At 42.2% G+C, this 144,179-nt stretch overlaps 5 protein-coding genes across 5 annotated transcripts; all 5 read right to left on the reverse strand.

Moving 5' to 3' along the window:
• Nucleotides 1-15,556: 15,556 nt before the first annotated feature.
• On the reverse strand, nt 15,557-30,083 carry LOC308293671 (polyubiquitin-B-like; the record flags this gene model as incomplete). Its single annotated transcript, XM_080736266.1, has 4 exons — nt 15,557-15,594; nt 19,862-20,008; nt 20,991-21,437; nt 29,897-30,083. 4 exons carry the CDS (start codon nt 30,081-30,083, stop codon nt 15,557-15,559), a joined length of 819 nt encoding a protein of 272 aa, XP_080592392.1.
• An 8,501-nt stretch (nt 30,084-38,584) lies between these two features.
• On the reverse strand, nt 38,585-48,544 carry LOC308293672 (polyubiquitin-B-like; the record flags this gene model as incomplete). Its single annotated transcript, XM_080736267.1, has 3 exons — nt 38,585-39,023; nt 47,857-47,987; nt 48,131-48,544. 3 exons carry the CDS (start codon nt 48,542-48,544, stop codon nt 38,585-38,587), a joined length of 984 nt encoding a protein of 327 aa, XP_080592393.1.
• A 3,668-nt stretch (nt 48,545-52,212) lies between these two features.
• LOC308293673 (polyubiquitin-like) lies at nt 52,213-53,343 on the reverse strand (the record flags this gene model as incomplete). Its single annotated transcript, XM_080736268.1, has 2 exons — nt 52,213-52,680; nt 53,326-53,343. The coding sequence occupies 2 exons, from the start codon at nt 53,341-53,343 to the stop codon at nt 52,213-52,215; spliced, it is 486 nt and encodes a 161-aa protein (XP_080592394.1).
• Nucleotides 53,344-59,244: 5,901 nt separating this feature from the next.
• On the reverse strand, nt 59,245-60,653 carry LOC308293674 (polyubiquitin-B-like; the record flags this gene model as incomplete). Its single annotated transcript, XM_080736269.1, has 2 exons — nt 59,245-59,952; nt 60,636-60,653. 2 exons carry the CDS (start codon nt 60,651-60,653, stop codon nt 59,245-59,247), a joined length of 726 nt encoding a protein of 241 aa, XP_080592395.1.
• Nucleotides 60,654-63,486: 2,833 nt separating this feature from the next.
• LOC308293675 (transmembrane emp24 domain-containing protein 6-like) lies at nt 63,487-70,531 on the reverse strand (the record flags this gene model as incomplete). The annotated part of the gene is made up of 4 exons (XM_080736270.1): nt 63,487-63,708; nt 64,354-64,508; nt 68,583-68,709; nt 70,322-70,531. The coding sequence occupies 4 exons, from the start codon at nt 70,529-70,531 to the stop codon at nt 63,487-63,489; spliced, it is 714 nt and encodes a 237-aa protein (XP_080592396.1).
• Between the last annotated feature and the right edge of the window lie 73,648 nt (nt 70,532-144,179).

Genomic DNA, 144,179 nt, shown 5'->3' on the forward strand with positions numbered 1-144,179 from the left:
CTGGTTTCATTGGCTAATTTTGGTACGGACCCTGCGCACGCATCTAGTTTTATCAGTGTAACGTGGACCAGAAACCCGTCTATGGTTCTCAAAGTGGGGTCCCCCAGGGGTCCTTAAGGGGACACTGCACTAAAATCAGTTAAACCACTGTACAATACCAGGGGTTTTCAAAGTGGGTGATGCCGGGGCAGCCTGGGGTACCGCAAGATATTTTTTATAATATTTGGAATTTATTTGGACACTTGAAAACATATTTAGTATCATTTTAAACGTAGTCGCGATGCGAGGCGTTGTGTGTGCTTGTAGATCTGCTGTTTTCACTAGTTTTGTGCGACAGTCTTGTATGATGAAGCAGGGCTTTGTTTTACCAAAAGATGTACACATTTGAAACTTGGAGATACGAGGTTTCTGCCCGACAGTGACGATATTTTAGTGATTATGTTGCGAGGAGAATGTTGAGATAAGAGCCATGTTGGTTAGAACTGACTGAAAATAACTTTGTACTCTAAGTTTAAAATGATACTAAATATTTTTTCCAAGTGTCCAAATAAATTCCAAATATTATCAAATGATCTCGCGGCACCCACTTTGAAAACCCCTGCTTTAAATGGAACTTCCCTTTCCTCCCATCAAGGTGCTCTTCATCATCTTCGTCTTCACGTGGAGTTTGAACTCGTCGGGGTGACGTTGACTGACAGGAGCAGACCAGAGGATCGTGTAGAGGTGGAGAGATGTCGCTTGGAAGCTTTCTCGATGGCATCCCCATCGTTGGGCACGTCAAGGGAGCTATCCACCACATCGCTGGAGACAAAGAAGAGGCCAAAAGAGCCTACATGTCTGCCACCAGAAGCACGCTGGTGTTGGGAGGCGGGGCGCTGGGAAGCCTGGCCAGCCCGGTGGGCGCGGCAGCGTTGGCCGCATACACGGGGGTCGCAGTGGACACGGTGACGTCCGCCGTGACCAACAAACCGGTGGGAATCGTCAGGAACGTGAAGAAACTCGGCGAGTCGCAGGATCTGGAAGACGTGATCGTCGGCGTGGGAAGAATGGGCCTGGACATCGGCCTGGACGCCGCCACTGGGGCATCGGCCGTGGCGGCAACCAAGACGATCGCACGGCTGTCGACCAAGTCGATCGCACGGCTGTCGACCAAGCAACTGGTGAAATCCGCCCCGAAAGAAGCGGTGCGACATGCCAAGGGTGTGGCACAGACTGTCGCTGCCTTTGGGTTGGTCACAAAGACGCAACAGCTGAGAGAGATAGAATACATAGATAACGATCCAAGCGCATCAGACCCATCTAGCTCTTCTGAGGAAGACGAAGATAGTGGATTTATCTATTTGTTCACTCTCCCAGACGGTTCATACAAAGTTGGCATGACCCGTAGAGAGTCAGTGTTACCTAGACTCAATGAGCACAGGAGAAACGACTTAATTAAGCCATACTCTGATATCACAGTGTATGTATGCCCCCGTAATGTAACAAGGGCAGAGGCAATGATCCTCAGTGAGATTCAAATATATAATGCGAGAATTAGAAGAGTGCGCAGAACAGAAATCTTGGACAACCGTAACCTCGAACTGCAGTATGTTAAAGGTGTCATCAAAAGAGTGGTGGCACAAGTCAACAACATATCAGAGTCAGCCGTGAAAACGATCTATTATCGTTTCAATAATATCAAAATAACCCGCAAGTACAATCCGTAATTAATGCAGACAATGATAGTCAGAACTCAAACTAATAATAATGCTGCTTCATAAACATATACACAACAGTAGGCTATGTAACAGAAGAAAAGGGTTTTATTTAGTATAAATCTTCATGATATGCGTCTAGTCAATGATGGCCCCATTAAAATGTATGATAAAGTAGGGTTTGTTGCTAGGGCTTTGGTTCTGCTGAGTGAAATTGCTTACTATTAAAACAGACTATTTTGACATAATCGCTTCGAACTACGCTTTAATGTGTGCTAGTCACTTAGCCTAAAGCCCACTTTTGTTGGAGTAAATTAATAATTTATTGTTCAATGTTATTGTGCACTACAGTATATGCGGCTAGTCAATTACACTGCTGTATTTACATCTTGAAATTGGACTCTCTGTATTCGATTATGGCTGCGCCTTTTAACATAAAACTATAACTGATTTGGAGTGATGAGTGTGACTCATTACTATCACATTACATTTGTAGGCCTACTACTGTTTGTAAATGCAGTAATCATTACAAATACTAATGAATTGACAAAGATGTCATTACTGGCTCTGCGTAAGTTCTCTTCTCTGCCATGCACAATGACGTTTAATTAGGTCATTCATAGGTGGCGTTATGAAGCCCAAACACTTATATTTTATCTTGATATATAATGGCTTTTATTTGAGGCCTACTACCAGTGCTGTCTTGATTGGCCTTCTTGGAATGTTCTTGAAATGTTCTTGAAATGTTCTTGAAATGTTCTTGAAATGTTCTTGAAGTGCGCTTGCTGAATCCCACTGCTCTCTGTCCTTGCCACTACACGTTTCTCACTGTAGCGTTCTGCTCTGGACTGGTTATTGACCAACTTCGCTGTGAGCTTTGTGTTACAGTATTAAAGAGCATACAAAAGATAAACAATGTGTCCGTCCTCCTCATAGAGACACACAGGCTCCTACAAATATGGCCGTCCTATTGTGATAGCGACCCGACTTCGGGTAAGGATGAACGGTGAACTGCAGCTGCCAATGCAATCCCAATGAGAGGCATCGTGAAATATCATAATTTCAGTGGTTGACTACTGAGGCATTAGCGATTTTTTTTGTGTTCTAATAAAGTGTCCCATGAGTTTAATTTTGCCTTTTTAAAGTGGCATATCTGTCATCTTGATACACTACCTACAATATACTTTAATATACTTCATCTGTGAGTCAAAAGTGCTAGCATTGGAAATCTTAAGTTTAGGTGGACGCATGGTACACACGTCATGGACGCATCCCTTGAGGTTTTCTATACCCAGATACGCTCGTCTCTCATGTATAATTAAGCTGTTTATTTTTGGGAAATGATCGCATCTCGCTTTTTCCAAACGGAGTCTTGCAGGTTATTTTTGGATTAATACTAACCTGGAGAATCCACTCTGTAGTTGAAAAGGTCGGGATCTTCAAAGTCGGCGCTCATAAACGCACAGCAGTAAAGACAGTGATGTCACTGAAAAGCGACAGGTTCTGTGTCTGCCGTTTCCCCTCTTCTCTGTTAACATTATGGGTAACCCATTCAAGTGGCAAATTAAATGTGACACACATCATATATTTAGAAAACAAGAAGATATGTTGTCAGGGTCAGGCCATACATCTGGAAACATATTTTTATTCAAATCAAGATAGTCTGCAGTTCGTGTAGGATTATTTTAATATTAGGCTAACCACAGCTGAATTGCAATGACTTTCTATGGGCTGGCTTGCAGTGCACCGTTCTCCCTTACCCGAAGTGGGGTCGCTATCACAATAGGACGGCCATATTTGTAGGCGCCCGTGTGTCTCTATTAGGATAGGGATGTGTGATGATGTGTGAGAGCACATTGTTGCCTTAGGAAGGGGTTGTCAAACATTTTGATACTTTCAGAGTTACTGACAATTTGGAACCCCTTCAATGACCCCCGCAAGGGACCCAGGGGGCCTAGAATTATTGAATGCTTTAACTATTGAAAAATAGCAGATATACAAGCTCACAGCGCGGCACCGAGTGCTGGGCTGTGAGCTTGTAGATCTGCAATTTTTTGAAAAAGTCGTGAAAATGTGTGCAAATCTTTGAATATATGTATTTTCAAAGCGAACGTTTGAAACTCAAATTTTGCTTCTGGGGGGTCCCTGGGACTAAATATTTTGAGATGGGGGCCCGTGGACAAATTCATATCATTTTGGGGGTCCTTCACATGAGAACCACTGACATAGTGGTCTCTCAAGAACAGACTAACTGAGCTCCAGTTAAGTGAAAAGGACCTTTTCTTTGACGATGGCTGGCCAGATTGCTGACATAGAAACATAGGTTTTTAAAAAAATCTTAGAAGGATTCAAAAGACACTTATAGAATCGGGTCAAAATTCAAATTTTCACGATTTTTCAAAAATAGCAGATCTACGCAGCGCGGCACTCGGAGCCGCGCTGTGAGCTTGTATATCTGCTATTTTTCAATAGTTAAATCATAAAATAATGATACACAATAATGTGTACCCGTTCTAAATGGGTTAATACCCTCAAACAAAGATGGCATTGTCAGCAAACACTTTGTTACACTTTACACAATCAACAGGGGTCAACAACACACGGACAAATGTGTCCATGGCAAAGACATAATTATACTGTATGCCTTGTCCGTGGGCACATTTTAGAATTTCTGTTTTACACACCATTATAATGCTCCAATTTTGATCATAAGACCCAATTACTGAACGTCAAGTCTCCAGGTTTTCTTCAAAATATGTATGACACTACGACTAAATTTAGTAGTGGTTCTCAAATGTTTTATTTTCAAGGAGTGAAGGGTTCAGCAGGCAGTGTTCGCCGACCTGTTATGGTCATTCAGGGCTATCTCTGTATGTGTTTCTGGTAACATTATTGTCTGCTCATTCTGTATGTCCGTGGCAATTATTATTATAATTATTATTATTACCCTTACTAAAATGTCCACCATAAGCCAACATGGCGATGACCCCTGACTATCAGCACTCTTAATACAAACAATACTATCAATGATCAACAGTCTTATTGCCTTATACTTTTGTATACAATCGTGATGATTGGAGAGTCAACATACATAAATGTGTTGCATGAGTGCTCACAAAGATGTAAAGGTGATTGTAGCGCCCAAATCCTATATTTGGTGCTACTGGCTGCTGACAGTCGGGGATTAAAGTTAACGTGTGCCAAGAAACTGTTGTCCAGATGTCGGTTGAATGTATACACAAGATGATATTTATTATCTTAGTTCACGGCAAAGTAGTTGTCAGTTACTTGCATTAAAATAAGAAAAACAACAAACAAATGAAGCTCACAGCCTAATGAACACAGTTACAAAACTGTTTGCCTCTTAAGGTTTAAACTAAGGGGCTCTTGACTGTGTGGCATATCTTCAGAATATACAGTAGGCTTGCAAAGGAGCAATTATGCGTACAGTCAGCGTAATTAATATGTTAATTTGCGCTGTTGTGTGAATGTTTTTGATTGATATGTGAGCACACTCATTGTCACAAGCACACACAGTGGTGGGGAAAAGTAGCCTACTCAAATCGTCAAATGTTTTACAAGTATCAATACATAAAATCCTGGAATTCACAAACATCTTTTGAAAATAGCAGAGGACTCATTGTGAGCTTTATTTGTAGATAATCTATTTTCAAATGGCCTTGATAGCCTGATTATTTATACATTAGCTATAAATACTTAATAGCTAAAGTATTTTGTAATCATAATAAAAAAGCTACAAAGTAGTAGGCTAAATTGTTTAAATACCTAAATGTAGTGGTGTAAACATTTGAATCCGAGATAAAATGGAGCAGAAGTAAAAGTATTGGATACTCAAGAAGTAAAGTACAACATCTCAAAACTGCTGTACTTAAGTACAGTATACTTAAAATATACTTTACACCACTGCATGCACGCACGGCCGCACTCACACACAGGCAGTCTCTGCAATGTATTGATTGATTGAAGAGTTTGCAAAAGGAAAAAGTAGTTGACATGACAGTGCAAATTACTGGTACAAGGTCAACTAAAAAAACAGAGGGCTTAGTCTATTGGGAAGATCCCAGTTGGGCGGTGTCCCAGTTGGGCGGTGTAGTGACGGCGAATTGGACTAACAGGGGCAAATGTACGAACGGGCTCTCCTACAGTACTGATGAGCAATACAATGGTTATATGTCACAGTTATTGTCCACGACATTGCAAGCGGCGTGAAGGCCAGCGGACCTTGGTCCTGCTCTTCGCGCCCGAGCGCCGCAGGCTACAATAACATTTTCGAGGTTTCTCAAAACAGCTCAACATCAACTCACCAAAACCACAGGATACTAGACAAATGAACACATCTCTCACCACGAAGCCGTGGTGAATGCAATCGTTCTATTTATGCCCAGGCCGTAAGGCGCATGAATGGGATGAAGATCGCTTGCTTTACAGTCTGTTGGAAAGGCTCCCCCACCGCCCAACTGGGACACCGCCCACTAGTATGACTTTTTTGATTGATTGAAGACTTTATTAGAAGTTTGCACAGGAAAAGGTACAGTTTCATGACGGTATACAGTTCACTGGTACAAGGTCTACTAAAAAAGTAAAGTAAAGCATACATGATCAGAACATTCAACAATGTAAACACTAATCGTTGAAGACAGTCTGTTCTCTGACTGAAAAACTACTTTAGGACCACCGGAACCCCCTTTTGATGGCCTGTAGCCACAATATTCTTCTCTTTTTATGAAATGGGTGAGAACCCCTCGGAATATTAAACATTTTCCACCATCCTTTGATTTATTGGCGCGATTTACTGCACAACAACTTCTGGTCATGTTTGTTTTGTAGCGATAGCATCCAGTCTGATCTGAGTCCCAACCAAAATACAACATAAAGCTTACTACGGGTACTGCTTTTTACCACTGACATGCGCACTCTGTTTGTGATGACGTTGCACAGACATTCGTCTATATATGGGCATAAAACGTACGTTAATTAGTAATGCCAAGCAGGGCCTTGGTGAGTTAGGGCCTTGGTTTGATGCCTGTGGATCTCCATATATGGGCATAAAGGGGTACCCTAACATTCTCATTTTCGGCCTGGGATTTATGACATCAGAAATCGCCATGTATAGGCATAAAAAAGTTTATTTATTTTTCTGGGAATGACCATATATGGACTTTTATACCCTGAGAAATCTCGTAGCCCTGCTTGGCATTACTTAGGCCTACTTACGTTTTATGCCCATGTATGGAGATTCCTATATTGTCAATATTAAGGACATTATTAAGGATATTATGTTATCAATATTAAGGTCATATATGGGAATGCCCATATTTGGTAATGTCCATATATGGGCATGTTTTGACATAACATAACTATCATGAAGGGGTCTCCATGTATGAGTAACTGGTCCCATATACATCACTGGCCAGATGGCCAAGAATTGGCGCGACCTCGCCCTTTAGGGCGACGTCGCATGTCACCCTGAGGTCACAAGTCACCCTGAGGTGTCTTACTAGTATTGCTTAATTATACAATGGGTATTTCCGACAAAGCAATCTGATTGGTTCAAATAGCTATCCGTCATGAAAACGAGCATTACGGCACTGGTCTAATCAACAAAACAACATTCAGGGACAGTTAAACGTGCCATTGAATATCTTAATTACAAAGGAATGAAGTTGACATATTTTATTTTATCTTAAGGGTAACTGTGGTAAAATCAGTAAGGCACAACCTCTCCTGTACTGCTGCTTAATTATTACCCCCACACTGTGTGTTAGAGGAGGCCTCAGCAGCTGCATGAACAGTCCAGCCTCCTCAGGATGCATTCCTAATCCTGAGGAAATCTGACCCTGAACCAAAACACTGAATATGAAACGATGCCCGACACTGACCCTGCACCCCTCCTCATCAACAAGAGAACCATGCGCACGCACGCACGCACGCGCGCAGTGCGCATACATATACCTACACATTTTGAACTGCACTGGTTTGTTTGTTCGTGCGTGCACGTGCATATGTGCGTGTTTGTGCGTGCATGCGCGTATGCGCGTGTACATGGGATGGGAAACAACAGCATACTTCTTTTTTTGTCAGAAGTGGATGAATAGTCAGTTGTGTAAAAACAACTAAGACCTGGTGAGCTTAGCAGAACCTGTTAACACTCACATCAAAGTAGGTTTGACCATTTATTGCATGAATGGAACAGATAGAATACAAGTACTTGGGTACAACGATTTATTCAAAGCTGACATGGAATTCTAACACCGATGCCATCTGTAAGAAATGTCAGCAGAGGCTGCATTTTATGCGCAGACTGAGAAAGTATAATGTGGATAAAAGTTTAATGTTACTTTTCCTTCACCTTTGTGGAAAGTGCATTAACATTTTGTTTTGTTGCCTGGTATGTCTCCTTATCACTGGTCAATAAGAACAAGCTCCATAAAATTATAATTGTATCCAGCAAGATAGCTGGGGTACGGCTGGAGAGTATGACCTCTATGTATGAGACCCATGTGCTCAGGAAGGGCAAAGCTATTTCTAGGGATAGAACACACTGTTATACAGTCAATATAACCTTATGTCCTCAGGACGACGGTACACAGGTAAGGGAAAAATACTGGCTCCTTGGGGGTTGTCCATATATGTGACCGAACACAGCTGAGGGCTAGTCTTTGAATTTTTTTTTTTTTTTCATTTTAATTTTTTCATTTCATTTGAAAGCTGGGAATCATAGCTACAAAATGATACATTGGTTGTGAAGATTGACCCAACAGTTTTGTAGATATAGCTTATAGAGTTATGCCATGCAGAAATACTAGATCTGAGAAATTCAGCCTTTTAGATAAAATGTAACCTGCAAAATGTGAGGTTTCTCTTCACATTAATTTAAAAAAGTCTTATTTACATGCAGAGTTAAGCTCTGGCGTTTAAGTGAAATGTAGCCTGATATTTATGAAATGCTTTTGTGGCTTTATCACATTTTAGAAAAAAAAGTAATTTCCGAAATGACTGCCCCTCTGCTATGCTGGGACACATATAACATCCTGACGGACTGATAACTGAGTCTAAAATGTTCATTCATGTGGAAAAAAATAATTTCTTTCAACATAGAAAAACTACAAGAAATCCAACAACCAAGGAGCCAGTATTTATCCCGCTTAATACTAAAATTTATAATTTGACTCAAAACTAAAAACAAAAAGTATTTCCTTGTTACAGATGGCTGGAAGTGTTCCACAAGTGTTGCGCTGGGCGTCCCCGTAGCGCGACACGCCGCCTTGGAAAACAAGGAAGTGCTGATTAGATAGAATCCATTTTCTGATACTACGTCGTCTATTTCTCGCTTAAAATATTTTTAAAAACATTCTTGAGAGCAACGTTTAGTTTTAAATGTCACTGTGTGGTTGTTTACATGGCTGACATGTTGGATACAGCACAAGATTCACGCTGCGCAGCTTGACTGCAGTAGCTGCTCTGAGTCTTTGATTAGGCAGAGGTTTGTTATAGAGCGGAGCGGTCTGCTATCCAGAAATAACAGACCGCTGATTTCAGCAACTGACCAATCAGAATCAAGCATTCTAACCAGCCGGGTAATAATACCTGATAGAACACACTGTTATACAGTCAATATAACCTTATGTCCTCAGTATAGAACACACTGTTATACAGTCAATATAACCTTATGCCCTCAGTATAGAACACACTGTTATACAGTCAATATAACCTTATGTCCTCATAGATAGAACACACTGTTATACAGTCAATATAACCTTATGTCCTCATAGATAGAACACACTGTTATACAGTCAATATAACCTTATGCCCTCATAGAACACACTGTTATACAGTCAATATAACCTTATGTCCTCAGTATAAAACACATTTTTATACAGTCAATATAACCTTATGTCCTCAGTATAGAACACACTGTTATACAGTCAATATAACCTTATGTCCTCAGTATAGAACACACTGTTATACAGTCAATATGACCTTATGTCCTCATAGAACACACTGTTATACAGTCAATATGACCATATGTCCTCATAGAACACACTGTTATACAGTCAATATAACCTTCTACCACTTTTTCGAGTCACGTGTTCAAATACTGGATTCTGATTGGCTAAATTCCGGAGGTTATGAGAGGACAACTGCCGCAAAGTTGTGTGCGGACTTGTCCGAGATCAATGCGCCTCAGTGTACATCCGGGGACTTCAGGAGGTAGTCGGAATTACCTTTCCCCCAACCAACAAATGAAGGTCGCAGCGGTCCTATGTTTACTAACGTGCGTACTACTATCGTCGCCGATTTATTTGGATCCAATGCAATCCGCCAACTTTAAAGCCCCTTTTCTCTGAACCTATGCCTTTCTGGAAGCGAACAGCCTCTATTTACGGCCGGAACGGTGCTTTTAACTGACGTTAGCTTAGCTGTAAGCTAGACGCATGGATTAGTATGGAGTTGGCGCCATCTGTTGGTGAGTAGAAGATGTTGTTGGTGGAACTATCTGCTGTCTCGCGGAAGTTTTATAGGCAATAATGATTGTAACTTAAGATCCTTGCAAGTTACAACTATGTGTTTTCTTTCATGTATAAGGGAAAAAGTGGTAGAAAAGCTATTTACCACTCGGGGTCGGACATTATGCTCTCATAATGTCCTGAGTGAGGGTGTTATCGGACTCGGCTGCGCCTCGTCCGATAACACCCTCACTGCGGACATTATGAGAGCATAATGTCCTCTCACTCGGGGTAAATTGCTTACTTATGTCCTCAGTATAGAACACACCGTTATACAGTCAATATAACCGTATGTCCTCAGTATAGAACACGCTGTTATACAGTCAATATGACCTTATGTCCTCAGTATAGAACACACTGTTATACAGTCAATATAACCTTATGTCCTCAGTATAGAACACACTGTTATACAGTCAATATGACCTTATGTCCTCAGTATAGAACACACTGTTATACAGTCAATATGACCTTATGTCCTCAGTATAGAACACACTGTTATACAGTCAATATAACCTTATGTCCTCAGTATAGAACACACTGTTAAGGCTCATTCCCACCGGCAGCGATAACGATGACGATAGCCATAAAATATCACAGCGATAATTATGCCTTCACATTTATGTCCGATAAAGTTATCGGACATAAATGTGAAGAGGCGTCAATTAACAACAGCCGCTCGCTCAGTGCGCATCGCGAGCTGTTTGTCAGAGACCCAGTTCCATATCACTGTGATCTTAACCACATCGTTGTTGATCCTAACGATGTAGTTGTCGGCTATCGTTGTCTTTATCGGTGTTGGGTGGATGCTGCCGATCCACTTCAATTGAAAACCCACTTTTTTAAAATCGTTATCGTCATCGTTATCGCTGCCGGTGGAAATGAGCCTTTATACAGTCAATATAACCTTATGCCCTCAGTATAGAACACACTGTTATACAGTCAATATAACCTTATGTCCTCAGTATAGAACACACTGTTATACAGTCAATATAACCTTATGTCCTCAGTATAGAACACACTGTTATACAGTCAATATAACCTTATGCCCTCATAGAACACACTGTTATACAGTCAATATAACCTTATGTCCTCAGTATAGAACACACTGTTATACAGTCAATATAACCTTATGCCCTCATAGAACACACTGTTATACAGTCAATATAACCTTATGTCCTCAGTATAGAACACACTGTTATACAGTCAATATAACCTTATGTCCTCATAGAACACACTGTTATACAGTCAATATAACCTTATGCCCTCATAGAACACACTGTTATACAGTCAATATAACCTTATGTCCTCATAGAACACACTGTTATACAGTCAATATAACCTTATGTCCTCATAGAACACACTGTTATACAGTCAATATAACCTTATGTCCTCATAGAACACACTGTTATACAGTCAATATAACCTTATGCCCTCATAGAACACACTGTTATACAGTCAATATAACCTTATGTCCTCATAGAACACACTGTTATACAGTCAATATAACCTTATGTCCTCATAGAACACACTGTTATACAGTCAATATAACCTTATGTCCTCATAGAACACACTGTTATACAGTCAATATAACCTTATGTCCTCAGGACCACGGTACACGGTACCTGCGTTGAAGGCGAGAGCCTCAAGGACATTTGTCCCCACTAGTATAGGGCTTCTGAACAAACAAGCCCCAGCTCAGTTCCGCGCATAAAATGTTATGACTGGTAGCCTGTTTTGTATCATGTTGTCAGTGAACTGTCTTGTCATTCATGTATTGTGTTGTGTGTTGTGATTTTGTGTCCTGATGACTGCTTGGTGCAAAAAGATTTTTGCACAAATAAAGCCAAATAGGACAACTAAAGCATCTATCTATCTAGAAGTTGGAATGGAAGTTAATCATTGACACAAACATTGACTCATATCTTAACCCTGGCCTCTAAGACCCAAAAAATAGTCCTAATTTGAAGGGGAAAAAAAGTTTTGTAAGGTTGTATAGCCCTGATTCATGAATCATAAATCATGCTCTAATTTACATATGGGGGATATTTTTCACAATAATAACATTCTAATGACATTCTAATGATCACAAAAATAATTATTACAGGCATTTTGCTCCGACTATACACTGTATCTCATGAACCATAATAGATACAGACATGTAATTGGTAACAAAACATCCGCATATCCATCTTTATTTGCAACTTTAATACATGTATGGGTCTTAAAATCAATGCAACTCGAGTTATAAAGGAAAAAAAATATTTTTTTGGACATCTTGGATTTCGGGGGCCGCCATCTTGGAATTTTGGGTGGCCAACGCTATTTTTGAAAAGAGTGGGATTTGAAGAGTATCACAAAGTGAACGATTCCTATGAAATTAGCCATTAATCTGCTTAGCTAATTGGCCAAGCTTCACACATAATAACTCCCTGAACTCTGTCAAGGTGCCAACCTGCACCTTGAGCACTTGTGGCCATGCAGCAGAGCGCGCAAGTTGGCTCTCTGTCGAGGTGCCAACTTGCGCCTCGACAGAGGCACAAGTTGGCACTGGTCCCTCATTGGCTGTTGATGGTGACATCACCATTCATGTGACATCATAGGCACAAGTTGGCACTGGTCCCTCATTGGCTGTAGATGGTGACATCACCATTCATGTGACATCATAGGCTATCTTACTATAAAACAGGAGCGCAGACATCTAGTTGTAACAGATTGCATATAAACACCAATTAAGCTTTAATGTAATGTGAAATAAATAACTCAGAAAGATGACAAAGAAGAGACTCAAAGAAGAGAAGAGACTCAAAGAAGAGAAGAGACTCAAAGAAGAGAAGAGACTCAAAGAAGAGAAGAGACTCAAAGAGAAGAGACTCAAAGAAGAGAAGAGACTCAAAGAAGAGAAGAGACTCAAAGAACCCACTTTGATCGCTGGCTGTGTGAACAAGTTATGCTGGGCACCGCCTCTGCGAGAAGCAGGGCGGGACATAGAGGGGCAGGCAGCCGTGGTGGTTGGGCGGGACACGGTCTACTCCTTCGGAGGGGGGAAGTGCTTTACTGACTACAGTTTAAAGAGGGAAGTAAAAGAAAGTCCGACCCCGGATCAGATGGAAGTTTACATCTTCGACATGGTGTCTTTGAGCTGGACCAAGTTGCCCGCGGTGATGACTGAAAAAAGACAACGGCCCGCTGAGGTTCCCTCAGAACGCATCCAGCACACCGCCGTGCTCATAGGAGACACAGTCTACATCTGTGGGGGGATCCCGTCACGTGGTGGCCGGGAGCCCCACACTAAGCTTTATGGATTCAACATCGACACCCACAGATGGTCCAGGCTTAGGGTTCGTGGGGCCGCTCCCCGGTGTTTGTATACCCATTCAGCCTGTGCGGTGGGGAAGGTCATGTATGTCTATGGATCCTGGTTTGTGAAGGATGATGTTCGTGACGCTGACATGTACAAGTTGGACACCAGCACCATGGCCTGGTGTAAAATCACCGCCGGAGACTCTAAACCACCTGTTTCGACATTTCAATCTGCCACCGCCATCGGGACAAAGATTTTTCTATTTGGGGGAGCATCACCAAATGGCAATTATCGTCATCAATACCTCAAGCTCAGAGTGTTTAATACAGAGACCAACAGCTGGCAGAGCAGCAGCCCTTCTGCACAGCCTCTTCTTCCAGAAGGACGGCAGCATCACGCAGCTTTCACCTACAATGGAGAGCTGTACATATTTGCTGGCCTAGTAATTCATGGAGGGGCCCGCGACTTGAATGATATGTGGAAATTCAATCCAGAGACCCTCTGCTGGAAGGAGGTTAAGCCCATTGGGAAACAGCCGTCGAGATGTGGGATGGGCTGCTGCATGGTGGGAGATCGTATGGTGCTCTTTGGAGGAGTAAAGGGAGGAGATGGGGTAGATGAAGGCAGGCCTTGTGATGACATGCTTATCTTAGAAATGAGTCCTAGTCTCAAGACATTATGCAAGGTCATTCAGTACAACCTGGAACAGGCAGAACTCTCTCAATGCATCTAGGCAGCCATGACTAGGGATGGAGCTCGTTAATTTTTATTGACAATGAGCACTCTATTGATCCTGCTTATTGAGCCGGGCTTTTATCGAGCCCACTATTGAGCGTTTTCTAATATTTTGTGGAAAGATGTGAGACAACAAATTCTGAACACAAGTTGTGACTGAGTTGACCACCAATAGATGAGACAGGACCTGGGATGGTTCCACGACCCTAAAAACAACGAGGGAGTGCTGACCACCAGACTGGCCGCGGCGCTGCACAGGTCCAAGGGGCAACGGGGCTGCGCATGGCCACTCTGGCTTAGAACCTGGCTAACCTGGGGACCGGTTTGATCATCTTCCTGTACGTCTGGGAGCTGAACCTGATGATTCTGGCCATCGTTCTGCGTCGTCTCCCAGGAGCCCATCCTGTTCGACCGCAGCCTGACCGACAACATCGCCTACGGAGACAATGGAGGAGATCCGGGCGGCCGCCGAGACTGCCAACATCCACACCTTCATAGAGGGCCTGCCGGGGAAGTAGGACGTGCAGGCGGGGGGCAAGGGCACGCTGCTGTCGGGAGGGCAGAAGCAGCGTGTCGCCAGGGCCGTCCTCCGCAACCCCAAGATGCTGCTGCTGGACGAGGCCACGGCGGCGCTGGGCGGCGAGATCGAGCGGAGCGGACCGTCCCGGAGGCCCTGGACATGCATCGCGGTGGCCCACTGCCTGTCCACCGTCCAGAATGCCAACCGCATCGCCGGCCTACAGGACGGCCGGGTCGCCGAGCAGGGCACGCTTCGGCAGCTGCTGGCCAACCGGGATGTCTACCACAACCTGGTCTCTACGCAGATGACGTAGCGATAGGGATGGGACCATATGGACATTTCATGTCACGACTATTTCGGGAAAAACAATGGGTTTTACAATATTATCACGATAATCAAAATACCCCCAACATCCATTATCCTGGGGCGAAACATTTGCCAAAAATACCATATTAACAAGCTCACAATGTGTGAGACTTTAGATCGGTATTCTTTGGCCAAGAGAGTAACAAAAAAAAAGAATCAAGTAATCTTATCGAGTAAGTTATTTCCAGGTCCCTTTTACCAATTATAAAGGGTTTAAGTCGTTACCGGATATGCAGCTTGGCAAATAAAAGCCGTATATGGGGATTAAACACTGTTTCCAAAATAGATTAAAAACACTGTATCTAACTGTTTCCGCTAAGTTACTGTAGCATTATTTGCAGGACACTTCCGGTTAACAGTAGACATACAAGCTCATGTTGCGCCGCAGATGCAACCGTTGTGAGCTTGTAGATCACACTCGGCTGCGGCGCCGGAAATGCTGCACACTTTCTGCACAATGCACAATGGGACTTTGGAAACTTGTGGATATAGCTGAGTGTAGTATGCCGTACTGTATGTACCGGTATGTATACATTAGGGCATTAACGAGAAAGTTGACAAGTCGACTCAGTCGATTTCATTACACAAGTCGAATGTTAGATTGTGGAAATAGCAGATCTACAGTACATGCTCATAACGCCTCGCGATACAAGGCGTAGTGAGCATGTAGATCTGCTATTTTCACCATTTCTGCTTCTATATATTTGACAATTTGGCCAATGTTTAATTTGCCATTTTAGAGGTGTTAAAAAGTCCTTAAATTGGCACTTTAGATTAGAAATGTGCATTATACCCTCTATACACTTAAACTTTATGTTGGTTTGTTTACAGTTGAGTGAGAAAACAATGTTTCACATTAAGTTAATCATCTGGGGACCCCCCAAAATAATTGGGGGGGTTGTGTGTGATGCGATGACGTCATCAAACGATAGAGTCGACTTCAACTCAACTTTTTACTGAGTCGAGTCGACTTGCAAAAATCACAAGTCGTTAATGCCCTAGTATACATGTCGGTGTCTGCCTGTGTTTAAGCCCGTATAGCCCAATAAGGGACCAGCATTTCTGGTGATGCCAGTGGTGATGTCACTCACTGGCATCGCCAGTGGTGAGCGCACCTCGTCAGAGTGCACTTCTAGTTTATATAGCGCTTTTATCCGCAGCGCTTTACAATGATCGTGCATTACATTCACCATGTCACTGACATCGCCTCAAGTCTGTCTGTCTGTCTGTCTGTCTGTCTGTCACACCTCATGCTCCATATATGGCCAAGACACTTGCAAATTGACATCTCTGACGTCATAGACCACATGACACAATATGTCCGTATATGGGCATCTGACATCATAGATGTCTGATGCTCTTATGCCTTAACTAAAAGGCCTGTCCATGCTGTCTCCGACCACCAAACCTTTCGTCGGAAAGGTCCGGTTCAACTACAAAATGACGTCACTCACATCTTCTGAAGAGCATTACCCCAAATTAGAGTTCTGAAAGCTGCACGTCCGAAAGTCGGAACTCTCTGACGAAAGGTTTGGTGGTCGGAGACAGTAAGGACAGGCCTTTGTGTTATGGCATGAGAGCTGCTACTTCAAAACAATCAAAATACAATCAAAATACAGCCCAATATGTCCATATATGGGCATTCCCCATAGACCACATGAGACTGACGTTATATGTCCACATATGGGCATTCCCAGATGATGCCCTGTTAGGGCAACCACACTAATACAATCCCTTCCATGCCCATATATGGAGATTTCTTTAGTCAAATAGTTCATCCCATGCCAAAGCACCAGCGCTCGCCCAGCAGTCTGCCGTCACGGATGCGTGCACGTGCCCATGTGCGCAAAGGGCGAGGTCGCTTCTCGCCCTTAGGGTGTCTTACTAGTTGCTAATGTGTGGAGGAGCCACGGTGTGTCTATACCAAAATAGGAAAATGCATTTTAATCAATGGAGGTCATAGAGTTGATATGCCATAAAAGTGGGTCCCATGTTAATCAATGGAGGTCATAGAGTTGATATGCCATAAAAGTGGGTCCCATGTTCGATGGAATAATTTTCTCTAAATGAAGGAATGATATCAGGTCTTTTAACCAAGATGTTGTTGGAGGGGGACAAGGACTATTCCATTGCAGCAATATGCGACGTCTAGCAATAAGGGAAGTGAATGCAACCAGATCTTTCTGATGCCTATTAAATCTTGATTGGCCTTCTTGAAATGTTCTTGAAATGTTCTTGCCACTACATGTTTCTCACTGTAGCGTCCTGCTCTGGACTGCTTATTGACCAACTTTTCTGTGAGCTTTGTGTTATTAAAGAGCATACAAAAGATAACAATGTGTCCGTCCTCCTCATTAGGATAGGGATGTGTGATGATGTGTGTAAGCACATTGTCGCCGTTAGGAAGGGGTTGTCAAACATTTTGATACTTTCAGAGTTACTGACAATTTGGAACCCCTTCAAGGCCCCCCGCAAGGGACCCAGAGGTATCCTTTAATACCCTCAAACTGATTGATTGATTGATTGAAGACTTTGTTAGAAGTTTGCATAGGAAAAGGTACAGTTTCATGACGGTACAGTTCACTGGTACAAGGTCTACTAAAAGGAGATCCATGAAAAGACTTAGCCTAGTAAACAACCAACTTCCGTTCTCCAGGAGGAAATGGTTTCCGGAAGAGGGCGGGTACGAGGCTAGAAAAGACTAAGCTTATTTCCACGGGAAACCATTTAAGTATCTCATATAACATTGAATGACAGACGAATAGAACACAGTACTAGTATGCAGTAGATATGTAAAGAAAAAAATATATATACTGTATGCCTTGTCCTTGGCAAATTTTAGAATTTCTGTTTTACACACCATTATAATGCTCCTATTTTGTTCATAAGACCCAATTACTGAACGTCAAGTCTCCAGGACACTACGACAATCGACATATTACGAGTCCGACAAAATTTAGTGGTTCTCAAATGTTTTATTTTCAAGGGTTCAGGCAGTGTTCACCGACCTGTTATGGTCATTCAGGGATATCTCTGTATGTGTTTCTGGTAACATTATTGTCTGCTCATTCTTCTGTACAGTATTTCCGTGGCATTTTTTTGACTAAAATGTCCACCACAAGCCAACATGACGATGACCTCTGACTATCAGCACTCTTAATACAAACAATACTATCAGTTCATGGGTTGCATTTGTAGTCCTAAACGGCCATGTTGAGGACCAACACAGGTTTTTCAATTTGTCTGATTAGCCCTATTCACAGCCCGCCCACTCAGCAAATTTCTCAGCAACTTCCTGGTGCTGACGTCAGCTTTGAAGGGTAAACTAACACAGAAATTGCCGGACCTAAAGCCAACAAATCATTATTTCGAACGGTAAAGTAAATTATAATACTTTGTGCCTTTTACTATGTTGTGTTCTTGATCATGCTAGCCGTATTTTATACTTTACTATTCGGAAATTGCATTACATTTGTGATTTCTGTGTTAACTCTATGGGCTTTTAGCAGGGTTTACCCTTCAAAACGTGACTTCAGCACCAGGAAGTTGCTGAGTAGGCGGGCCGTGAATAGGGCTAATGGGCATACGCCAATCAGAACACCTGTGTTGGTCCTCAACATGGCTGGTGTAGGACTACAAATGCAACCCATGAATATCAGCAGTCTTATTGTTATTGCCTTATACTTTTGTAAACAATCGTGATGATTGGAGAGTCAACATACTGTATATAAATGTGTTGCATGAGTGCTCACACAGATGTAAAGGTAATCATTGAAATAACATTTAATAATAGATTAGCTCCACTCAATGACTTATTGGATGGAGACAGCAAATCATCCGATACCATTTACAGTACTGAAATCACCAAGCATTCTGGACCTGTTTTGCAGTCTCGATATGACACAATATACACACATTTTAATGCATTTATTTTCCTGATTGCTATAAATTCTATAAATACAGACACCAGCTACCCAGTTTTATCTCAATATTGCCATTATTGAAGTATTGAAGACCAATTACCACTTATCATTTCAAATCAAAAATAAAATATTACGTATTTAAATAAGTAATCTTTAGATGATAGACAGACTTGTTTACAAATTAGTTCAGAAATGTGCTGATTAATTTAGCTATACGTGTGACAGGTATTCCATTTGAAAAACATCTAATTATATTAAAAATGCAACTAATTATAATGTGGGTATGCTGCCATCGAACCCCACATTATACAACCAATTCAGCCTCATACTAATCTGGTTTGATGCCCACAGCTACTGTATATAATTATAGTCTTATGACAAGTGCTGTTATATTGTCTCTTTGTGGCACGACTACAGAGTAGCTCAGTGACTGGAGTGTGTCTGTCTCAGAGTTCTCATGTAAAGACTACACAAACTAAGACCCTGCAACAGCATACCAACAAGAACATAATCTATCTATCTCAGTAACAAAAAATACCCAGCCATGTCAATACTGACACCATTCCACTTAATCCATGTAAAATAAAGAGCTGTTCAAAAAGTTTGAATAAAGCATAGCCTACATACACAAGCAAGAAGTACATTTTAATTGTTTATTTTGAGTCGTGCATACATTATGCCATAATGGGTAAAATAAAAAGAAGAGGAAAAAAATCAAAATATGGGAGAATTTGGACCCACAAGGTGAAGGGTGGATTTATGCTGAATGTTGTAGTCAGACACGGTTCGTTCACCTTCCAGTCGCTGGCCAGCAAAGATCAGTCTCTGCTGGTCAGGGGGAATTCCTTCCTTGGCCTGGATTTTGGCCTTCACGTCCTCAATGGTGTCGCATGGCTCCACCTCGAGGTTGATGGTCTTGCCAGTGAGGGTCTTGACATAATCTGCAGCATATTTGCACCTTGTAAAAAAATACAAATAAGTAAAACTATGATACAGTCATATGAAAAGTGCTTCTGACAATAACTTTTGGCCTGACTCATCATGCATAGAAGGAAGCATGCATGGGGTCAGTAGATTTCTATTCATTTCAGGGGTTCGGGTTTGTTGAACATTTTAACCCGAATAGTGTCCCTTATTTAAAGGACCTACACCATGAATTTTCCCTTTTTCTATTTTAAAACCTTTTTTTGGGGTCCCACTGGCACCTTCTATCCTCACAAAGTCCTATTTCTGACCATTGTGTCTTGCTCTGGTTTTGGGAAGACAGAGATGAAAAGCTTTCCACGGGTTCTCAGAACAGTGCTGTTCTGAGAGTTGATCCGTGTGACGTCACACGGATTCCCGTTTTTTTCTTCTTTTTTTTTTTCAACACATTTTTTTTTCAAAAACGTTTTTTGGTTGTTTTTTTTCAAAACATTTCTTTTTTTTTTTTACTTTTTTTTATACATGCAATGCAATACAATGCAGGTGGGGTTGATTGTCTAATGTAGATTAACTTTCTGTAATGTCTGGTCTAGCAACGGTCGCCCTGTGTCATTTGACAGTAGGCTTATAACATACAACATAGGCCTACAGTAGGCTATAACCAGAGCTGCAACATTATCCTATTTTTGTATTGGCCCAATATTAACATTATTTGTTGTCAACGTGGGGTCCGGGGAGGAGTGAAGAGGAGGGGAGGGGAGGGGGGAGGGGTGGAAAAACCCCACTAGATGCGCCCCTGAGCAAACAGAGGGCGTTTTGGTATTGCAGCTGGAGAGCATAGTAGAGCTAGAACAAACAAAAAGAATGGTCAGAGTGTTTGTTGAGGGTTAAAACCTGTCTAAGACTCAATTTTGAGCATATATTTATACAAAAAATATAGTTTTAAAAGCATGGTGTTGGCCCTTTAAATGTATGAAAGGTGGCAACTCTAGACAGCACCTTGCAGGTGGAGGGTAGATTCTTTCGGAATGTTGTAGTCAGACAGGGTTCGGTCATCTTCCAGTTGCTGGCCGTCAAAGATCAACCTCTGCTGGTCAGTGGGAATGCCAGACTTGTCCTCCATTACGGCCTTCACAATCTCAATGGTGTTGCTTGGATTAACCTCGAGGGAGAAGATCTCTCCGGTGAGGGTTTTGACAAAGATCTGCATGCCTCCGCCCAAACGCAGCACCAGGTGGAGGATGGTTTCTGACTGAATGTTGTAGTCAGACAGGGTTCGGCCACCTTGCAGTTGCTTGCCGTCAAAGATCAGTTTCTGCTGGTCAGGGGGAATGCCTTCCCTGGCCTGGATTTTGATCTTCACATTCGCAATGGTGTCGTTTGGCTTGACCTTAAGGGTGATGGTCTTTCCAGTGAGGGTCTTGACATAGATCTGTATAGCTGCACCTGTATGAGGAAAAGGGGGAAAAACGTTGAGGGAAAACTATGATATAGAAAGATGAAAAGCGCTTCTGACCACTGTGCCATTCAGTGCAGGTAATAACCTGCTATTTAAAATAAAGAGAAAGTTTAAAAATCTGTCTCCTTAATGTTGAACAGATATGATAATGTTTTTCAATAAGCCGTAGATAGAGCTACAATTACAAGCAGTCAGTACAGCTATGGAGCTATTGCAGCCATTGGAGTTACCAGCGCCATTTCATAGTTCATAACATAATGCCTCCCTTATTTTGTTATATACCAGGTGGTGATGCCGTTGTGTAAGAACCCTGAGACAAGGTGGTCAGCGCCGTTATACATTAGCCTACATTTTGGGAGATTTGGCCTGGCTTTTATGGACATAATTGTTGTTACGTTGGTAAAGCTTCCAGACCCTACTAGAACATCAGCGACTGGGACGTTCCATCAATGATTGGTTATTTTTTATCACAATATTGTTTGATGAGTTCCATGATGTATTCTGACCATCAGCCTCGCCTTTCTTTACATTTCAAATAGTTTCATAAAAACTAAGCTGACGGAAATCCCCAAAAGACCAAGTGAATATGGGCTGGTAAAGCTGTCACCGGTTACTTCTGGATGAATTTTTTACAGTTTTTTCACAGTTTATGCCCACATAGTCCACTTGCCAGAATGTGAACCCTGGCATATTGAGTACAGTAAGGTTTTATGTTAGAAATGTTGAGTAAGGGTCCCCAGCATGTAGAAACTGCCGGATGCTAACTTGCATATGTTGAGCAATTTTCATAATTTGCATAATTAGCTTTAATTAGCATAATCACCAATAATAATGGAAAATATGTCAAAAACTGATTGGACGATTTGAACAATATTGGAGTGGTTTTGGGGGTTATTGAGGATGCTGAATCCATTTCTGACATTTTCTAAATTCAAAACGACCGTTTTAAACCGGAAATGGCCATATTCCAACTTAAATTGGGATGATTTTGATATAGTCTGGGAAAAATGGGGGTGAACGTGGATTCGCCTGTAAAAAGAATGTTCTCAACTGATTCTTGTAGCTTGGGGTCACCTCTTAAGGATTCAAGAGGATGACCAGTGATATCCATTGAGCATTTTTTTTATTATTAACCCCTTAATGCCTGAAACATGGGCTCCCATTGACTTTCTATATAGGAGGAAAATACCCAGAAAAAGATTATTTTTCTGGGTATTTAAGGAGGATCTGAGGGGTCTAACTAGGGGTTTGTCATGATGCTGAATCCATTGCAGGCATTTGTTTTGCACAAAAAACATTCCGTGGGCTAGAAATGGCCTCAGAAAACAATACACGTATGGGTGAGTATTCATGTTAGTCGGAGGCCTTAGGTTTTTTTTGTCGTGCTAATCAGTCTAAAAGTGCAACATTTTGCACAGATGTAGCTCAGGGCATGCTCTAATGATTTAGCTAGGGCGCCCGAGTCGGCGACCTTCGGGGTCACCACAACACCCACAAAAGTGATGACTCATCACTTTTCATCACTAAAGTCGATGGGAGCCCAACTTGATTTGGCCGCTGTGGCGACCCCGAATGTCGCAGACTCGAGCGCCCTAGCTAAATCATCAAGCCCTGAGCTACATCTGTGCAAAATGTTGCACTTTTAGACTGATTAGCACGAGAAAAAAAAACCCTAAGGCCTCCGACTAACATGAATACTCACCCATACGTGTATTGTTTTCTGAGGCCATTTCTAGCCCACGGAATGTTTTTTGTGCAAAACAAATGCCTACAATGGATTCAGCATCATGACAAACCCCTAGTTAGACCCCTCAGATCCTCCTTAAATACCCAGAAAAATAATCTTTTTCTGGGTATTTTCCTCCTATATAGAAAGTCAATGGGAGCCCATGTTTCAGGCATTAAGGGGTTAATAATAAAAAATGCTCAATGGATATCACTGGTCATCCTCTTGAATCCTTAAGAGGTGACCCCAAGCTACACGAATCAGTTGAGAAAAAAACGTACAGGCGAATCCACGTTCACCCCCATTTTTCCCAGACTATATCAAAATCATCCCAATTTAAGTTGGAATATGGCCATTTCCGGTTTAAAACGGTCGTTTTGAATTTAGAAAATGTCAGAAATGGATTCAGCATCCTCAATAACCCCCAAAACCACTCCAATATTGTTCAAATCGTCCAATCAGTTTTTTACATATTTTCCATTATTATTGGTGATTATGCTAATTAAAGCTAATTATGCAAATTATGAAAATTGCTCAACATATGCAAGTTAGCATCCGGCAGTTTCTACATGCTGGGGACCCTTACTCAACATTTCTAACATAAAACCTTGCTGTACTCAATATGTCCGGGTTCACAATGGGGCTCTATAGGCTGGCAAGTAGACTAAGGGGTGTCGCGAACATTGTACCCAATACTATCATCTTGCTCTGTATTTTTGTCAAATAGTTGGCTATAGATTTTGGAAATGATGTGGGCCTAGATTGAAAAACAAGTTCCCACCCAACCAGTGTTCGAGTTATGGGGGCCCTATTCTGCCGAAAAAGAAACCGGGTATTTTTCGGGTATAAAGTCGGCTAAAACGGGTATTTTCCAAAATTAAATCATATTTTTCCTTTCACAATATTAATTCGGGTGTCTTGGGGGCTTCACATTGGCTATGTTGACAACTCCAGGCAGTCTTTTCTGTTCATATTAACTCACCATTATTGCTCAGCCTCCAGTATATTCCCAATTCCTCCATCTGAGCTCTGAGCCATCCATCCAAAAGTTCCCGTTCTGGTAGCATAAAGTCGGCTAAAATGGGTATTTTTCTTTCTCAAAATAAGGCGGGTCGGGTTCATATTTATTTACTAAAAAAAACATTGTCACGGGCACAGGCACACTAAGGCTACAGTCCAAGCCCCCAGAACGGCTTGTAAATATTGTAGCAGCCGCCCTACTGGCCAAAGCTGGAATTTCAGGCGGGGTGAAACATACATGCACGAGCATAAGAGCGCGGCGCTGGGGTCTACAATAGGGTTCAATGGACGTCGACGTCGTTCGTGACGTCATTCGTGACGTTTTGGAACCAGCTCTGGTTCCAATTTCCCCCAGAATGCACCTGGAATAGCTACATGCTAGCACGTAGCCGTTGCTTCAAAACGCCACTGAGCACTTGCATTGAAATGATAGTGGGGGCGGGGCCCGTCCGCTCTCTATTTTATATATACTCTATGCTACAGTCTTGCTCACAAGACAGCGTTGTTTGGTTGTTTGTTACTGTCCGCCTTTCCTTTGCCGTCCGGGCCGTGGCTAGAACAAACACTCGATGCAGTGGTTCCTAGCTTACCCCATGCACGCAAGTATCCCTGACTGCAGCTGCCAGCCGGGGGCGGGGTGAACGCGGCAGGGCGGGGTGAACGCGGCAGGGCGGGGTGAACGCGGTGGGGCGGAGTGAACGCTACCGTAATTACACTACTTAATGCGCAGTGAATTTTGGATCGGGGCTTCGGCTCATTTTACCGGACGTTCGGCTCCACTCGCAGTTTCTACCCTCCGTTTTCCCCCTGGTCTGTTTCAAGGCGTCCTTTGCCAGAACGATCGATTAAATAGGAAATATTGATTGATTGATTGAAGACTTTATTAGAAGTTTGCATAGGAAAAGGTACAGTTTCATGACGGTACAGTTCACTGGTACAAGGTCTACTAAAAGGAGATCCATGAAAAGACTAAGCTTTATTTCCACTGGAAACCATTAAAGTATCTCATATAAGGCCACAGCTCGGCCCCAGAGCCACCTGCAGGGACGGGACCGGCTCCCAGGGGGTCCCCGAGGGGTCCCCCACGCTCGGGGACCCCCGCGGACCCCCTCGCAGCCCGAAAAAACCCGGCCGAAACGGCCACCCAGCCCGTCCCAAGCTGGAAAACGCAAAAGGCGCCTGCTCAACCGCCGTTTGGGCCTCGGCCTCGAGCCTGGTACCCACGAGACCGGCTCGCCGCCCTGCACGCGGGGACCCCCGCGGACCCACAGGGCCGGCCCCAGGCCCCGAAAACCGGGCCTGTGGACCACTCTGGCCGGCGCCGCTCCACCACCGGGGGTCCCCGGTGGTCCCTGGCGGGTCTCCGAGCGCCGCCGCCCGGGGACCACCTCCAGGGACCCCCCGGGGCCACCAGGCTCTCCGTTGGGCCTGAACGTAATGAAGCTAGCGTTTGTTTAACATGAGTGGTCTGCCATGCAAGTGGAATCAAGTATCACTGACTGCAGCTGCCCAAGTATCCCAAGCCAGCTCAGGAGGGGGCGGGGTGAACGCGGCGGGGCAGAGAGAACGCTGTCGCTCAACCGCCGCATTAACCCCGACCACTGCCGCGTTCACCCCGCCCCTGGCTGACGGCTGCAATCAGGGGTGTCTCCATGCACGGGCCATGGGGGAAAGGTAGGAACCATTGCAGCGAGTGTGTTATAACCCGGACGGTAAAGGAAGACAGATTTCACGTCACCCCACATTAAATGCGCCTGATTTATAACAATAAAATTAATAGTAGGATTAAACTGTGTGATGTCATTGTTCAGTCTTACTTTTACGTTTTAAGTGTGTGCTCAGTGTAGTGAGTGCAGTGGGCGTGACGTTGGAGAGTGCGTTCAGTGTGGGTTATTTATGAACGACCAGTTTTAAGAAGCAGCTGTGTGCTTTTTCACTCTGAACTCTGAAGGCAAACTTTCTGAAAAGCAGCAGTTGGTAGTATGCTAACGTTACGTTGATATTGATAGGAGATGTAATTCATAGCATTGGCATACCTGCTGTTAGTTTACACGTTAATGCGTGTGAAACTATCAAGCCCAAATGATCAATTAAGCTAATGCTGCATTTTGCGGTAATACAGCCATTTTCACAGAACTTAAATAATAACTGTATTTTTGCTAAACTGAAAACATGTTTATTTAGTATATCTAGTTAACATAAATAATATAGGAGGGAGAACGGGGTAAGATGAACCACTTTTTGCTTATGTTGACCTGGATTTACGGTGTCAAATGCCTTCTGGTCATGATGGACCTCCAGAAGGCATTTGACACTGTAAATCATTCTATTCTGATTGAGAAACTAAAAGCCATCGGTCTTGACAGCGCAGCAGTGAGTTGGATGCAATCTTACCTGGTGGGGAGGGAACAGGTGGTGGAGATTAACGGTACCCTGTCCCCCCCTCCCAGTAAGCTGTGGTGTTCCTCAAGGTACCATACTGGGACCTCTGTTGTTCCTAATATACGTGAACGACATGGCATCTATTTGCGACTGCAACCTGTTCCTGTTCGCTGATGACTCGGCTCTCCTAGGACCACTTGCAGGTTGAAAAGACACTTAACTCTGAACTAAGTAAGATCTGCACATGGCTTAACGACAACAAATTATCAATTCACCTGGGAAAAACTGAGTCCATCCTCTTTGGATCAAATCATAACCTCAAAAAAGTCGATAACTTCACAATCAAAGTGGGTGACAAGGTCATTGATGGGTTTTAGATTAATTCCCATATTTGTAATTCCTTTAGAAAGTTATCCTTTCACAGAAGACTCACCCACAGAGTAAAATCATCATTAGTCAGAGTCAAAGAAAGAGGCAGCACACCAAATAAGTCTGTTTGAAATAATTGTATTAACAGGATAGTTCAGAAGTAGCAGCATACAGTACAGCAAATTCACCCATAGTTGCTTTCTATGGTCTAATTTCTCTGGTCTAATACTATTTTATATAGTTACTGTAAAACAGTAGGATGGATCCTGTCGTGATGATGTAATATCGTGACCGTGGTCACCTCATCGGCTGACCTGACCTTTATCAGTGGTCAGAACACAACAGTTGTTGACATGATGGTGTAATCTTGTTGTTGACAGCTTAAAGATGGTTTACCAGTTGAATATCAGACACTTGTACAGTACAGTGTCAAGGCTGTTTGAATAACATTTTTTTTTTTTTTTTGGAACACAGAGTGGCAAACAGCAAATTAATAAATAAATAGTGGTTTGACCTTATGACAAATTGGTACAATAATATTAACCAAACTTTTCCAACAGTCATAACACGAAAAAACGAAATCTCTTACTTAGGATGTATCCTTGAAGCTAATCTTTTCAGCGAAAAGATGACTTCTAAAGTAATAAATAAAATCAACCAACAAACTCGTTTCCTACAGAGGATCGCCCCAATGGTCAATTTCAACACACTGAAGACCATAGCTGGTGCAATAATCCAGCCCCTCTTTGACTACGGAGTCCACGTATGGTATCGTGGCACCCCACAAGCCCTAAAAACTAAACTCCAAACAGCCCAAAATAAACTAATTAGGGTCCTGCTTAACCTTCCCTATCAGACTCACCTCACCGCTACTCACCAGTTAAGAGTGGGGTGGCTCAGAGTAGATGACAGAGTACAGCAACTTGCAATGGGCCACTATGATACCCAAGTACCTGTCAAAATACTTTATAAACGTTAAGGATGTCCATAATTACAACACCAGAGGCAGCGCCACAGATCACTTTCAACCCAGAGTCAAAACCAACAAAGGGTCAAACTCGTTCTTCTGCTATACCACCAAAATGTGGAAAGCCTTACCGAAGGCCATAAATGAGTGTGGATCACTAGCATCCTTTAAAATTGCCCTGAAAAACCACTTACAGGCAGCAGCCGTTCGCAACAAACCTAGCCCAGCCCTACCCTCCCCTGCCCCTTCTTTGTATATTTCTGTTTGTTTAGACTTACTGTTTTCCTTTTTTGTTCTTTCATTTTACTTTCTTTACATATCTACTGCATAGTACTGTGTTCTATTCGTCTGTCATTCAATGTTATATGAGATACTTAAATGGTTTCCTGTGGAAATAAGCTTAGTCTTTTCATGGATCTCCTTTTAGTAGACCTTGTACCAGTGAACTGTACCGTCATGAAACTGTACCTTTTCCTATGCAAACTTCTAATAAAGTCTTCAATCAATCAATCAAGAAGCAAGAAAAAAGTGAAATTATAAGTAAGTGTATGACAAAGGACCATAACAATATGACCTATTAAAATGTGGTTCAACTTGCCCCAGGTGAGGGGTAAGTTGATCCAAGTAAAGGGGTAAGTTGACCCACGTGATATTCTTAACTTTTAACAGTTTAAACTTGAACAAAGAATGTATGTACTTATCAGAAATATTTTAATAACACATTTCCCTTTTGCAAATAGTCTTATTTCCTTTCTTACGGTTATTTAAACTGTAAGAAAAATTACTACCGAACCAATTAAATAACGTTTGTTATTCAGAACCTTTTAATATTTGCAATTATTAATATAATTATTAAAAACTTCTCTTAAATGAGTGTATTCATCAAAATGAAAGATGATTCAGCATAATTTGAGTTGCAAATACCTAATAAAAAAATATGAATGGTGATTCACATAGTTCAACTTACCCCAAGGTATGTGGTTCATCTTGCCCCAGAGCCACCATTTTGACAAAACCTGGCTAGCTTGATGCTTAAGGCTCATCTTTAGCTAAATGATTCACATAGTTTTATACATTGGGCTATCACCAACATACATGCTATATAAGTTTAGACCTGGGTACATTTGCTTTATCATTATATCCTACCATAAAAGTCAAAAATGTACTCCAAAAAAACACTTTTTGGGGTAGAAATATGGTTTCCACTTTGCCCAGGTGTCTGTAAACTCCACCGCCAGGTGGAAATGATGTTTGTGTTCTTATTTTAAGGTCAAATGACAACTCATGTGTATAGTTTTAAAGATAAAGGGGGTGGTTCATCTTACCCAGCGGTTCATCTTACTCCTTATTTCTCCATAAAAAAAGAAATACAACTAATGAAAAAAAAAAAAACATCACAAGGATGCAACTGGGACGTATCATCAGTGATGTAGCCTGGGGTCGACGGCTGTTTCGGGTCTCGCAACATCATACACCCTCGCCCAGGTGACCCAGCCGGGGTTGATCAAGTCCCGACTTACGTCCCAGTAGCTATCCACGATCAGTCCTATTAGGGAAAGACAGGGTCACTCAATGTGCTGCACCGGAACTACTCTGCCGGGATTGGGGGTACTATTCTGGCGCGTGGAAGAACTAGCCGAACTAGACTCCTGGCCGGGCTCCTCCTACGTCTCACCAGGTCCTCTCCTGCTCTCACCAGGTTCAGAACCTGTGCGTTGCACCAGACCCCAATCCAAACATTCCATTCAGCTGCTGCAGTTGAATGGCCCTCCTAAAGGCCTCACCGTGGATTTGTTGGGCTTCTTCCTCACGGAAGACACAGGCTGGGGCGCTAACCCAACCTGCTCCCGGGTGCCGTCTACATTCCGGCCGTCAACCGACTCTCCGGTGGTCACCAAAATATTCATTATAAGAAAACAACACCTTCACCATTAAAAACATAAACCCACAAAACCCAAAAAAATGTAAGACGTTCAAGTTGCGTTGTGTGTTGTCATCATGGACGTTGTCAACGGTCCTCCTCATGCGTGCTGGGGGTGTGATGTCATCATGGACGTTGTCAACGGTCCTCCTCATGCGTGCTTGGGGTGTGATGTCATCATGGACGTTGTCAACGGTCCTCCTCATGCGTGCTTGGGGTGTGATGTCATCATGGAGGCTGGCAGCCATCTCCTCATGTAAACCATCACTTTGCAGGTCATCTACGACGGGCTCCACATTCTTGACTTTGCTTTTCTTCTTGAAAAAAAGCTCTTTGTAAAGGAAAATATAAAATACTGTGATAAATAAACTGTATAAGATTGGTATACACAGTGTGTATGTATATATATATATATATATATATATATATATATATATATATATATATATATATACAGTATATATATATATAGCTGTAAAGCTGATAAATGAAGGGATTTTGAATGAACTGTGAAGAGCATGTGTCTGTCTGTACCAGAGAATGTGTCTGCAACAGCATGGGTGATGTTTGGTTTAGTCTGTCCTGTGGAGGAGAGAATTGAAACCTTTAGTATTTATTCATGATTAATATTGTAATATTTTATGGATCCAAACCCTGTTTTAATGAAGCGTACGTAGTCCAGGAGGAGGAGGAGTGTTAATCACGATTAGTGATAAAGTTTATATGTGGTTGGGAAAAGATTTGTATTTTCTAATGTCTTGATGCTAATTGTGTTTATCAGTGTCATACCATTGGTCAAATTATATGATGTGTGATTTTATTGTGACTGAATTTGGATAATATGGGTTGTACGAATTATGTTCTGGTGTTTAATTTAACAGCTGATCAAATAAGATAATGCCAAATAACAACCAGCAACAACCGACAACGAACACGGCCAAGCCAGACAGCACAAAGATTTCACCTTTCTTTTTATAACCTGCCGGCTCAAGAGAAAGAATCCAGTCCTTGAGTTGCGTATTATAAGTGCTGTGAATCTCTGGATCTTTGAGAAGTTCAAGGAAGTCAGATGAAGGTCCCTCTCCTCTAGACATCAATGAATCAATAAGGTCATAACAAGCATCTTCTGTTGATGGTTTATTCCTCAGTCGTTGATACACTCTGTCATCAACGATGTCTCCAGAGTGTGCGTGCTGCAGAATGAGCTGGAAATCTGTGCTGAGCCACCTGGCAAGTTTCACCTTATTCTTCTTTAATATTTTCACACAGGATTCCTGTCAAAGGGAGTAGCATTTGTTTTGTAAAATGCATCATAAATATCATGTGATCAACATAAACTTTGTTTTGAGTTGCTATATTTCTCTACCTGAGTGGAAGAAGCCATGATGGTCTTCTTTGGATAAGGCCCAGCTGACAAGCAAAGAAGGAAATTATTTGTTGTGATGATGAAAAAATGCATGCATACAATACCTATGCATGTGTTTGTGTATGTACTAGGGGTGTAACGATACATTTTAATAGCGATTCGATACATATCATGATACATGGTTGACGATACGATACATGGACGATATTGGTTCATTCATGGCAATACGATACGATTCGATTCAATGATTTAAAATTGATATAGTAACTTTTTAGCAAAGACATTAAATCTGTGTGAAAGGTGTGGATAGTGCAGGTTGTTAAGGGAAATGTGTATTATTATGGATATAAATAAGTAAACACTGCGATTAGCTGCCAATGAACATTGTATATTGACAAACCTGCACCGTAACCCAGAGATTACACACAAAATGCGAAATACAATGCACAATAGGTAGTATCGATACAATCTATTCTTTGCACTGCCGAATCGATAAGATACAAAATCAAACGATAGGATTCGATTTTAGCTATTTTCATTTCGAAATACTTCGATTTTTTAAGTTAAAAACGATATTTCGATGCAGTTACTATATTGTTACACCCCTAGTATGTACTCTATGTAATGATTAGCTTGTACTGGATGTGCAAACAACTGCATGTATATACTGTACACACATGTAAATACATTCTGAGTGTGTCATAAGTGGTGTAGAAAAGGGTATTAGCATTTCACCTCCATTCAAGAATTGAAATGTTATTTTTCCACTTAGGCAGTAGTTTTCAACACAGTGATGCTAATAGGGAAATTCAGTATTATATTTACGCATGATCCGTTATTTAAAAGTTGACAGCAGCTTAGTATTGAGGTTGTATCCTTCTTTGTGTGCCATTCACAACACCACCACTAGCCTATAGTATACCACCACAATAGGCCAGTCAATCTAAGCTAAAAAGGGGCCTGACCCAAAATAAATTGTAATTCACAACTTTTAATATGTTATTTGGATGACCCTAAGGATCATAAAAAAAACCTTGAACCATTACTATTGCAATTTCTTTTGGGTCAAACTTTAGATTGACTAGCCTACAAGTCCACATTGAGTTATTCTATTATATAGCTTGCCTATTATAAATGTTGTGCCTCTAGATGGCAGTGTGTAGCCAACTCATCTCCATATATCCATTCCAGAAGTACCAAATGTGTCACTTAAACACTTTCTATTTCAAATGTCAACTAAACAGCCTTTACTTTCACTTCTAGTCAAACCACAGAATCAGAATGTGATCTCGTCTCAGTATTAGACATACCGGTAAGTACATGTAACAACAGACTATAAGGATATGTGCACATATCTTCTATCCGTCTGTCTTTCAATGTTATATGAGATACTTAAAGTGTGGTTCCTGTGGAAATAAGCCTCGGCTTTCTAGGATCTCCTTTTAGTTGACCTTGTACCAGTGATTTGCACTGTCATGAAACTGTACTTTTTTCTATTGCAAACTTCTAATAAATTCTTCAATCAATCAATCAAGCACATATCTTCTCTCATTGGAGCAATGTGACCCATATTATATACTGCATGTCATGATAAAATACATGAATTAGAATAGGCTTAGACACTGTTTAAGACACCAGGAACTCTGTTAAAGTCATTTGGTAAAACTGTACGAGAATTTATGGTAGCTAGTAGCTACCAATATAATGATGTTGTAATATGCCATAAACAGGAGTTTCCTGGTGAGTGACTAAGGATATGTCACACAAACACATGTCTGTAGTGTTTATCACATTCACAAATGCTTTTTATCAGTCAAAACAGAGAAAATATCTTACCTTAAGGCTTGATGTAGTAGACTATACAGTATCACTGACAAGAGGGCAAAGAAAAAGACGCTGAGTTGTTTTCAGCGAAAGGAGCTTTTCATGCATATCTGTGGTTGCAGCTTGCTTCTGCTGTGTGAAACTGCACTTCCTCTTTTTAGTGCAATGGCTCAGTGAAATTACCGTTACGGAGCGGATAAAAGCGCAGAACTTTTTTTTAGGCTTCTTTAGGACCTAACGATGGATTTTATAAGGGTAAACATCATGGATTTTTGATGTTTACCCATATAATGAAAATACCCAGAAAGAGAATCTGCTTTAAGTAGGATGTGAGGGGTCTATAGGGGTTTGTCATGATTCTGAATCCATTGCAAGCATTTGTTTTGCACAAAAATCTTTCCTTGGGCGAGAAATGGCCCCACAAAATTATGGTTTAGTGATGAGTCATCATTTTTCACAGTTTTTTGGGTGTTTTTGGGGGCCATTTCTCGCCCAAGGAAAGATTTTTGTGCAAAACAAATGCTTGCAATGGATTCAGAATCATGACAAACCCCTAGTTAGACCCCTCACATCCTACGTAAAGCAGATTTCTTTTCTGGGTATTTTCCTCCTGTATAGAAAGTCTATGGGAGCCCAACTTGATATGGATATTATATGGGTAAACATCAAAAATCCATGATGTTTACCCTTATAAAATCCATCGTTAGGTCCTAAAGAAGCCTAAAAAAAGATTCTGCGCTTTTATCCGCTTCGTTTTGGTAATGTAAAAAACCAGCGTTAAGCAACTGAGCTATTTATTGTTTCCCTCAACGTCTTTTCATCTGAGAGATATTTGTACAGCACACTGCTATTTGTACAACACACTGCACTGATGTTTGACTTTCCCCACTCAGTGGCATGTTGGGGCTGGAATACTGGTGCCACACAATAACCGGGTCCTATTCTAAAATGTGTCAGGGTCGTTCTAGGTTAAAATGTTTCATATTTATTTTATTTTATTTATATGTATTGTTGTGTTTATATCTAAGAAAAATGTTCTTGGTTTATGCAAAATGGCCAATAAATATGATAATTAAAATAAAAATACATGCACTGCTGAATTCTAAAGAGCGAATCCAATAACCAACACTAAACCCCAGTTTCTGCTAAGAGGTGTTAAGGTCCCTGATTAAATAAATTAACTAAGATCACACAGGTTCATGTCCTTAACAGGATTTTAGTTTTTTCAACACAAACTTCTCTTTTAGGGGTCCCTGGCACAAAGATGGGGGTCCGCCCACAAAAAAAAGGTTTGATTAACCATTGGTGGACTCCAACAGGTGTCTGTATGAGCAGTGGTTCGAGGCCAAACTTTAAAATCTCAAAGTGTCCGCGCCCCCACCCATCTGACTGTGCTGGTGCCAGTCCTGGGCGCTGCTCTCCCTCTGCCAACCTGGGCAGAGCCCCGAACTGAGCTCATGCTTCCTTCAGTGCATGAGTGAGCATGCAGGCCGCTTGGAAGGAACACGTTATTCCAACCAGTTCCTTTCCCCTCCATCAGGCTGGCCAGGGGGAGGTAGTATAGAGACCAGGATGTTTTATTGTGAGGGTACCATACCCTATAGGAGACACGGGGAGAACATGCAAACTCCACACAGAGAGGCCCTTTTGCCAACCCCACCTACAGTATATTGTGGGCACTGACTGATGACGTAGAGGAGGGAACAGCGTCCCCCTGCGGGAATCGAACCCAGGACCTTCTAGCTGTGAGACAAAAATAGCAGATCTACAAGCTTGCAGTGCTGGACTCCTTGCCGCACTGTAAGCTTATAGAGCTGCTATTTTTTAATAGTTAAAGCATAAAATATTACATAATAATGTGTACCCGCCCTAAATGGGTTAATGTATAGGCCTACTATAATAAGTAGTATACTTATTATATATACTATGTATAATGAAAGTATCAGTATCACAATGAAAATTCACTTTAATCATTTTTAAAGAAAGAAATACCATGACATTTTATTTTTACATACATTGTTTTTATATTAATGTAAAATTATCAACAAAGTATTCTTCCATTTATTTCGGGCACATTTGCAATATCCTTACAGCCCAACTGATGTAAAAAAATATTAAAAAATATTAAAAAAGGTGCATGAGCATAGCAGCAGATGTATACTTATACACATAAACACTAAACAAAAGACCTGTAAGGAACTTCAAGGCCCATAAAATGTTTTCAGGTCAAAATTTGTGTCAAGCCTCAAGTGTAGATACAGGATCTAAATGTCTTGGGTCCCCATCCGGAATCAATGGGGGTAAATTTACTACAATCAATTTTTGGTCTTAGGAATGCGACAGATACAAAAAAACTATTATTGAACTCAAGTCTCCATGGCGTGAGTAATCAATAGAAAAAACAAAAAAGTCATTTTTGGGGGTGAAATACTTCTTTAATTGGCACAATTCACCCTGGGACGTTCGGTTCATTTTACCCAACAAACTCTTTTAGACAACATTGGCTAGAATAATAGGCCCTATACTTCAGACAATGTCTTTGCTAAATTATCCATATGGATTTATCCATCTGTAAAAGGTTGCAGTTTAGTACAAGTAACACTCCCTAAGGTTGAGTAGTGACCACAGAGTGTACCAGCTAATTTGACTATTTAGACTTTCCTATAAGATTTTTTTTTAAATGGCAAAAAAGAAACACGTCAACGTATACATATGCATACTGTATGAGACATGTTAGTTAGTTCGTTAGTTTCATTTATTGTCCACAGTGTGCAAATTTGTCTTTTAAAAACATTAAAATGACAGATAACAGCAACAAACACTTACACACAAAACATCTTAAGGCAACAAGAAGGACAACAGTGGCATATAAGGTGAAGAAACAGGCAGATCAACCTGACATGACATCATTCAATGCCTTAATGGCATTTGGAATTAATGAATTTTTAAAAATATTACGGCTACGGTGTGCCCAAGGCCCCAAGCTGTTCTATAGCGTCTACCAGAGGGAAGTAAATCGAACTCCCTATGGAGTGGGTGAGAGGGATCATTTATTATCTTGACAGCTTTTTTCCTAAGCACTTCATTGTATTTTTGATGCCAGATGTACTATTCTCTGCAGCTTGCCTGCCTCTACATTGTATGTTAAGATTACCGTACCACATTGCCATGTTGAAGGTTAAGATTCCCTATGAGGTTCTTATAACCCGTTTCCATAATGTGCTTGCTCACCCTGAAGGAGTTGAGCTTGCGTAAAAGGTGGAGACGGTTACAGGATTTGAAAATATAGTCAGTGTTGTCACTGAAGTTAAGGTTGCTGTCAATTATTATGCCTAGATATTTAAAGTTGTTTACTAGTCGGGGATCCACATGCCCAAAAGCTCAAGGAATAGGGTTGAACCTGTGATGTTCTGCCGCACTTTGTATTTCTGTTTTATCTATTAGATTGGTCATTAAGGTCCACAGAATGAGAGGCCTGCTCTGCCGGAAACGTCGCGAAAAAAAGTTATGGCCATTTGTATATTCACTGTCCCATTGACTCCACTAGAAATATTCAAAAAAGAAAAAAAATCTGCTTTAAGTAGCATGTGAGGGGTCAAACTAGGGGTTCTTCATCATTCAATCCATTGCAAGCATTTGTTTTGCATGAAAAACATTCCTTGGACAAAATATTGGCCCGCAGAATCTGTGAAAAGTGATGAGTCATCACTTTTTTTCCACTTACTAAACTTCTAAACTTCTCCTGATCTAATTGGAATTCATTAGTATACAAGGAGAAAAGTAAAGGTGATAAAATTGTCCCCTGCGGAGCACCTGTGTTAAGCACAGTGATGTCGCACCGAGTCTCAGGCATAGGCTACACAGAGCTGGATATTTCATATATCCCGGTTTTTCAGATATCCACATAGAAAAATAATAGGTCCACACGACAAAGATATCTAGGTCTAACAAGCACACACACAGTAAAGTCTTCAGAGATATCTGGGTTCCCTGTCTATACGGATCCAGTGAATGGGATATTTTTCAATCTCTCCACTTATTTATTTTCAAAAATAACCAGCTTTGCAGCCGAAATATCCATTGTGTGGCTGCAAGCCCCAAACGCATAAAAAAATGTCTAGCTTCAGAAATATCCAGCTCTGTGTATCATTGACACGCCTCATTGACACGGACCTGTTGAGGGCGGTTAGAGAGAAAATCTCTGACCAGATGTATAATACCCCCATTTACCCCCAGATCAATGAGTCACATGCTGGGGGCAGACATTAATAGACGATAAATACTGCGTGCAGGCGGGCATAATTGCATGTAAACTTACAAGTAAAGGCCCTTCCAAGCACAGTGAGGAGGAAAAGGGCAGAGGAGATCTGTACACTTTGAGACACTCAACCAAACTGATTTTCAGGTGTGCTGGACATCAATTGAGCTGATTTCCTGCACAACTGAACAGGCTTAACACTGATTACAGGTGTAGTTACAGCAAGCGCCTGTAGGAGGTGTAAATGAGCATAGTGTGGGTGGGTGTGTGACAGGCAAGTGTGACAGCAAAGGTAACAGCTTAGCGTGACACAGTGTGACAGGCAAAGGTAACAGCTTAGCGTGACAGCGTGACACAACTGCAAGGGATCCTTGTGATGCGAGGGGAACCAAATACCTTTATGCCCATATATGGAGATCCCTCATCTGGGCCACATCACTGTTACTCAGACTCATCACACTCTGGCGTCACTGTGATGTCACACTAACGGAATGCCTTTTATGCCCATATATGGTGTTCCCTGATGTCATCGATATTACGCCCATATCTAACAGGGGGACTTCATATTGGAATGCCCATATATGAAGGCCACATACCACACTAACATAATCCATATATAACCAAGACAGCCCATATGTGGCTGGTTCTATAGACAGGGATCTCCATATATGGGTATAAAAGGGTATGATGTCAGATGTCATAGACACAGTTATTCACATAACGAATAACTGAGCAAGCATGTTTGGGCTCTCACGGCATATCTCCATATACAGTACATGGATCTTCACATATGGGTACCAGGGGTCACCATATATGGGTAACTGGTCCGATAGCCATCTATCTGGCCATCCCTGGCCAGATGGCCAAGACATGGCGCGACCTAGGTCGCTTGTCGCCCTGAAGCGTCTTACTAGTATGATATAAATGTTTTGAATTGGATACATTTGTGTTGATATAACAGTCTGTGTAGAAATGTTACTTGGTGTGTGTGTGTGTGTGTGTGTGTGTGTGTGTGTGCGTGCGTGCGTGCGTGCGTGCGTGTGCGTGCGTGCATGTGTGTGTAAATTAATGTTTTCTACTTTCTCCATGTGCTTCCCAATTAGCCAGTAGCTATGCCCCTCCCCTAAAAGCTTTTGTCCAATGATAGCTTAGAATAACTTCCAGCCTTGGCAAGCTGCCGGTTGCTAAGCTAGCATTGGACAAAAGCTTTTAGGGGAGGGGCATAGCTACTGGCTAATTTCTCAGCCAGGTGTAAATGATGGATGTTCACTAGATGTATAAGGTCACAGGATAACATAAGTTCAGGACGGCAGCTCCAGGTGGATGGTGGATTCTCCCCGTACGTTGTATTCAGCCAGGGTTCGGTCATCTTCCAGTTGCTGGCCGTCAAAGATCAGTTTCTGCTGGTCAGCGGGAATGCCTTTCTGGGCCTGGATCTGGGCCTTCACACTCGCAATGGTGTCGACACAGGACATCTCCAGGCTAAAGGTCTCTCCGGTGGGGGGTTTGACAGAGATCTGCATGCCTCCTCTCAGCACCAGGTGGACGGTGGATTCTTTCTGAATCTTGACGTCAGACAGGGTTTGATGATCTTCCAGTCTCTTGCCGTCAAAGATCAGACACTGGTAGTCAGGGGGAATGCCTTCCTTGGCCTGGATTTTGGCCTTCACATTCTCAATGGTGTCGCTTGGCTCGACCTCGAGGGTGAAGCACTTTCCGGTTCTTCTGGAAAATGTACACCTGTATGAAGAAAAGGAGAGAAAAGAAAAGTTGAGGGGTTTGGAAAACTAGGTTATAGTAATATGAAAACTAGGTTATAGTAATATGAAAACTAGGTTATAGTTATATGAAAACTAGGTTATAGTAATATGAAAACTAGGTTATAGTAATATGAAAACTAGGTTATAGTAATATGAAAACTAGGTTATAGTAATATGAAAACTAGGTTATAGTAAAATGAAAACTAGGTTATAGTAATATGAAAACTAGGTTATAGTTATATGAAAACTAGGTTATAGTAATATGAAAACTAGGTTATAGTAATGTGAAAACTAGGTTATAGTAATGTGAAAACTAGGTTATAATAATATGAAAACTAGGTTATAGTAATATGAAAACTAGGTTATAATAATATGAAAACTAGGTTATAGTAATATGAAAACTAGGTTATAGTAATATGAAAACTAGGTTATAGTAATATGAAAACTAGGTTATAGTAATATGAAAACTAGGTTATAGTAATATGAAAACTAGGTTATAATAATATGAAAACTAGGTTATAGTAATATGAAAACTAGGTTATAGTAATATGAAAACTAGGTTATAGTAATATGAAAACTAGGTTATAGTAATATGAAAACTAGGTTATAGTAATATGAAAACTAGGTTATAATAATATGAAAACTAGGTTATAGTAATATGAAAACTAGGTTATAGTAATATGAAAACTAGGTTATAATAATATGAAAACTAGGTTATAGTAATATGAAAACTAGGTTATAATAATATGAAAACTAGGTTATAGTAATATGAAAACTAGGTTATAATAATATGAAAACTAGGTTATAGTAATATGAAAACTAGGTTATAGTAATATGAAAACTAGGTTATAATAATATGAAAACTAGGTTATAATAATATGAAAACTAGGTTATAGTAATATGAAAACTAGGTTATAGTAATATGAAAACTAGGTTATAATAATATGAAAACTAGGTTATAGTAATATGAAAACTAGGTTATAGTAATATGAAAACTAGGTTATAATAATATGAAAACTAGGTTATAGTAATATGAAAACTAGGTTATAGTAATATGAAAACTAGGTTATAATAATATGAAAACTAGGTTATAATAATATGAAAACTAGGTTATAGTAATATGAAAACTAGGTTATAGTAATATGAAAACTAGGTTATAGTAATATGAAAACTAGGTTATAGTAATATGAAAACTAGGTTATAATAATATGAAAACTAGGTTATAGTAATATGAAAACTAGGTTATAATAATATGAAAACTAGGTTATAGTAATATGAAAACTAGGTTATAATAATATGAAAACTAGGTTATAGTAATATGAAAACTAGGTTATAATAATATGAAAACTAGGTTATAGTAATATGAAAACTAGGTTATAGTAATATGAAAACTAGGTTATAGTAATATGAAAACTAGGTTATAGTAATATGAAAACTAGGTTATAGTAATATGAAAACTAGGTTATAGTAATATGAAAACTAGGTTATAGTAATATGAAAACTAGGTTATAGTAATATGAAAACTAGGTTATAGTAATATGAAAACTAGGTTATAGTAATATAAAACTAGGTTATAGTAATATGAAAACTAGGTTATAGTAATGGATGGAAACCGAGGAAGATTGGTGACGCTGGAGAGACAGATGACCACCAGGAAGAGCCTGGCGTGGGTGTATGAGGTTAGCAACCTCATGCACAGCACTCGCGAGAGGGCACCAACTCAAGCTAAAGACATTTATACAGATACCCTCAGAGTCTCCCGAGAGGGGGGGAGTATGTGAGACTCAACAATACAAACATAACGGTAACAGCCCTTAACTAATCACAGCTAACGAGATGGCTCACCTAAACAACATCAGCTGGGGAGAAATTGGAAATAAAGTGTCACTGCGAGAACATCTGCAGGAACACAAAAGGTAAAAATACATCAAGCCAGGACCAAGTGTGGAGAAGAGGGGTCACAGGTGCAGCGCACAACTTGGTTGGTGAGTTGGTGAGACGAAGGAGAACTCCAGGCAGGAATAACCCCACAGTACTGGAGAACTCTACGCACCTGTGTCACCTCAAGACCTCAGGAGGGACCCACCCAATACCTCCCCAGAGAAGCCTCTTGTTGGGAAAAAACAAATAGAGCAGGAGAGGGGAGTTTAGCCTTGGTCAGGAGGAGGAGATGGGCAGTGATTTGGCCACCACTGCCGAACCGGCCATCAGGAGGGTGTTGTGGTTTGCGGTTCGAAACACCTTATGATCGATGGTTACCACCTGATGACATCAAATTTTCCTGGCCAAGGCTACATTCACCAAACGTGAATGGAGGAGAAGCATCGTTAGATGTAATTATAATCATAGAACTCTGGGCAACCAGTGACTTCCAGGAAAGTCTGGATGGAAACCGAGGAAGATTGGTGACGCTGGAGAGACAGATGACCACCAGGAAGAGCCTGGCGTGGGTGTATGAGGTTAGCAACCTCATGCACAGCACTCGCGAGAGGGCACCAACTCAAGCTAAAGACATTTATACAGATACCCTCAGAGTCTCCCGAGAGGGGGGGAGTATGTGAGACTCAACAATACAAACATAACGGTAACAGCCCTTAACTAATCACAGCTAACGAGATGGCTCACCTAAACAACATCAGCTGGGGAGAAATTGGAAATAAAGTGTCACTGCGAGAACATCTGCAGGAACACAAAAGGTAAAAATACATCAAGCCAGGACCAAGTGTGGAGAAGAGGGGTCACAGGTGCAGCGCACAACTTGGTTGGTGAGTTGGTGAGACGAAGGAGAACTCCAGGCAGGAATAACCCCACAGTATTGGAGAACTCTACGCACCTGTGTCACCTCAAGACCTCAGGAGGGACCCACCCAATACCTCCCCAGAGAAGCCTCTTGTTGGGAAAAAACAAATAGAGCAGGAGAGGGGAGTTTAGCCTTGGTCAGGAGGAGGAGATGGGCAGTGATTTGGCCACCACTGCCGAACCGGCCATCAGGAGGGTGTTGTGGTTTGCGGTTCGAAACACCTTATGATCGATGGTTACCACCTGATGACATCAAATTTTCCTGGCCAAGGCTACATTCACCAAACGTGAATGGAGGAGAAGCATCGTTAGATGTAATTATAATCATAGAACTCTGGGCAACCAGTGACTTCCAGGAAAGTCTGGATGGAAACCGAGGAAGATTGGTGACGCTGGAGAGACAGATGACCACCAGGAAGAGCCTGGCGTGGGTGTATGAGGTTAGCAACCTCATGCACAGCACTCGCGAGAGGGCACCAACTCAAGCTAAAGACATTTATACAGATACCCTCAGAGTCTCCCGAGAGGGGGGGAGTATGTGAGACTCAACAATACAAACATAACGGTAACAGCCCTTAACTAATCACAGCTAACGAGATGGCTCACCTAAACAACATCAGCTGGGGAGAAATTGGAAATAAAGTGTCACTGCGAGAACATCTGCAGGAACACAAAAGGTAAAAATACATCAAGCCAGGACCAAGTGTGGAGAAGAGGGGTCACAGGTGCAGCGCACAACTTGGTTGGTGAGTTGGTGAGACGAAGGAGAACTCCAGGCAGGAATAACCCCACAGTACTGGAGAACTCTACGCACCTGTGTCACCTCAAGACCTCAGGAGGGACCCACCCAATACCTCCCCAGAGAAGCCTCTTGTTGGGAAAAAACAAATAGAGCAGGAGAGGGGAGTTTAGCCTTGGTCAGGAGGAGGAGATGGGCAGTGATTTGGCCACCACTGCCGAACCGGCCATCAGGAGGGTGTTGTGGTTTGCGGTTCGAAACACCTTATGATCGATGGTTACCACCTGATGACATCAAATTTTCCTGGCCAAGGCTACATTCACCAAACGTGAATGGAGGAGAAGCATCGTTAGATGTAATTATAATCATAGAACTCTGGGCAACCAGTGACTTCCAGGAAAGTCTGGATGGAAACCGAGGAAGATTGGTGACGCTGGAGAGACAGATGACCACCAGGAAGAGCCTGGCGTGGGTGTATGAGGTTAGCAACCTCATGCACAGCACTCGCGAGAGGGCACCAACTCAAGCTAAAGACATTTATACAGATACCCTCAGAGTCTCCCGAGAGGGGGGGAGTATGTGAGACTCAACAATACAAACATAACGGTAACAGCCCTTAACTAATCACAGCTAACGAGATGGCTCACCTAAACAACATCAGCTGGGGAGAAATTGGAAATAAAGTGTCACTGCGAGAACATCTGCAGGAACACAAAAGGTAAAAATACATCAAGCCAGGACCAAGTGTGGAGAAGAGGGGTCACAGGTGCAGCGCACAACTTGGTTGGTGAGTTGGTGAGACGAAGGAGAACTCCAGGCAGGAATAACCCCACAGTACTGGAGAACTCTACGCACCTGTGTCACCTCAAGACCTCAGGAGGGACCCACCCAATACCTCCCCAGAGAAGCCTCTTGTTGGGAAAAAACAAATAGAGCAGGAGAGGGGAGTTTAGCCTTGGTCAGGAGGAGGAGATGGGCAGTGATTTGGCCACCACTGCCGAACCGGCCATCAGGAGGGTGTTGTGGTTTGCGGTTCGAAACACCTTATGATCGATGGTTACCACCTGATGACATCAAATTTTCCTGGCCAAGGCTACATTCACCAAACGTGAATGGAGGAGAAGCATCGTTAGATGTAATTATAATCATATGAAAACTAGGTTATAGTAATATAAAACTAGGTTATAGTAATATGAAAACTAGGTTATAGTAATATGAAAACTAGGTTATAGTAATATGAAAACTAGGTTATAGTAATATGAAAACTAGGTTATAATAATATGAAAACTAGGTTATAGTAATATGAAAACTAGGTTATAGTAATATGAAAACTAGGTTATAGTAATATGAAAACTAGGTTATAATAATATGAAAACTAGGTTATAATAATATGAAAACTAGGTTATAATAATATGAAAACTAGGTTATAGTAATATGAAAACTAGGTTATAGTAATATGAAAACTAGGTTATAATAATATGAAAACTAGGTTATAGTAATATGAAAACTAGGTTATAGTAATATGAAAACTAGGTTATAATAATATGAAAACTAGGTTATAGTAATATGAAAACTAGGTTATAGTAATATGAAAACTAGGTTATAATAATATGAAAACTAGGTTATAGTAATATGAAAACTAGGTTATAATAATATGAAAACTAGGTTATAGTAATATGAAAACTAGGTTATAGTAATATGAAAACTAGGTTATAGTAATATGAAAACTAGGTTATAATAATATGAAAACTAGGTTATAGTAATATGAAAACTAGGTTATAATAATATGAAAACTAGGTTATAGTAATATGAAAACTAGGTTATAATAATATGAAAACTAGGTTATAGTAATATGAAAACTAGGTTATAGTAATATGAAAACTAGGTTATAGTAATATGAAAACTAGGTTATAGTAATATGAAAACTAGGTTATAGTAATATGAAAACTAGGTTATAGTAATATGAAAACTAGGTTATAGTAATATAAAACTAGGTTATAGTAATATAAAACTAGGTTATAGTAATATAAAACTAGGTTATAGTAATATGAAAACTAGGTTATAGTAATATAAAACTAGGTTATAGTAATATGAAAACTAGGTTATAGTAATATGAAAACTAGGTTATAGTAATATGAAAACTAGGTTATAGTAATATGAAAACTAGGTTATAGTAATATAAAACTAGGTTATAGTAATATAAAACTAGGTTATAGTAATATGAAAACTAGGTTATAGTAATATGAAAACTAGGTTATAGTAATATAAAACTAGGTTATAGTAATATAAAACTAGGTTATAGTAATATGAAAACTAGGTTATAGTAATATGAAAAGTCATTCTGACAGCAGTGGCGTTGGGTGCAGGTAATAACCAGTTATTTCATAATGAATAAAAGACAACATTTTAAAATCAGTCTCATGATAACTAATAGTTTAGAATGGATAATGATTTCCAATAAGTCGTATTATAGAGCTTGCAAGCAAGCAATGAGTAGAGCTAGATTCGAGTACCAGCACCATTTTATAGAAAAAAAAATACATTATTTGATAACTTTTCGTTGTGCCCCTAAAATGTGTGTGCTCCTAGATTTTATAATTTAGGACTAGGAGCACATGTGCTACTTAGGAAAATGCTAAGCGTCAAGCCCTACTTCGCAGTCTGGCTTCCCTCCCCCCAACACAGCCAAGCCGGACAGCACAAAGTTGTATTTATTCATGTATGCATTGTTTTTAATTACCTGTATTGTCCTTAGAGTTCCTTCTTTTCACAGGGGGATCCTGTCAAAGGGAGAAGCATAACATGTACTGTATGTATCAAGCATTATAGGCCTACACCTTAGGCTAAATTGCTAAATTTGTCAGAAAACCTTAAGTATTTACCTGAGAGGAAGAAGCCATGGTCTTCTCTGGATGAGGCCCAGCTGACAAGCAAAGAAGGACATTAGTCTTATTGTGATGATGACACAAGTTATGAATACATAGATACAATACCTGATCAGCTTGTACTGTATGTGAACTGCATGTACAGTATACAGTAGGGCCCAAGGTGGAGGGGCCTTAATTCAGGCTTTTGCAAATCCCGCCCCATTCTGCCCTGTTACTATGATGGGACATTAACCCTGGGCAGATTGTTTTTATAGTGGCAGTGAATGGGATTTTTTTTTTTTTTTCATAGCCTCATTATTGCAATTTAAAGTACCAAAGGAAAAACATCTAGGTGATATTAATAAAAAGGGAAGACAAAGGTACAGTAGTTACATTGCAAAACAGGGGGTTTCCCCGAAAATATATGTTTTAATTTGTTTAATCCCAGTGGGACAGAATCACTATTGCAGATTCTTTTATAGTGGAAGTGGATGGGATTTTTTTTCCTTCATAGCCTCATTACAGCTATAAAGTACCAAAAAAACACATCTACGTGATATTAATAAAAAGGGAAGAAAAAGGTACAGTAATTACATAGCAAAACAGTAATTTTCCCCCGAAAATATATGTTTTAATTAGTTTAATTCTCTGGATCAGAGAGAGAATAGAAATCGCGCATTGCATCTTGGGTAGGAAGAGGAGAACTATAATCTGTTCTCCTCCATGTTCTCCTCACATAATAGGCTGGCTTTTCGTAATTCTGCCCATTTAAAATATATGTACCCAAACGTAACAAGTTAGACCATTGATAAGGTCCATGTGAACTAGTCTGTTGAAGCTTATTCATTACAATGATCGCAAACGCTATGGTCGCGAGCGGCCTGGCCGTGCTCCGCAGTGCGGACAGCCGGTGAAAGACGGCTCCCACTTTCTCCGACTGCAGAACTCCACCCCCGCTTGCAAAAAGTGAATGTATTTTTCTGGTTGGCCAGTCAGGGAGTCTCAGGGACCAATCAGAAGGCTGACAAACGGTGAATTATTTTATACTTTAGCGATTGAAAAATAGCAGATATACAAGCACTCGGTGCCACGCTGCAAGTTGTAGATCTTCTATTTTTGAAAAATTGTGAAAATGTGGGCAAATCTTTGAATACTGTATATGTATTTTTTAAGCGAACATTATTTTGTAACTAAAATGTTGCTTCTGCGAGGGGTCCCTGGAACAAAATATTTTGAGATGGGGGTCCGTGGCCAAATCATTTTGGGGGACCTTCACATGAAAAAGTTTGAGCACCACTTACATATAAACATTTTTTTTTTTGAAAAACCTTAGGATTTGAAATATTCAAGGACTTGCACATGTTTTCAAGATTTTTCAAAAATAGCAGATCTACAAGCCCGCAGCGCGGCACGTAAGCTTGTATATCTGCTATTTTTCAATAGTTAAAGCACAAAATAAAGCGTAATAACGTGTTCCCAGTCTAAATGGGTTAAACCCCCTCCCCCGATGAAGAACTTTCATAGGGGGCCCGCAGTGAATCCTTGTACCCAGGGCCCAGAATTTGGTGTGACACCCCTGGATGGATGATGTTGTAATAGGGAGTAACAAGGGTTTCCTTTTGAGTGACATACTGTATGTACTTTAGGGCAGGCTAGAGCACACCCATAGCCTAAGAAGCTAAGCTCATGTATAGTATTTATATCATTATGCTTGTTTTTAAAGAGTCAAAACAGAGAAAATATCTTACCTTAAGGTTCGACGTATCATAAATGACAGTCATAGAAAAATGAGCTGAACCAAATGTTGGATTTCCAGCTGTAGTTGAGTTTTCATGCTGCTTTGTGCTGCTGTTTACTTCTGCTGTGTGGAACTGCACTTCCTGGCTTATTCTTCTTCATTGTGGGGTTTTGTGGAGGTTGGCATCCTTAGTAGTTGCATTACCACCCCCTTCTATTTATAACAACGTCTATTTCTTCTGGCAATCATCTATGTGCAAACTGTAAACAGTGTCCACCACAGTAGTGATCCCACATTGTCCATTCAGTGACCCAGACCGTGATCTGAGCCTTCGTGAATTCTTCCCTCAACACACTATCCAGATCTTCCCCAGTGACAGGCACATGCACACATAGACATCAAAGGGGGCATGAGCCCCTTCCCTTTTATCCGTCTGAAAAAAGTGCCCTCTCCAGACCATGAATGCAGTTTTTAATATGGTGAAAGAAATGCCCTCTTTCCATGCCATGCCTGAAGGCAGCATTCCAGAGAAGTGCCTTGTGAAAACTCTCCTGAACTTGCTTTGTTTTGTAAATTAATGTTTTATACATGTGCTTCCCAATTTCTCAGCCAGGTGTAAATGATGGATGTTTACTAGTTTTAAGGTCACAGGATGACACAACAACGACACTTTCTGGAAGGTAGCACCAGGAAGACGATGGATTCTCCGTGGATGTTGTAGTCAGACAGGTTTCGTCCATCTTCCAGTTCCTGGCCGTGAAAGAACAGCCTCTGCTGGTCAGAGGGAATGCCTTTCTTGGCCTGGATTTGGGCCTTCACACTCTCAATGGTCATTGTAGGCCTTAATGAATATGGTTTCGGTTCAATTGTGACGGTGAAGGTCTCTCCGAGGGTTTTGACATACAACCATGGGCCCGGACCGCTCCCCCCCTCAGAAGTAGTACCAGGTGGATTGTGTCTTCATTCTGGATATTGTAGTCAGACACGGTTCGGTCATCTTCCAGTTGCTGGCCCTTAAAGATCAACCTCTGCTCTTCAGCGGGAATGCCTTCCTTGTCCTGGAGTTTGGCCTTCACATTCTCAATGGTGTCGCTTGGCTCAACCTCGAAGGGGAAGATCTTTCCGGTGAGCTGTATGACATAGGTCACTATACCGCCTCCACCAGCTAGGCCTATAGGTATCACCAGGTAGAGGGTGGATTCTGTCGTGATGTCGTAGTCAGACAGATTTCTCCCATCTTCCAGTAGCTTGCCCCCAAAGAACAACCTCTGCCGGTCAGGGGGAATGCCTTCCTTGTCCTGGATTTTGACCTTCACATTCTCAATGGTGTCGCTAGCCCCAACCTCGAGGGGGATCATCTTTCCGGTGAGGGTTTTGACAAAGATCACTATACCGCCTCCACCAGCTAGGCCTTTAGGTATCAACAGGTGGATGGTGGATTCTTCCTGGATGTTGTAGTTAGACAGGGTTCGACCATCTTCCAGTAGCTTGCCCCTAAAGAACAACCTCTGCCGTTCAGGCCTTCACATTCTCAATGGTGTCGCTTGGCTCAACCTCGAGGGTCATTTCCTTGTTTCTGAGGTCTATGACATGAATCTGAAAAAAGTATAACTGTATGAAGAAAAGGAGAGAGAAAAAAAGTTGAGGGGTTTGGAAAACTATGATATAGTAAAATGAAAAGTTATTCTGACAGCTGTTCCATTTTGTGTAGGTAATAACCTGTTGTTTCATAATGAAATAAAGACGTTTCTCATAATTGACAGTTTAGATAATGATTTCCAATAAGCCGTATATAGGCCTAGAGCTTTAATTACAAGCAAGCAGTGAGTACAGCTAGAATCGAGTACCAGCACCATTTTATAGTTTGACATAGAAAAAACACATTATTCGATAACTTTTCATTGTGCCCCTAAATGTGTGTGCTCCGAGATTGTATAATTTAGGAGCACACGTGCTACTTGGAAAAATGCTAAGCATCAAGCCCCCCCCCCCCCCCAACACAGCCAAGCCGGACAGCACAAAGATTCATTTATTTATGTTTTTTTTTAATTACCTGTATTGTCCTTAGAGTTTCTTTTTTTCACAGAAGGATCCTGTCAAAGGGAGAAGCAAAATAACTGTATGTATCAAGCATAACAATAACGTGAAAGTAATATAGGCCTGTACACCTTATTTTGAGTTGATATATTGGTCTTCTCTGGATGAGGCCCAGCTGACAAGCAAAAAAGGACATTAGTCTTATTGTGATGATGACAAAAGTTATACATACATAGCCTACAGTAGCACATACAGTACAATACCTGATCAGCTTGTACTGTATGTTATACGACTGCATTTATACAGTAGGCCTATACCTATAGTAAATACATGCTGAGTGTTTGGTAAGTTGTGTAGAAAAGTAATTCAAGAATGAAAATGTATTTACTTTAACCAAAGGAATGCATGTAAATGAAATTCTTCTTTGTGTGCCAGCCACATCAACTTAGTTTCAACGTGAATAGCTATTCTACCAACACAAGTCTACATTATATGATTCTAGGTTGCATATTCTAGGTTGACATTAAATGCCAGCATGTGCTGGCATTTAATGTCACCGATCTGCCTCTAGATGGCAGTATTTACTCATCTCCATTGTTCCAGATATGCCAGATGTGGAGATTCATTGGCATGAGAAAACATGTAGGTTTACATTGCCAAAGCAAGTCACAAAATACAATAAAAGCCGTTGAAAAAGGGGAACATTATATACAGTTGGGTACAGCTTTGCAAACTATGTCACATAGTGTCGTTGTATATCATATACATGATGTCGTAATATAGGGAATAAAACGGGTTTCTTGGTGATTGACATAGGCTATGGCACTCCCATGGCCTAAGCTCATGGCTGCAGTATTTATCACATTATGCTTTTATCTAAAGAGTCAAAACAGAGAAAATATCTTACCTTAATGTTTGACATATAAATGAGTCAAAGAAAAAAGAAGCTGAACTAAACGTTGGATAAAGTTTCGAGCTGAAGTTCAAATGTCATGCTGCTCTGTGCTTGCTGCTTGCATCTGCTGTGTGAAACTGCACTTCGATCCTTTTTTCCCTCTTCCTTGATTTATTACGGGGTTGGCCGACTGATGCCGCACAATAACAGGGCAAAGGTCAAATATACAGAGATATTATTTTAATGATCAATCAATAGATTGTGGTCCGGCTTGGATCAAGTATAGATTATTTATCAGTCTTTATTCATATGTCATTATTGTTACATACTTTCTTGTTTTAATATCAGTGTTATATTATCGTTAAAATATTAAGTGTGTTGAGTGCTAATTATTTGGGGGCCCACTTGCAACAATCTCTAATACAGTACCTCGTTGCCCGGAGTTCCCCAGGGGTCCGTATACGTGTATCCTCCCTTTTTCCCTTATAGAGAAAATAGCCGATCTACAAGATACGACATGCTCATCGTAGCAATGCTAGGGTTCAAGTAGCCAGGGTCCCTGGGATCAATAGCATTTTCAGCGTTTTTCTTATCCGATCGGAGCGAAATAACTTAGCACCATCCAGGGACGTGCTGGGCCCCTGATTCAGCCCGGGAAAAATGTTGTAGAGGCCCTCATTGCGCTCTCTCTCTCTCTATAGCGCTGCTGCTACTCAAAGATTTGTGACAAAGTGACAAGCCAGTGGGCCAATTACATGAGTTCTATTTTGTCGTTGTCGGGTGGAAACCTTGTATGTCCAAAACCGTTTGTTTTGTATTTATCATTTAAAAAAAATATTTAAACAAGTGAAAACAGCTGATCTACAAGCACACAACGCCTTGCAGCGCGAGGCGTTGTGTGCTTGTAGATCTGCTGTTTTCACTACTTTTGTGCGACTGCCTTGTATGATGAAGCAGGGCTTTGCTTTGCGAAAAAATTTACAAATTTTAAACTTGGAGATGCAAGGTTTTTGCCCGACAGTGAAGATTTACTTTGTTGGTCGCCCAGCCGACATTTTATTTTTTATTTTTTTCCTAATGGCTGGGAATGAACCGGCCGTTCGGGAGTTGTCCCGCTTTTTCCAATGGCCAGCACGTCCCTGGCGCCATCTGGCAACCAGAACCCACGACCGGAACATCCGCAGCTCCAAAATGATTCCCCTGTGTGTGTTTAAATGTGTTTAGTTTATTTTGGTATGAAAATCGTTTGGTGTGTCCATCGGAAGTTGTATTCTTACGTGTGGCGTGAATAGTGAGAATAAACTAACTAAATAAATGTGCATTATGAAACAGGAGGCTGCTACCAGTAGGCTACTACCGTACCTGTCTCTTTGGTCTCAAAGTTGATGGTACAAAAGAAGCCCCAATGTAAACAAGCCATTGTGCTTCATTTCTTTGGTTTAAATCCTATTAGTAGACCTTGTATCTGAACTGTCCTGTGCTTTTACTGCATGTGCAAACTGTTAATAAAGTAATCAATCTAAATCAATCAATGTACCAATAATAGCATCATTGGATGTTGTTACCAGGAAACCATCTGGTGATGTGATGGACACCATGAGACGACGGTCTGTGGCCATCCCTGTCACCCACTGAACCTGCGCACGCACGCACGCACGCACGCACGCACGCGCGCGCGCACGCACGCACGCGCACACGCACACGCACACGCACACGCACACGCACACACACACACACACACACACACACACACACACACACACACACGCACACACACACACCCTTCTTGTTGTCCTTTAAACAGTTTTCAGTGTCGTGTTAGCTATAATCAAACAAAGCCAGATTCCATTAGATATTTCTTTAATGGATTTTTAAAATCAGATTAACATTTTGCCTGTATGATTTGTGAGCTGGAACTCCAGATGAAATAATGTTACTGACCAATGACAGCACAGAGAGGATAACAGTCATTCTAGCTGACGTGTAGAAATCTTACTTTGACTTTTTTTTGGTAAATTAATGTTTTCTACTTTCTCCATGTGTGTTCCAATTTCTCAGCCAGGTATAAATGATGGATGTTCACAAGATGTAAGATCACTGGATAACACAATCTCTGGAAGGCTTGAGCTCCAAGTGGAGGGTGGATTCCCTCTGAATGTTGTAGTCAGACAGGCGTCGGCCATCTTCCAGTTCCTGGCCGCCATAGATCAGCCTCTGCTTGTCAGTGGGAATGTCTTTCTGGGCCTGGATTTGGGCCTTCACACTCGCAATGGTGTCGGTACAATTAACGTTGAGACTAATGGTCTCTCCAGCGGGGGTTTTGACAAAGATCGACATACCGCCTCCCCTCAGAGGCTGCATGTGATGGATGGTGGATTCATGCTGAATGTTGTAGTCAGACAGGGTTCGGGCATCTTCCAGTTGCCGGCCAGCAAAGATCAACCTCTGCCGTTCAGGGGGAATTCCTTCCTTGTCCTGGATCTTGGCCTTCACACTCTCAATGGTGTCGCTTGGCTCAACCTCAAGGGTGATTTTCTCGTTTCTGAGGCCTTCGACATAAATCTGAAAAAGTATACCTGTATGAAGAAAAGGAGAGAGAAAAAAAGTTGAGGGGTTTGGAAAACTATGATATAGTAAAATTAAAAGTTATTCTGACAGCTGTTCCATTCGGTGCAGGTAATAACCTGTTGTTTCATAATGTAATAAAGACGTTTCTCATAATTGACACTTTAGATAATGATTTCCAATAAGCCGTATATAGGCCTAGAGCTTTAATTACAAGCAAGCAGTGAGTACAGCTAGAATCGAGTACCAGCACCATTTTATAGTTCGACATAGAAAAAACACATTATTTGATAACTTTTCATTGTGCCCCTAAGTGTGTGCTCCTAGATTTTATAATTTAGGAGCACACGTGCTAATTGGAAAAATGCTAAGCGTCAAGCCCTGCCTCCCAGTCTGGCTTCCCTCCCCCCCAACACGGCCAAGATTTATTTATGTATTTATGTAGCACAAAGATTTATTTATGTATTCTTTTTAATTACCTGTATTGTCCTTAGAGTTTCTTTTTTTCACAGAGGGTTCCTGTCAAAGGCAGAAGCATAACACTGTATCAAGCATAACAATAACATGTGGTGAAGCCGTGAAGGTATAGGCCTACACCTTATTTTGCGTTGCTATATTTGTCAGAAAACCTTGAGTATTTACCTGAGAGGAAGAAGCCATGGTCTTCTCTGGATGAGGCCCAGCTGACAAGCAAAGAAGGACGTTAGTCTTATTGTGATGATGACAAAAGTTATACATACATTACATAGCCTACAGTAGCACATACAGTACAATACCTGATCAGCTTGTACTGTATGTGCTTACAACTGCATTTATACAGTAGGCCTATACCTATAGTAAATACATGCTGAGTGTTTGTTTGGTACGTGGTGTAGAAAGGTAAGTAATTCAAATGTACTTATTTACCCAAGGAAGATGCATGTAAATGAAATTCTTCTTTGTGTGCCAGTCACATCAACTTGGTGTCAACGTGAATAGCTATTCTACCAACATTATATGATTCTAGGTTGCATATTCTAGGTTGACATTAAATGCCCGCATGTGCTGGCATTTAATGTCACTGATCTGCCTCTAGATGGCAGTATTCACTCATCTCCATTGTTCCAGATATGCCACATGTGGAGATTCATTGGCATGAGAAAACATGTAGGTTTACATTGACAAAGCAAGTCACAAAATATAATAAAAGCCGTTGAAAATGGGGAACATTATATACAGTAGGGTTCAGCTTTGTAAACTATGTCACATTGTGTCGTTGTATTGTATATCATATATATGATGTTGTATAGGGAATAAAAAGGGTTTCTTGGTGATTGACCTATGCTACGGCACTCCATGGCCTAAACTCATGTCTGCAGTATTTATCACATTATGCTTTTATCTAAAGAGTCAAAACAGAGAAAATATCTTACCTTAATGTTTGACGTATAATAAATGAGTCAAAGAAAAAAGAAGCTGAACTAAACGTTGGATAAAGTTTCGAGCTGAAGTTCAAATGTCATGCTGCTCTGTGGTTGCTGCTTGCTTCTGCTGTGTGAAACTGTACTTTGATCCTTTTTTCCCTCCTCCTTGATTTATTACGGGGTTGGCCGACTGATGCCTCACAATAACAGGGCAAAGGTCAAATATACAGAGATATTATTTTAATGATCAACCAGATTGTGGTCCAGCTTAGATTATATAGCCAGTTTAGTATAGATTATTTATCAGTGTTTATTCATATGTCATTATTGTTACATACTTTCTTTTTTAATATCAGTGTTATATTATCGTTAAAACTTTAAGTGTGTTGAGTGCAAATTATTTGGGGGCCCACTTGCAACAATCTCTATTACAGTACCTCGTTGCCCGGGGTTCCCCAGGGGTCCTAATACGTGTATCCTCCTTTTTTCCCTTATAGATATCTATGCCAAAAATAGCCGATCTACAAGATACGACAACATGCTCATCGTAGCAATGCTAGGGTTCAAGTAGCCTGGGATCAATAGCATTTTCAGCTTGTTTCTTATCCGATCGGAGCAAAAAAACTTAGCGCCATCCAGGGACGTGCTGGGCCCCTGATTCAGCCCGGGAAAAAGAGTTGTAGATGCCCTCATTGCGCGCTATAGAGAGAGATCTCTCTATAGCGCTGCTGCTACTCAAAGATTTGTGACAAGCCAGTGGGCCAATTACATGAGTTATATTTTGTTGTTGTCGGGTGGTCCAAAACAGTTTGTTTTGTATTTATCATTTTAAAAAAATGATTTAAACTAGTGAAAACAGCCAATCTACAAGCACACAACGCCTCGCACCGTGAGGCGTTGTGTGCTTGTAGATCTGCTGTTTTCACTACTTTTGTGCGACGGCCTTGTATGATGAAGCAGGGCTTTGCTTTGCGAAAAAATTTACAAATTTGAAACTTGGAGATGCGAGGTTTCTGCCCGACAGTGACGATTTACTTTGTTGGACGCCCAGCCCCCAAAATGGAACGAAGGCAGACATTTTATTTTTAATTTTTTCCTAATGGCCGGCCGTTCGGGAGTTGTCCCGCTTTTCCCAATGGCCAGCAGGTCCCTGGCGCCATCAGGCAACCAGAACCCACGACCGGAACATCCGCAGCTCCAAAATGATTCCCCTGGTTTAAAATGTGTTTAGTTTGGTGTAATCTTTTTAGTTTATTTTGGTATGAAAATCGTTTGGTGTGTCCATCAGAAGTTGAATTCTTACGTGTGGCGTGAATAGTGAGAATATACTAACTAAATAAATGTGCATTATGAAACAGGAGGCTGCTACCAGTAGGCTACTACCGTACCTGTCTCTTTGGTCTCAAAGTTAATGGTACAAAAGTACCCCCAATGTAAACCAGCCATTGTGCTTCATTTCTTTGGTTTACCCCTGTAAGGCCCAAATTAATTTCTACTTGCCCCAAAAAAATGAAAAAAATCAGATGGTGTTGTAGGAGTTCTAATCAGAGGAAAATGTAATGTTTAAAAAAAATGTTTTTGTAAGGTTTTATAGCCATAAATCACAATTCATAAATCATGCTCTAATTTACATATGGGGGATATTTTTCACAATAATAACATATTTACATGTTCTAGACATTCTAATGATCACCAAAAAAAATAGTACAGGCATTTTACTTATGTTTTTGTGAGGAATAGCTGGGTGTGAATGTCAGCCTCTGTGGGGGGTATTTATATGCAAATATTGTGGCCAATGGCATTGTAATACTAAACAATAGAATCCAATGGTGATGTTTAGGTGGTAGGGGGAGCTAAAATAAAACGATTTAAACCTTTTTTTTGGATAAAATACAAACGTTGTAATATTACAACAGTGGGCTCTAGAGGGTTAAATCCTATTAGTAGACCTTGTATCTGAACTGTTCTGTGCTTTTCCTGCATGTGCAAACTGTTAATAAAGTATTCAATCAAAATCAATCAATGTATCAATAGTATCATTGGATGTTGTTACCAGGAAACCATCTGGTGACGTGACGGACACCATGAGACGACGGTTCGCCATAGCAGTCACAAAACCTATAATAGATTACTGAAAATGACTCAATTGTAATCGTAATTACTTAGATTTTGGACATCTACAACGCCTTGTGAGCATGTAGATTTGCCATTTTCACAATAGAACAATGTTATACAAAATGTAATGCGCCAAGTATTTGTGCTCGTCAGGGTGGGCGGTCTCCAGTTCAAATATGATTATTTTGGAGGTTGCGGCCTGAAAAGGTTGAGAACCAATGCATGGTCTAAATGTCCGCAACGTTGAATTAAAGCTCTTAGTGCACCTGTTACCAACCTTTGAGGTGTGCATCAGCCTTTTTTTTTAAAGAGTTTTTCATACATACAATCCAGTCTATGACATTATTTATAGAGCGGTTCTCAAAGTAGGGTCCTTGAGGGGGTTCCACGGGGCCCCAGCCAAATGAGGAACAGTTTAACCAGTTACGCCCTATTAAATATTATGTCAATTATATTCAATTCAAAGGAGCTTTATTGCCATGAGAAAACATACCTTTACTATGTCAAAGATAAAATGAAAACAACAAATAGTGAAAATATGTTCACAACATTGCCTTGGGTTTCAGAAAGAAAGGGTAGGGGAGAACGGGGTAATATGAGGCACCTTTCACTTACTGGAAGCATTCGAAAACGCATTTTCGAATCTCATCTCATGAGATAGCAGTTAAATCTAAACATCTAAAGTAGCTTTATTTCGATCAGGATGTCTTCTATCAATTAAAATTATGAGTAAGCATCTATGACAACGGATATTTTCAAACTTCAACCTTTCAAACTTTTAAAACTTGAACAAATAATGTAATCACTTCAAAATTATTAAAAAAAAAAGAGAAACAAAAAACAATTCCCAATAGTCGTACAGTCGTGGCTAAAAGTATTGGCACCCTTGCATCTGTTTAAAAAAAACACACAACACACAATTGTCTAGATTGCGCACAGTGACGGAACATCAAGGTATTTCCAATATTTGAGCTGCACACACTGCGTACGTGACATATTCCATTTCTAATCAGAAATGGCCTAGAAAGGTGCAGAGTAATTTTTTTTTCACACACACACACACACACACACACACACACACACACACACACACACACACACACACACACACACACACACACACACACACACACACACACACACACACACACACACACACACACACACACACACACACACAGTGTGCATGCCTATACAGTACGTGCACACACGTACACACACTCATGTCTGTGGATTTTCCCTGAGATCGAACCACCGTATATAAGGGCTCACACAAGAGCATCTGACAGGCTTTTAGGGGGACTTTAACGGGAGGCTTTTCCATTTGGGTTTTTTGGAGGAAGGTAAAAATAACTTACATTAAAAGAGGTGTATTTCTCTATTTTGAGATCAAGCCTATTTGGTGTTAAATATTATACATTTTTGGAACTATCACATTTAGACTGGACTGTAACTAAGGCTAAATCTAATAGAACCTCCTCCTTTTAAATCTAATTTTGGAATTATTTTTGGAAGTCTAATTTAAGGCAATGGTAAATCCTGATTGATTTAATTTCTATTCTTTTTGTATTTGCATTTGTATTGTTAAATATACATTTGTAATCCTGCTATGAGCTGAGCAAATAAAAGGAAGCTTTTAAACTTCCAAAGAGCCTCAATTTCTGAATTAGTCCTAGGCTATGAAGATAAATAGACTAGGTCTTCTTTAGGAGAAGAATCAATGCCCTTTGTGAGTATCTGAATTCCACACGGCTGTTACATTACTGATAAAAGCTCACACTTCATATTTGTAGTCTTTAGTGGTGAGCATCAGTACGTTTCTCTGGACAGAGTAGGACAGGTCGTCTCTTAAGAATCTTTTGAGGGCCTTAACGGTCTTGCCTGTGACATAAAAGTGTACACCGTGAGGGTTAAGCCTCAAACTGTTTTCTGTGGTCGGGGACTTCCTGTCCGAAATGTATACACACCGCTTCCCGGGAGCCCCCGGGTACGGACTACAACAGAAATATATTACATTACAAAACATTAATACGTTTTACAGTAGCTACAATATAAGAAAACAGGTAAAAACTTTAAAATACAACCAAATGTAAAACAATAACACTAATAATAATCAATCTAGTTCAATCTAGATTGATTATCTAGCTCACAAAGCCTCGCAGTGCGAGGCGTTGTGAGCTTAAGTTGTAGATCTGCTATTTTTGGCTAACGTTCTCAGAATATGGACACTAGGTTTCAAATGGTTAATATAAAAAATGAGGAAAAAAAAGGTTTCTATCACTCAAAGATTTGGAGGACCCCCTGTAGTAACTATGAGGCCCCCCTAGGGGTCCCGGAGCCCCTGTTGAAGACCCCTGATATAGAAACCTTAAAAAGTGTGTAGTGTCGTGTTAGGCAGATTCCATTAGATATTTCTAGATCTATTTTTAAAATCAGATTTACTTTTTGACTGTATGATTTGTGATGGAAGACTCGTTCATTGCTCTATACATTACTGTGTGTTGCATGGAATTAGATTTTGCAATGGGAAGAGTGAAGAGTCCTTGTGATGCATGTCTCATGTTATAGATATGTACATCAGAGCTAAACTCCAGACGGAACTCTAGATGAAATAATGTTTCTGACCTATGACAGCAGAGTGATGACAAGAAATAACATCATTCTACCTGACGTGTAAAAATCTTACTTTGACGATTCCTTTTTTTTCTTTTTTGTAAAATAATGTTTTTTTTTTAACTTTCCCCATGCTTCCCAATTTCTCAGCCAGGTGTAAATGATGGATGTTTACTAGATTTAAGGTCACAGGATAACACAACGACTACCGCCACCCGATTCCTGATCAGCGGTTGTAGATGGATGTATGGAAGGACCCCCGCCACCCGATTCCTGATCAGCGGTTGAAGATGGATGTATGGAAGGACCCCCGCCACCCGATTCCTGATCAGCGGTTGAAGATGGATGTATGGAAGGACCCCCGCCACCCGATTCCTGATCAGCGGTTGAAGATGGATGTATGGAAGGACCCCCGCCACCCGATTCCTGATCAGCGGTTGAAGATGGATGGATGGATGGATGGACGGAGCTCCAGGTGGAGGGTGGATTCTCCCTGGATGTTGTAGTCATCCAGGTTTCGTCCATCTTCCAGTTCCTGGCCGTAAAAGATCAGCCTCTGCTGGTCAGGGGGAATTCCTTCCTTGTCCTGGATTCTGGCCTTCACACTCTCAATGGTGTCGCTTGGCTCAACGTCAAGGGTGATGTTGTTTCCGGTGAGGGTCTTGACATAGATCCTCACACGCAGCTGTAGGTGGAGGGTGGATTTATGTAGGTGGAGGGTGGATTTATGCTGAATCTTGTAGTCAGACAGGGTTCGGCCATCTTCTAGTTGCTTGCCGGCAAAGATCAGCCTCTGCTGGTCAGGGGGAATGCCCTCCTTGTCCTGGATTTTGGGCTTCACATTCTCAATGGTGTCGCTTGGCATAACCTCAAGGCTGATGGTCTTTCCGGTGAAGGTTTTGACAAAGATCTGTATACCTCCCCTCTGACGCAGCACCAGGTGCATGGTGGATTCATGCTGAATGTTGTAGTCAGACAGGGTTCGGTCATCTTCCAGTATTGTGCTGTCAAAGAACAGCCTCTGCCGTTCAGGGGGAATTCCTTCCTTGTCCTGGATCTTGGCCTTCACATCCTCAATGGTGTCGCTTGGCTCAACCTCAAGGGTGATTTTCTCGCCTTTGAGGCCTTCGACATGAATCTGAAAAAGTATACCTGTATGAAGAAAAGGAGAGAGAAAAAGGTTGAGGGGTTAAGACAACTATTATAGAAATATGACAAGTTATTCTCCAGTGCAGGTAATAACCTGTTGTTTCATAATGAAATAAAGACGTTTCTCATAATTAACAGTTTAGATAATGATTTCCAATAAGCCGTATATAGGCCTAGAGCTTTAATTACAAGCAAGCACTGAGTAAAGCTAGAATCGATATATCCAATCACCTGCTTTAGAATTTTAAAAAATGGCCCGCCCCTTACATCGGTTGTGCTGGACCGAGTCCAGATGGTAGAAGCAGAGCGTTATGCAGGCATACGCAATGCTGCAAACCATCTGGCGAAAGTCAGGTAACCATTTTATAGTTCGACATAGAAAAAACACATTATTTGACATTATTTGATAACTTTTCATTGTGCCCCTAAAATGTGTGTGCTCCTAGATTTTATAATTTAGGTGCACGCCCACCCCCAACACGGCCAAGCCAGACAGCACAAAGATTTATTTATTTATGCAATTATTTTAATTACGTGTATTGTCCTTAGAGTTTCTTCTTTTCACAGAGGGTTCCTGTCAAAAGGGAGAAGCATAACACGTACTGTATGTATCAAGCATTATGCCTACACCTTATTTTGAGTTGCTAAATCTGTCAGAAAACCTTGATCTACCTGAGTAGAAGAAGCCATGGTCTTCTCTGGATGATGCCCAGCTGACAAGCAAAGAAGGACATTAATTAGTCTTATTGTGATGATGACAAAAGTTATGAATACATTACATACAGTACATACTGTACAATGCTTGATCAGCTTGTACTGTATGTTCCTACAACTGCATTTATACAGTAGGCCTATGCATAAGTAAATACATACCAAGTAGTATGCTGAGTATTTGGTAATTGTAGAAAAAAGTAAGTAATTCAAGAATTAAAATGTACTTACTTATTATTTACTTATTAACCCAAGAAGATGTAAATTAAATTGTTCTTTGTGTGCCATTCACATCAACCTGCATGGTGTCAATGTGAATAGCTATTCTACCAACACAAGTCCACATTATATGATTCTAGGTTGCATATTATGTACTGGCATTTACTGTCGCTGATCTGCCTCTAGATGGCAGTATTTACTCATCTCCATTGTTCCATATTATGCCAGATGTGGCGCTTTGGCATGAGAAAAGATACCTTACATTGCCAAAGCATGTGACATACAAGCATTGACATGTAAGCTACATGTCAAATTGTGTCATTGCAGGGCATAACGCTTTTTAGAACAAATACATTAGCAGCATGTCTTCCTTCTCAACACAATTTAAATAGTATACTGTAGGCCTACATAAAAAGGCTAAAAAAAAGACTTACAAATGCGTCACTTAAACACTTTCACTTTGTATTTCAAGTGTCAACTTATTTTCTACTTTTACTTCCAGTCAAAGCACAGAATGTGACCTTAAAATAAAACAAATGCATGTAAAACACGCGCACGCACGCACACACACACACACACACACACACACACACACACACACGTCATGATAAAATAGTAATACGTAAACAATGTTTAAGACACAGGGAAGTGTGTTTAAGTGATGTGCTAAAACTGGAGGAGCTTCAGGTAACCCGTTATGTTCCCTATTACAATATCATATTTACAGTATGTCATATGATGTATGATGTTGTAATGGGTAGTAAAAAGGGTTTCCTGTTGAGTGACATGCAGAGCAGAATACGGCACACCCATAGCCTAAGCTATAAACTCATGTGTAGTATTTATCACATTATTCTTTTTATTACTCTTATTATTATAAGAGTCAAAACAGAGAAAATATCTTACCTTAAGGTTTGACATATCATGACAGTCAAAGAAAAGGAAGCTGAACTAAATGTTGGATAAAGTTTCGAGTTGAGTTTTCATGCTGCTCTGTCTGTGCTTGCTGCTTACTTGCTGTGTGAAACTGCACTTCCTGGTTTATTTCCACTTGTCCCGTCTTGTTTTACTAGGGGCTGGCCGACTGGTCTGGTGCCACACAATAACAGAGCAATACAGATTTTATACACTGCACAATCTTTTGTGTGTGTGTGTGTGTGTGTGTGTGTGTGTGTGTGTGTGTGTGTGTGTGTGTGTGTGTGTGTGTGTGTGTGTGTGTGTGTGTGTGTGCTTAAGCATGAAGAGAGAGAGAGAGAGAGAGAGAGAGAGAGAGAGAGAGAAAGAGATTATTTTAATGATCATTAAACCGATTGTGGTCCAGATTGGATTAAGCATAGTTTATTTAACAGTGTTTATTCCAATGTATATATTTTTACATCTTAAGTGTGTTGAGTGCCAATTATTTGGGGGCCCACTTAATTTTACAGTCTAGACTGTAGGGGGTTTCAAACTGTTTTGACTCAGGGCACCCCTGTAAATGACTTGTTCATCCACTGCACCCCTGAATTACACTGTTCATTTTTAGAATCTTACATCATATTACACAATATCTTTCCATCTGAGATACTGTAGGCTAGATCACGGAGAAATGTTTCCATCAGAACTGACTGAACATTTATACTTGATGTTTTTTTAACCACTTGAACCCCAGCATCCCTATTCTGGGGGGAAGGTTCACCAAAAATAGCAGATCCACAAGCTCACAACGAGGTGTGAGTCACACCTCGTTGTGAGCTTGTGGATCTGCTATTTTTGTTGAAGAGAGTTGGCAGTAGATGGAAAAAGAACTCATCGAGTACAGTGCAAATCTCTTTTACTAATCATAGTGAAGTGATATTGATGAATTCCAAATATTATCAAAGTATTCTGCGGCACCCCTGGACTGGCATCACGGCACCCTAGGGTGCCATAGCACCCACTTTGAGAAACCCTGGTTTAGACCATAGACTCTATGGTCTAGAACAGCAGTTCTCAACCTGTGGGTCAGTGATTTTAGGGGGTCCCCAGATGACAGCGAACTGAAGTGAACATTAAGGACCTTTAAGATTAAAAAAACAAAACAAAAAACAAGAAATGAAAAAGACAATTACTGCATCAAAAGTAACAAACAAACTATATAAAATCTGAGCAAACATCTGCCAAATTGTCAAATAATATAAGAAAGACATTTTAGAAAATAGCCGAATGTAAAAACTAATTTTGGGGTGTTCCCAGTTCAAATATGATTATTTATTTTGGGGTGTTCCCAGTTCAAATATGATTATTTATTTTGGGGGGGTTCCCAGTTCAAATATGATTATTTATTTTGGGGGGTTCAAATATGATTATAGAACATTAGCCAAAAATAGCCGATCTACAAGCTAGCGTTGTGAGCTTGTAGATCGGCTATTTACAGAGTGGAAGGTCAAGTATTGATCGTTCAAGTGTCTGAAAACACACATTGACATGAATACAACATACACTGATGATCGTGCTGTCAAACAATAAAATATCTAGGAAAAAGCTGTGGGGGTCCCTGCTTCCTCTCTCTCTCAACTAAGGGGTCCTTGGCCTGAAAACGTTGAAGACCCCTGCCGTATGGAACAGTGTGGGTTCAGCATTTTGGCCTCTGGGTGTCCGTGTGGAACAGCCTCTTGAGGCAGAAGAGCTGCAGACATCCAGACAGGACGATGGCCAGGCTCTGGGCCAGGGACCACCACATCACGTAGCTGTTGTTGGCCAGCAGCAGGTAGTGGTCCGAGCCCCTCCTCATCCGGGCGTAGTTGTAGTGACGCCACATGTGGACCACCTGGTTCTGCAGCTTCAGGGTGCTCAGCTGAACAAAGACCACGTCCCGTTAGTCTGACAGTCTTTGAATCAGCTTTATTGTCACTTCATCGGTTTACACGAGTAAAAAAGTGGGTGAAATTACTTTTTGTGCATTCCCATCGTATCGTTATTTTCCACAGACGAAAGAAAAGGAAGAACTTCGGGGGGGGCAAGGGGCAGAGTCCTGCAACGGGTCAGGGCCCTGTGTTTGACGGGTAAAAACGGGCGGAATATATTCTATTATAAATTTGCGGGTGCGAGGACGGTGGGCGGGACACAGACACACACAACACACACACAGACAACCACAGCACACACCAGACATCAGCACGTTAGCCCATGTTCTCATCATAGCAAGGGTGGTTTAAATTATAGAGCATTAACAAATTCATCCACCAGGGGCATTGACAACTCAACAATAAAAATATATAAATAAGCGAATACCGTATTCGACTTTGGTGAACAACGTTGAATAGTGACTTTGATATTCGAATATTTGAATATTTGGTGAATGCCCTAGACCAAATACATCCACCCCAAATGTAGCCTATATATTATACTCTATTAACATACAACATAAAATAAGAAATTCTCTTTGCTGGATTCACAGAGTTCACAGTAAATAATATAATCACATACACAGCCTACTAACCTCAATGCCAGCCAAAGTGTTGTTGAGCTCTGCTCCTTCTTTCTCCATCAGCTTCCTGGTCTCCTCAAAGCCTCTGTAGTAGACACCAAAGTTCACAAAGACCCTCACACCACCGAACTTGTTGTGGAAGTTACCAAGACACAGCTGGTAGAACCCTGGAAGGTGGAAGACGGGTTCAAAATGACCCCAAATGTTACACACATAGCACTTAAAGGGCCAGTTCACCTCTGGGACAACCAGATCTTGTTTTATTGTTGTTTGGGACAAGATCAACACAATCCTAGTTAGTTATTTTTTGTGTTCAATCTGTGTTTTGAGATATTTTAGTATTTCAGCATGAATGATGATGCATTTTGCATCATATGATGCAGCATGATGACTCAAATGATGGAAAATGCATCAGCATTCATGGTGAAATACTAAAATATCTCAAAACACAGATTGAACACAAAAGATAACTGTGTTGATCTTGTCCCAAACAACAATAAAATAAGGTCTGGTTGTCCCAGAGGTGAACTGGCCCTTTAACGTGGCACTCGCCCACCCCCCAGTGACCATACATGAAAGCTAGATAGCATTTTCTTTTTGTTTTCTATAAAGCTTTTTACTGATTAGGTGCTCGGTCTACCTACGTTATTTTGTCTAGATTGATATTTCTATGCATGTGATGTATTGATGTATTTATTACCTTGCTTATTGTAAGTCGCTCTGGATTAAGGGCACGTTCTCACCCAAAGTCCGCTTAAAAGGTCCGGATCAGGGACCAAATGTTTACATTGTTGCATTTTGAATTTGGTCCGGTTAGCGTTCACACGGGACTTTTGTTAAAAGAACCAAATATGTAAACAACTGACACGTGGTCATACAGGCGGCTGTTGATCTATTGACAGAATAGGCTATTCCTATGGAAGATTACTTCACTGCCTATTCCAATTAATTTTGTGTTATTAATCACAGCCGCTTCCTATATCTCTTTTTTTAAAAGAAGCGAAACTCACGCATTTCAGGCAGTAATTAGCGATGGATGGGTGGAGGAATCTCTCTCTCTTTCTTTCTCTCTCTCTCTCTCTCTCTCAAAACATAGCCTGTATAAAGCCTTCTCCTTGATTCATTTAACAATAAATAGCGCAAGAACGCGAGAACATAATAAGCATCCCCGTTACCACATCAAATCTCTCTCTGTCTTGTCTCTTTCTTTCTTTACAAGCAAGTGAAGCAACGGGTCCATAATGATATTTCCTATCCTTATCAGGTTGGAAATGTGAAGCTAAATGAATAAATAACCTAAATAAAAACAATAAAATAATGTATAATCCCAAATGTTGAATCTATATGCGTGTGAGCCATAACTTTATATGCGGTGGCGCATGCTTAAAAAGAACATATTAATGTAACGGGATGCTGGCTTGCAGATCTGTTCTTTTTAACCACATGATTCATTTAGCCATGAAACATAACAGCCGTGCATCGGACACTCGGACAGTGTTGTAAGCTTTTAAATCCGTTATTTTTGTGCACCGCACCCGAGGACATACTGCCGTCCCAGCAACAACGTGAAGAGTTTGACTCGTGCACGCCTGTCCTCAGGGAACAGCGAGAGAGCGAAAAGAGAGCGAAAATCCTAATGCCTCGAAAGAAAAGCCAAGTTTGACTTTATTCTGTGTTGTGGTCGTTTGGATGGAGGTTGTGCGCGCAGCGCGCCCGCCGCGCCGCCTCCTCCTCCTGTGTTATACACAAGATGGTGACCTTACTTTTATTTGTGACTGTATTTGTGTCAAAACAAACAATGATCACCGTGTTAGGAGAGCGACCCCTGGAGTCACCGCACACGATGGGTCACCATGAGTTTCCATGTAGCTAACAAGACACCGCAACGCCTGCTCACAGGGAGAGGAGATGATACAATTATTAACGTGTAGCCTACTGCAGGTCATGAAGACGGTCACCAGCACTTTCGCCTATAACATATTCGCCTACACGCATTTGGTCCTTTCGCCTGGCATTTTCGCCTTGGAGGAGAGTCTTTTCACCTACCTGTCTGAGCCATTTCGCCGACCCTCAATTCTGCTGTCAGACTGTCCATGTTTGCAAATTATCTCTTTGTCATTTAAATATTATAGGCTAGTGACTGTGACAGTGGTGTCAAGTGAATCTAACAGTTTACTTGACATTTATTATTTACATCACATTTTATTCCTAAAAAATGGCAAAATAGTTTTTTATGCCTGTTGACAGGCAAGGTTGATTCTATAGGCTATTTAGGTGTAGCATATCTTATATAGACCTATACAATATAGGCCTACAATACTGTTCATTTTACAATACTGTTCCATACTGCACCAAAGAATGTATACTCGGGACATGGATTAATTAATTATTTGGGCGCACCTGATTCCAATAGCTCTGTATTTATGTGATTACTATGGAGTGCATAGGATAGCCGTGTGTAGGTTTGACATGTAACACCACTGTCACAGTCACTATAATATTTAAATGACAAAGAGATAATATGAAAACATGGACAGCAGAATTGAGGGTAGGCGAAATGGCTCAGACAGGTAGGTGAAAAGACTCTCCTCCACGGCAAAAGTGCCCTGCGAAAAGACCTGGCGAAAATGTTATAGGCGATTATGCCTGACACCATGAAGACATATCAGCGGTCGGGTCATATCAATAATGATTCCCGTAAGAAATTCATGCTTTTAGAACTAATTATTAATCCAGCTTCACAACTGCAATTAACAAAGATTGATGAGTGTAGTCTCTTGTAGCCGAAGTTACAATTGCTTCACGAGTAGTCATTTATAATTTTTTCCATATTGTTTTTCAATGAACAACACACAATGCAGAATGTAATAGGCTGATCAGACATAAGTTTGGTCCTCTATAAAGTCCGGCTCCGTTCACACCAGCAGAGGACCGGACCATGGTCTGTTTGGAAGGGGACCGAGTCCTGCCTTTTCAAGAGGACCATGGTCCGGACCAAACAAAGGGACCATGGTCCCTTTACACGTTCACACCAGCGGACCAAAGGAGAAAGAGGACCATGGTCCCTTTTAAGCGGACCAAATAACCCTGGTGTGAACGCCCCCTGTGAGCGTCTGCTAAATGCCTAAATTGTAAATTGTACGCATTACTAAGGTCATACATCTGACACAGGTTTCTTTGACCACTTATACCTCGCTGCCCGAGGTCCCCCAGGGGTCCATACTTGTTCCCTCTTTTTTCCCTTCTACACTACATCTCTTTGACGAAAATAGCCGATCTACAAGATACTACATGTCATGCCCAGAGCACAAAGCTACTGTAGGGTTCAAGTCTTAAGCCATACAAATCTCACTATTTTTGATTGTTTTATTCTTTTATTTTGACAACGCTGAGGAAGACCAACAGGTCGAAACATTCGTTGTCCTTTGTCCAGAGAGGTAAATAAGCCATGTGAAAAGGACATTCCTTGTGTGCTGGCAACTTCTTCATTGTTTCATGATATTATTGAGCCGTGCACCGTAAAGACTTAATTTAATTTGGAGTGTTGCAGGCTTTCTGCTTTGTTGCAGTCACCTCTCTCTTTTAAAACTACACTAAACAAGCAAGCCCCCTTTTAAAAACAAACTAAACTGAATGGAGCAAAAAATAAATAATAACCTTAACCCATTTAGGCCTAGAATTATTGAATGCTTTAACCAGTGAAAAATAGCAGATATACAAGCTCACAGCGCAGCACCGAGTGCTGCGCTGAGAGCTTGTAGATCTGCTATTTTTGAAAAAGTCGTGAAAATGTATGCAAATCTTTGAATATATGTATTTTCAAGGCGAACGTTTGTAACTCAAATTTTGCTTCTGGGTGGTCCCTGGAACTAAATATTTTGAGATGGGGGTCCGTGGCCAAATAAATATCAGTTTGGGGGTCCTTCACATGAAAAGGTTTTAGAACCACTGACATAGTAGTCTCTCAAGAACAGACTAACTGAGCTCCAGTTAAGTGAAAAGGACCTTTTCTTTGACGATGGCTGGCCAGATTGCTGACATAGAAACATTCAAAAGACACTTATAGAATCGGGTCAAAATTCAAATTTTCACGACTTTTCAAAAATAGCAGATCTACAAGCTGAGCTTGTATATCTGCTATTTTTCAATAGTTAAAGCATAAAATAATGATACACCATACTGTGTACCCGTTCTAAAAGCTTGAGCAGAAGAACATAAGACTGCTATCAGTACAACCGTACCTGTCTCTTTGGTCTCAAAGTTGATGGTACCAATAGCATCGTTGGATGCTGTTACCAGGAAACCATCTGGTGACGTGATGGACACCATGAGACGACGGTCTGTGGCCATCCCTGTTACCCACTGAACCTGCACGTGCACACGCACACACACACACACACACGCACGCACGCACGCACGCGCACACACGCACGCACGCACACACACGCACGCACGCACACACACGCATGCACACACACGCACACACACTCGTTTTTTTTCATTAGCAGTCACAAATTCTATAATTGATTACAGAAAATCACGTATTTAAGACATTATTCAGAATAGGGGTGTGAGGAACCCCAGGGGTCCTTGAGGGGGTTCCAGGGGGCCCAAGCCAAATGAAGGACAGTTTAACCACTTTCGGGTTACGGCCTATTTCATATTTGTCATAAATAGTGAAAAAATACGTTCACGATATTGCCTGAGCAGTGAGCACCACAGGTCCTCCAAAACTTTGGGTTTCAAAAGGAAAAGGCATTTCTTGTTATAAATATATGTTGTGTAGTGCAGTGGAAATTACATTCCCTTCAAACAGAATATATAGAAAGGGCCGTGCCAGTTCACTTTGAATGTCAGGCTTGATAAGTTGAAGTCAAGTTGATAAGGACATTATTTTTTTAAGTGAAGTTGATAAGAACAGTAATCTTTTAAGTCAAGTTGTGCGCAGGGACGTGCTGGCCATTGGGAAAAGCGGGACAACTAATGTCAACTTAAAATAAAATGTCGGCCTTTGTTCCATTTTGGGGTCTGGGCGGCCAACAAAGTAAATCGTCACTGTCGGGCAGAAACCTTGTATCTCCAAGTTTCAAATTCGTAATTTTTTTCGTAAAGCAAAGCCCTGCTTCATCATACAAGGCTGTCGCACAAAAGTAGTGAAAACGATTTTGGACATAAAAGGTTTCCACCCGACAACGACGAAATATAACTCATGTAATTGGCCCACTGGCTTGTCACTTTGTCATGATCTGAAATGGCAAAGTAGCAGCAGCGCTATAGAGAGAGATCTCTCTCTATAGCGCGCAATGAGGGCCTCTACAACTCTTTTTCCCGGGCTGAATCGGGGGCCCAGCACGTCCCTGGTTGTGCCGGTACATTCTGACTACACTCAATGCATATTGTTGGCACACCTTCAAATATCATGAAAATATGATAATTCAGAGCTTAGTATGTCCAAAACTGTTACTTTTCAGGATTCAAATTCAAAAATATCAAAAACAGCAGATCGACAAGCTCAAAACAGCATTTCCAGCATGTAGATCTGCTACTTTTGAGTGACACAGTAGTAGACCAGTAATGCCCTAAGGCGCGCTGACCGACACATTATGTCCACATGGACATAAAAGGAACAAGGATGGAATTAATTTGCAAGTGTGACTCGCGTCGCAACAATCACACTGTTTATCGTGAGACTGACACAATATGTCCATATACACACAGTATATGGGCATTCCCAGATATGGGCGTAATATTGATGACATCAGGGATCCTGGCTAGGCCTACAGTATATATGGAGCGTAATATGAGGCATATTGATGACATCAGGGTTCTTGGCCATATGAAGTGTGACACACCTACGGTCGCAATCAAGTATCAAGTTAATTTGTGAAAAACAACAGCAACAACAACAATAAAAACACTATACTGGGACCACCAGAAGGAGTGCATCTGTGCGGTGTGCTGTGAGTGAGCTTCTTCTTACCATGTACGTCAGGTAGAAGTTCCCGCTCTGGTGGGCAAAGTGCCAGAAGCACTCCATGTGCGTGGCCGGGACCACGATGGCAAAGTCGTAGCGGTCAGAGCCTCGGAACAGGCCCTGGTCCGCCTGCCCCAGCTGGGGCTCAGATTTACGCGTCCAGACGCCATGGCTGCTAATAAGCAGCAGTAGAAGGTAACAATAACAAGGCAGCATGATTACAGTATAGGCTGTGCTTGGACTGCTGGCTTGAGGAGTAGTAGTAGTAGTAGGAGCTGCTGAGGGCTACAGCCAGCTGCTTTCTTTTGTTGATTTAGAGATATCACCAAATCCAAAGGAGAATAATTAACCATGTTATAATCTTGCAGTGATGCAGTTTTCTTCTTTTTATTTGCGTAAAAGTAGCATTACCGCAATGTAGGAATGCTCTGCTATTACTTTTACTAAGTAAAAGTAAATGTTTAGTACAAAAAAAGAACTATTAAAAAAAAGTACAATGTTTGCCTGTGGGATAGTGGTGGAGCAGTGGAGTAGAAGTATAAAGTAGCCTAAAAAAGAAAAAGGAAACATACATACATATACTGTACATATAATAATGAAATAATCAAGTAGCCTATTTCAATTGTACTCAAGTACAGTACTGGAGCGAACATACCTAGTTACTTTCCACCTCTGAAATCTTTCCTGCATGTCTGAAGGCCAGCGCTCGTATCTAAAGTACAGTAACAGATAACACACCTACTGTGGACTTGATAACATGAATGTAATATACAGTATGTTGGTGGTAGAGTAGTGGGTGACACATGACACCTGCAAATTACACAGCAATGAAATACTGAAAATGTGCTTTAATGGCTAGATGGTTTTGGGTTCTTTCGTCGAGGTGCCAACTTATATATCAGCGCAGAGCGCGCCAGTACTGCGATCGGTGCTGTTGAGGTGCCAACTTGCGCCTTCGTTAATTTATATCAGTTGGTTTATACTTGTTGGTGGTGACGTTACCAAGAACGCTGCTCTCTGATTGGCTAGTTCCGTGCTCCTTGGTTGGCTACAGGCATAAACTCTCACAAGTGTCAACAAAGTGACGTCCTTCCAGCGTTTAGCTCTGTCCCATTGGTTAGTGAGTGTCTCTCTCTACGGGGCCATGGCTCAGCAGTGCTGAACCATGAACCTGTAAAGTAGATAGGGTTTTCTCTAGGGTTCAGGGCTAGTAATGGAGTTTTGCTTCACCATGGGGCTTCCATCAGAAAGCCATTCAGAGGAGGAGGGTGTCCATTTTATGTTATGGTTTATTTTCTATAAGACAAAGATAAAGAATACAATTACATATAATTCATTACATATCATAATTTAGGTACCAAACATTGTCCATTACACTAAACATTTGAGTGCTAACAAATATGGCAAATACAACTATACATTCTCAGTGATTTCTAGAGGTCCATAAATTACATCATCTCAAGGCAAACAGTTAAGAATAAACAGGTAACATTTGACCACAACCAACAAAGGGCAACATGCAATACCATAAACTCCTATAACCAATAAATACAGCACAGTCTCAAGAACTCACATCAGTGACGCATAACTCATGGAAATGTTCAGGGTTTGGTGCCTGTGCCTCCAGGCCTAGGCTCTGCTGCTGTTGCCTCTGCTGCTGCTAAGGAGAAACTGAATGCTGGGGCAGTATATATAGTCAGTCACTGATTAGGGAGTGAGAGCATGGTGAGGTGGGTGGAGCAGGTGAGTGAGGGGGAGGACTGTCCAGTATGGCTCTTTTCTACAGAACCTGTATTCAACCGTTATGCTTGTGACCCCTCTACGGTCAGAGACCTAATGCCTGTTCCGGGTTATTCCCTCAACATGGGAGTGGATGGGGGTCAATGCACGTGTCGCGAGATATGTGGACGCTAGCAGAAGACGCAGAGGACACTAGCGTAAGTAATCTGCCCAAATATAGAAACTGCCCAAATATAGATGATGGCACAATAATGACGTCATCGGTGACTGACCTCATAGACTGACTGGCATCCAATATAAATGGTGGCGCACGTAATATAGAATTTAATTATTTTACCGAGAGAAGGTTGCTGGTGTGTCAAATGTTGCACTGGACGGTGAATCTGAGAGAAGCACCAAGTGATGGTCTTCAGGCAGCAGTGATCGTGGCCAACAAGCTGTACTCATTTGGAGGCAACTATAGTAAGCTAAATGATTACATGGATGTCCACGTCTTCAACACAGAGTCTCTGAGATGGAGGACGCTGCCCCCAGTGACATCTAGTTCCCTTGAAGTTCCCTGCGTGCGCCGGTACCACACCGCTGTGCTGGTTGAAGATACCATCTACGTCTGGGGGGGAGTGAACGTGGATCATAAGCTTTGCAACAACGTGCTTTATGCATTTGAAGACGACGTCCACAGATGGTTCGTGCCCAGGGTTTCTGGTACTGTTCCTGGGAGCAAGGAGGGCCACTCGGCCTGTGTGTTGGGGAAGGTCATGTTTATCCATGGAGGAAGGAACAAGCTCAACAGATGGACTAATGACGTGTACAAGTTGGACACCACCGCAATGGTCTGGTCTTTAATTAACACCAGAGACACCTCTGCACCTGCTTCGGCATGGCACTCTGCTACCATCATCGGGACGAAGATGTTTGTATTTGGGGGCCACGGGGTCCAGTTGTGTCATCACCACTACAACTACAACAGGACCAGAGTGTTTGACACAGAGACCAACTGCTGGCTGAAAACACCTTCTGCACCGCTTGTTCCAAGAGAACGCGCAAGTCATTCAGCCTTTGCCTACAACGGAGAGCTGTACATATTCGGTGGTGACAACTCCAACTCGCCGCCCTTAAAAGATCTGTGTAAACTCAGTCCAGAGACCTTCTCCTGGAAGAAGATGAAGCCCAAGCGGGAAGGCCCATCGAGGATGATCGATGCATGCTGTTGCATAGCGGGAGATCGTATCATCATCTGTGGAGGATACAACGATGGCCTGTTCATCTTAGACTTGAGTCCTAGTCTGAAGACGTTATGCAAGCTGGCAGTTATTCAGTACGGCCTGGAGCAGTCTGAACTCCCTCACAACATCAGGTGGGAACTGGCAGCCATGCCCGATGGAACTCGAAGACTGAAATAAATATAAAAAATCAAACCTCGGTTCGAAGTGAAGCGGTGAATCGTAGTATAGAATTGTCTGGAGAGCCGGTATGACAGCCGGTATAATAGGTTTTAAAAAGATATATAAAGAATCCTGCTTGCTGGTCTCTTAGTTGTTTGTCAACTGCATCCCTCTATAATTATTTCAGTTTCTACCATATTGACAAGGTTCGTTAAAAACATAACTGCACGATTAAAGGGATAGTTCACCCCAAAATGGCGTATTTTCTGTCGATTACTCACCCTATGAGAATTCACAGATATTTTTTTTGTTTTTGTTGGATTTTTACATTAAAGCTCTTTAATGTAATGAATGTGTATTTATTGACAACATGAATACGAGCATTATGGAAGCTCTTTAATGTAATGAATGTGTCTTTATTGACAACATGAATACGAGCATTATGGAAGCTCTTTAATGTAATCAATGTGGCTTTATTGACAACATGAATATGAGCATTATGGAAGCTCTTTAATGTAATCAATGTGTCTTTATTGACAACATGAATATGAGCATTATGGAAGCTCTTTAATGTAATCAATGTGTCTTTATTGACAACATGAATACAAGCATTATGGAAGCTCTTTAATGTAATCAATGTGTCTTTATTGACAACATGAATACGAACATTATGGAAGCTCTTTAATGTAATGAATGTGTCTTTATTGACAACATGAATATGAGCATTATGGAAGCTCTTTAATGTAATCAATGTGTCTTTATTGACAACATGAATATGAGCATTATGGAAGCTCTTTAATGTAATGAATGTGTCTTTATTGACAACATGAATATGAGCATTATGGAAGCTCTTTAATGTAATGAATGTGTCTTTATTGACAACATGAATATGAGCATTATGGAAGCTCTTTAATGTAATGAATGTGTCTTTATTGACAACATGAATATGAGCATTATGGAAGCTCTTTAATGTAATCAATGTGTCTTTATTGACAACATGAATATGAGCATTATGGAAGCTCTTTAATGTAATGAATGTGTCTTTATTGACAACATGAATATGAGCATTATGGAAGCTCTTTAATGTAATCAATGTGTCTTTATTGACAACATGAATATGAGCATTATGGAAGCTCTTTAATGTAATGAATGTGTCTTTATTGACAACATGAATATGAGCATTATGGAAGCTCTTTAATGTAATAAATGTGTCTTTATTGACAACATGAATATGAGCATTATAGAAGCTCTTTAATGTAATGAATGTGTCTTTATTGAAAACATGAATATGAACATTATGGAAGCTCTTTAATGTAATGAATGTGTCTTTATTGACAACATGAATATGAACATTATGGAAGCTCTTTAATGTAATCAATGTGTCTTTATTGACAACATGAATATGAGCATTATGGAAGCTCTTTAATGTAATGAATGTGTCTTTATTGACAACATGAATATGAGCATTATGGAAGCTCTTTAATGTAATAAATGTGTCTTTATTGACAACATGAATATGAGCATTATAGAAGCTCTTTAATGTAATGAATGTGTCTTTATTGAAAACATGAATATGAACATTATGGAAGCTCTTTAATGTAATGAATGTGTCTTTATTGACAACATGAATATGAACATTATGGAAGCTCTTTAATGTAATGCTACCAGGACCAGTGGTGGAAGAAGTACTCACATTTTTACTGGAGTAAAAGTACCAGTACAAGTTACATTTCGAGGGCTTGGCGTAAAAAGGGCGTAAGTATTTTAAAATATATTCATTGAAGCCTAATCTGTATTAAAGTATAGATTGCTTAAACATATAGCTTTCAAATAAATAATTACAATCAATGGAAAGCTGTCCTGTAAAATATCTGAGAATGTCACTTACGCCCTTTTTGCTCCAAGCCCTTGATTTTAAACATTTACTCTTATCCACAATGACTTACAAGTAGATTTTAAACATTTACTCTTATCCACAATGACTTACAAGTAGATTTTAAACATTTACTCTTATCCACAATGACTTACAAGTAGATTTTAAACATTTACTCTTATCCACAATGACTTACAAGTAGATTTTAAACATTTACTCTTATCCACAATGACTTATAAGTAGATTTTAAACATTTACTCTTATCCACAATGACTTACAAGTAGATTTTAAACATTTACTCTTATCCACAATGACTTACAAGTAGATTTTAAACATTTACTCTTATCCACAATGACTTACAAGTAGATTTTAAACATTTACTCTTATCCACAATGACTTATAAGTAGATTTTAAACATTTACTCTTATCCACAATGACTTATAAGTAGATTTTAAACATTTACTCTTATCCACAATGACTTACAAGTAGAACCAATAATCTGTTACAAGTACAATATCTGGTAAAGTACAAAAGTATTATATCTGACGTATTATTATATTTGTCAAAAGATTTCGAAATCTGTCATAACGTGATGCATTATGACACGTTGTCGTGGGCCATAGACTAAAACAGGGCTTACATGGTTAATGTGTGTTTTGTATTAATAATGTAAATATACAAATTAGTAACTACATTTAATTATTTGCCTCTGAGATGTAATCGATTGTCAAATTAATGTCGTGTATTTTGGCTGCAGACCCCCATAAGAGAAGATTTAGAGCTAGAGATAAGAGAAGATTGGTGATTTTATATTTTCAAAATTCTTCCACACTTTTTATTTATCTGTTTTTAAATAGCTAATCTACAAGCTCACATTGATGCATTGTGAGCTTGTAGATCAGCTAATTCAAAATGATTAATTATAATTTAATGTATAAAAAAACGTAAAAGTATGTCTAAATTGTTCTTAAACAGAGTATTAGTAGCCTAGTAGCCTAATAAATGTAGTCAGTGAGTTTCCATCATAGACTGTAAAAAAATATATGGACAAAGCGAAGCCATTGGTTTCTATGCATTTTGGGTCCTTGGCATGGGTGTCGCCATCATAGATTGTAAAAGCACCAGTGGATGCTATTGGCTGCCAACGGTCACGTGCAACCGCAAGGATACTTGGGAGAATGTGGTCGAAATAAAGCACACAAAGAAGAACACAGCCGGCTGGTATCAGCTTAGTTGGCCCCGCCCCCCACAACTTTATCATACATTTTAACATAAATGGGACCATATTTTTCACAAAACGCATATCATGGTGATTGAAAGGCAATTTTTAACTAGCGATAGGAACCATAACGTATTTATGAAAATGTTAATTAAGGTTAGAAAACGAAAGGGGAAAATGAATGGGATCCAATGGAGGGCAATTCTTTTTGCGATCGGCCGGGGGGGAAAACAGCGCAACTAGCGGCCAACCATAGGGAGTTTTACTTCCGTATTGGAATCATTTTAAATGGGCGGAACTATGCCCCTGGTTTCCTTCAGTGTCAGTAGCAGTCAGGGGCGTCACACCAAATTCTGGGCCCTGGGTACAAGGATTCACTGCGGGCCCCCCATGGATGTTAACTATTGAAAAATAGCAGATATACAAGCTCACAGCGCGGCACCGAGTGCCGCGCTGCGAGCTTGTAGATCTGCTATTTTTGAACATTTTTGAAAATGTGTGCAAGAAACCCTATGTTTCCATGTCAGTGATGCTCAAACTTTTTCATGTGAAGGACCCCCAAAATTATGTGAATTTGCCCACGGACCACCATCTCTAAATATTTAGTCCCAGGGACCCCCCCAGGAGCAAAATTTGAGTTACAAATGTTCATACATATATTCAAAGATTTGCGCACATTTTCACAACTTTTCAAAAATAGCAGATCTACAAGCTCGCAGCGCGGCACTCGGTGCCGCGCTGTGAGCTTGTAGATCTGCTATTTTTCAATAGCTAAAGTTACTAGGGCCCCTCCACCTTGGGCCCTGGTAACTCAGTCCCACTTTCCCCCTGCTTGTGACGCCCCTGGTAGCAGTGTTACATAGAATAGAGCAGGAAACCACTGAACGTGTTGTGATTGTCTGAGCTCCAATCTGTGAGCCTGCATTGACAACCGTGACCTTCCAACCTCATGTCTACCGTGTCTCCCTGCTCCATCTCTACTATCACTGCATTAGATATGTATCCAAACCCGCTATGATCATTGGATTCATAGTCATTAATGAGCTTCTGATTGTTTTTATACATGGAGATCCACACAATCTGAGCTTGTGATCCACTGGTCCAGGTAGCGGCAGTAAATCTGAAGAAGTAAACTCCTCTGACTGGAGCACGAAAATGGCCTGGAACACAAAGACAAACGCAAACGCATGCGTAAACGCATGCACACACACACACACACACGCACACGCACGCACACACACACACACACACACACACACACACACACACACACACACACACACACACACACACACACACACACACACACACACACACACACGTAATATAATATCTAGTGCAACATATTACTCTTGATTCCAATTAAGTAACATAACTTTTTAAGGAGTAGTAAGTAACGTATTACTTATTGAGACAATAAGAATAAAGAGCCTTGTGTATCCTGTAGGTGAGTCTTAAGTCTCCTGTAGGTTAGGTGTAGGTGACACTGTAGGTTAGGGTTAGGTGTAGGTGACACTGTAGGTTAGGGTTAGGTGTAGGTGTAGGTGACACTGTAGGTTAGGGTTAGGTGGAGGTGACACTGTAGGTTATGGTTAGGTATAGGAGAGAAAAAGGCCCTCATTTATCAGTGGAGTGTAAAAAGCAGCATATTCTTTTCCCCAAGTATCGGTGTATGGAATCGTTGAAATGGCATTTACAAACGCATCCTAATTAGCCAATCCTGGCGTAAATTTGATCTTAGCGTTGTCGGCTGAAACCTAAGTGTCATTGAAATAACACGCCCTTAAATATTCTCGAAGCGCCACGATTTTACGACCAGAACAACCAGAACACGACCTACTGTAGCAACGTAGGGAAAGCCAATAGAAAAGAGGGTCCGCATGCCTCACTCCCTTTCGTGTCTGCGTTATTGTCTGCGTCCCATGCAGGCACAGACCACACACACACCCCCAAGCACTGTGGAAACAGTAGGGGTGTAACGATATAGTAACTGTATCGAAATATTGTTTTTAACTTAAAAAAATCGAAGTATTTCGAAATGAAAACAGCTAAAAGATTTTCCTTTCCATATAGCTACACTGGTCTATGGATACATGTGTGTAATCTCTGGGTTCATGTCAAGGTGCAGGTTTGTCAATATACAATATGTCCATGTATTTGGCAGATAATCACTGTGTTTACTTATTTATATCCATAATAATACATGTTTCTCTTAAAAACCTGCACTATCCACACATTTCACACAGATTGAATTTCTTTGCTAAATAGTTACTATATCGATTTTAAATCATTGAATCGGAATTTCGTTTGGATACTAATTTAATCCAGTATCGGCGACGTGCACAATGCATAAAGCAATCACGTATTCCCCATGAGCCACAGGCTGGCCATCTCCCCGGTTGGCCAAATAAATCATCCACAGCGTGCGCTGGGCTGGACATAGCTCTGGTCCATAGCGTTAGTGGAGTTCTCCCTAACGCTATGTTCCTCTACCTCCCGAATCCTTGACAAATCCAGAAAACACAGCCGTCTGGTCAGAAAATAACAAAAACTGTTTCGCCCCTGCAGTAGATTAGAGTTTATCATGATTGATTATGTATGACGTTATAGAGAGGATCATGTATTCATTGATTATATTAATATCTAGGTCTGTATGATGATACTAATACCGGTACTTAGTTAGATAGTTAGGAGTCGAGAAGTCTTCAGTAGGCCTCAGTAACTATTGTTTTGATAAAGCCTATCTTGTTATGGTACAGCTTGTTCCAGAGGCCTTGAAGCCACAGTATAACTCTAGTGTTTGACCATTCTTCTTGGCAGAACTCTTTTACCACTGTCCAGAGTGTTAATTGTATTTCTGTCCATGATATCATGTTATATATAAACTTGACCACACCACCACCTAATATAATTGTCTTGTCTCCTCATTTTCTCATGATTATTGATTGATCTGAATTCCACCACACCCCTCACCAAACCAAAGGTATCAGAGGGGAGTTGAAAGCTTACTCTACTTAGTGGACGCGGTCTGAGCCCCCCACCACACGATTAAATTATATTTCTAGGGCAAAATGAAAAATATTCCACCGGATGGAGACTCCATTTCTTCTAGTTACTGAATTTCCCCCATGGGATAATAAAGGTATCTATCTATCTAGTTTTTCCACTATTTGTGGTCGCCATCACAGTGCCAACTCACTACTGCCGCGCAGGTCAGAGGACCGAATTACACAGAGCATTAGTCTCACTGGGTGTTATTCAACTCTGCGACGTTGGAAGCGCTGTTTCGTCTTCAACCAGGAAGAATCCGGTGAAATATTTTTCATTTTGCCCTAGAAATGTATTTTAATCGTGTGGTGGGGGGCTCAGACCGCGTCCACTAAGTAGAGTAAGCTTTCAACTCCCCACTGATACCTTTGGTTTGGTGAGGGGCGAAACAGTTTGTGTTATTTTCGGACCAGACGGCTGTGTTTTCCGGATTTGCATTTGGGGAGGTAGAGGAACATAGCGTTAGGGAGAACTCCACTAACGCTATGGACCAGAGCTAGGAGGTAGAGGAACATAGCGTTAGGGAGAACTCCACTAACGCTATGGACCAGAGCTCATACTGCTCATACTGCCCTCCCAATACATGAGCAGGCCAAAACACGGCCTGCTCACTTATTAGGAGTGTAGTATGAGTCACCTGAAAAAAATATGTGTTTTTAATGAATTTATCATGGTTAAAATGGAGTTTGAAGTCACAATGGGTGTGTATGGGGAGAGGCCCTGGAGAGGAGGGCAGGATAACATTTACATCAAATATCTAAATATTGAATCAAGCAAATTAAAAACTGTTCAGGGTGTTCATAAAAGCCTGATTAGACAATAAAATGACCAAAAGTTTTTTTGAAAGTGAAATATCCCTTTAATATAGAACACACTTCACTACATGAGTTCACCTCGCGGTACGATGGTAGCCTATACGAAAAGATTAAAGCGGCGTCGCGCAGGTCCCGAATCGCAAAAAAAATGCTCTTGCACTTGTATAATATATCCTTGTTCTGAGCCAGATCGCCAATCTTATCTGAATGACTGTTAAAGCACTTGTTCTTAGATTGCTTCCATATTGCTAGATTTGAATTGCTTGTCATTGTAACTTGGAAATAAAATCGCCGTGCATGGCCATGATGTATGCTTATATAAGATGTAAAGGTAATATTTTCACATGGATTAGTCATTATTGTGTGAGATATACATTTTGGAGTGGATACAATGTAGTTGCATGGACATTGCTGCTCCGCATGTCTACAATGGAACAAAGTGGTGTAGGATGAATCCTCAGAACTTGACGTGAGACCACGTTGATAAATGAGGGGCGTGTAATCGATAGGAAATAAGACCAGTGTTGTTTTTGACAGCAAATTTTGATTTAGTTTTAGTCATAGTCTTTTGAATAAAATGTCTTTTAGTTTTAGTCATGATTTAGTCACCTGAAAAGTATAGATTTTAGTCTAATTTTAGTCGACTAAATATCATACGATTTTAGTCGACTAAATCTACAGTTGATTTAGTCAACTGAAATGTTATTTTGGCAGGCCTTGATGGCATCGTAATGACTGGTTTTACACTTGGTTGCGTGCTGAAAATAGCAGATCTACAAGCTCACAGATCTGCTATTTTCAGCATGCAAAACCTGAGAGCAACCACGTATAAAATGACTCTCTTCTCCACTAGTCCCTCCCTAACGTTTTAGTCTAGTTTTTATTTTGTTGACGAAATTGTCAATATATTTAGTCTTAGTTTTAGTCATCACATATCTTAGTTTTTATTTCGTTTATATTTATATTTTCGTCAGTGAAAAAAACGCAGTTGACAAACATTTTTAGTCATAGTTTTAGTCGACGAAATCAACACTGAATAAGACCTTGTTTGGGTGAACTACTCCTATGTTTTAAAGGAAGGATTCTCAAAAACCTTTCAAAAATAGCCAAACTACAAGCTCACAACGCGTCACATAGCAACGTTGCTTGTAGATCCGATATTTTTGAAGATTGTTTGAAATCTTTGGCTGTATTGACAGAGCAGACTTAACCCTTCACGTGCTGTTACTGAAGTTTTCACAGTGATGTAAGTTGTGTCATTAGTTGTTGAGAGATGATTGTGTAAAGCTCATTAACAAAATTAGCATAATCACTTAATGTAAAGTTCATTAACCTCATTAACTTAATCACCACCTACCTGTGGATGGATTGTAGGCGTTGCCGATGTTAGTGATGACCGTCTTATAAACCACAGTGGTTGCATATCTAAATATTCCAATACCAGAACCCAACCCAGCAGAGAAGGCCACCTTTGGTTGGTCTGTCAACACAAGAGGATTACCACATGTTTTATATAGTTATACTACTATGTATATATATATATTTATACATACATACATACATACACACACACACACACACACACACACACACACACACACACACACACACACACACACACACACACACACACACACACACACACACACACACACACACACACACATATATATATATTAGGGCTGGGACTTTAACTGATTAATTGCGATTAATTAATTACAGAAAATTAACGCGATTAAAAAGATTTACGCATTTTAATCGCACTTAGTTTTTGCACCACAGAACCTTCAGTTTCGGGCATACTGAACCAAGAAGAGACACAAAATGCAAAGGGAGAAGTAGCTGATCAGAGCGCTTTGCTTGGCCCAGTGGATGCGAAATTTAGATTTAAAAAACTCACTTGTTGATTCACTCGTACAACAAAATGCGTTTTACTTGAAAAAAATGCTTCTCGGGTCAAATATTAATATGCGATTAAAATGCGATTAATTGCGATTAATTAATTACAAAGCCTGTAATGAATTAGATTATTTTTTTAATCGCATCCCAGCCCTAATACACACACACACACACACACACACACACACACACACACACACACACACACACACACACACACACACACACACACACACACACACACACACGATAATCTTTCTATATGTTTAATGTCTTACTTCATCTTACAAGAATATTGCTAAATATTAAGCATTGTGAGCTTGTAAATCGTCTATTTTAACTGTTTTAATTAAAACATAAAAGGAATGGTTTTGGACTTACAAGGTTTCCACCCGACATAAACGCATTTGTTATACTATTACATCATCATCATTTATATATTTATACATCGATTTACTACAGGACTGATCGTGGATAGCTACTGGGACGTAAGTCGGGACTTGATCAACCCCGGCTGGGTCACCTGGGCGAGGGTGTATGATGTTGCGAGACCCGAAACACCCGTCGACCCCAGGCTACATCACTGATGATACGTCCCAGTTGCATCCTCGTGATGTGTTTTTTTGAGCGGTGGTCACACCGTCTCCATAGCGTGGCCGTGTGTGTGGGTGTGTGTGTCTGTCTGTATGTAGCCTCTGGTGTGTGGGTCTGTCTGTATGTAGCCTCTGGTGTAGCCTGAGTACCCTGGGTGACCAGAGAGGTGCTGTTGAGTCTAGCCTGCCCTGAGCATCAACTGCAATACACACACACACACACCCCCACCCCACAGGCACCCCTCCCCCCCCCCCGACCACCGCTCAGTTCACACGGGTGTGATTTTTTCATTATTAGTTCTATTTATAGTGACTCATAGGAGTAGACTATGTGACAACCAGGAATAGTTTGGTGACCACCGGAGAGTCGGTTGACGGCCGGAATGTAGACGGCACCCGGGAGCAGGTTGGGTTAGCGCCCCAGCCTGTGTCTTTCGTGAGGAAGAAGCCCAACAAATCCACGGTGAGGCCTTTAGAAGGGCCATTCAAGCCACAAGCGGAGCCTGCAGCACCACCTTGCCCAAGTGGAGCTTGCAGTACTACCACTGGCCAACCCTTGTGGCCCAACCACCTGCAGCAGCTGAATGGAATGTTTGGATCAGGAGTCTGGTGCAACACACAGGTTCTGAACCTGGTGAGAGCAGGAGAGGACCTGGTGAGACGTAGGAGGGGCCCGGCCAGGAGTCAACCCATAGAGCCTAGTTCTTCCATGCGCCAGAGTGGCGCTGCCCCCAATCCCGGCAGAGTAGTTCCGGTGCAGCACATTGAGTGACCCTGGTCTTTCCCTAATAGGACTGATCGTGGATAGCTACTGGGACGTAAGTCGGGACTTGATCAACCCCGGCTGGGTCACCTGGGCGAGGGTGTATGATGTTGCGAGACCCGAAACACCCGTCGACCCCAGGCTACATCACTGATGATACGTCCCAGTTGCATCCTCGTGATGTTTTCTTTTTCACCATTACCATTATTTATATCAATATAAATGTAATTTTGGATCTAACTATAAACGACGAAATGTCTGTCTTTCTGCCAGCGTAGGTGGCTTCATTATTCAGAAATTATTCAGAATTCAGAAATTCAGGCTGATAATTCCCCTCGGTTCCGCCTCGGGGAATTATCAGCCCGTCGTGTCCATATAAGCCATAATGACCGCGCAGCAAGACGTTATCGCAGACATACAGTAAATAACTTGATGAAAACAGGATCAGATCTCTAAACTCAACTGAAGGAATTATAAGTAAGACACTTTTCAACACTGTCCTCTCATATATGCATTGTCTGAACATCATTCTGGTTTAATTACCTTCACTCTCTGTGGTCAACTTCTCCACCTGGTCTTCAGTGGTACTGAGTCTGGTGTGGAGGAGTTCAGCTTTTTCTTCATTGGTAGCGAGTTTTGTATTGTGGACCTCAACTGTGTCTTCAGTGGTACTGAGTCTGCTATGGAGGACTTCAGCTTTATCGTCAGTGGTACTGAGTCTGGTATGAAGGAGTTCAACCTGCTTCTGGCTGGCAGTCAATTCAGCAGCCATTTCTGGAAAACATCACAGAGAAAGATTTTAAACAAAATTCAGCCTTTACAAACATTCTTTAAAGGAATATTTCACTTTAACAAATCCTTTTGGTCATGTTATTACCTAATTGGGCTTTTGGGATCAGCCTAGACAGTTTTTGATTTGCTTGATTCAGTATCCAGATATTTTCACCCAATTTTCACCATTCCGATATAAACCTATTGTAACTTCAAACTCCATTTTAACCATGATAGATTCATCAAGAACACAGCCCTTTTTGTCTGGTGACTCCTGACACCCTCTGAATACGTGAGCAGGCTGTGTATTTTCAATCACTTTTTTTTTCTCATTTATTTTTAGTAATGTTTTGGACAAATGGAAACGGTTATTAAAAAAAACACGGCCTGCCCAAGTATTCGGAGGGTGTAAAAGATGATAAAGTTTGAAGACAATGGGTTTGTATAGGAAGGGTCAAATGGGAAAAAAATAATATCAAATATCCAAATACTGAATCAAGCAATTCAAAAAATGTCTTGTGTGTTCCCAAAAGCCTGATTCGATGCTAAAATGACCAAATAGCTTTTTTGAAAGTGAGATATCCCTTTAAGCACAACACACACGTTGCCACTTGTCTTAACCATTCTAACCTGCATTTTATTTTGCCATACTGTACCTTCCAACCGCAACTGAAGACCGGACACCAAGTCCTCCACACGCTTCAGTTTCTCTCCCGGTTGCGGTAGCTGGTCTTCCAGTTTCTTCATTTCAGCATCGAAGAGCTTACCGTCCCACCAAGCTCCAGCCTCACAGAGACACAACAGTAGAACAAGCAAAGCCCCAGCAGCCTTCATTCTGGAACAGAGTGAGTGAAGATACCGTACGGTCCAGCACGTCTTTTATACTCTCCCTCCTCATAGACCAGCATTGGAAACGTCATGGTACCCAGTGGAAAGTTCATCTACAAGCTGGACCCCAAATAAAGTCAAGGACCATCTGAGAACTAAACATGTGGTCGCGATAAAAGCTGTACATCCTGGCTCCGAAAAGAGTGTCAGGATTTGCGTTCCAATGTAATCAGCTGTTGTTATTGCAATAGACCTAATAGTCAATGTAATCAGCTGTTGTTTTTTTACAACAACCGGCGTGGGTTTGTTTTTCTGCTCATGTGAGGAGACAGTGTGTGCACTGACACGTTGACATTTTAAAACTAAAAACTAGATTGATATTCATCAAAATGATCACTTTAAAATAGATTGATATTCAATACAATTATCACTTTAAACTAGATTCATATTCCATAAACTCAGGTCAGTTTGGAAATAAATGCTGCCCACCACTGTCATAAGTCCATAAGTGGTATTTTTCAGCATTCAAATGATAATGTAGCTTGTAGATCGGCTATTTTGGGTGTGTTTGTTACACTGTAGCGTGATGATGATGAGGTAAGACATTAACTTGGCGTTCAGTAATTGGGTATTATGATCAAAATGATAACATTAATGGTGTGTAAAAAAGAAAATCTAAAATCTGCCACGGACAAGAGCGAGTCTTTGCCAAGTCTTAATGTCCTGTTGTCAGACTTGTCACACCCCTGACTTGGCCTTTGGCCAACCAGACATTAACGATGGCAAAGCACACAGTTTGGCTCAGTATTAAAGTGATGTGCATTACCTGCTTATTATAAAACAGGTAGTCGGGCTCTCAATGGAAAACTGCCCTCCAACCGTGCAGGTAATGAGCACTACTGCACGGTCTCATCAAATAAAGAAATCAGCTGTGTTTGTCACGAAAGAGAGCAAGCGCTATGCACTATGCTAGGCGTCTAGGCTAGCGGTTTTCATGTGAAGTTCAGGGACGTAGTAGCTAAACGAGGCATTAAAAAATTACAAATTCCTATCGTATATCTTAATTACAATGAAATGAAGTTGACGTGTTTTTTTTTAAGGGCAACAGTTGTATAATCGCAATATTACACTCGAGGGTCTGCCTTTGCCTTATCGCGGTTATTTGTCCCTTCAGTCCTGCCTACGGAACTCGCCTGCGGCTCGTTCCTGCAGCAAGGCTGTCGGGCCAAATAACCGCGATAATGCACACCCTCTCGTGTAATATTGCTTAATTGTAAGCTTTGGATTAAAAGCGTCTGCTAAATGCCTGTACTGTAAACTGTAAGTTGCAACAAGATCTCCTCCAAGTGAAACAAGCATAGGCAGCAAAATACAGATCTGGGTCTATGAAATACTCAAATATTCAAATACTCAAATTATTACTAAATCAAGCAAATGTACCATAACTCAAGTATTATCAAAATAAACAAATCAAACCATACAATAGTCCCATAACTTCATATAACTATGAATTTGCAAAGTAATTCACCTCCTTGACAGCTGCTTCCGAGTCCCCCTCAGACTCAGACAGACAGCATGACTGCAGGGACATGCTGGCATTGCTGGGCCCCTGATTCAGCTCGGGAAAAAGAGTTGGAGAGGCCCTCATTGCGCACTACTCTCTCTATAGCGCTGCTGCTATTCAAAGATTTGCCATTTCAGATCATGACAAGTGACAAGCCAGTGGGCCAATTACATAAGTTATATTTTGTCGCTGTCGGGTGGAAACCTTGTACGTCCAAAACCATTTATTTTGTACCGATCTACAAGCACTGCAAGCAGCTGTTTTCACTACTTTTGTGCGACGGCCTTGTATGATGAAGCAGGGCTTTACAAATTTAAAACTTGGAGATACGAGGTTTCTGCCCGACAGTGACGATTTATTTTGTTGGCCGCCCAGCCCCCAAAATGGAACGAAGGCCGACATTTTATTTTTTTCCTAATGGCCGGCCTGGAATGAACCGGCCGTTCGGGAGTTGTCACGCTTTTCCCAATGGCCAGCACGTCCCTGGCAGACCGCCAAACATGGAGCACTTCACCCCTTAAGTCCCCCCTGGCCCCTCCCACTAGACAGAGCCAAATCATTTTAGGGTGAATTACTGCATCATTGGTGTTTTGCAAGTGTAGTGAAGCGCAGGAGCGGGAATCGAACACCACTCTCCCACTCGCCAGTCCGACACCCAAACCACTGTGCCAATAGAGCTGAGCTCGATTGGCAGGGCGTTTGCGGGTCGGTTTATTGGCTGGGGCTACAATCACCCCCTCGGTCTTTGGAAGCGCGTCCTCGCGCTTCACACTTCACGCCGCGGACCACCGCACACGACGTCCCTCATGTCCCTCACGCAAGGATATCACGCTCCTCATCCTGCCGACAACGCCAGATTGTAGTGAAGCGCAGGAGCGGGAATCGAACACCACTCTCCCACTCGCCAGTCCGACACCCAAACCACTGTGCCAATAGAGCTGAGCTCGATTGGCAGGGCGTTTGCGGGTCGGTTTATTGGCTGGGGCTACAATCCAGATGTAGTGATTCGCGGAAGCGGGGTTTGAACCCGGGACTCCCACTCGCCAGTCCAACGCACAACCAGTCGTGCTAATAGGGCTGAGCCCGATTAGCAGGGCTGTTGTCGCTGGTTCATGGCTGGTACTAACTGTGGGGTGCTACATTCACCCCCCAGGTCTTTTGGAGCGCGCCCTCGGGCTTCACAGTTCACGCCGCGGACCGCCGCACACGACGTGCCACTGTTCCTCCTCACGAGGACATTACGCTCCTCATCCTGCCGACAACGCCAGATGTAGTGATACGCGGAAGCGGGGATTGAACCCGGGACTCCCACTCGCCAGTCCAACGCACAACCAGTCGTGCTAATAGGGCTGAGCCCGATTAGCAGGGCCGTTGTCGCTGGTTCATGGCTGATACTAACTGTGGGGTGCTACATTCACCCCCCAGGTCTTTTGGAGCACGCCCTCGCGCTTCACACATCACGCCGCGGACCACCGCACACGACGTGGCACTGTTCCTCCTCACAAGGGCAACACGCTCCTCACCCTGCCGACAACGCCAGATGTAGTGATACGCGGAAGCGGGGATTGAACCCGGGACTCCCACTCGCCAGTCCAACGCACAACCAGTCGTGCTAATAGGGCTCAGCCCTATTAGCACGACTGGTTGTGCGTTGGACTGGCGAGTGGGAGTCCCGGGTTCAAACCCCGCTTCCGCGTATCACTACGATTGTAGCAGTATGGGCGTCGGTCCCCACCGCCCATCCTCCTACCCCTTGTTAGTTGCCTGATTGAAGGCTGTATTTAAGCAGCATGGCTTCCAGCTGCGAGTTAGCTGGTTGTCTTCTCTCGCTGGTGGGGCACACTAAAGGTGCCCTCCAGCTCATGCTGGCCTGATGGGCTTCAGCTACACGCATTATGTTCTTCAGTGAAGGCTCTTACCAACACTCCTTCTGGAGTTCCTGCTCTGGCGTGCGGCGATAATTCGCCACGCACACCAGTTTAATTCTGCCCGGCACCCGCTGCTGCGGATGGGGCATGGTGTTCGTTGCCCAGGCGAACACGAGCCAGATGACACTGCTGTTTTGCTGACCGTGTATTTACCACTTAAATCCATGCAACTCCTGAATCCTCCACTCATAACCTGTCGGTTGGAAAGAAGACACAGCATTCGGTGGTTGTAATATAATGTCCACACATGGTCCACCGATTTATGTGTTATCGACCTAACTGGTCTTGTTTTATTTGTGATTATTCTGAGTGACACTGTGTTTTATTTACAGGCCTGGTGAGGGGGCCCTATACTTGGGACAGGTGACGGCTGCCCAGGGCTCTGGTAACTCCTGTTTTGATGTGTTTGGGTTGATTTGGTTTTGCTGTGATTATCTGGAGTGCCACTGCCTTGGGTTGGTTGGCCTGTCCCCTTCCCATAGCCCTCAGCACTGGCCATATAAACACTCAGTTTTATTGTTGGCTCACTCTTATCCTTATCCCATTAAATGCATTCTAGTTTTACTATTAAATGATGATGATGACAAAGACATTAAATGTTGTTGATTAACTAAATTGTCTAATTAAAATAAAGCCTTTTTGTACTTTGTTATATATATATATATGTTTCTGCCTTGGTTTATTTGAGTAATAACGAACTTGTGTGCTTTTGTAAATCAAGGTATTTGAATTAGTTAGTTCTACAACAACTATTTCCGGGGGTGCAACTCCCCCGGTGGCGTTGTCTGGCAATAACTTAAATATACCACTATGCCACATTTGACGTGGGTCGGCAGGATTTACTAACGAGGCAGAAACGTGTATTTTTTTTTTCTTTTCTAGTTCCCCTATGTTGGATCATTTCTTCTGTTAGTCCAGTGATTTGAGTTAGATTTACTATTTGTTAGTCCAGTGATCTAAAAGTTTTGTTCTTAGAAAAAAAAAAAAAAAAGTGGAGAGAAGTTGTTTGTGTATAACTTGGATTTTATTTCTTTTTGAAGCAAAACAGCAGTTTGTCAGTGGCGAGAGGAGCCGTGGGTCGCCCAAACTGTTTTCCCTGGTCTCTGCTGTAGGACCTGGTTTGTGACCTCAATCTGGTTGTAAGTCTTACATTTCTGTACCACTATGGAGGCTGAGCTGGTAGCTCAGCACAGGGCAGATTGTTCATTGAGACAGGAACCGAGAAATGCACAGCCAGGTAGTAGTATTGTCTCCTCTGAGGTGCAGGCAATGCTTAAAAGACAGCAGGAGCAGTTAAAATGGCTTACACAGACCGGCCATATTGCCAGGGAGTGTAGGCCCCAATGGCGTCCCCCTCCCCCATGTAGGATAGGTGAGTCCTTCCAGTTTTGTTCACCTCCAGAGGAGCTGAGCAAGTCATAGTGTTTCAATTGTGTTCACCTCCAGAGGAGCTGAGCAAGTCAATGTTAAAGTTTGACTGGCCCTTTGGGTTTCAGTTTTCAGTCCGTGCACTTCAGGTGTGCTTTCAATAGTTGAGTTGTCAGTTTTGCTCACCTCCAAAGGAGCTGAACAGCCAGAGTTTGTTGACTGGCCCAATGGGTTTCAGTTTGTTAGTCCGCGCACTTCAGTGTGCTTCCAATAAAGTTCCAGTTGTGTTCTTCTCCTGAGGAGCTTAACAGGTTATAGTTAACAGGTTCGATGACTGGCCCGCAATGGGTTTAGTCGGTTCGCTGTGTTCACCTCCAGAGGAGCTGAATGCGTCATGTTTTAATAGGTTCGATGACTGGCTCGCAATGGGTTTAGTCGGTTCGCTGTGTTCACCTCCAGAGGAGCTGAATGCGTCATGTTTTAATAGGTTCGATGACTGGCTCGCAATGGGTTTAGTCGGTTAGCTGTGTTCACCTCCAGAGGAGCTGAATGCGTCATGTTTTAAAAGGTTCGATGACTGGCTCGCAATGGGCTTAGTTGGTTCGCTGTGTTCACCTCCAGAGGAGCTGAACACGTCCTGGTTTTAAAACTGTTTGATGGCTGGCCCGTGGGGTTTCAGTCAGTCCGCGCACTTCAGTGTGCTTCCATAAGTGAGTCTTTTCTGTTTTGTTCACCTCTTAAGGAGCTGAGCAAGTCATGGTTTTATAATGTTTGACTACAGCCTGTTCACTTGTTAACAAGCTGGACAGTTTTTGCCTGTCTCTTCAGCAGCGGTGCAACTGTAGTGGTGTTTATGTCCTCAGAGTTTGAATGTGTTAAACTATGCTGGCCCGCCGGGCTTCAGCTACAACCCACAGTCTGTGTACTTTTTAGATTATATTTGTTGCACCTAGTGAGCCTTACGAAATGTTGGGTGTTGCTAGGTGGGTCATCGTCGGGCCGACGACGCAATTGGGGGGGATGGATTGTAGCAGTATGGGCGTCGGTCCCCACCGCCCATCCTCCTCCCCCTTGTTAGTTGCCTGATTGAAGGCTGTATTTAAGCAGCATGGCTTCCAGCTGCGAGTTAGCTGGTTGTCTTCTCTCGCTGGTGGGGCACACTAAAGGTGCCCTCCAGCTCATGCTGGCCTGATGGGCTTCAGCTACACGCATTATGTTCTTCAGTGAAGGCTCTTACCAACACTCCTTCTGGAGTTCCTGCTCTGGCGTGCGGCGATAATTCGCCACGCACACCAGTTTAATTCTGCCCGGCACCCGCTGCTGCGGATGGGGCATGGTGTTCGTTGCCCAGGCGAACACGAGCCAGATGACACTGCTGTTTTGCTGACCGTGTATTTACCACTTAAATCCATGCAACTCCTGAATCCTCCACTCATAACCTGTCGGTTGGAAAGAAGACACAGCATTCGGTGGTTGTAATATAATGTCCACACATGGTCCACCGATTTATGTGTTATCGACCTAACTGGTCTTGTTTTATTTGTGATTATTCTGAGTGACACTGTGTTTTATTTACAGGCCTGGTGAGGGGGCCCTATACTTGGGACAGGTGACGGCTGCCCAGGGCTCTGGTAACTCCTGTTTTGATGTGTTTGGGTTGATTTGGTTTTGCTGTGATTATCTGGAGTGCCACTGCCTTGGGTTGGTTGGCCTGTCCCCTTCCCATAGCCCTCAGCACTGGCCATATAAACACTCAGTTTTATTGTTGGCTCACTCTTATCCTTATCCCATTAAATGCATTCTAGTTTTACTATTAAATGATGATGATGACAAAGACATTAAATGTTGTTGATTAACTAAATTGTCTAATTAAAATAAAGCCTTTTTGTACTTTGTTATATATATATATATGTTTCTGCCTTGGTTTATTTGAGTAATAACGAACTTGTGTGCTTTTGTAAATCAAGGTATTTGGATTAGTTAGTTCTACAACAACTATTTCCGGGGGTGCAACTCCCCCGGTGGCGTTGTCTGGCAATAACTTAAATATACCACTATGCCACACAAGCTTAACCCAACATAGAAAACACATCATAATGAACTGAAACTGAAAATGTAGATCTACTAGTTTCCTACAAATATCCAATGTCCTTCCATTGACAAAAGCCTTGCTTCAAATGTCCAATGTACTGTGATTACAAATCCCCTGTCCATAGACAGGGAATGGTTTGTCCCAATGTGGGAAATGAGTGATCCTAGGTGAGTCTCTGGCACCTATTTAGAGCCTCCAGCCCCACACTGACTCTTTGGATCCAGTAGAGCCATGGTGAGAGATTTCATGTTTGTGATTTGTTTGGTTGCGTTCTGTTGAATAAATTAACTTTAAATCTTGCTGTTTGTCGTTTGTCCATGCACCCCAACTAACAAGTGTGCACCCTTGATAGGCAGGTAATGGCCAAACAGTGACAGTATGTGGCTGTACTGTTCACAACTGAACCATGATTGAGCTTTATAGATCAGTCATTTTGGGTGAAGAGATTATAGATGCAGACAAAGACAAAAACAATCGGACGGATGGACGGACAACCTGTTTGTGCCTCAGAAAAGAACAATGAATGCCAAGAGTGACGTTCATGGGTATTATAATTTAGTTAGGGGGGAAAAAAAGAAAGCAACAAATAATTATTTATCTGATGTATTGATTGATTGAAGACTTTATTAGACGTTTGCGTAGGAAAAGGTACAGTTTCATGACAGTACAGTTCACTGAAACTTTCAATTGAAATAATCTTTCTTTTTAAAACTCATATACTGTAACATTGAATGACAGACAGAACACAGTACTATGCAAAATATATCATCAGACAAAACTAAAATAAACTATCTACAGTATTTACAATAGAAAGGTCAAATCTAAAGTAAAGCGTTTGAGAATAAGTCAAAACTAGAATAATCTTGCTGTCCTTGTCTCTAAAATGATGACATTCCAGACCTGCTCTGTCCTACAGTACAAATGTTTTTGGTCACACTGACTTGTTTGTGTGTCCTAAAGGTCAAATGAGCCATTGTGATTTGGGGGGAATAAACACTCACTTCTCGCCTGTCTATGGGAGAAGTGAGAACTACCTCCATCTCTGGGAGGTACATTCTTTCTCTGGCAGTTTTGAAGGATGCCAGCGAGCTACGTTTTAAGGGAGGTAGTCAAGAAATTCCACACCTGTGTGGCAGTGTTGTAGAAGGAGAATTTACCCATATTTGTCTTATGGGTTTGTGTTATCAGATAATTGTGTGCGCTCCTTCTGGTGTGGCTGTGGGTGTCGCCACGTTTTTGGAGATGTTTGGTCTTCTGAGAGAAATAGGCAACCAGGTCTATGAAAACAACCAAAAAGCAGCGACTATATAGGCCACAAGAGCACTTAAACCTATTATATACTGTACCTCGGCTATTTGAAAATAGGCAATCTACAAACTCACAACATGCCACGATGCGATGCGTTGTGAGCTTGTAGATCAACTTTTTTCAAAATAATCTCTAAATAAAATGTGTAATATTTGGAAGATTGTTGAAGCATACTAAAAACTCAGATCTTGTATGGGAGTCCCTGGAACAGGATGCTTTCAGATGGGCTTCCATGGCCAAATACATTTTAATTTGGGGGTCCTTGACATGAAAATGTTTGAGAATCACTGGTTTAAACAACATTAGGAAGCAAGATCAAATAAGCATTTATACTTTAGAAACAAGCCCCCAAAAAAACACAATCGCAATTTACAAGCAACTTTACAGAATAAGCAGACATTGCAACTCTGCTCCCCGGTTCCCAGGTCTTACACAGTGAAGCCTCTTGTCTGCAGGCTGCAGACAATCAAATAACATCCCACTGTTATCATGTTTCAATAAGCTCTCCTGTACAGCTGTTATCTATGTGCATGTTTCAATAAGCTCTCCTGTACAGCTGTTATCTATGTGCATGTTTCAATAAGCTCTCCCATACAGCTGTTATCTATGTGCATGTTTCAATAAGCTCTCCCATACAGCTGTTATCTATGTGCATGTTTCAATAAGCTCTCCCATACAGCTCAAGGATCTCTCAGCAAGCACACTGTGACCTAAGTGATCACAACACAATTACATATGTGTTGCAAAACAGGCCTGCAATTTCGTCGTTTTGGGGGCAAAGCCACTTGACCTTTGGTGCTGTCCGGTTTTTGAGAGCACAAAGGCCAAACGCCAGGCCAGGAAGGCCGGAAATGTTTGTAGACGATGAGCAGTAAAATAAACAAATAGTGGTATTTACAATCTGATCCATGCTCAGTCCTGCACCAATCAAAGTCACTGGATTGGTTTAAAGATGGGGACTCAGGCCAGGGGAGGTTAGAGTTCAAAAGACACTGGTGTCTACATGACCAGCTATCTGGTATAGCAGTGTTGTAGTCGAATCCACCAAAAGCCAATCCAAGTCAAGACCAAGTCTGAGGGGGGGGCAAGTCCGAGTCAAGACCAAGTCGAGACTAGCCTCGCGTAGCCAGGCTTACTCATCTGCGAACAGAAAAGCCTGGTCAAGATATGAGGCAGAGACCGCTCTAGGAGGTGGGGCTGAATATTCGCGGAAGTTGTCTTCTTTTCACAGTGCGGTGTTCCCGCAAACTTATTCCCCGCTGGAAAAGAATTGTGTCTACGTCTCCTGCTCCGTCGGTTGCGCTCACAATAAACAATATATAAACTAAAACATTGATTCAGGCGATATTACACCTATTAAGAGGGAGTTAAGAGCTACAATCTATTTTAGTTTTTTCGCTGGGGAATGTAAACAGACCCGCACTGCATGACGTAACTTCCGTTAAACGCAGCACTTCCACTAGATATCGCACTTAGAACAACGGACTCACTCGCTACCTTTCGCCGTGGACTGAAGACTCACCTTTTCAGACTCCACCTAATCCCTTAGCACTACAGTAAAATCAATGACCATACATGAAGCTAATTAACATTTGTTTGTTAGGTTTCTTTAGAACTTGATTATATTGTGTTTTTCTCTAGATAGATATCCATTTACATTGTTATATTGCTGTTAATGTACTGACCTATTATCTTGTTTATTATTGCGATGTTGTATCTGCTTATTGTAAGTCGCTTTGGATTAAAAGCGTCTGCTAAATGCCTAAACTGTAAACTGTAAACTGTATCTTGGAACCAAGCAGAGGTCATATCTTGGCCAGGGTGAGTCGAGACAGAGACCAGATTAAAAAATCACACCAGATATCAAACAACACAACACACATGCATATCTCCTTGTATGGGCCGTTCAGTCTGTGACGTCAGTTATCTTCCTGCTCATATCTCCTTGTATGGGCCTTTCAGTCTGTGATGTCAGTTATCTTCCTGCTCATATCTCCTTGTATGGGCCGTTCAGGCTGTGACGTCAGTTATCTTCCTGCTCATACAAACAAAGACAGATGTAGGAGCGTAAAATGTGTGCATTTTCCCATTCAAGTCAATGGAGAAAATGAATTCTCTAATAAACCAGTAAGACGCCCTAAGGGCGAGAAGCGACCTCGCCCATGAGTGCGTGCACATGGACACGTGCACATGGCTGCTTTGGCATGTATACCCTTCTGCTGAGCTGGTCGAGTCATCACTGTGATGTCAGAACAGGTCAGCTATATCAGGTCAGTGGTGTGATCTCCATATATGGAGATCCAGGCAATGATGGTCAGCAGTCTTGTTTTGCAAATTAATTCGGTCTTGGCCATATACTGTATGGAGCGCCCATTTATGGGCATTGCCAAATATGGGCATTCCCAGTTATGCGCTTAGAATTGATGACATCGGGACAGGGATCTCCATATATGGGCATAAAAGGGACAAGGACGGAATTCCATTGCAAATGTGTCTCATGTTGCGTCAACCAGACTGGTTAGACTGACACAATAGTATGTCCATATATGGGCATTCCCATTCAGATATGGGCTTAATACTGATGGCCATAAAGGGATTCCATTAGTGTGGTTGGCCTAACAGGACATCATCTGGGAATCAGATGTAGAGGTCAGCTCCATATGGGCCGACTATACAAGTGGGCCTGTGGGCCAAAAAAATAAATACAGTAAATAAAAAGCCACAAAAGCCCCTTTTCGACTGCAGTTTTAGCACCACACCACACCACACTACACCACATAAAAATATCTACATTTTCCATTACAAAAAAGTACCCCTATAGGTAAGAAACAAATTGACCCTTTTAACTGTGATTATAATACAATACCAGTAAGGCTCCCTAATCGGGAGATAAGCGACCGTAGGTCACTTATCTCCACAAATAGGGCAAAAATGTGTTTTGCCAAAATCTTCCTGATCCATGTTGATGACATGAGTGTAGACATACTGTGTAGTGATTTTCGTGATTTTAGGGCAAAATCTGTAGGAGCAGTGTCCAAAAATGTGTTTTTAAAAATCGGCCTGGAGGTGGCGCTATATGGGAGAGATTCATGTTGATGGGATGAGTGTAGACATACTGTGTACCGATTTGCGTGATTTTAGGGCAAAAATTGTAGGAGCAGTGTCCAAAAATGTGTTTTGCAAGAATCGGCTAGCGCCACGTGAGAAATGAGGGGTGGGGTCTCCGCGCCGGCAAGGCGGACGAATAGGTACCGGCCCCGGCTGTCCCGGTCGCTCCTAGCCGGAGTTACGGCATTTTATGTGAGCTGCAGTGTAGGGGGTCCTCCACTGGGGGCGCCACCACTTTTGCATCCGTTCTGGAGCACCAGGAGTCGGTGGTCCCCGGGAATTCCCCGTGAGCAGCCCCGTTGGGGTGGTCATTTGGTCATGTTTGCGCATTTGGTCATTTTTTACATCTGGGGGTCCCCCAGGGACCTGGGGGTCCCTGGAGCTCCGGGGGTCCTTGGAGGTTGTAGTTTGGCAGCCAAAGAACGTGTGTGCAAAATTTGGCATGGATCGGGGCAACGGTTGCGGAGATATAAGCAGGGAAAAAGTGTGACGTGTGAGGTGTGACAGACAGACTGACAGACAGACAGACTGACGGACGGACTGACTTACACTTTGTGCAGGGTTTGATAGTAAATGCGACCTACGGTCGCAATAAATTTGTATTACAACTATCCTAATTATAATGCACTGTAATGGATTATAACTGATTATAATACATTATAAAGTATTAATGTATTACTATGATAATTAAAATACACTATAATAGATTATAATAGTGGTTATAACACAATAGAATCTATTATCATGTATTACAACTATATCCTGGTGGTCTAAATGAAAAGTCAGTGAGTGATCAGTCATTATGAAGTGTTTGGCCCTATTTGGCCTAGCTCAGACCTACTCTAGAGTGGATACTTTTTAGTACCACGTTTAGTACCACTTTCACATCACTCTACCCAGGTCCTTGTAGTGGAAAACCTGGCACAAGTGGGCGGTGTGGTGTGGAGTGGTGTGGAGTTGGGCCAGTGGAAAATGGGCTTAAGTGGGGAGGGCCAATCCTTCACCTTCATCCTTCGCCCACAGAGCAGAGAGACATCATATGATTGGCCCACTGGCTTGTCTATCATTTGAATACTGGCCAATCACAGGCTACTGTGACCCAGGAGTCCCACCCCACAACAGGGGCTTGTAGATCTTCTTGGCCATATGGAGCGTCCATATATGGGCATTGCCAAACATGGGCTTAATATTGATGACATCAGGGATCTCCATATTTGATTGCCAGAACAAGCTGTCTTGGTCATTGAGTCAACAATGTGATGTCACAACAGGTTAGCTATAGACATTACTGACTCACCAACCCTCTGACGGACAAGATGTGCCGGTTTTCAAAGTTAACTGTTAGTTTATACTGTAACGTATCTCTTAGCAAAATGCAAGCAGACGAGTCCGGATGAAGCCGGACGATTTGACATACTATGTCACACATAGACATCAAAGGGGGCTTGAGCCCTGCCCTTTTATCCGTCTGAAAAAAGTGCCCTCTCCAGACCATGAATGCAGTTTTTACTGTGGTGAAAGAAATGCAAATGCCCTCTTTCCATGCCATACCTGAAGGCAGCATTCAAGAGAATTGCCTTGTCCAAACTCTCCTGAACTTGAATGCAGCATCTTATGTTGAGAGAATTGCCCTCTCTGTGTAGAAATCCATGCCGTTACGCCACATCTCCAGTATTGACTTGATTATGCTTAGTTCAGTGTGGTATCATGCACCGACAATAGCCAACCTCCAAGCTTGGAGGTCTGCTATTTTCGATATTTACAGAAATGTCAGCCCCTGCCTCTGGAAGGAGAAGCGCTGCAAAATAAAGTTTATCTGGAAAGATGGAAGAAAGTCTGACAAGTACTTTAGTCTGGGCAAACAACACACTATAGACCATATTCACACCGCGGCCATCTTTGATCATGACTTCCTGGGATAGCAGCCTGCATTACAAACCATTGTGAACAATGGAGCGATGGTCCCAAAATATTAGTTCTATTCAACCAATTTATTTTGACCAAATTGACAAATGGGCAGATGACAACATCAACATCCCCAACGGATTAAATAGAAGGGTATATATCCACAATATTCATGGTAGTTAGGTTGCAACCTTACTGTGTACAAAGACTTGCTATCTGTGCAGTGCTTGCTCCACTATCATATTAACTATTTGTTGTTAGATTGTTTCTGATTAATATGCAAAAATCACGATACAGTAATGTTAACTATTATGATGGCAGAGCAAGCACTAGTCTGCATACTGTAGCATCTTTGTACAGAGTAACACTGCAACCTAACTTGAAAGCAACATGGAGAAGACAGATCTATGTCAAATATCATGGGTTTCTCAGGACATAATTTAACATCTTCAAAAGTGTATTGTTCCTATTTGCACAAGATTGACCCGTTCCAAACTATAGCTTTACTTTAATCCATGTACACACATCATCTAGTAATTCATTCATGAAAAGCGCCAGACAGCTGTCGTATAATGTTAATGTGAAGGCTCCTCATAACATGACTGGAGTGGACTCGTGGGGGAAGAGTCCCAATTGCATGGCCTTCATGACCTCCCTGACATTCCTGCCCTGTGTTGCAAAACAAAGGCAACCACAAAATGGTGTAATTACACTCCATCACAATGCTCCATATTAAATTATATCATTTTAGTAGTTCAATGATCAGACAGACAGACAGACAGACAGACAGACAGACAGACAGACAGACAGACAGACAGACAGACAGACAGACAGACAGACAGACAGACAGACAGACAGACAGACAGACAGCCTGGCAAGCAGAGAGACAGTCCTGCTATTTGACCTTTGTGCTTCAAAAATGAACAATGAATGCCCAGTAACATTCAGGGGTATTATAGCTGAGTACAAAAAAACAACAACATATTATTCACTTTATCTAAAATATGTCCAAACAAGAATAATCTTGTTGTCCTTGTCCTCTAAAATGATGACATTCCAGAGCTGCTCTGTCCTACAAAGCCAACGTGTGCTAACTACTGTATGTTTTTGGACACACTGACCTGTTTGTGCATCCCAAAGGTCAAAATGAGCCTTTGTGATGTTGGGGGAATAAACAGTTACCTCAAGGAATTAGAATATAATATCACTTAAATGATAACCCCTTTGGCTGACCAATTGAAACACTTTTAAAACCCATTTAGGCCTAGAATTATTGAATGCTTTAACTATTGAAAAATAGCAGATATACAACCTTACAGCGCGGGACTCGACCGAGTGCCGCGCTGTGAGCTTGTAGATCTGCTATTTTTGAAAAAAGTTGTGAAAGATGTGTGCAAATGTATGTATTTTCAAAGCGAACGTTTGTAACTCAAATTTTGCTTCTGGGGTTTCCCTGGAACTAAATATTTTGAGATGGGGGTACGTGGCCAAATACATATCATTTTGGGGTTCCTTCACATGAAAAGGTTTGAGAACCACTGACATAGTAGTCTCTCAAGAACAGACTAACTGAGCTCCAGTTAAGTGAAAAGGACCTTTTCTTTGACGATGGCTGGCCAGATTGCTGACATAGAAACATAGGGTTTTTTAAAAAAAAACCTTAGAAGGATTCAAAAGACACTTATAGAATCGGGTCAACATTCAAATAGCAGATCTACAAGCTCACAGCGTGGCACTCGGTGCCGTGCTGTGAGCTTGTATATCTGCTATTTTTCAATAGTTAAAGCATAAAATAATGATACACAATAATGTGTACCCGTTCTAAATGGGTTGTTAAACCCTTTATTCTGTTACATAATGTGCGTAGTTACTGCTCTTTGTCCAGCCAGCTCAAGCCGTGGACACCATGGCTGGCGGACACGGCCCCCAGATGGACGCCCCCAGCGGCACGGCCATGCGTACGTACGTACGGCACCAGGCATGTGGACATGTGTTTTGGCAGGTGCTGTTTTGGCTGCATGGGACTTTGTTATGGCTGCTGTGTCCACGCCGCTCCTAGTAGTCGGGGCGTTGGGGAGATAACATGGCCATTTCGCGCTATATTAGTCTAAAAGCGCCAAATATTGCACAGATGTAGCCCAGGGCTTGCTCTAATGATCTAGCTAGGGCGCCCGAGTCGGCGACCTCCGGGGTCGCCACAGTGGCCAAATCAAGTTGGGCTCCCATCGACTTTCTACACAGGAGAAAAATACCCAGAAAAACATTTTTTTTCTGGGTATTTAAGTAGGATGTGAGGGGTCTAACTAGGGGTTTGTCATGATGCTGAATCCATTGCAAGCATTTGTTTTGCACATAAAACATTTCTTGGGCTATAAATGGCCCCAGAAAACGATGGTTTAGTGATGCCGTTTTGTGGGCGTTTTCTTGGGCCATTTATAGCCCAAGGAATGTTTTTTGTGCAAAACAAATGCTTGCAATGGATTCAGCATCATGACAAACCCCTAGTTAGACCCCTCACATCCTACTTAAAGCAGATTCTTTTCTGGGTATTTTCCTCCTGTATAGAAAGTCGATGGGAGCCCAACTTGATATGGCCGCTGTGGTGACCCCGAAGGTCGCCGACTTGGGCGCCCTAGCTAAATCATTAGAGCAAGCCCCGGGCTACATCTGTGCAAAATGTGGCGCTTTTAGACTAATATAGCGTGAAATATCCCTAACGCCCCCGACTATAGGCACAGACCTCCTCTGTGCTTTCAGCCTGCTGGTGGATGTTAAGAACTGTCTCCTGATCGAGGCCCTCCCCTTTGCCTCGTACCCCTGCATGCTTGGGGGGGGGGGGGGGGGGGAGAGCACCCTGCCTGTCAAACACGCTTGCCACTGGGGACCCGTATCAGCGCCTACTCGCCCATCCCATTTCTCAAATGGGGTTATGTGTACCCCTAGGGGTACGCAGAGGTACTGCAGGGGGTACTCGGGGGAAATGCCCCCAAAAAAGATATTATTCATAGTTAAAGAATTACAAAACATTGAATTAGAAAAAAATATGTTATGTTTAATGATGATACATGGAGACATTGGTGTGAGCCTGATAGTTGCTACCCCAAATGAAATAGTACCAGGAACCTGGGATGTGCTTGAAGGTTTTATAGTTCTTGACATGAAAAGTGGACTGAAATGTTTTGGCCACAGTGTTGAAAATAAATCTGCTCAGTGCTCAGGAAACACTGTTTGAAACTCTTTCACTCCATTCATTATTTGTGATTTTATATGATTGAAATAAGGGTTTATCATAGCATCATAAAGGCCTACCATTATTTATGGTTTTAATTGCAGTTTTATGAGCAAAATGTTGTCGTGTAAAGGGGGTACTAGCACACTAGGGGCTCTATTATGATCCAGGTCTTATGTCTTATGCCTTAACTTCTTTGCCTTTTTTTTTTTTACTATTTTGAAAAACATTTTTCAATACTTCAAATGCTGATCTACATCTGCATGTTGTGAGCTTGCAGATCAGCTATTTGAAATATTAAAAAAAATATATGTATATATATAGTAAAAAAAGGCAAAGAAGTTAAGGCATAAGGCATAAGACCTGGATCATAATAGAGCCCTTGATCTACAAGCACACAACGCCTTGCACCGCGAGGCGTTGTGTGCTTGTAGATCTGCTGTTTTCACTACTTTTGTCCAACGGCCTTGTATGATGAAGCAGGTCTTTGCTTTGCGAAAAAATTTACACATTTGAAACTTGGACATACGAGGTTTCTGCCCAACAGTGACAGTTTACTTTGTTGGCCGCCCAGCCCCCAAAATGGAACGAAGGCCGACATTTTATTTTTAATTTTTTCCTAATGGCCGGCCTGGACCGGCCAGGAATGAACCGGCCGTTCGGGAATTGTCCCGCTTTTCCCAATGGCCAGCATGTTCCTGAATAACAGTAAAGCCACCCTTGAGTGCAGGCATTCCCAGATATGCGCAGAATAAGTGCTCTTTTGTGAGGTTTGAGCACCAGGTCCCCTCAGCGCTTTCTGCACAGCCCTGCTCGAGTGTAATATTGTGATTATTCAAGGGTTACATAAAATAAAAATCACTCCCAGTGTGAAGTGAGCAGTGCATTTTTATGAGTTCATTTCAACAAGTGTCCTGCGAAGTGACCAATGAGCTAAGTGTAAATGGGACATACTGTACATACTGTATATACAAATGGACAAATCCAGATGTAGGAGCGATTAGCGCCGTTTAAAAATACATTTCCAAATAATCACCCGGGCGCTTAACTTCTTTAAATGGTAGATTTACGTCCAGCGCAAACCGCTAGCCTAATAGCCACTTAGCCATCTCTGTTCTGCCAAGACTGGTGTCTGAACAGCACCGCTGATTTTTATGTTTTGATTGGTTTCATTTGAGAAAGGCTAGGTGCTAGTTTTGAGCACTATAGGCTAGATAACACCATGGTCATATAATAGAACAGTCAGGAGGCTAGGTGCTAGTTTTGAGCACTATAGGCTAGATAACACCATGGTCATATAATAGAACAGTCAGGAGGCTAGGTGCTAGTTTTGAGCACTATAGGCTAGATAACACCATGGTCATATAATAGAACAGTCAGGAGGCTAGGTGCTAGTTTTGAGCACTATAGGCTAGATAACACCATGGTCATATAATAGGACAGTCAGGAGGCTAGGTGCTAGTTTTGAGCACTATAGGCTAGATAACACCATGGTCATATAATAGAACAGTCAGGAGGCTAGGTGCTAGTTGTGAGCACTATAGGCTAGATAACACCATGGTCATATAATAGAACAGTCAGGAGGCTAGGTGCTAGTTTTGAGCACTATAGGCTAGATAACACCATGGTCATATAATAGAACAGTCAGGAGGCTAGGTGCTAGTTTTGAGCACTATAGGCTAGATAACACCATGGTCATATAATAGAACAGTCAGGAGGCTAGGTGCTAGTTGTGAGCACTATAGGCTAGATAACACCATGGTCATATAATAGAACAGTCAGGAGGCTAGGTGCTAGTTTTGAGCACTATAGGCTAGATAACACCATGGTCATATAATAGGACAGTCAGGAGGCTAGGTGCTAGTTTTGAGCACTATAGGCTAGATAACACCATGGTCATATAATAGGACAGTCAGGAGGCTAGGTGCTAGTTTTGAGCACTATAGGCTAGATAACACCATGGTCATATAATAGGACAGTCAGGAGGCTAGGTGCTAGTTTTGAGCACTATAGGCTAGATAACACCATGGTCATATAATAGGACAGTCAGGAGGCTAGGTGCTAGTTTTGAGCACTATAGGCTAGATAACACCATGGTCATATAATAGGACAGTCAGGAGGCTAGGTGCTAGTTTTGAGCACTATAGGCTAGATAACACCATGGTCATATAATAGGACAGTCAGGAGGCTAGGTGCTAGTTGTGAGCACTAGGCTAGATAACACCATGGTCATATAATAGAACAGTCAGGAGGCTAGGTGCTAGTTTTGAGCACTATAGGCTAGATAACACCATGGTCATATAATAGGACAGTCAGGAGGCTAGGTGCTAGTTTTGAGCACTATAGGCTAGATAACACCATGGTCATATAATAGGACAGTCAGGAGGCTAGGTGCTAGTTTTGAGCACTATAGGCTAGATAACACCATGGTCATATAATAGGACAGTCAGGAGGCTAGGTGCTAGTTTTGAGCACTATAGGCTAGATAACACCATGGTCATATAATAGGACAGTCAGGAGGCTAGGTGCTAGTTTTGAGCACTATAGGCTAGATCAGTGGTTCTCAAACTTTTTGGGCTTCAGTACCCCCTTTTCGTGATATCTGAATCCAAGTATCCCCTTTAATCGACAACAATGTTTTGACTCGAAAATACTGACATCAAAAGTCAATCTTTTATGTCAATATGCTGAAAATAAAAGTAAGTAGCCTGTTTTCTATTCAGTAACTTAATTTGGTTTAAAGCTTTATGGAGCAGCACGTTCACATACATGTGTCAAAGTTTCATCATTAAACATAACAGTAAAATACATGTTTCCATTTTACTTATTCTCTCATGTACCCCCTGTAGTACCTCTGCGTACCCCTAGGGGTACACGTACCCCCATTTGAGAAACACTGGGCTAGATAACACCATGGTCATATAATAGGACAGTCAGGAGGCTAGGTGCTAGTTTTGAGCACTATAGGCTAGATAACACCATGGTCATATAATAGGACAGTCAGGAGGCTAGGTGCTAGTTTTGAGCACTATAGGCTAGATAACACCATGGTCATATAATAGGACAGTCAGGAGGCTAGGTGCTAGTTTTGAGCACTATAGGCTAGATAACACCATGGTCATATAATAGGACAGTCAGGAGGCTAGGTGCTAGTTTTGAGCACTATAGGCTAGATAACACCATGGTCATATAATAGGACAGTCAGGAGGCTAGGTGCTAGTTTTGAGCACTATAGGCTAGATAACACCATGGTCATATAATAGGACAGTCAGGAGGCTAGGTGCTAGTTTTGAGCACTATAGGCTAGATAACACCATGGTCATATAATAGGACTGGTTTCATTTGAGAAAGGATAGGTGCTAGTTTTGAGCACTATAGGCTAGATAACACCATGCGCACTGGGTGTGTGCTCAGTGTAGTGAGTGAGTGCCTTGGCCGGGGACGTTGTAGAGTGCGTTCAATGTGGCTTATTTACCAACGACCAGTTAAGAGTCAGCTGTGCGCTTTTTTCAGTCTGAACTCTGAAGGAAAACATTCTGAAAAGCAGCAGTTGCAACGTAACTATTGAAACGTTGCTATTGAAAGATAATTTCATTCATAACATTGGCCTACCAGCTGTTAGTTGACACGTGAGTGCGCATTTCCAAACGCACCCATAACCAGGGCAGCAGAGCCAGCAAAGCAGGGTTGACACTAAACAAAAGGACAAATATTAGTGAACAAATAATACCAATGCTGTAAAGCAGTGGTTCTCAACCTGTGGGTCGGGACCTCCAGGGGGGTCCCCAAGTTATTTTTGGGGGTCCCCAGCCAGATGATTAGTGCCTATCCCGAACTAGTTCGGCTTTATTATCGCATCCCAGAGTGCCAATCCCGAACTAGTTCGGCTTTTTAATAAAAAATAAAAAAAAAATTAACATTTTTTTTTTTTTTGTCCTCTGTTTACAGAGGACGATATTTGCCGAAATTTGCTGATATTTACCATCCACTCCAATGCAATCCAGGATCTTTAGAGCTCATTTTCTCTGTTTTTTCTCCCATGCATTAGGTGTGCAAGGTTTAATCATGGCTAAGTTGACGAAAATCTAAATCTAAAATGCTTGGTAGCTAATAGCTAACTTCAAGCTAACTTCATCCTCTTCCTGTACATGCACAAAGGGAAGTGTTCTGGCAAGTCATGGCTGCAGGGCTTGGGCATGCATTACCAGCATATCTCTATTATTCTCTGGTCACTGGGCGCCCTCTAGTGGTGATAGGCTGGCATTAAATGAGTTTTAATGTGCAACATTCTTTTCTCACTCAACAGTAAACAAACCAACATAAAGTTTGAGTGTATCGGCACATTTCTAAATTACAAATTGCCTCGCGATGCGAGGCGTTGTGAGCATGTAGATCTGCTATTTTCACAATTGAAGCGTGATATACAAAATCTAATGGCTCAACTCTTAGTGCTCGTCAGGGTAGGGGGTCCCTTACAGGAATAGAAAGCCTGCTATTGGCTTGGATTCACCATTGATGATGTCACTGGTAGGCAGGTTTCTGAACTGTCCAAAGCCTCCTCTGAGACACAGACGACAGTCTTTCTCAAACATGTTTGTTTCAGGTCACCTCTGTAAATAACCTTTTTCATCCACGGCACCCCTGAATTACATTGTTACGTTATAGCACCAATATTAACGGTACTTAAAAAGGCTTGATAATTTGGCCAATGTTTGACAAAAAATAATAGTATTCTTTTACCTCAAGGTCTTAAAAGTCCTTAAATTGTCACTTTAGAAATGTGCAGATACGCTGTATACACTTACACATACTGTATGTTGTTTTGTTTGCTTTTGAGTGAGAAAACATGTTGCACATTAAGATAATGATCTGGGAACAACCAAAAATCATTTGTGGACCCCCTGAGGGGTCCCAACCCTCAGTTTGGTAACCATTGACTTAGGAGACAGATAATGTCTATTGAAGTTTTACTGCTGTCAGTCAAACGGTTCATGTCTGTTCAAAGTTAGCATTATTCAATTGATTGCTACAGCGCCACCCTTTGACCAATGGATGTGAGTTTGGTGTCTTCATCGTTTGACATAAACCTCTACCATATTAACGAGGTTCGTTAAAAACACGACTGCATGGTTAAAGGGATAGTTCAGCCCCAATATGACTTCTTTGTTATCGATTACTCACCCTATGGAGACTTGAATTCATGGATATTTTTTAGTTTATGTTGCATTCCTAAGCTTTAGTTTTGAGGGTTTTTTGTGTCTCCATAGGGAACCACTGCAGGTCATCAACTTATTGGCTTAGGAATGCGACACAAATTAAGACATATCATGAATTCAAGTCTCCATGGGGTGAGTAATCGATAGGAAAAAGAAAATCCTGAACTATCCCTTTAAGCCAGAACTGTAAAAAAGGTGTCAGAAGAAATAAATCAACAACAACACTAGGGGATCAGGGCCCCTAATAATGATAATAATCATTAAAACATACAATAGACACAACAGTGCTCTTGAATGTGTCTTTATTGACAACATGAATATGAGCATTATGGAAACTCTTTAATGTAATGAATGTGTCTTTATTGACAACATGAATATGAGCATTATGGAAGCTCTTTAATGTAATGAATGTGTCTTTATTGACAACATGAATATGAGCATTATGGAAGCTCTTTAATGTAATAAATGTGTCTTTATTGACAACATGAATATGAGCATTATGGAAGCTCTTTAATGTAATGCTACCAGGACCAGTGGTGGAAGAAGTACTCACATTTTTACTGGAGTAAAAGTACAAATACCTTTTACAAGTACAAGTTACAATTTAAACATTTACACTCTTTTCCACAATGACACAATGAAGTAGAACCACAATGTAGACATCTTTTGTAACACGATGCATTAAGGTCTGTTATTTTGGAAGGGCCGAAGTCTAAAACGGGGCTTAAATGGTTAATGTGTTTTGTATTAATAATGTAAATCTAGTAACTAGTAACTGAAGCAGTTTAATAATTACCGTAAGTAAAATGTCAGATCAACAAGCTCACAATGATGTGTTGTGAGCTTGTAGATCAGCTAATTCAGAATATTAATTATAACATTGTGTTTAAAAGGTTGATGATGATGAAGATGATGATGATGATGATGATGATGATTGCAGTAAAAGTATGTGTAAATGTTACTTAAACAGAGTATTGTAGTAAATGTAGTCAGTGAGTTTCCATCAGTGTCAGTAGCAGTGTTACATAGAATAGAGCAGGAAACCACTGAATGTGTTGTGATTGTATGAGTTATCATAGAGCCTGTGGGGAGTACCAGGTAACCTCATGTCTACTGTGTCTCCCTGCTGCATCTCTACTGTCAGTCCATTAGATAGGTATTCAAACCCAACATGATTATTGTATCCCCAGTTCTCAATGAGTTGCTGAGAGTTTTTATACATGCGGATCCCCACATAGTCTGATGATCCCAGGTTACCAGCAGTGAATCTGAAGTAATAAACTCCTCTGACTGGAGCACGAAAAATACCTGGAGAACACAAAAAGACACACACACACACACACACACACACACACACACACACACACACACACACACACACACACACACACACACACACACACACACACCTTATTATCATAATTAACTTAATCACTCAATATAACACTCATAAACATAATTAACTTAAAGCTGTACTGTGGAAGCTGCTCAACTAGTGGTCAGTAGCGGTATTGTTTTTTTCGGCCGGAGTCGCCGCGGACCACCGGAACGGGGGTCCGCGGACCACCGCGGCCGTCGCGAGCACCTCCGCCTCGCCGATACGATTCCATAGAGCCGTCTCCCATCATTTTTAGACCAGGATTGAGGGAGTAGCAAGCAAGATTCCTTCACCAATGTAAACACAGTTGCTGAGGGAAGCTACTTCCTTTAGAGACAGCAAGACTCGCTGTGATTGGCCGGTGGTGTATGATCGGCGCTGTGATTGGCAGGTAGTGTATCATGTGGGAGATGACATCATTTTGCCGGGAAATTCTCCCCCCCTCACAACTCATAGAAAACATATAAAGAGAAGGCTTCAGAAGCTGAAAATAACAGAGTGGGGGTTCTAAAACTTTAGCGATTTAACAGTTAGGACAATTTTAAGATTTGTTTTATAAAAAAAGTTACATGGTATAACTTTAATCACTCAATATAAAACTCATTAAAATAATGAACTTAATCACCACCTACCTGTAGATGGATTGTAGGCGTTGCCGATGTTAGTGATGATCTGCTTATAAACCACAGTGGTTTCAGAACTAAATGGTCCAACAGATCCAGAACCCAACCCAGCAGAGAAGGCCACCTTTGGTTGATCTGTCAACACAACAGCATTATCACATTATTTATATGGTTATAAAAGCACATATTACACTAATTATTATATTATTTATATGATTATAATGTTTTTGTCAGTCAAAAACCTTATATCACCAAATGTCTACTTTTTATGTTTTTTTTCTTAAATAAATAACTAAATTCATCATAGAAGAACAGTGAAAATAGCAGATCTATGAATTCACAACGCCTCGCAGTGAGAGTCGTTGTGAGCTTGTAAATCCGCTATTTTAACTATTTTAATTAAGACAAAAATCATAAAAAATGAATGGTTTTGGACTTACAAGGTTTCCACCTGACAGCAACAATAAAAGCATATATTTTAATATTTATTATCATTTCATATATATACATATAATTAATTATAAATGCATTTATTACATTATTTATATCATTATACATGCATTTGTTATACTATAACCATTATGTATATAAATATACAATAATATATTATACTATTAATTATCACATTATTACGACCGTCAGGTCGCAGTTACTATCAAAACCTCCACCGGCTGTCAGTCAGTCAATCAGTCAGTCAGTCAGTCTGTCAGTCTGTCCGTCACACGTCACACTTTTGCCCTACTCATATCTCTGGCACCGTTGCCCGTATCCATGCCAAACTTTGCACACACACTCCTTGGCTGCCAAACCACAACCTCCACCTCCACTCATTTCTCACATGCCCCTCTTCTAGCGCCACCATGAGGTTGCCGACCTGACGGTCGCTTATCTCCTGATTTACTGGTGTGTATATTTATTTTACAGCAGATCTTCGATATCGGGCAGACACCTCATATCCATAGACACCCCTATTAAAATAATTTAATAGGGGTGCAACGGTTCACAAAATGCTTCGGTTCGATATTTTTGTGTCACGGTTCGATACTTTTTCAATACAAAAAATAAACAGAAATGTCCTTGATTTTTAAATGTATTTTTATAACTATATGTATTTTTTTGTTTTAACTTTGAACAATATGGTACCCAACCTCTAGGGTAGTGGTTCTCTAAGTGGGCTCTGCGGAGGGGGTTCCAGGGGGATGTGGATGTGGAGTGATATTGTATTGTATTGTTCGGTACAGGGTCATTCGGTTTGGTACACCCTCGTATTGAACGGTTCAATATGAATACATGTATTGTTGCAGTTTTTGTAAATGCCTTACTTCATCACACAAGAGTTGAACAAAATAATGAAAATATCAGATCTAAAAGCTCTTCGTAGATCAGTTATTTTCACAAGTTAAATGTTTGTTTTTTGCAATTGTCAGGTGGCAGTTAGTATGAAAACATCCAAATCATGTCCGTCAGTGAGTGAGTGTGTCACGCTAATACACAACATTTCATTACCTATCAACTTCAGTTCCTCCCTCTTCCATCCATGGAGGCAAGTCACAAAATAAGTTGTAAGTAACACGTTTGGTGCAACACTCACTCACATGGGTCTGTTGGCGCTAATTGTCTTTGTGTGTCTGTCTGTGAAGCTCAGTTACACGTAACTGAGTTATGTAACTAAGTTACATTTTGCTGTAACTTGCTGGTAACTGAGTTACATTCATATTTCTGTAACTCGTCAAGTAACTGAGATACATTTTGGGTCATTTTTGGCTCAAGAAGTTACAAGCGAAGTTATAATTTTACATTTAAGTTTTGTTAAGATTGACGATCAAATGTCATGTAACAGTTAAATAATTTTTTTCTATTTTTTTACAGTTAAGTTACAGTTTTACAAGAGATGTGATCAAATTGAAGATCAAATGTCATACAGTATCTATCCTCAACATATCCTCTTTTTTTGTGGAATTCTATTTTAGGAACACAGATGTTTACAAAAGAAAATGTAAACCATTTGTTTTGTACAAAAAGCATTCCTTGGGCTACAAATGGCCCCAGAAAACGCCCACAAAACTGATGAAAAGTGATGACTCATCACTTTTCATCACTAAACCATCATTATCTGGGGCCATTTGTAGCCCAAGGAATGTTTTTTGTGCAAAAGAAATGCTTGCAATGGATTCAGCATCATGACAAACCCCTAGTTAGACCCCTCACATCCTACTTAAATACCCAGAAAAAAAATGTTTTCTGGGTATTTTCCTCCTGTATAGAAAGTCTATGGGAGACCGACTCTAGCGGCTGATAACATCAATTAAGCTGGGTCTCAGAAAGGTTTATCATACCAAAATGTAAACTAGAGACACGTAGGAAGTAAAAAATGTAAAAAATGTACGGTCACCTTGGGTGGTACCAATTTGTGAAGATATCAGAATTGGCCCCAGGCCTATAAAGAAAATGTCAACCTTTTTGAAATAAAATATAAAACTCAGTTGAGACGCATATTTCTGCTGGCATGTGACTTTTTTTTTGTAGGATATTATATTTTGTTTCATTTACACCAAATGTAATATAATATGTAATAACTAATATGTGAGTGCTGGCTGACAGTCACCACCCACCTGGCAACCAGGCATACTTAAAGGGATATTTCACTTTCAAAAAAACATTTGGTCATTTTATCGTCTAATCAGTCTTTTGAGAACACCCTGGACAGTTTTTAATTTGCTTGATTCAATATTTAGATATTTGATGTAAATATTATCAGCCTTCCTCTTCCAGGACGAGGGCCCCATACACACCCACTGTAACTTCAAACTCCATTTTATTCATGATAGATTCATTTTTTAATATTTTCTATTGTATTTAAAGGAGCTATAGTCAACTTTTTCTTGAAAAACGGATGCTAAAATAAAAATAATGTTTCGAAAATATTTTATAAAAAAATAAGCTTCATATATGTGTTTCAATTAAAAAATGACCACAAAAAGCGGAAGAATAATGATAAAATAATCATTTTGGTCCTTTGTTTACATTTACAGGGCCCGTAAATGTAAACAAAGGGCCAAAATGATTATTTTATCATTATTTTTCCGCTTTTTGTGGTCATTTTTTAATTGAAACACATATATGAAGCTTATTTTTTTTATAAAATATTTTCGAAACATTATTTTTATTTTAGCATCCGTTTTTCAAGAAAAAGTTGACTATAGCTCCTTTAATATTTTAAATTTTCCTAAAGAATTATTAAAAATAAATGAAAAAAGTTATCGAAAAAACACGGCCTGCTCACGTATTAGGAGGGTATTATGAGTCACCATAAAAAATAATGTGTGTTTTTAATGAATCTATCATGATTAAAATGGAGTTTGAAGTTACAATGGGTGTGTATGGGGCGAGGCCCTGGGCCTGGAGGGCCTGTTAACATTTAAATCAAATATCTAAATATTGAATCAAGCAAATTAAAAACTGTTCAGGGTATTCATAAAAACCTGATTAGACGATAAAATTACACACAAAAAAAAAAAAAAAACTTTTGGGAAAAAAATCTTCCTCTTCGTATAATCATAATACATGATCATCATGTTTGATGTATTTCAAAAATGTTTCGAAATAGCAGTTGTAAATGCAGTACAAGCTTGAGGCATGGCACAAAGTGACGCTCTGCAAGCTTGTAGATCTACTAATTTTGAATAGTCAATGGATAAAGTGTTTCAAATAATTGTGATGCTATATTCACTACTTTTTCAGGAGACCCACTGGAACCCCCTCAAGGACCCCTGGGGCTGGGGGTCCCCAGACCCCACCTTGAGATCCACTGATATATAGGACTATGACCATATATAGGCACATACTCCACTATTTGTGGAGTATATTCTTTGTTTGAGGACTTTTGATGTTGTTTTTTTTCTTTTATTTTACTTTTAATGTTCGAAATAAACATTAATTATGGAACTCCATATGCGGGCATACAAGGGACACACAGACAGACAGACAGACAGACAGACAGACAGACAGACAGACAGATGGTATAACATATATTACATAACATACATTTACAACTTTTATATTGGATACACAAACTTACTGGACAGTTTCTGCACTTTGTCCTCACTGACAGTCAGCCTCGTTTCTACAGCGGACAGCTGAGCACCATGAGCTGAAATCAATACAACATGAATATTACATTAATACAACATGAATATTACATTATTACAACATGAATATTAATATAATACATAGTAAATTAATATTAAAACAATACTATATTCGTATTCAATCAAAACGTTCCAACAAATGGATTGCATGGATCAAACATACAGTAAATCACATGGTGAAAACATGATCAGATCTCTGAGCTCAACTGAAAGAATTATCATCATAGTGTATCACTATCAGTATAATGTTGGGCTGTATTTTGATTGTCTTAAAGGAGGATGAAACCCCGCCTCTAATTTGTTTTATCAGACTTGAGAATATGAAAAGATTTCTAAAATGTAGGCGTGGATATCTGCCGTTGTGGGGGGAGGGGGCGGAGTAATGCGTCTTCTATCAGAGTCGAGACAGAGCGGCCCGGGCTGTCAGCAGTGCTTTTCCATTTCGGAAACATTTTTTAAAACCAGCCATTGGAGGTGTAAAAAGTATAAAGATTCGGCAACTCCATGTTCTTTAACCAATTATAATGGGGAAGTATTTTACAAAGAAGCTGTCTGAGCTTGTATCCATGGACAAACTTTCTCCAGCTCTGCATGGACCACGGAACCAGTGAAGAATGGACGCTAGCGTTATAGCTATTTGCTGTGTAGTGTGTGTGTGTGTGTGTGTGAGTGACTGTGTGTGTGTGCGTGCGTGCGTGCGTGCGTGCGTGCGTGCGTGCGTGTGTGTGTCGTGACAGTGCGCGCACAAACACATCGTCCACACACGAAAACTAGCAGATCTACAAGCTCGTTGTGAGCTTGTATATTAGCTATGTAGCCTAGCTAACAGCCGTAGCAGCAATAGCTTCTCAACCATGTAAACACGTTGGTTTCGGCTCTACGGCTATTAGCTAGGCTACATACATAGCCGATATACAAGCTCACAGCGCGTCGCTTTCGCGACGCGTTGTGAGCTTGTAGATCTGCTGTTTTCCGTGTGTGGACGTTGTGTGTGTGCGTGCACTGTCACGACACGCACGCAAACACACACACACACACACACACACACACACACACACACACACACACACACACACACACACACACACACACACACACACACACAGGCTACACTACACAGAAAATAACACAGGCACCACACAGTGTAACTGTCCGTTGAGAGAGGCTGCTCTTCTCTCTGGCTGAAACAAGCATACAGTGAAACCACGCCCCCCCTTGATACGACTCTGTAAAACAAACGTTAATATTAATTAGATATGCATACGTCACGTTACACCACAGAACATTGATAGCTAATATTTAATGAGTGGCGCGAAAGATTTCTTTTGGACCTAGAAACTGGAAGTACACAGAAATAGCTACAGAGACAGCAGAAAGCTCTGAATCCCCAAGCCTATGGGCAAATTGAACCATATCACTGCTCCCTATCACAAGTGACTCATTGATATAATATATATTTATAGAAAAAGTGATTTTGTGTTTCATGCTCCTTTAAGTACCAGCTCTTATGCCTTAACTTAAAGGGGCCCCACCATGAATTTCAAATGTTTAATTTCTTTCTTGTTTTTTGTTATTCCCAGTGTCTTTTTAAGCCCAAAAGTGAGTGAGTTTGATATGGAGAAGCACCAGGGCCCGGGGATTCTTAAATCGCCACTGACTACCAGCGCGCTGTAGATCACTCCGATTACATAGCCGCCATTAGCCGGTAAAAACAGCCAGAGCACAGGGGGAGAAAGGTAGACAGCTGAATTCTCTGGCGGCTTTCTTTGTTTAAAACTTGTACATTTTTAACAGTAAATATGGCATGAAGTTTCAGAATCTTTATAATGTTTATGCCTGCAACTTCTAGTTTTATTTTTTGTTATAGCTTATGAATTCGCATTTCCACTCCGGCCAGCTTTCTGTGTCAGATACATAATGAAATGCACGCTAAACTCTGCCCCCTCGCATAGCCAGGCTTATTCATCTGCCCCTTGCCCCGAACAACAGCTGACCATTAGTACAGTAAGTTCATAGCCTGATTTCAGACTGCGCTGAGCTTGAGTCTGACATTGTCCCATTGAGATTTCAAAGGGGAGGGGATTTGAAATTTGAAATTCCCAATCACAAGAGATCTGGTGGGAGGGGTTGTGTTTGACTTGTGTGTACACACAAACATTCCCCCCTCCCCCTCCCCTCTATGACAGGCATCAAACGGGTCGTTGTCTTTGATGCTAACGAGGTGTGCACAACCCCCCTTTGAAGTTCAAAGGGAGCAATTAAGAGCTTTGGCTGAGCTCCCCCCCCCCCCCCCCCCCCCCTCCACTGTTTCTGTTGATTTTCAAAAGTATAGACCCACCTCCTCCTCCGTCTTGCATTGATTTCATTGGCCGGTACGCCAAGATACCATTATCAAGTTAAGCGTCACATGACAAGACCAGACCAAGAGAACCAGTCCGCTCAGAGAGTGGGCGGGTCTATGGGCTGGAGTAAGTTCAGTAAATTAATTTGATTGGCTTATTGCCTTCCCACAAGTACGTCATCAAAATATTATCAAATAAAATACTTTTCCCCCTTTTTTTTATGTCAACGGCCGTTTAAGTTAAGGTATAAGAGCTGGTACTTCAGACAATCAAAGTAGAGCCCTGTCCTCTCACACACACATTGACTGAACATCATTCTGGTCGAATTAGTAATGTACCTTCATTCTCTGTGGTCAACTTCTCCATCTGGTCTTCAGTGGTACTGAGTCTGGTTTGGATGCTCTGGACCTGGTCTTCGGTGGTACTGAGTCTTGTCTGGAAGAGTTCAACCTGCTTCTGGCTGGCAGACAATTCAGCAGCCATGTCTGGAAAACATCACAGAGAAAGATTTTAAACACATTTCATCCTGTACCTACACTAGCAAGAACCATTTTTGTCACAACAAGCATGTTTTATGAATCAATATTAAAATAATAGACCTACTATATTCATATTAAATCAAGACTCTCCAACATATGGATTATATGATCAAACATACAGTTAACATGATAAAAAACATGATCAGATCTCTGAACTCCTGCACGATTTACGCAACGCCCGGCCGCAATATATACATCAAAACATGCGGCTCGGCCGGGAATGGTGTGCTATTACTTTTCTTGCTGATAAGCGTTACCACAGTGACGTAATTCGCAAAAAAAAAAACTACGCCCACAACCCCATTGACTTTCAATGAGAAACTTTGGCGACACATTATTACTCTGGCATACGTTTGCCTAGCAACGTGATTTAAACTTTGAAACGCTCACACGACTTTGGACTTTTTCCGGCCAATAGGGGGAGCTGTAATTGTTGAAGCCCCACCCCCTCTGTCTTCCTATTGTTTGGGCTTTAAACAGCCATAACTCCAGTTATGGCTGTTCAGAGACAGTACCATTTCGAGACATGGTACTGTCTCGAAATGTTGTGTTTGTACTTAGATGGCCAAAAGGATTGGGCTGTAATTGCTGAAGCCCCACCCCTCTGTCTTCCTATTGGCTGAGCTTTAAAGAGCCATAACTCCAGTTACCTTCACTCTCTGTCGTCAAGTTCTCCACCTGGTCTTCAGTGGTATTGAGTCTGGTATGGAGGAGTTCAACCTGCTTCTGGCTGGCAGTCAATTCAGCAGCCATTTCTGGAAAACATCACAGAGAAAGATTTTAAACACATTTCAGCTTGTACCTTTACACATTCTTCAAGAACCATTTTTGGCACTACAAGCATGTTGTATGTGTCAATATTTAAATAATACTATATTCATATTAAATCAAGGCACAGTGACTAACATGATAAAAAAAACATGATCAGATATCTAAGCTCAACTGAAGGAATTATCAGTAAAGTAAGACATTTTTCAACACTGTCCTCTCATACATGCATTGACTGAACATAATTCTGGTCTAATTACCTTCACTCTCTGTGGTCAACTTCTCCACCTGGTCTTCAGTGGTACTGAGTCTGGTATGGAGGAGTTCAGCCTGGTCATCAGTGGTGTTGAGTCTGATCTGGATGCTCAGGACCTGGTCTTCACTGGAAGTGAGTCTGGTCTGGAAGAGTTCAACCTGCTTCTGGCTGGCAGTCAATTCAGCTGCCATTTCTGGAAAACATCACAGAGAAAGATTTTAAACACATTTCAGCTTGTACATTCTTCAAGCTCCATTTTTGGCACAAGAAGCATGTTCTCTCTTGACCATTCTAACCAGCATTTTGTTTTAACATACCTTCCATCTCATGCTTGGAGATGCCTAGCTCCACCCGAAGATCAGACACCAAGTCTCTCTGCTCCTTGGCATCTTCCTCCACGTTCTTCAGCCCCAGTCGCAGTTCTACCACGGTGTAACTCAGCTCCTGGACTTCTCCTTCACTGGCTGTCACCTTGGACTCCATGGTCTTCAGCATCTGTCCCTGTACTATCAAAGTGTTTCCCTGTTCTACCATGGTGTCTTTCAGCTCCTTGGCTTCTTCCTCCATGGTCTTCAGCTTCTCTACCTGTACAACCACGGTGTCTCTCAGCTCCTGGACTTCTGTCACCTTGGCCTCCATGGTCTTCAGAATCTGACCCTGTACAACCACAGTGTTTCCCAAGCTATGCACCATGTCTCTAAGATGCTTCACTTCGTCCCAGATGTCAGGTTGTAAGAGGGTTCCTGGTTCTACATGGTTGTCTCTCTCAGTGAGCGCTCCTCTCTCCCCCTGAGCTCCAGCCTCAGAGAGACACAACAGTAGAACAAGCAACGCCCCAGCAGCCTTCATTCTGGAACAGAGTGAGTGAAGATACCGTACGGTCCAGCACGTCTTTTATACTCTCCCTCCTCATAGACCAGCATTGGAAACGTCATGGTACCCAGTGGAAAGTTCATCTACAAGCTGGATCCTAAATTAAGTCAAGGTCTGAGAACTCCAACATGTGGTCCACGATAAGAGCTGGCAAGACTGAATGTTCTGGATCTGGAAAGAGCGGCTGTGAAGATATTCAATGTAATCAGCTGTTGTTGCTGCAATAACACTGAGGACACTGAGGTTAGAGTGTTCACTGACACGTTCACCTGAAGCAAATGATCACTTTAAAATAGACTGATATTTATTCAAATGATCACTTTAAAATAGACTGCTATTTATTCAAATGATCACTTTAAAATTACTGATATTTATTCAAATGATCACTTTAAAATAGACTGATATTTATTCAAATGATCACTTTAAAATAGACTGATATTTATTCAAATGATCACTTTAAAATAGACTGATATTTATTCAAATGATCACTTTAAAATTACTGATATTTATTCAAATGATCACTTTAAAATAGACTGATATTTATTCAAATGATCATTTAAAATAGACTGATATGTAAAACAGATCCCAGTGAGTCTATGCAGCATTGCTACAGTACATCCTCTCCTTTTATCCTTGCTGTCAGGTGGAAACCTCATATGTCCATAACTGTTGCTTTTCACATTCAAATTCAAAAGTAGCAAAAAATATATCTGATCTACAAGCTTGAGATATGTTTGATAAGTTTGTGTGACACTCACAAAGTATGACGAGGTAGGGCTTCAATTTATTAAAAAAACATAACATTGAAATATATAATTCATTAAATATGGAGATAAGAGCTTGCTGTGCGGCAGTAAGGATATCCTTGGTTGTGGATATGATGTCATAGTAGGTGAACATTCTGCACACATCAGTGGAAATAGCAGATCTACAAGCTTAATTCACAACTGATCCACAAGTGGTGTAGAAGGAGAAAGAGAGGGTGTATGTCATTATAACATTTGTAAATTAATTTTATTGTCTTTAGTGAAAGTGGTTTTGGACATACAAGGTTACAACATGAATAAGATTAGGTAGCCTACTAATCTAGTGTTTAAATATTGACATTTGTCCTGTACCTTGTACATGCATGTTTAAAATAAAACCATGAATATGTAATCTGTCTATGATTTGAATAGCTTAGTATTGGATGCACAATAACATGGTATGATTATAGAAATTAAACACAATTTTATACATAAATATACAATATATGTTGTAGCCCTAAGCCCCACCCCCACCCTACGAGGTCCAGCTCCCCATCAGTTTGGGTGTCCCTGGCCTGAAAACGTTGAAGACCCCTGCTTTATTGTGTCATCATAAATGTATTTCTTTATTGTGTTGTTTATGATGGCAGATTTCAAACTCTTATTAAAAATGCAGTCATCAAGACAGAAGTTTGCCAAGAGTTTTACTTCATCTAGCCCAGTGGATCTCAAAGTGGTGTCCGGGGACCCCCAGGGGTCCTTGAGGGGTTCCAGGGGGTCCCCAAGAAAAGTAGTGAATACAGCATCACAATCATTTTAAACACTTTATCCATTTATACGCTGGCTGTTCAAAAATATCAGATCTACAAGCTTGCAGAGCGTCACTTCAGGCTGCACTGTGAGCTTGTACTTCTGCTATTTTTAACATATTCTCTTCTGGGGGTCCCTGGCACAAAACTTTTACGGATGGGGGTCCGCAACCAAATACATATCAATTTTGAGAACCACTGCCTACCTACACAACATGGATGGATCTTAGTGTTCTAATCAGGCTATCAGGCTATAGTTTATCATCACAATGACTTGCCAGTGGGTTTAGCCTAGCCGCAAATTGCAACACTAGATTTTTTTATACTCGGATGAATCTAGGGTTGCAATACCTCCCATAGGGATCCAATGCATGAAAACAGTTTTTTGCTATCTGATTGTATTAAACGACTTCAAACTCACCAATATTGTGGCTCTATGGAAAGCTTGGAATTTACTCTTGCTATCTGCAAAGTGTTTGTTTCTGAAAAATCCACCGTGGAATTGTTATGATTTTATTTTCTGTCAAGAAATTCAGTTCGGGTAATTATTTTTTCTAAGTGCTGGAGTTTGGAAGCGCTCGTGGGAAGTCACTCAGCAGTCCTGTGTACCAGCTGGTTCTGTCACATAGCCTAATGCAGGAGGCAGCGGGACGTGGTGTTATAGAAGACGAGCGCTTCCTAAGTTCAAGACTTAGAAAAAAACATGGCTGCTCGGATTTTATTGACAGAAAATAAATCATAACTATTCCACGGTGGAATTTTCAGAAACAAACACTTTGCAGATAGCAAGAGTAAATTCCAAGCTTTCCATAGAGCCACAATATTGGTGAGTTTGAAGTCGTTTAATACAATCAGATAGCAAAAAACTGTTTTCATGCATTGGATCCCTATGGGAGGTATTGCAACCCTAGATTCATCCGAGTATAAAAAAATCTAGTGTTGCAATTTGCGGCTAGGTTTAGCCATGGCCTGGATTCAAACCTGTGAGCTTCTGTCTCCCAGACAGACATCCTTTCTATCCATTCAACTACAACAGTCTTTCTATGTCACGGTTTGGTTCAGGAGGTTTAGGACTCAAGTGCAGAACGAAAGGTCGAAGGCAAAGCAGTGAAGATGCAAGGGTGTTTATTAAACAATCGAAGGCAAACAATAAAGGGAAAACTAAACTGGGAAAACTAAGGGCAACAATACGAAGGTACAAAACACCAAGAAGTTCTACAGTACAATACAAGGCAAAGACAAGATAAACCATAAACTTACGATGACAAACCGACAAAGAACAGAACACACTGGGGAGTATAAATGCACAGGACAACTAGACACAGGTGAACTCAAAATACAATCAACACTGGGGCACAACAGGACACAGGAGGAGACAGGAAACACTGGGTACTAAAACTACAAAATAAAGTACAAAACCAAATGGCACAAAGGTGGAACAAAAATACAAGACTAGATACTGAGCAGAAGCCAAAAGTACAAGTACCACTTCTCAAAAGTCCAAAAAAAACAGATAGATAGAAAGTGTGTGGCACGAAGCTGAATAACATAGGATATATCATGAAGCTCAAGATACACATTGACAAAACACATTGCAAGCTCCTATGGTGAAGCTGAAGCTTTCTGTCCACATAGTCTTAAAGTGACAGTAGTGCATTCAGTGTCCAGTGTATGCGAGGTCTGAATGTGTTTGGGTGGCCGGGAACCACGCCACGCAGGAGCGGACTGTGACATTCTAACCATTCAACTACAATAATCCTGTTGAAATGTGTTGAAAAGCACCTTTTCCTTTCCATTATAACATCACAAGATTGAAAACAAATACCGTAAAAACACCATTTCATCTTAAAAAGTGCATGTTTTAATTAATAAAGTCAAACCCACTTGGATGTGTTCCCTTCGCTTCTCTATTCAGTTTGTTTGGTTGGTTTTAACATCGTAGTATATCTGTAAAATACACACACATTATACTGTATGCCTCATCTCTCATACAAGTTAGAAGTTAGAAGCAAACACATAACCAGTACAGGCCAGGTACATGCAGATAAGCACATAGGAAAAACAAACTCAGGTTCGACCCTTATCGTACACACACACACACACACACACACACACACACACACACACACACACACACACACACACACGACAACTAGTTCACCTTGGACATTCCAAATATGGTCAGAACTTGTCTATTCGACCAGACAACTATGTCGGCTCCCAAAGTGTGCCAACTGAAGCTGGACAATGTTTGCCATTTATGAAACATTTGCGTTTTGAGCTTGTAGATCTGCTAGTTTTGTAAAAAAAAAATTATGAATATTGAACCGATGTTTTCATCGGTTCAATATTCATAATTTTTTTTTTTACTTCACTATAGAGCTAAATAACTTCACTATAGAGCTAAATAACTACATTAGATCTATTAGAACACAGGCTCTGATTATTGGCTCACACAGTCACAGTCAGGAACAAGGTGGAGGCCAGTTCCACAAGCCTCACATAAGTGCAAACTTCAGTTATCAATCAATAGTTTGATAAAACCTGCAATCCTGACTTGCAAAAAAAGCTGAGCGTTCTCATTTTCCCCACTAGATGGCAGGCTCTACATTGACTAGAGATGGAGTCGGTGGTCTTTCAAGTCTGTCAATGAATCAATCACACAGCTCAGCCACACCAATCACAGCAGCCCAGTTAACTCAGCTCTAGAGATGGGATTTATAGTTCTTTGAAGTGAGCCGGATCTCTGTGATCCGTTCCTATCAAAGAGCCGTTCAAAAGACTCATTTTAGTTACTAGTTGTAGATTTCGAATATAATTACAAATCAATTCAACCCTATACATTTCGGCCATATTAGGCCATTTGAAAATAGCCGATCTACAAGCTCGCAATGCGACACATTGTGAGCTTGTAGATAGGCTATTTTCAAATGACTTTTCTACATCTTATTCATTGGAAAACTTGTGAAATGGGACATTCTGGTACATTTTGATACCAATACTTTTGTACTTTTACTGAAATACATTTTAATTCCGAACTTCTACTTGTGGCAGAGTATTTCTACATTGCAGTATTGATACTTTTACTTCAATGAAGAATTTGAGTGTTTTTTCCACCACAGTTCATTAGAAAGGAATAACTGCGAACCGGATCCCAGCGTTCATTTCAAAGAGCCGTTCAAAAGACTCGATTCGTTCACGAACGTCCCATCTCCCCTCGCCTCCCAGGTGGAAACAGTAAACTGTGAATGATTTTTCATTTCAGTCACACGGAGAGAAGCCACAAACCACGCTGTCAAACAGACACCGCCTCGTTTCACCAGGAGCCTGTTCGCAATGCTGGAAATATCCATTTTGAGGGTAATGAACATGAAAGCAACTAATAGCTATCAAATAACAAACGTTCATCTCTGCCAGCCACCGCATTCCGAGCAAAGAAACGGTCCAAAATACACGGTTCAACCATGGGTTCAACAAGTCAAATCACGCAGGGTCACTGCAGTCACACTCAGAAATAAAACATTTTTTTCTAACGAATATCCAATCCGCGCAGCAGTTGAAACGATTCAAACGAAGTTCACACACACACACACACACACACACACACACACACACACACACACACACACACACACACACACACACACACACACACACACACACACACACACACACACACACACACACACACACACACACACACACACACACACACACACACACACACACACACACACACACACACACACACACACACACACACACACACACACACACACACACACACACACACACACACACACACACACACACACACACACACACACACACACACACACACACACACACACACACACACACACACACACACACAGATTTCACCAAGCTGTTTAATGTTGATTACAAGTTTCTGGTCGCAGTTCTGTGTGGAAGCAGTCACTGGCACAGACAGAGACACACACACAATCACACACACACTCCCCGACGGTGCGTCGCGTCCACCGTGCGTCTCGATCACCGTGCGTCGCGATCACTCGCACGCGGACACGCGCGTGCACGCTCGCAAAAAAGTCCCCCGTAAATCGCTCAGAATGGAGCACAGTTTCAGACTAAAGCGTGAGCTGAGTCTGAAATCAGGCTAGATCAGATCTACATCTGCACGTTGTGAACTTGCAGATCAGCCATTTGAAATATTTAAAAAACAAAAACAAAATAGTAAAAAAAGGCAAAGAAGTTAAGGCATAAGGCATAAGACCTGGATCATAATAGGGCCCTTAGTCTTAAAGTAGTATTCACCCCCAAATGATTTGTTTCCCCTTCCTTCTATTGATTAATCACACCATGGAGACTTGAGTTCAATAATATTTTTTTGCATTTGTCGTATTCTAAGACAAAAACTTGATTAGGCTATAGTAAATGTACCTCCAAATGCATTTGGGTCCCCATCCGGAATCAATAGAGGTGAATTTATGGTAATCGAATGATTTTCTTAGGAAAACGACAAAAACAAAATGTAAAAATCCATGAATTCAAGTCTCCATGGCGTGAGTAATCAATAGAAAAGGTCATTTTGGGGGTGAACTACTCATTTAACGAAGATGCAAAATAATTGTCTTAATTAGCATGCATTGCTTTAATTATCCTTGTCCTCATGTGCAGGCTGAGAACCCGTCCTGCATGTGGGGCCGTCTGGTCCAGACTGAGCTTCAAGGAGAGAACGCTGCCAAGTACACAGAGTTACAAGCAGAGATGAATCTCTTCTACCAGGACGTCAAACTGGATGTGCAGAAGTTAAGACCAACATCTGTAGAGAAAGGACAGGTGAGGGATTTAGTGAGTAAAACAACATATCATGTATATATTTAAGCAAGGCTTTCCTTGTCATTCCAATGTTTGTACTACAGAAGCATATTTCAGAAAACAAGTATGGTGTGGCTAGAATAGTTTACTATTGTTTGTCTTATCTACGCCCACACAAAGACACACATGGGTAGTGATAAAGATCCTTGATATTACCAAGATAGTGTCACAAACCAAACCAGGTGACGTACAGTACTGTATGTGACAAAGTTCGCAGAACATACAGTACATCTAAATGCAAACAAAGTAATTAATCTAAACTCAGATGCTATAAAAGTAAATGGAAGTGCACATAAACAACTGTGTGAATACATGGCATCAGTAGTGTCTGCAGTGTATGGATGGAGTTTAGTGTGAATGTATAAATGAATATAAAGGCATGAACTCAAACAAACTGCTGCTCACTGGAAGAGAAGAGAGAGATGTTGGTCTCCTCAGTCTTATATAGGGTTCCCCCGATCACCCCCAGGTGAGGAGGCTCAGTGGCCTGACGACCTGCACCACTCTGCCAATCACCTCGTGCCAGGCACTGGCAGGCTGCCTCAGACAGGCAGAGGGGGAAGGCTGTCACAATAGCCCGGCCCACAGCGAGTACACAATCCCTGAGTGGCAAGGACCCCCACAATTATCTCTCTCGTCGCTTCCAGTCATCCAGGTTCTCCATACATCCGGCCAGTTTGTTGGCGCTTTGCGCTCCTGCGTCTTTCTTGAGTACATCCATGTGTGTTAGTGTGGGACGTCCTTGCGACCGGTGCCCATGTGTTGGTTCCCACAGCACCAGTTTACTGGCTGGCAGCTCCTGGTGTCTTTGGCAGTGTCTTATAAAATATGGTGAAAGTGGTTAAAATGATTGTGACGCTATATTACCGGACCCCACTTTGAGAACCAGTGCCATACGTGACTACAGGCAACCACTCTCGCTATGATCACTGCTGCTGCTGATCTCCTTAGCTTGTGTGGCTGACGTGGAACAAAGACAAGTTGTTCCTGCTTTATCTTTACACACAATATCAAAGATGTAAATATTCAGAACAGAGCCAGTGTGGCTTGTGAAGAATAATGTAGACAAATGATGGGCGATTATTCACACGACCCATGTTTAAACTCTAAACAGGAGGCCTGAGTGGAGGTAGTGGCTCAGGAGGTAGAAGTGTCGTTGACCAAGACAATTATTAACCAGTGGTGGAAAAAGTACTCACATTTTATACTTAAGTAAAAGTATCAATACTGCAATGTAGATGTACTCCGTTACAAGTAAAAGTCTGGATTTCAAAATGTACTTGAGTAAAAGTATGAAAGTATTGGCATCAAAATGTACTTAAAGTACCAAAAGTAAAAGTACATGTTTGAAAATAGCAGATCTACAAGCTCACAACGCGTCGCATCGCGACGCGTTGTGAGCTTGTAGATCGGCTATTTTCAAATAGCCAAGGTATAGAATAGGGCTAAAGTGCATTAATGTATGTTTAATAATATAATAATTTATATCTGCAAAGTAACTAGTAACTAAAGTTTTCAAATAATTGTAGTGGAGTAAAAGTACAATATTTGGATCCGAGATGTTGTGGATTAGAAGTAAAAGTACTGAAAACTGGAAATACTCAAGTAAGGTACAAATACCTCAAAACTGTACTTAAGTACAGTACTTAAGTAAATGTACTTAGTTACTTTACACCACTGTTATTAACCCCTTACTGCTCCTATCCTGATGAGCAGGCTGGTGCCTTGCATGGCTGCCTCCAGTGTCTCCGTGTCGTTGTGTGAATGTGTGTGTGTGGGATGTGATTTATAGTGTCTGTAGGAGATAGATAGTGATTGACTTAACCAGAGGTAGGGAGCGCTCTGTTGTGTTCACTTGGACCGCGTGGAGGTGCCGAAGAGGGGGGGCAAAGATTTACCATTCTGTCCCTGATCGGGACATACTGTAACTTGGATGGCGCTGAGTCGGCTTTGCAACGCTCGACACGGCGACTCGCTCGCTCGGCAGTGTCTCACGTGGATCAAGTCCGCTTGAGACGGCACGCCTCCGCCGTCTCCACCGAAAATAAGCGCTCCCTTACAAGCCATCTCCTACGGATACAATAATAGTGTGTGGGATACATTGTCATGCGCTTTGAAGAGCGGCTTTATATAAATGCAGCATGTACAGCAGGGGTTTTCACAGTGGGTGACGGGGCACCCTGGGGTGCCGTGACGGCAGTCCAGGGGTGCCGCGAGATCATTTGATAATATTTGGAATTTATTTGGACACTTGAAGAAATATTTAGTATCATTTTAAACTTGAAGTAGAAAGTTATTTTCAGTTCTGTCCAAAATGGCTGTTATCTCAACGTTTTCCTCACAACATAATCACTAAAATATCGTCACTGTCAGGCAGAAACCTCATATCTCCAAGTTTCAAATGTGTACGTCTTTCGGTAAAGCAAAGGCCTGCTTCATCATACAAGGCTGTCGCACAAAACTAGTGAAAACAGCCGATCTACAAGCACATCGCAAGGCGTTGTGTGCTTGTAGATAGGCTGTTTTCACTAGTTTAAATCATTTTTAAAATGAAAAAAGCTAAACGAACGGTTTTGGACATACAAGGTTTTCAGCCAACGGTTACATCCCGCCACTCCGACATGTCTCCTTTCCGACATGTCTCCATTCCGACACTAACCCTATCTCTAACCCTAATCCTAAACTTAAGCCCTATGGGAGTGTCGTCACTCCGACAATAAGAAGTCAATTTCGGAGTGGCGACATGTCGGAATGGAGAGAGCCTCCCTCAGCCAACAACGGTGATGTACAGTACAGTACCAGCCCCTCTCTCTCTCTCTCTAGGTGTGTGTGGTGTACTGCTCGGCCATGAGGAGCTGCATGTAGGCATGTACCAGCCCCTCTCTCTCTCTCTCTAGGTGTGTGTGGTGTACTGCTCGGCCATGAGGAGCTGCATGTAGGCATGTACCAGCCCCTCTCTCTCTCTCTCTAGGTGTGTGTGGTGTACTGCTCGGCCATGAGGAGCTGCATGTAGGCACGTACCAGCCCCTCTCTCTCTCTCCCCAGGTGTGTGTGGTGTACTGCTCGGCCATGAGGAGCTGCATGTAGGCATGTACCAGCCCCTCTCTCCTTCTCCCCAGGTGTGTGTGGTGTACTGCTCGGCCATGAGGAGCTGCATGTAGGCATGTACCAGCCCCTCTCTCTCTCTCTCTAGGTGTGTGTGGTGTACTGCTCATGTACCAGCCCCTCTCTCTCTCTCTCTAGGTGTGTGTGGTGTACTGCTCGGCCATGAGGAGCTGCATGTAGGCATGTACCAGCCCCTCTCTCTCTCTCCCCAGGTGTGTGTGGTGTACTGCTCATGTACCAGCCCCTCTCTCTCTCTCTAGGTGTGTGTGGTGTACTGCTCATGTACCAGCCCCTCTCTCTCTCTCTCTAGGTGTGTGTGGTGTACTGCTCATGTACCAGCCCCTCTCTCTCTCTCTCTAGGTGTGTGTGGTGTACTGCTCATGTACCAGCCCCTCTCTCTCTCTCCCCAGGTGTGTGTGGTGTACTGCTCATGTACCAGCCCCTCTCTCTCTCTCTCCCCAGGTGTGTGTGGTGTACTGCTCATGTACCAGCCCCTCTCTCTCTCTCCCCAGGTGTGTGTGGTGTACTGCTCATGTACCAGCCCCTCTCTCTCTCTCTCTAGGTGTGTGTGGTGTACTGCTCATGTACCAGCCCCTCTCTCTCTCTCTCCAGGTGTGTGTGGTGTACTGCTCATGTACCAGCCCCTCTCTCTCTCTCTCTAGGTGTGTGTGGTGTACTGCTCATGTACCAGCCCCTCTCTCTCTCTCTAGGTGTGTGTGGTGTACTGCTCATGTACCAGCCCCTCTCTCTCTCTCTCTAGGTGTGTGTGGTGTACTGCTCATGTACCAGCCCCTCTCTCTCTCTCTCTCTAGGTGTGTGTGGTGTACTGCTCATGTACCAGCCCCTCTCTCTCTCTCTCTAGGTGTGTGTGGTGTACTGCTCATGTACCAGCCCCTCTCTCTCTCTCTCCAGGTGTGTGTGGTGTACTGCTCATGTACCAGCCCCTCTCTCTCTCTCTAGGTGTGTGTGGTGTACTGCTCATGTACCAGCCCCTCTCTCTCTCTCTCTAGGTGTGTGTGGTGTACTGCTCATGTACCAGCCCCTCTCTCTCTCTCTCTCTAGGTGTGTGTGGTGTACTGCTCATGTACCAGCCCCCCTCTCTCTCTCTCTAGGTGTGTGTGGTGTACTGCTCATGTACCAGCCCCTCTCTCTCTCTCTCTCTAGGTGTGTGTGGTGTACTGCTCATGTACCAGCCCCTCTCTCTCTCTCTCTCTAGGTGTGTGTGGTGTACTGCTCATGTACCAGCCCCTCTCTCTCTCTCTCTAGGTGTGTGTGGTGTACTGCTCATGTACCAGCCCCTCTCTCTCTCTCTCTCTAGGTGTGTGTGGTGTACTGCTCATATACCAGCCCCTCTCTCTCTCTCTCTAGGTGTGTGTGGTGTACTGCTCATGTACCAGCCCCTCTCTCTCTCTCTCTAGGTGTGTGTGGTGTAGGGTTGCAGCGGTACTCGGTGTTACCGGTGTTACCGGTGAGCGAGCACAACACCGAGTACTTTACTTGCACACCGATAACACCGTTAAATAAAAAGAAAACTCAGCCGCTGCTCTTCTCTGCCCCGAGGAGCGCAGACAGTAGAGATGTGACGTTCGCCAACGATTCCGCTCTTTTGAACAGCTCTTTTAAATGAACGATGGGATTCGGTTCTCAATCGCGGGAGGCCGGGAGCCGTTCCTTGTGTGTGAGTGTCGAGATTAGAACAGATCCAGAATCAACGGATCGGCGAGGCACAGCTCATCAGACTGCATGGTGTCTCGTCTCCCCACTCGCAGGGCACGTTCGGAGACAAGTTGTGGCTTTATAATGTCACAGCGCGCAGTAGGCAGAAAAACAACGATTAGCCAAACAAGAAAACGCAGGGCTGTTGTAACACTAACAGTGTTGTTGCTTTTTTACAAAGCTGAATTTTTAATCGAGTCGGAACACTACCTCACATTTAACGATTGAATAACGACGGAATCACGGGAGCACGCCTCGACTTTATTAGACTGAGAAAGCTTTTCAAAGTTGTTAGATGTAAGAGGGCCTTAACAGTGTTGTTGCTTTTTTTACAAAGCCGAATTTTTAATATGGTCGGATGGTTGTTGTTGTAGCTTGAGGTAGCATTGGCTGCTACTGAGTGCTTAGCCCCATATAGAACCTCACCCGTCGCTGCGTCCTGTTGTGCTCCGCAGCACAACAGGACGCAGCGACGGGTGAGGTTCTATATGGGGCTACTGAGTGCTAAGACACGCAATGGTAGTTGAAACGGTGTTACCGATAACCTCGGTGTTGACACAGACACGGTTTTCGGTGTTAAAAATCTCATACCGTTGCAACCCTAGTGTGGTGTACTGCTCATGTACCAGCCCCTCTCTCTCTCTCTCCAGGTGTGTGTGGTGTACTGCTCATGTACCAGCCCCTCTCTCTCTCTCTCTAGGTGTGTGTGGTGTACTGCTCATGTACCAGCCCCTCTCTCTCTCTCTCTAGGTGTGTGTGGTGTACTGCTCATGTACCAGCCCCTCTCTCTCTCTCTCTAGGTGTGTGTGGTGTACTGCTCATGTACCAGCCCCTCTCTCTCTCTCTCTAGGTGTGTGTGGTGTACTGCTCATGTACCAGCCCCTCTCTCTCTCTCTCTAGGTGTGTGTGGTGTACTGCTCATGTGCCAGCCCCTCTCTCTCTCTCTCTCTAGGTGTGTGTGGTGTACTGCTCATGTACCAGCCCCTCTCTCTCTCTCTCTAGGTGTGTGTGGTGTACTGCTCATGTACCAGCCCCTCTCTCTCTCTCTCTCTAGGTGTGTGTGGTGTACTGCTCATGTACCAGCCCCTCTCTCTCTCTCTCTAGGTGTGTGTGGTGTACTGCTCATGTACCAGCCCCTCTCTCTCTCTCTCTAGGTGTGTGTGGTGTACTGCTCATGTACCAGCCCCTCTCTCTCTCTCTCTAGGTGTGTGTGGTGTACTGCTCATGTACCAGCCCCTCTCTCTCTCTCTCTCCAGGTGTGTGTGGTGTACTGCTCATGTACCAGCCCCTCTCTCTCTCTCTCTAGGTGTGTGTGGTATACTGCTCATGTACCAGCCCCTCTCTCTCTCTCTCTAGGTGTGTGTGGTGTACTGCTCATGTACCAGCCCCTCTCTCTCTCTCTAGGTGTGTGTGGTGTACTGCTCATGTACCAGCCCCTCTCTCTCTCTCTCTAGGTGTGTGTGGTGTACTGCTCATGTACCAGCCCCTCTCTCTCTCTCTCTAGGTGTGTGTGGTGTACTGCTCATGTACCAGCCCCTCTCTCTCTCTCTCTCTAGGTGTGTGTGGTGTACTGCTCATGTACCAGCCTCTCTCTCTCTCTCTCTAGGTGTGTGTGGTGTACTGCTCATGTACCAGCCCCTCTCTCTCTCTCTCTAGGTGTGTGTGGTGTACTGCTCATGTACCAGCCCCTCTCTCTCTCTCTCTAGGTGTGTGTGGTGTACTGCTCATGTACCAGCCCCTCTCTCTCTCTCTCTCTCTAGGTGTGTGTGGTGTACTGCTCATGTACCAGCCTCTCTCTCTCTCTCTAGGTGTGTGTGGTGTACTGCTCATGTACCAGCCTCTCTCTCTCTCTCTAGGTGTGTGTGGTGTACTGCTCGGCCATGAGGAGCTGGTGCAGGGCCGTGGTGGAGTCTGTCAACCTGACGACTGACCAGACACACGCCACATGCTTCCTGGTAGACCACGGAACATACGTCATCGCCAAGCACGACCAGTAAGACCACGTTTACAACTTACAGTTTACATTACAAGGCATTTAGCAGACGCTCTCAATCCAGAGCGACTTACAATAAGCAAGGACAGCACAAGTTAATACATCAAATGCATAGAAACATTCATCTGAAAACGTTTGGGAGTCAATCTGCAGTTCAAATTGCAATGGGGAGTTAATTTCCCCACTGCTTGTTATTGTTTTTGACATCTGTTTCAAGTTTTATCTGTGCATGACCCTTGTGTGCGAAAGAATATGGAGCCTTCAGACAGGAGGCGGTTGACATGCCATAATAATTCATTTTCAATGAGAGACGGGCAATTCACCCTTTGTCAGCCTTCTTATTGGTCCCTGACTGACCAACCCGCAAGCTCTTTCTGCCTTGTCCCGCCATGGTTCCGCCTTTTTTATGTTGAATTTGCTAAAACATCATTTTTGGAGAAATAAAAACATTTTAAAACATGCCCAGTCACCATACTGCACTTGAGAGGCTCCTTTTTACTGAAACCAAGTTTAAAATGAGAATTGAACACACAAAATAACAATAAGAAGCAACTGAATTTCAATGGTAGTGGATGGAGAAAAGGGACTTTTGTCCCACCAAGACACAGCAACCAATGGGTGTGTAGAGGGGCGGGACAACAGGCAGGACTTGACAAAGGGTGAATTATTTGGGACACGCAGAGAAGTTGAGGAGCGGAGAGGCGAGCGGGCACGGTACCGTGAAATTCTCGCCCGCGAGCTCGTTCATGCACACGCTCGCGGGTGTCAAGAGCTGGACTGTGGTCATCTTTGTGAAATGCCGCCCGGCGTTTACTCGCAGAGTGATTGTGTTTGTGTCTCCACCACAGTGCGATCCCCGCTTATCCAAACGAGAACGCGTCAAACGCCTCCCGTCTGAAATGCGCTTACGGTAACAATGTTCCTGTTTACCGTTTGGTCAGGATCCGCGCTGCTGTGGAGAAAGTCCTGCGTCTGCCCTTCTGGGTGAAGAAGTTCCACCTGGCTGGGCTTCATCCCACCACCCTGCAGGTGTCCTTCCACGGAGCTGAACTTGTGTAAGGCTCTATCTTTACATACACACCATAGCCATAACTGATTTATTGTGCAGCCCTAAAAAGGATCCACTTTACTACTGCTGTTAGATGCTATTGAAGAATTGTTTCGCAACGTAAAATGGAAATAATGTGTTGTTTTGTTATTGTGTTTGTCTCCAGTCCAACCACCCAGTGGGACATGTCTGCAACACGCTATCTTCACAACCTCTTACAAGGTCTGCTGTTTCTTCCTCATCGCTATATGTTATGGATAGTTGTGTAGGCCTAATACTCTTTTGCAAACATAAGGACCCTTTGGTCCTCAAACCGGTTACACCCCGCCACTCCGACATGTCTCCTTTCCGACATGTCTCCATTCCGACACTAACCCCATCTCTAACCCTTACCCTAAACTTAACCCCTATGGAAGTGTCGCCACTCCGACAATAAGAAGTCAATTTCGGAGTGGCGACATGTCGGAATGGAGGGCGACACTCCCTCAAACCTTTCCGTGTCAAGGACCCCCAAAATGTATATGTATTTGTCTGCGGACCCTTTTCTGAAAATGTTATTTGCCAGGGACCCCCCGAAGAGAAGATTTGTGTTAAAAAGGACCCCACTTTGAGAACCGGTTGCTTTAGTTTAAACCTTTATATAACCCAATTTGACAACAAGTGTTCTCCTCTACTTTACTGAAGAAGCATGCTTCTTGCCTGCCTGTGCTAACACCAGTGTGTGTTTCTGTCCATGAAGCTTCTATCCGGACGGAAGCGGTGTTGATTGAAACACAAGCTGACTCTACTGCCATCCTGCTCTTCCTGACCATCAAGAACACCAAGGTAGAGTATTGGACACAAAGAGGAAGGATATACAATATAGATCCAATTCTCACCAAAACAATATCGCTTACTGCACCTGGTATTAAAGGACAATTTGTTTTTTTTTTACAACAAGGGTTCATATTTTAGATTGTAATTAGAGAAAAGAGAAGATGAGTGTTAAAATGTTTTCATTTACTGCTTTCTATCGTTTTAGCGATTTTAATGATTTTGATATCAGTGGTTGGCACGTTGGGGGCATGCGTACAAGTGGCTAAATATATATTTTTTAGACACAATAAGCCCATTCCCAAGATGCACCACAATCCTTCATGTGCAGATGTGACTTATGGGAACTAGTAGTGTTACTGTAAATAGTAATACAGAAATCAACAGCTTATCGTATCTAAAAATACTTATGCATGCATGCCCCATGCACTGAAATCAAAGTAATGTAATCGCTAAAACTATAGAAAGAAGTAAATGAAAACATCTAACACTCATCTTTTCGTTTCTCGAATTACAATCTAAAATATGAACCCTTGTTCAAAAAAAAAAACAAAGTTATCCTTTAAAGTGACGTTGATTTCATGTGTATTCTCTACTACGTCATCTCCCCACTGCCTTGCTCTCCCCCTTCCAGATGTGTGTGAACGAGGAGCTGGTGTCCAAGAAGTTTGCGTATTACCAGGAGACGGAGAGCCAGGGGAGGGACGGAGAGCCGCTCTTTCTGACACACGACATCTTCTGTGACGGACCGTCCTTATCCTTATCTGTCTACCCCGCCACCACCATCCGTCTGGCCAACCCACTCCGACCACCACCCACCAACCCCACCACCCCCACCCGTCTCCCCACACCACCATTCAACCCCACCCGTCTCCCCACACCACCTGTCAACCCCACCCGTCTCCCCACACCACCCGTGAACCAGATCACCCGTCTTCCCACACCACCAGTCAACACCACCCACCTCCCCACACCACCATTCAACCCCACCCGTCTCCCCACACCACCCACCAACCAGACCACCCGTCTTGCCACACCACCATTCAACCCCACCCGTCTCCCCACACCACCCATGAACCAGACCACCCGCCTCCCCACACCAACCGTGAACCAGATCACCCGTCTCCAACCACGCGCCAATGAGACCACCCATCTCTCCACACCACCCACCAACCACATCACCCGCCTCCCAACACCACCCACCAACCAGACCACCCGTCTCCCCACACCACCATTCAACCCCACCCGTCTCCCCACACCACTCACCAACCAGACCACCCTTCTTGCCACACCACCAGTCAACCCCACCCGTCTCCCAACACTACCCGTGAACCAGACCGCCCGCCTCCCCACACCACCCGCCAACCCAAACCAGATCACGCGTCTCCAACCACGCGCCAATGAGACCACCCGTCTCTCCACACCACCATTCAACCCCACCCGTCTCCCCACACCACCATTCAACCCCACCCGTCTCCCCACACCACCCGTGAACCAGACCACCCGTCTCCCCACACCACCCACCAACCCCACCCATCTCCCCACACCACCCGTGAACCCCACCCGTCTCCCCACACCACCCGTGAACCAGACCACCCGTCTCCCCACACCACCCGTGAACCCCACCCGTCTCCCCACACCACCATTCAACCCCACCCGTCTCCCCACACCACCATTCAACCCCACCCGTCTCCCCACACCACCATTCAACCCCACCCGTCTCCCCACACCACCATTCAACCCCACCCGTCTCCCCACACCACCATTCAACCCCACCCGTCTCCCCACACCACCATTCAACCCCACCCGTCTCTCCACACCACCATTCAACCCCACCCGTCTCCCCACACCACCATTCAACCCCACCCGTCTCCCCACACCACCCATGAACCAGACCACCCGTCTCCCCACACCACCATTCAACCCCACCCGTCTCTCCACACCACCATTCAACCCCACCCGTCTCCCCACACCACCATTCAACCCCACCCGTCTCCCCACACCACCCGTGAACCAGACCACCCGTCTCTCCACACCACCATTCAACCCCACCCGTCTAACCACACCAACCGTGAACCACATCACCCATCTTCGACCACGAGCCAACCAGAGCACCCATCTCTCCACACCACCCACCAACCAGACTAGGGGTGTAACGATTCAGGTACCTGACGATTCGATTAAATTGCGATTATCGATTATCACGATTCATCACGATTCCAATAAATGATTTATTTCACCCGTTCAACGACACACACTCGTCAGAGCAGCACTACTACAGCTGAGTAGAGAGAGAGAGAGAGAGAGAGAGAGAGAGAGAGAGAGAGAGAGAGAGAGAGAGAGAGAGAGAGAGAGAGGGGGGGAGAGGAGAGGAGGCTTCATATGCCGATGGAGCCGGACGGTCGAATTCGTATTTTCTGTCGTCTCATGTGTCCGTTTTGATTCAGTGCATGTGCGTAGCTGTGTGCCAGACCAGTGTGTTACACCGTAAACCAGGGGTGGGCAACTTTGATGATGGCAAGGGCCACTATTTCCACCTTCACTCCACAGGGCCACATTGCATATTGCTACGTCCTACTTTGTCATTCTGGTATCTCATACAAAAGAAGCAAAAATAGCAGATCTACAAGCTCAAAACGCATCGCGTTACGATGCGTTTTGAGCTTGTAGATCGGCTATTTTTGCCTCTTTTGAATTGGAATCGATTCTAATCGATTTGATTGGTGATTAATTGGTGAATCGATTCTTTTTTCCACCCCTAAACCAGACAACCCGTCTCCCAACACAACCTGTGAACCAGACCACCCGTCTGCGACCACAGGCCAACCAGACCATGCGTCTCCCCATCCGACTCCCCCGACCAGCCGTACACCCCACCACCTCACAATGATGATGATGATGCCTTTCTTCTGCTGTCTCTCAGGGTAGGTCTCTCTTCTGCTGTCTCTCATGGTAGGTCTCTCTTCTGCTGTCTCTCATGGTAGGTCTCTCTTCTGCTGTCTCTCAGGGTAGGTCTCTCTTCTGCAGTCTCTCAGGGTAGGTCTCTCTTCTTCTGTCTCATGGTAGGTCTCTTCTGCAGTCTCTCGGGGTAGGTCTCTCTTCTGGCGTCTCTCAGGGTAGGTCTCTCTCCTGGCGTCTCTCATGGTAGGTCTCTCTTCTGGCGTCTCTCATGGTAGGTCTCTCTTCTGCCGTCTCTCATGGTGGGTCTCCAATCTAGTGAAATAGCAGATCTACAAGCTCAACAACGCCTTGTTAGATTACATAGTGTACAGGGACCTTTTTCGTTGATATTACTGTAGATATTTCTGAACAGTCTTTATCAAAGAGCTGGAGAGACTTCTGTTACTGAAAAAACACTCACATAGGACAATGATTACTATCACAATATTGTGCTTTTAACAATTTTCTTCTTGTATTTACCTGATTTTCTTGAAGTTTACGTATTTATGTGAAGTTTTTCACGCGGAGAAGAAAACATAACAGGGCCATTGGCAGTGGCTGTATTAAATGATGAATGGGGACACCCCCATAGGGGTCCTTGGAGGGGTCCCCAGCAATATATGGCATCAAAATCAGTTTGACCACTTAAACCTAACTATATAATAATAATAGATACTTATTTCCTCCCACAAGGGAAATAAGTATTTTCAGCCCAACCCAGCTGATTCGCTGCCCACAAGGAGCGTGTGAGCAATCAGGGGTTAAGAGTCTTGCTCAGGGACACACATCCACATTGCTACCTGTAATGAGCTTGAGTTACTGAGTACTCTTCCACCTTTTAAAGTACTCCTCACGCCGCCCGGAACCCTTCCCAGGTCCTAAGCCCAAGAAGTTACCGGATCTTTTTAAAATGAAACACTGTCACTACACTACACCTTTAAGTTCACAAACAATTTCTCATTTGTGTAAACCCATTAAGTGTATTAAGTTCACAAACAGTTTCCCATTTGTGTAAACCTATGTAGGTGTACTAAGTTCACAAATAGTTTCCCATTTGTGTAAACCTATGTAAGTTCACAAACAGGTTTAATAACCTTCCTTGTTTGTGTAAACCTACTATTACACATATACATATACATATTTACATATTTACATTACATATACTTATTTAACACTAATATAAATACACTTCTCTGAATGAAAGCTGAGCTATCAATGAGACCCTCTTTAACTGGTGAATATTATTACTTTCTACAGCGACTATTTATTTTAGAGACCAAGATATGCACCTTACTTTAGAAATGTAGACCTTAGGTCTGAATGGAGAATGCAAAACCACAAAGACAGTGTAAAGTGTGAGTCTGAACTTGTAGCTTCTCTCGCCAAGGGCTCGGGAGAGACGCAGCTCAACTTATTAGCACAAACCGTCCAGAGTGAACATCAGTTCATCCGGTTAGGGGTTTTGGAGATTTGTGCTTTATCTGTCAAGCTCGCCCACCAGCTCAGCACGCGCTGAGTTGGCTTCTGATAGGGTGAAAAGACTTTTAACCTAATACTCTTGTTGAATCTTACCAAAAGTCTCAATCAGTCCCACAGCCAGGAGATGGTTTCGAGTGCCTGAAGGTGTTCAAAACCTTCCTCCCATGAGTGCAGCCTTCCCCGTAGGGAAGGAGAGAAAGTCAAACCTTTAAAAAGTTGTTAACTCTTGAAAAGAATTCAGACAGACACCAAGCAAAAGTGAATAAAAAAGCTTTAGTGAAATAAAAACAGTTACAAATTATAAGCTCACCAATACAGAAATTGGCGATGAAAATTAACAAAAGAAGTACTATATAAGTACTCAACTAAACAGAGTCAAACTCTCTCTAAGTACAGGAACAAGTGGTGCAGAAATTGCACTAAGTACAAACAGGTCCATCCCCGACCCCTAACGGGCCGGGGATAGCTGCAACAACTCAACTAAAAAACTACGACAAGTAGTCACAGGAGACACGAAGCAGCCTCCTTTATACAGTAGTCCGTTGCAGTCACAGTGACGTGATTTACACACAGAACATATTTTAGCACACACACGTTGTCACGCGCCTGTGCACGTACATGCCCTAACACGCACATCTTTGCAAAATCAGACAGTCAAGGTCAGGCTAGGACTCCCCTATTCATGCGAGACTGGGGAGTGTCCGCTCTTGCATCAGAAGTCTTCTGGGAAACACGCTCTTCCCAGGATGTCTTATCTCATGTTCACGGATAAAAGATAACAGCTCGTTAGCGTTGGCCAGCTGCGCTGAGGAGTCATTCCAGTCCAAGGCCATCTTGTCGAGCTCCACGAACACACAGCAGCCGTGTGAAAAGCATGTCTCTCTCTCTCTATTCAGCAGACACAGCGCATAGGGTCTCAAAGGACAGGGTGCCACATACTTGGGGTCACAGGCGGGACCCCTAACACCCCCTCTGGCACCCTGGATCCTCTCATCCGCAGCCACCACGGAGTCAGGTGGGTCCTGTTCTTGAGCCTTGCGCGCGGCTTTCGCTGCCGCTCTCAGGGCTATCCTTGCCTCCTTCTCCTCCTGTGGGAGGGCGGCCCATTCTCCTGCAGGCAGGAATGTTGGAGCCTTCTTCGGGGGAGCCCCTTTGGTGGCTCCCCGCTCTCCGTTTTTTGAACCCTTGGCCTCAGTTGTCTCAGCCTTGGGCTGGGTCTCCTTTCTCGAGGCCTTCTTGCCTTGCGGCTTGAATAGCTTGGGTGCCACATTCTTGGGGTCCCGAGCAGGAGCCCCAGGGCCCCTAAGACCCCCTCTGGCACCCTGGTTCCCCTCTCGTGCTTTCGCCTCAATGGCAGCTGCAACAGCATCAGATGGGTATATGGCAGGATCTCGGTAGGCATCCCGGATTCCTGTGTGTCCATTCTCCCATTTTCCTCGAACTATGCGAGGTCCCAAAATGGCTTCCAGGCAACCAAAGCGATTCTGCCCTGATCCCTGAGTTTCAATGGTGGCCCACACTTGGCCCGCCTGGTAACGCAGAGAACTCACCATCACCCTGTAGATGGTTACACAAGCAGGCACGATAGAGCGCCAGTTGTCTCCTATCAGGCAGGAATAGTTCACCAATTTCTTGATGGAGTGGCCTTTCAGTGACACGTAGTCTTCCCAAGTAGGTGTCAGGAACGGCTCTCTGTTGGACAGGTGTCCTCGTCTGATGCCCGCGATCTGCTCCCAAACTTGAGGAACCTTCAGGGCATCGTCGTTGATCTTGTTGCCTTTGATGCCATATAGCTGCATCCTGGGCATCTCGGAGTCTTCATCGTCAGTGAGGTCCCCCAGAAGTGAGGGAAACACCACCTTCCAGACAGCACCCGCAATGGGCACAGAGGACTCCACTGGTTGATCCACTGGAGCCGGGGTGGAGGCACCACTCCGATCTTCCTCTGGGAGATATCCAGAGATCTGGTTCTCCGGGTGTTTGCTATTATGCAAATCAATAATGTGCTCATCTGGACAGGCTGGGCAGCCGCTGACACAGCCTGGACAGCCTGTATCTCCAGAGTTATTAGCAAGAAGATTGTCATCATCCATGTCGTCCAGGCAAATGGAGATGATCTGCTCTTGTCCTTCGCTGGCCATGTCTAGGTCGTCGTCAGGTTCCAATTCTCCACAAAGAATAGGAAGGTTTGAGAAGTGTCCCATATGATGGTCAGCAGACGTTTGTGACGAGAGCTTGCCTGAGGAGCTCCTTATATACAGAGCCTCAGGCCACAGCTCCTCCCTAGGGAGGGGGTGCCCCTCCCTCCGGGTTCCTCCTCTCTCTTCCCACGGGAAATATATCTCCCGTTGAGAGATAAGAGATAAGAGCTCATTAGTGCCGGCCAGCTGTGTTGAGGTGTCACCCTAGTTCAAGGCCACCTTGTCTAGCTGGATGCATGAACACAGAGCAGCTTTGTCAGCAGTGTGCAAAAGCATGTATTTCTCTCTCTATGCAGTACAAACAGTGCATATGGATTAAAAGGACAGGGGGCCATATTCTTGGGGTCACAGTCAGGACCCCTAACACCCCCTCTGGCATTTGCATTCGGCCAGGGCAATGCCCAACCATGAGCAAGAACATCTGACCACAGCTTCAGCGGCCATAACAGGATAGGCTGCCAGGACGATGCACAGTCCATATAGGACGTAGCACCGCGGGCAAACCAATGCTCAACATCCCCTGGGCCCCTCCTTGGGCCCAAAGGTAAAGGCCTCGCCACCAGGGCGAATGAGAGGCTTGCATGAAGCCTTCCCTGGCCAACTTCACCACACCATAGGATACGCCTAACCAGGCGCTGGCACTCTTTCCAACTCCACTGTCCCCAGTTGGAGGGGACCGTCCTGGCGCTACACAGATCAACACTCCATGTCTGGCATACTCCAAGGCAAAGGGCATCTCCTTACGAGAACAACAGTTACCTGTCCCATGCCTTGGCGCAACCTCTCCATTCCTAACTAGGGGTTTACAACCCGAAGCTTCGGCCATTTCTCAGTGCTCACCTGGTCTTGCGAACTTGGTCAATATGTACTATTACCGAGTTCTCCAACCTAAGCTGAGCCGATGTGGGCTCGCCCCGCCGACCGCTCCCAAGGGAGCGTTGTCTGCGGCGGTGGGATTGGCGGAGTCCATGCCCAAATAACTTAGGTTGGTCGCAAAGTCGTTATAATATTATTAGATGTTCTCAACTGCTATTTTATCTAGTTCCTGATGGAGATACCGATTACTGGCCGTCTGCTGCGCTTACAGACCTCCACTTCACTCTGTTCAAAATCTCCGACGCTGTGGGGAGTTTTGTGGATAAAAGCACTTAAGCCTTGATAATATTAACTATCCTTTACTTCTGTAGTAAATAAATCTATTCCAAGGGTCTCTCGGCTATTCTTTATGTGGCAGTGGACACGAATTTAATTAATCAATTACTAACCAATAATCAATAATCAATCAATGTCCACCCAGGGACGCCATGTAATGAGCTTGAGTTACTGAGTACTCTTTCACCTTTTAAAGTACTCCTCACGCCGCCCGGAACCCTTCCCAGGTCCTAAGCCCAAGAAGTTACCGGATCTTTTTAAAATGAAACACTGTCACTACACTACACCTTTAAGTTCACAAACAATTTCTCATTTGTGTAAACCCATTAAGTGTATTAAGTTCACAAACAGTTTCCCATTTGTGTAAACCTATGTAGGTGTACTAAGTTCACAAATAGTTTCCCATTTGTGTAAACCTATGTAAGTTCACAAACAGGTTTAATAACCTTCCTTGTTTGTGTAAACCTACTATTACACATATACATATACATATTTACATATTTACATTACATATACTTATTTAACACTAATATAAATACACTTCTCTGAATGAAAGCTGAGCTATCAATGAGACCCTCTTTAACTGGTGAATATTATTACTTTCTACAGCGACTATTTATTTTAGAGACCAAGATATGCACCTTACTTTAGAAATGTAGACCTTAGGTCTGAATGGAGAATGCAAAACCACAAAGACAGTGTAAAGTGTGAGTCTGAACTTGTAGCTTCTCTCGCCAAGGGCTCGGGAGAGACGCAGCTCAACTTATTAGCACAAACCGTCCAGAGTGAACATCAGTTCATCCGGTTAGGGGTTTTGGAGATTTGTGCTTTATCTGTCAAGCTCGCCCACCAGCTCAGCACGCGCTGAGTTGGCTTCTGATAGGGTGAAAAGACTTTTAACCTAATACTCTTGTTGAATCTTACCAAAAGTCTCAATCAGTCCCACAGCCAGGAGATGGTTTCGAGTGCCTGAAGGTGTTCAAAACCTTCCTCCCATGAGTGCAGCCTTCCCCGTAGGGAAGGAGAGAAAGTCAAACCTTTAAAAAGTTGTTAACTCTTGAAAAGAATTCAGACAGACACCAAGCAAAAGTGAATAAAAAAGCTTTAGTGAAATAAAAACAGTTACAAATTATAAGCTCACCAATACAGAAATTGGCGATGAAAATTAACAAAAGAAGTACTATATAAGTACTCAACTAAACAGAGTCAAACTCTCTCTAAGTACAGGAACAAGTGGTGCAGAAATTGCACTAAGTACAAACAGGTCCATCCCCGACCCCTAACGGGCAGGGGATAGCTGCAACAACTCAACTAAAAAACTACGACAAGTAGTCACAGGAGACACGAAGCAGCCTCCTTTATACAGTAGTCCGTTGCAGTCACAGTGACGTGATTTACACACAGAACATATTTTAGCACACACACGTTGTCACGCGCCTGTGCACGTACATGCCCTAACACGCACATCTTTGCAAAATCAGACAGTCAAGGTCAGGCTAGGACTCCCCTATTCATGCGAGACTGGGGAGTGTCCGCTCTTGCATCAGAAGTCTTCTGGGAAACACGCTCTTCCCAGGATGTCTTATCTCATGTTCACGGATAAAAGATAACAGCTCGTTAGCGTTGGCCAGCTGCGCTGAGGAGTCATTCCAGTCCAAGGCCATCTTGTCGAGCTCCACGAACACACAGCAGCCGTGTGAAAAGCATGTCTCTCTCTCTCTATTCAGCAGACACAGCGCATAGGGTCTCAAAGGACAGGGTGCCACATACTTGGGGTCACAGGCGGGACCCCTAACACTACCCTGGCCTGGAATCAAACCAGGGACAACCAGGAGCTCTGGTTCCCCAGGCGGGCTCCCTAACCATTCAGCTATGCCGCCCCAAATATATACATCAGCTATTTGAAAATGGCTGATCTACAAGCTCATATGGGGTTCCCTGGCTCAAACTGATTTTTGATTGAAGACTTTATTAGGAGTTTGCAGAGGAAAGGTACAGTTTCATGACGGTACAGTTCACTGGTACAAGGTCTACTAAAAGGAGATCCTAGAAAAGACTAAGCTTATTTCCACAGGAAACCATTTAAGTATCTCGTATAAACTAGTTTCAGATGGGGGTCCGTGACCAAGTATGCAGTTATTTGGGGGTCCTTGACCTGAAAATGTTTGAGAACCACAGAGTTAATTTGTTGACCGGTCGATGGCAATGGAGCAGTGGGTCTCTGTGTGGTTCTTGAGGGGGGTCCCCAGCCAATAGATATTTTGGAACCAAAATTAATGGACACTAATGGGTCATGAACAAATGGAACCAAATGGACTCTCTCAGAGTTAAATTAACACTGATAACAATTATCACTGCTGTAGAATCACGCTGTAAAAAATATCTTATGTAAAAAGTCTCTTAAGGGGGTCCCTGGTGTAGCTTTTCAAATGGGGGGCTGTGGAATAATACGTATCAATTTGGGGGTCCTTGACATAATAGAGGAGTAAACATTCCAAACTCGGAATGACAAGATCCATTCACTTCAAACTGCTGACACACACACACACACACACACACACACACACACACACACACACACACACACACACACACACACACACACACACACACACACACACACACACACACACACACACACACACACACACACACACACACACACACACACGGGTGGGCGATATGGAAAAATACAATATCCATCGGTTAACAATCTCTGAGAGGTTTAGAGAGGTAGAAATAAAGTTCATTTAATTAATATTCACTGAAATTGTCAAAGAACAGCATGACGGCAAGGATTCAAAACAACACAGATTTGTCACTTAAAACCCATGTCACTCATTTCAGGTACATTCTTTAACTAAGCACTTTGACCCTGGTGTCCCTATGTGGGGTACAATATGTAACTGGTAAAAATGTTCAAACACTGGCAAGAATTCTCAAAGAATAGACGCTCTACAAGCTCACAGTGAATAGGCCAGGGGTTCCCAAACCTTTTTGTCTCAGGGCACTCCATAAATACTTTTTTTTAAATCCGAGGCACCCCTACATTATAATTTTCACTCCCAGCACCTTATATTTATAGCATATCGTCGTTGTCGGGTGGAAACCGTTCGTTTTGTATTTATCATCTAAAATATGTACTAAACTAGAGAAAACAGCAGATCTACAAGCACACAACGCCTCGCATCGCGAGTCCTGTAACTTGGAAATACAAGGTTTCTGCCCGACCGACAGTGACGATATTTTAGTGATTGTGTTGCGAGGAAAACGTTGAGATAATAGCCATTTCGGTTAGAACTGACTGAAAATAACTTTGTACTTCAAGTTTAAAATGATTCTAAATATTTTTTCAAGTGTCCAAATAAATTCCAAATATTATCAAATGATCTCGCGGCTCCCCTGGCCTGCCGTCATGGCACC

This window comes from Nannobrachium achirus (assembly GCF_963921795.1).
Source record: "Nannobrachium achirus genome assembly, chromosome: 11".
NCBI classification, from domain to species: domain Eukaryota; kingdom Metazoa; phylum Chordata; class Actinopteri; order Myctophiformes; family Myctophidae; genus Nannobrachium; species Nannobrachium achirus.